At 47.1% G+C, this 144,179-nt stretch overlaps 1 protein-coding gene and 1 non-coding gene across 2 annotated transcripts; both read left to right on the top strand.

Moving 5' to 3' along the window:
• Positions 1 to 42,535: 42,535 nt before the first annotated feature.
• On the top strand, positions 42,536 to 93,059 carry KRR1 (KRR1 small subunit processome component homolog). Its single transcript, XM_063927433.1, has 10 exons — positions 42,536 to 42,740; positions 45,332 to 45,510; positions 50,087 to 50,221; positions 59,914 to 60,039; positions 60,122 to 60,205; positions 60,655 to 60,711; positions 73,766 to 73,936; positions 84,311 to 84,388; positions 84,480 to 84,573; positions 91,320 to 93,059. Exons 1-10 carry the CDS (start codon positions 42,671 to 42,673, stop codon positions 91,451 to 91,453), a joined length of 1,128 nt encoding a protein of 375 aa, XP_063783503.1. The 5' UTR covers positions 42,536 to 42,670; the 3' UTR covers positions 91,454 to 93,059.
• LOC134938172 (U2 spliceosomal RNA) lies at positions 76,133 to 76,318 on the top strand. Its single transcript, XR_010180794.1, has one exon. It is a non-coding gene; the product is annotated as a U2 spliceosomal RNA (small nuclear RNA).
• Positions 93,060 to 144,179: the final 51,120 nt, after the last annotated feature.

Raw genomic sequence — 144,179 nt, 5'->3', positions numbered from 1 at the left:
CTGGCGCCATTTTCCCTCACAGCTCCGTTGGAGGGAAGCTCCCTGGCTCTTCCCTGCAGTCACTACACTACAGAAAGGGTTAAAAAAAGAGAGGGGGGCACTAATTAGGCGCAGTATTAAAACATACAGCAGCTATAAGGGGAAAAACACTTATATAAGGTTATCCCTGTATATATATAGCGCTCTGGTGTGTGCTGGCATACTCTCCCTCTGTCCCCCCAAAGGGCTAGTGGGGTCCTGTCCTCTATCAGAGCATTCCCTGTGTGTGTGCTGTGTGTCGGTACGTTTGTGTCGACATGTATGAGGAGAAAAATGATGTGGAGACGGAGCAGAGTGTCTGTAACAGTGATGTCACCCCCTAGGGGGTCGACACCTGAGTGGATGTACTGTTGAAAATTACGTGACAGTGTCAGCTCTGTATAAAAAAAACAGTGGTTGACATGAGACAGCCGGCTACTCAGCTTGTGCCTGTCCAGACGTCTCATAGGCCGTCAGGGGCTCTAAAGCGCCCGTTACCTCAGATGGCAGATACAGACGCCGACACGGATACTGACTCCAGTGTCGATGGTGAAGAGACAACCGTGATTTCCAGTAGGGCCACACGTTACATGATTGAGACAATGGAAAATGTTTTATACATTTCTGATAATACGAGTACCACCAAAAAGGGGTATTATGTTCGGTGAGGGAAAAACTACCTGTAGTTTTCCTGAATCTGAGAAATAAAATGAGGTGTGTGATGATGCGTGGGTTTCCCCCCGATAACAATTGATAATTTCTTAAAAAGTATTGGCTGTATACCCTTTCCCGCCAGAGGTTAGGGTGCGTTGGGAAACACCCCCTAGGGGGGATAAGGCGCTCACACGCTTGTAAGAACAAGGGCTCTACCCTCTCATGAGATGGCCGCCCTTAAGGATCCTGCTGATAGAAAGCAGGAGGGTATCCAAATATGTATTTACACACATACTGGTGTTATACTGCGACCAGCAATCGCCTCAGCCTGTAGGTGCAGTGCTGGGTTGGCATGGTCGGATTCCCTGACTGGAAATATTGATATCCTAGATAAGGATAGTATATTATTGCCTAAAGAGCATTTAAAAGATGCATTTCTACATATGCATGATGCACAGCGGAATATTTGCCGACTGGCATCAAGTATAAGTGCATTGTCCAATTCTACCAGTAAAATGGTCAGGTGATGCGGATTCCAAACGGCATTTGGAAGTATTGCCTTTGAAAGGGACATTTGGGGTCGGTCTTTTAGACCTGGTGGCCACGGCAACAACTGGGAAATCCACGTTTGTACCCCAGGTCGCCTCTCAAAATAAGACGCCGTATTATCAGGCGCAGTCCTTTGTTGGCAAGCGGACAAAAGGTTTCTCTTTTCTGCTCGTGACAGAGGGAGAGGAATAAGGCTGCAGAGATTAGCCAGTTCCCAGGAACAGAAACCCTTTCCCGCCTCTGCCAAGCCCTCAGTATGACGCTAGGGCTTTACAAGCTCAGGCACGGTGGGGGCCCGTTCTCAATGAATTTCAGTGCGCAGTGGGCTCACTCGCAAGTAGACCCCTGGATCCTTCAGGTAATACCTCAGGGGTACATATTGGAATTCGAGACGTCTCCCCCTCGCCGTTTCCAAAAGTCGGCTTTACCGCCGTCTCCCTATGACAGGGAGGCAGTTTTGGAAGCCATTCACAAGCTGTATTCCCAGCAAGTGATAATCAAGGTACCCCTCCTGCAACAGGGAACGGGGTATTATTCCACACTATTGTGGTACCGAAGCCAGACGGCTCTGTGAGACCGATTCTAAATCTAAAATCTAAAATCTTTGAACACTTACATACAGAGGTTCAAATTCAAGATTGAGTCACTCAGAGCAGTGATTGCGAACCTGGAAGAAGGGGACTACATGATGTCTCGGGACATCAAGGATGCTTACCTTCATGTCAAAATTTACCCTTCTCACCAAGGGTACCTCAGGTTATGGTACAGAACTGTCACTATCAGTTCAGACGCTGCCGTAGGGATGGTCCACGGCACCCCGGGTCTTTACCAAGGTAATGGCCGAAATGATATCCCTTCGAAGGAAGGGAATTTTAGTTATCCCTTACTTGGACAATTCCCTGATAAGGGTAAGATCCAGGGAACAGTTGGAAGTCGGTGTAGCACTATCTCAGGTAGTGTTGCGGCAGCACGATTGGATTCTCAATATTCCAAAATCGCAGCTGGTTCCGACAACTTGTCTTCTGTTTCCTAGGGATGATCCTGGACACAGTCCAGAAAAAAGGTGTTTCTCCCGGAAGAGAAAGCCAGGGAGTTATCCGAGCTAGTCAGGAACCTCCTAAAACCGAACCAAGTCTCAGTGCATCAATGCACAAGGGTTCTGGGTAAAAATGGTGGCTTCCTACGAAGCAATCCCATTCGTTAGATTCCATGCAAGAACTTTCCAGTGGAACCTACTGGACAAAAGGTCCGGGTCGCATTTTCAGATGCATCAGCGGATAACCCTGTCACCAAGGACAAGGGTATCCATCCTGTGGTGGTTGCAGAGTGCTCATCTTCTAGAGGGCCGCAGATTCGGCATTCAGGACTGGGTCCTGGTGACCACGGATGCCAGCCTGCGAGGCTGGGGAGCAGTCACACAGGGAAGGAATATCCACAAGCCTGGATACATCACTTCACAGAAATATCCTGAAGCTAAGGGCCATTTACAATGCTCTAAGCTTAGCAAGACCTCTGCTTCAAGGTCAGCCGGTGTTGATCCAGTCGGACAACATCATGGCAGTCACCCACGTAAACAGACAGGGTGGCACAAGAAGCAGGAATGGCAGAAGCTGCAAGGATTCTTCGCTGGGCGGAAAATCATGTGATAGCACTGTCAACAGTATTCATTCCGGGAGTGGACAACTGGGAAGCAGACTTCCTCAGCACGACCTCCACCCGGGTGAGTGGGGACTTCACCCAGAAGTCGTCCACATGATTAAAAAACTCGACAGGTATTGCGCCAGGTCAAGAGACCCTCAGGCAATAGTTGTAGACGCTCTGGTAACACCGTGGGTGTACCAGTTAGTGTATGTGTTCCCTCCTCTGCCTCTCATACCCAAGGTACTGAGATTGATAAGATGGAGAGGAGAAAGCACTATATTCGTGGCTCCGGATTGGCCAAGAAGGACTTGGTAACCGGAACTTCAAGAGATGCTCACGGATACGTGGCCTCTACCTATAAGAAGGGACCTGCTCCAGCAAGGACCCTGTCTGTTCCAAGACTTACCGCGGCTGCGTTTGACGGCATGGCGGTTGAACACCGGATCCTGAAGGAAAAAAGGCATTCCGGATGAAGTCATCCCTATCCTGATCTAAAGCCAGGAAGGATGTAACCGCAAAAACATTATCACCGCAATTGGCGAAAATATGTGCGTAGTGCGTGGCCAGTAAGGCCCGACGGAGGAAATTCAACTGGGTCGATTCCTACATTTTCTGCAAACAGGAGTGTCTATGGGCCTGAAATTGGGGTCCATTAAGGTTCAGATTTCGGCCCTGTCAATTTTCTTCCAAAAAAGAACTAGCTTCAGTCCCTGAAGTTTAGACGTTTGTAAAAGGGGTACTGCATATACAGCCTCCTTTTGTGCCTCCAGTGGCAATTTGGGATCTCAATGTAGTTTGGGTTCCAAAAGTCACATTGGTTTGAACCACTTAAATCTGTGGAGTTAAAATATCTCACATGGGAAGTGGTCATGCTGTTGGCCCTGGCCTGGGCCAGGCGCGTGTCAGAATTGGCGGCTTTATCCTGTAAAAGCCCTTATCTGATTTTCCATTCGGACAGGGCGGAATTGAGGACTCGTCCTCAGTTCCTCCCTAAGGTGGTTCCAGCGTTTTCACCTGAACCAACCTATTGTGGTGCCTGCGGCTACTAGGGACTTGGAGGAATCCAAGTTGCTGGATGTTGTCAGGGCCCTGAAAATATGTTTCCAGGACGGCTGGAGTCAGGAAATCTGACTCGCTGTTTATCCTGTATGCACCCAACAAGCTGGGTGCTCCTGCTTCTAAGCAGACTATTGCTCGTTGGATTTGTAGTACAATTCAGCTTGCACATTCTGTGGCAGGCCTGCCACAGCTAAAATCTGTAAAAGCCCGTTCCACAAGGAAAGTGGGCTCATCTTGGGCGGCTGCCCGAGGGGTCTCGGCTTTACAACTTTGCCGAGCAGCTACTTGGTCAGGGGCAAACACGTTTGCTAAATTCTACAAATTTGATACCCTGGCTGAGGAGGACCTGGAGTTCTCTCATTCGGTGCTGCAGAGTCATCCGCACTCTCCCGCCCGTTTGGGAGCTTTGGTATAATCCCCATGGTCCTTACGGAGTCCCCAGCATCCACTTAGGACGTTAGAGAAAATAAGAATTTACTTACCGATAATTCTATTTCTCATAGTCCGTAGTGGATGCTGGGCGCCCATCCCAAGTGCGGATTGTCTGCAATACTTGTACATAGTTATTGTTACAAAAATCGGGTTATTATTGTTGTGAGCCATTTTTTCAGAGGCTCCTCTGTTATCATACTGTTAACTGGGTTCAGATCACAAGTTATACGGTGTGATTGGTGTGGCTGGTATGAGTCTTACCCGGGATTCAAAATCCTTCCTTATTGTGTACGCTCGTCCGGGCACAGTATCCTAACTGAGGCTTGGAGGAGGGTCATAGGGGGAGGAGCCAGTGCACACCAGTTAGTCCTAAAGCTTTCTTTAGATGTGCCCAGTCTCCTGCGGAGCCGCTATTCCCCATGGTCCTTACGGAGTCCCCAGCATCCACTACGGACTATGAGAAATAGAATTATCGGTAAGTAAATTCTTATTTTTCACCCTACAAACAATTCCAGTTGAAAGATACCGAAAAGGAAATTTTCACTGCCTCTCTCAGGAAAATATTCCAAACAGAACTTCCACCGAAAGAAATTACGGTGTAAGGTCTGATAGGAGCCCTAAGTTGGGTACATTGCGATCCGCTACCAACAGTGTATCGTTGTACTGGCCAGCATGGGCGAGAGCGGGTGGAAGGCGCTCGGGTATACTTCCACCGTCTACTTATATTGAGTATTTTGGTGTTTGTGGGAATTTTTTAAAATTATTAGAAGAGACCCACAAATATGGGAGCCAGTTGCTCAAGTAAGAGACGTTTAGACAGGGTTCAGGTAGCCAAAAGGCTCAGCAAGGTTTATCATGTGTGAAAAATATGGTTCACACACAGAAGTTTTATGCAATGAGTGGGTATGTATGACTAACAATGATAGGGAACCATTCCCTAGGATGGGCAGCTTTGAACCAGAGGTACTGCAGAATGTAAGCAGTAGAATATGTCTTCTTAAATCCAGAAAACAAAGGATTAGACATAATGATTGTTTAAAATTATGGCAACAGGAGGGGGATATGCAAAGAGAACAAATTCGCAAAACAGGTTCAAAACCTAGCGGGAATGAGAACACAAACACACCAGTGTCGACACAGGTCGAATGGGAAGAGATGGCTACAGTCAATGGTATATCCGTAAATGATAGTAGTATGCAAAAACAATGTATTAACCCTAATTTTTGCAAGATGTATCCTGTTTTGAAGTCTTTTCAAGGTTATAGGTCACAGGAAGATGAAGGATCCAGCCAAATTCCAGCTCTCCTCCAAGCAGTCACTTTGCAGGACACTCATATGGGGCCTGTCCAACCAGGTAGAGCAGTAACAATATTCCCCAATGAAAGAATTAGTTTGGTCACAGCTACCGGTAAGTGTGAGACAGTTCATTGCACAGAGACAACAACACCTCACAGTAAACAGATTAGGAACGGAATGATAGAACTACACCCTGTCTTGGAAATAGTAACTCCCAATGGGGGAACCGATAGTCAGGGAGTAATCCTCACCAGGAATAATGCAATGTATTGCCCATGGCCCAGAGATGAGCTGCGATCAATCATTTCAGAATTCCCCGACCCTCGGAAGCATTTAGCCAGATGTCAGAAATTTATCAGAGATCTGGGTAATGCGTATGAACCGACAAACACACACTGGCGGATAGAATCAGAATCAGCTTTATTGGCCAGGTGTACTCACGTACACTAGGAATTCTTTGTGGTACAATGCATCGCCAAGCAGCAACATGGAGGAAAAAAACGTAGCATACATTACAAACATTACACATATGAGTTCATACTGCACATATGCAACTGTACAGTAGACATATTATACATTTAAGACTAAAAACTAAGGCTGCTTGGCAGAGCAGCACCGAGGCGCCAACTAGAACTCACACAATGCACATAATACAGAAGATTTAAGTATTACATCAAAAGATAAACCACACAGACAAAGACACAGAAAGTTTTGAAAGCGTGCCTACCCCCTAATATTGACACCCAAAAATGTATCACTGATTGTAGATTAGAGTCGGATAGTCTTATGACTGACAGAAACAATCAGGAAAATATAGAACTAATTAATAGGCAACTAGAGCTGTGTTTCCCCATTGAGTGGAGAAGAATTTTCTCCATAAAACAGAGGGAAAATGAAATGACATCTGAATATTTCCATCGGGCCCTGCAAAGAATGGATAGATACATTGGGGTATCAGATACAGGGAACGATGCGAATTATAGGGAAGTGGCTGTTTCTGTGCTAATGGACGGACTCAATAAGACAGTAAGGGACAGGGTACAAACATTTTTGCCTGATTGGAGAGGGGCCACAGTAGCTTGCCTTAGAGAGTGCGCGATTGAACACCATAAGAATATTGCTAGGCGTAGAGAACTGCAGGAGGAGAGGCTGAGGATTGAAAGAATACAGGCTCTTACACCAAAGTCTCATCAACGTAAACCCCAAAACACGGATAGTAAGAAAGGACCTAGAATATGTTACACTTGTAGGAAGGAAGGGCATTTTGCTAGAGATTGTAGGCATAGTAGAGCACATAGCCAATATAGACCCCTAGACAGAAAAAACAAGCCACGTTATTAAACACATAGACGGGATCAAGGGACATATAGTAAGGAATCACGAGCCATATAGAGAACACAGATTCGGTTAATGGGAAGAACAGAATAAATGCAACTTTACCCTTTTGACAGAACTTGCTGGGGTTAGGAGGAGGTCTCTAAACTTTTGCTTCTCTCTCTAGCAGAAGTGACCTCTAAGTAACTTAACAGGAGTTTTGTTAGAGATGGTATACATATAGAGTGCTCCCACCCAGGAAGCACAATATATGTTGGATACCCACGAAGACCAATGTTGCATTTCACTGTTCTAGATGCATGTCCATCACAGGTAGAGGAAATTATCTCAAAGATACTGGGTTCCCTATGAACTTAGAATGGACAGGACACTGGATTGATGGCTGGGATAGTCCCAGTAGAGATATAACACACATAGAATTTATTTTAGGGGAGCAGACGGAGTAGAGAATCATTCCCCCGTAGTGCCCAATCCAGATGTCAAATTTTGTAAAATATTCTTTGCCTCTACAAACTTATCTGTTACTAAACTCTATGTGATTTGTCTTCAAAGTTTCCTCTTCATCTCTTACGTTCACTGACAGGATTATAGTTCAAACACCACATGCCTACTCAATCTTTCAGAGCTCTGCCCAAATCTAGTATATCTCACCAGCATAGGGACACCAGTATTTACGCAGTGTGCCTGGTCATGCACAAAGGGTGGAGAATGAGAATACTGGTGAAGGGAGACTGTGCATAGACACCGATATGCATGATGGTGTGACAGCCTGATGGTGAAAGCAAATCTGACAAATTTTCTTTTTATTATTTCCCCTCTCTTTTCACTTTCCACAGACGGTTTACTTTACACAACTGATAATACACAACAGTTAAACACATCGAAATGCAAGATTTGTGTTCATTACAGGAAAGGGCAGTCAGGAGGTCAAAGGGATATGGCCAGGAATCCTCTGGACTGTGGACAAGTGGACAAGGTAAGCCAGTAGCCCCCAGAGCATATCTTCCAAGCTTAGATGAGGCGGCACACGGTCTGACTCATCTGGGTAAAGAGGGTATGTGTAAGCTGGTGAGAGCCTACTGGTGTGCGCCAGGATTCTCTTCTCATGCAGGTAAGAGAGCAATGACATGTTTTACTTGCTTAAGGAAGAATATTGGAAAGTTAATACCAACAGAGCCATCCCATATCCCTCCGACAGACGGTCCTTTTCAGGTAATACAAATCGATTTCATACAGTTACCACCCTGTAGGAATTTAAAATATGTGTTAGTTTGTATTGAGATATTTTCAAATGGGGTAGAAGCGTTCCCTGCTGCCACAAATACTGCTACGTTCACTGCAAAAAAAATTGTGCAGGAATTTGTGTGTAGATATGGTATCCCTAGAATAATTGAAAGTGATAGGGGTACCCATTTTACAGGTGAAGTCTTTCAGGTCATGTGCAAACTGATGGGAATTATTAGCAAGCTGCATACTCCGTACCGTCCACAGGTGAGTGCAAAGGGGGAGAGAGTGAATAGCACTATTAAGAACAAGCTGAGCAAATTAATGGTTGAAACTGGATTGTCGTGGCCAGAAGCTTTGCCACTAGTGTTGTACAGCATCAGAACCACTCCCAGGTCTCCCCTTAACCTATCACCCTTTGCAATCCTTTTTGGTCGACAACCTCATGTAATGATAGACCCCCAGGATGATTTGAAATGTAATAATGAAGTGACTGTGAAATATTTGGTTGGGATGAGCCAGCAGCTGAGAAATCAACAGAGAAATTTAAAGCTGGTGATTCCTGTCCTACCGAACAGTAATTGTCGTGACATTGAACCTGGGGATTATGTGATGTTTCGAAATTTCTTACGCTCAGGTTGCCTCATAGACAGGTGGTAAGGACCATATCAAGTCTTGTTAACCAGCACAACAGCATTGAAGGTCGCTGAAAGAGAGACGTGGATCCACTCGTCCCACTGCAAGCAGGTCACTGACCCGGAGAGAACTCGTGCAGTTTCATCAAGTTTTTGTGGTTTGGTAACTGTGTGTTCAAAGAGCAAAGTGAACTGTGTGTCCAAAGAGCAAAGCAAAGAGACACTAGAGTGTTTGTTCCGGGAAAGTTGAGAGGCAGGACTGTTGAAGGGCATCTGAGCACAGAGAGTAACAAGAGCTAGAACGGTTGTCGTACCACTTTCTTTTTTCACCTCCCCCTACATTTTTCCTTTCTTTTCTCCTTCTTATTTTCCTCCTTTCCCCTAACGAAATGGATCGATCACAAGAGACTGCGTTTCGGGTTCTGTTAGTAATTCTGGTTTTGATAAGGACAGTTTGTTTTGGTGAGGATCCCAGAGAGGTCGAGCAGGGATCTGGAATGGGTTCTGATGGCAAGTACGAATTTGTAGGATCTCAAGATCAGCACATCATTTTGGTAAAGGCTGGCATCAGTAAGCGCTCTGGTAGTCAGGGAGCTCGGAGGCACTGTGAGGGGTTATTGTCTGATGAATATTGCAATTGTAGGAATTGTGAGAATATAGTTGAGGATGGGTGCATCCAGAGATGTCAGTCCAACCTTAATATCGACATGGGCCGTCATCCATTGAGTGATTACCACTCACTAGTGGGTAAGGTCTTAAACCAGACAGAATGTTGGGTGTGCTCACAGGTACCTCAAGGTCAGAGCAAGTCAGGATTAGTACCATACCCTTTAGCAATAGATGAGGTACTCGAATTACGGGGTGGGAGACCGGTGGACAAGAAATTCAATATTTCTAGGCCCCCTAGTTTGAAGCTCCACCAGTATCATGTAGACAGATCCTTATTATGTTTCAATATTTCCAATTACCGAAAACCGGGAAATTGGGAAGTGACGTGGAATAACCAGACAAAGACCTTTTCACACAGAGCTGATAGGATACCCATAGACTCTGAACTTGTACGCCAAATAGCCAACAGTGGGAGGTATTTCCGGTATAGGTATACTCGTGGAAGCAAGACCATGTGGGTTGGAAAAGTATCGCCAGGGTACTGTGCTCATATCATCCAGCCCGATACTTGTACTGAGCAGATGGGAGAAATAGGGATTGGTTTCTTCACTTGGAAAGTTTGTAATATGGTGATGTTATATTTTGTCCCCTATGTTCTCCCAGATGATGCCTATTTCACGTGGGAGGAAGGCGTACAAGTGGCTTGCCCCGAGCTCAGAGGGATTGTGTTACATTGGGAGAGTACTGCCAGAGGTCATGACCATAACCCATGATAAGATGAAAGACGTTCACCGCAGTGCTCAGGCTCCTTATACTCATACTCATTATGAACACATTATCAAGAGACACCTCATAGATAGGACAAAGTCGAAAAATATTGCAGTACACACATCACGTACAAACTACACACAGATGGCCTCCCTGCGTGCACTTTATCTGTCGTGCGTGCGCATATCCGCAATTTGCGTATGGTCGCTCCCGCGATCCTGCGCATTAGCGCGTGGTATGAGTATTTACGGTAGAGTTTGTGAACGCACGGAAGGCTATCAAAACACATTACATATTTAATCCAAATAGTGCACAATGTACACATAGTATCCCTGCACCACATCAGAAAGTAACAACAGTTTAAATGGTAACAGAACAAAGGGATTCTGTCACAACTGAGGGCTGGTGCTGACCAGGGGGAAGCCTCAGTTGTAGGGGCTGAGGTATATGTGTACCTGGGAGGCAGTACAGGGTTCTTGGACATGCAGGGAACCTTTAGAACAAATGCCCGAAGGCGTGACCACGACAACAAGGGAAAGTTCAAAGGTTTTATTAAACACAGTTCAGAGGAATACTGATGACTTGGTACTGGTAATAGGAAACACAGTTCAGAGAAATACTTGGGATCGATGACGGAACACCGATGGTTACTTTGGGATCGTTGGTAAGCTTTGAGTGAAGCTGGGGTTCGCAGATAGAAATGCACTATTGTACTTAGAAGCACAGGTGAAGCATGAAGTGATGCTGGGGATCGCTGGAGAAGAAGCTGGGAATGGCTGCTGGGAAGCCGGAGTTCAGACACAGGTGAATCAGGGTAGACTGTAGAGGGTTAATCACTGGAGTGTCGGGTTACACTGCAGAGTATAATCACCAGGGAGTCAGGCTGTACTGCAGGGAAAGTCCATGGGAGAACTGCCCACTGGAATCACTGAAGACAATTGAAGCACTGACATCTTTCCACCCCAGGAACAGGATATTTATACCTGCTGGGAAGCAGGGATTGGCTGGCTGATAACCAGAGACCAGAGTGCAGCTGTTGTGTAATCAGGCTGGGAGCAGAGTGCAGCTGATAGGCTGAAAGGTAACATGTGATTAGGAAAACATGGCTGCGCCCATGGTAGCTTTTGGAGGGAAAGATTGTTTGTAACTTGAATGTGAGCTTTAACCATGAAGCTGCCAGAATCACAGTAAAGAGATTTGAGACAATGAGATGCAGCGTGCTGCACACAGACAGTGCAGATGGAATCCAGGCTTGGAACACTGGGACAGTCTCAGGAGGCATTTGGAAGGTAAATACTGATAAGGAATTACCTAGATCGTGACAGCACCCCCTCCTTTAGGAGTGGCCCCAGGACACTTCTTATAAGTTCTTTACCTGAATAAATGGAAGGATCTAGATTGAATCCTGATGAACTTGAACTGGTTGGGACCAGAGGAGACTGTACCGGACCTATGGACGAGACCAAATTAAGTCCAGACAAACTTGAACCGGTTGAGACCGGCGGAGACTTTAGACCGACGGATAGGACCGGATTAGATCCGAAGGTATTGGAATCGTCTGGAACCGAAGGAGGCTGATCTGGACAGATGGATGGGACCGGATTGGGTCCAGAAAAGCTTGAACCGGCTGGGACCGGAGGAGTCTTCGGATTGACGGTTGAATCAGCTGGAACTGAAGGAGTCTTTGGACCTACGGATGGAACCGGATTGGGTCCAGAGATATTGGAATCGTCTGGAACCGAAGGAGTCTTTAGACAGACGGATGGAACCGGATTGAGTCTAAAGACAATTGAATCAGCTGAAACTGAAGGAGTCAGAATCCGGTTAGAACCGGAATGAGTGGTATCCGAGTGTTCAGTTAGACCATCCTGGACCTGGTCCATGCTGGATGCCAACAGGGTGGTGCTCTCTGAAGACGGCAAACAGGAGTTCATAACTGCATCTGTAGCACAAAAATTTCCATCTGGGAACTTGGCTCTGGATACTTCCCTTGGGACTGAAACTTTGGTGACCCCTCCTGGGGTTGATGAATCAGACTCCTCTCTCAGGGTTGTTTTCTCCAGCACCCCTCCTGGGGTTGACAGATCAGAAACTCCTTTTTGAGAAGACTCATATGCCCCTACTAGAGCTTGAACATTGGATACCCCTCCTTGGGCTGTAGACACAGACGCCCCTCCTTAGGCTGTAGACACAGATGCCCCTCCTTGGGCTGTAGACACAGACGCCCCTCCTTGGGCTGAGAAAAGAGCATCATCATTCCAGGAAAGTTCGGACGCTAGCATCTGGTACTGTACCAGATATTTACCGACTGTTCGTGTCCCCTGACGTAGCCGGAGGATATCAGAGGAGGCAGAGGTCACACGACCTGGTTCATCAAAGATGCGCCTGAAGGTTGCCACGAAATCTGCATATGAAGAGAGCAGGGCATCAGACTTCTCCCATAGAGGTGATACCCAATCGAGGGCGGAGCCACTGAGGAGGGAGATGATGTAAGCAACCTTGGTGCGGTCAGTTGGGAAACTGCCAAGCTGTAACTCAAAATATATCTCACACTGATTTAGGAAACCCCAACAGGCTTTTGGGGAACCATCAAACTTGGCAGGTGTCGGTAAATGGAGACAAGAAGCAGAAACGGGAATGGTGGGTGGGGATACCACCAAAGGTACTGCAGTCGGCACACTGGATGCCCCTGAACCACGGAGGGTTACTTGTATTCCATCCAGCCGAGAGGAGAGGTCCTGGAGACAGCGGATCACATGGCTCTGTGCAGTCTCCTGACGTTCAAGGCAGGCTGCAAGTTCTTGCATCGGCCTGGTCACTTGGACCTGGTCTCCGGCCGAATCCATTAGGTCAGTGCTTTCTGTCACAACTGAGGGCTGGTGCTGACCAGGGGGAAGCCTCAGTTGTAGGGGCTGAGGTATATGTGTACCTGGGAGGCAGTACAGGGTTCTTGGACATGCAGGGAACCTTTAGAACAAATGCCCGAAGGCGTGACCACGACAACAAGGGAAAGTTCAAAGGTTTTATTAAACACAGTTCAGAGGAATACTGATGACTTGGTACTGGTAATAGGAAACACAGTTCAGAGAAATACTTGGGATCGATGACGGAACACCGATGGTTCGCAGATAGAAATGCACTATTGTGTTAGGCGCCGGGGTCCGCTCGTCGGTGCGGCCCGGCGCCTAGCAACCAGGGACGCCGTGCGCGTACAGCCGCCGGCTCCCTGGCAACGCTAGACGCCGGGCGCACGGAGCCGCACGGACCCTAGCAACGGGGACGCCACTGGCGGACCGCGTTCCCCGTTGCTGGGTCCATTTAAATTAATAGAGCACCTGTTTCCTGGCCGTGCAGCAAGGCAGCTGCACGGCATTTAATCCAATCAGCCTCTGAACAGCTGATTGGAGGACTCCCTGTTAAGTACACTTCAAGGGCTTCTCACAGACGCCAGTAATAGCTTCCTGCATGCTGTATCTGTTTGCGGAGAGTGTTTCCAGTCCTGCTGTACCCGGTCGTTCCTGTCCTCAGTTGTCCTGTACTCGGAAGTCGTCATCTGTTCCTGGAGTCCTGACTGAGCACCTTTAAACATCCAGTGGTGTTCGTGAGTCACGGCGTAGCCGTGTGTTGCGGCTTGGCCGCTTTATTACTTATTATTTATCATTTGTGTTTCGGAGCTTTTGCGGAGGATTCCGCTCCCACAGATCCACTCTGGTATCCAGCGGTGCTGGGTAGGAGTAACGGACTAGTGGATTTTGGTTGTCCTTTTATCTGGCGGTTTTTCCGTGCATACGTCTGGTTTGGTTAGGTAGCTTGTTGCCCCTGGCCTGTTGTCAGTCAGAGGTCCTCTTGTCATCATCCTGCCTCGGATTTCCCTTTGTCTCTCACTAAGACCGGGGGGCACCGGAGTTGGGCAGACATAATCCGCCTTTCAAACGTGGCTGCCAGGGGCTCAAGAAACCATAGTCTCGCAAGGGATTTTCGATAGCACGGGTGAGACAATAGAGTTAGGGCGCCAGGGGCAACTAGTCTTTCTAGCTCCCGTAACCAGCCTTCCCCTTCCAGTACTCTGGCCATTGTCATTAGATCTCCTCCGGTCAGGAGTACTGGAATCATAACATTATTACCGGCCATACCAAAACTTAAAATTAAACAGGGTTTGATTTTTTCCTTATTCAGTTTTGTAAGAGTTATCGGCCTCATGAATCCCACAGGTTTAGGGCCAAATCCTGGCCAGCTCCTAGTCAGCCAGATTCAAGAACTTACTCAGATGGTTCAGGATCTTTCCCTTCGGGTGAAGTCGCAGGAAGATCTTTTACGAACTTCCCCGAGGGTAGTCCCTGAACCAAAAATGCACTTGCCTGACCGTTTTTCTGGTGATAGGAAGGAGTTTTTTAATTTTAAAGAATCCTGTAAACTTTATTTTCGTTTAAGACCGATCTCCTCAGGTACTGAATCTCAGCGGGTCGGAATTATTATTTCTTTGCTCCAGGGGGATCCTCAGACCTGGGCTTTTGGTTTAAAAGCAGAGGATCCGGCATTGTTGTCAGTAGACGCCTTTTTGGGGTCTTTAGGGCTTTTGTATGATGACCCTGATAGAGAGGCATCCGCTGAGAGTCAGTTACGCGCTCTCAGACAGGGTAGAAATCCTGCAGAGGTTTATTGTACAGAATTTCGCCGTTGGTCGAACGACTGTGGCTGGAATGACCCAGCCCTACGCAGTCAGTTTCGCCTCGGCTTATCTGAGTCTATAAAAGACAGTCTCCTTCAGTATCCCGCTCCTGAGACTCTCGATAAACTCATGGAGCTTTCTATTAAGATTGATCGTCGTCTCAGAGAGCGGAGGGCTGAAAAAGGAGCACCTGTCAGGTCTACTCCATGTGTATTTTCCATTCCTGAGGACATAGAGGAGCCCATGCAGATGGGTTTCTCCCGGCTGTCTCCAGAAGAAAGAGCCAGAAGGCAAAACTCTGGTCTTTGTTTGTACTGTGGGGGTAAGGGACATTTTGCCCGTAATTGTCCGAACAAGTCGGGAAACGCCTCGACCAAGTGAATTGTGAGGGGGTTCACTTTGGTCTGCAGCTTATCTCCTCGAATAACTCCCTTTTAGTCCCAGCTAAAGTTTCCTTTGGCAGCCTCAGTTCTTCGGTGTCGGCTTTTGTTGACAGTGGAGCTGCAGGGAACTTTATGGACTTAACGTGGGCCAAAGCCTTAGGTATTCCTCAGTTAGCCTTGGGTAGGTGTATCACCATGCATGGTTTAGATGGGAGTCCCTTGTCCAATGGGGTTATTTCCCTCCGTACACCCCCTATACTACTTACGGTAGGAGCTCTTCATTCCGAAAAGATCGAGTTTTTCCTTACCCATTGCCCAGCAGTTCCAGTGGTTCTGGGTCACCCTTGGCTGGCCTTTCATAATCCCATCATTGATTGGCAGTCGGGGGAGATTTCACAATGGGGTACCATCTGTAATAAGGAATGTATTACGTTTCCCGTCAGAATAGCTGCTGCCATTCCCGAACTCATTCCCGTGGAATACCAGGACTTTGTTGATGTGTTTTCCAAGGGCAATGCGGACATTCTGCCTCCCCATCGGCCTTATGATTGTGCTATTGAGCTAATTCCTGGTGCCACATTGCCAAAGGGAAGGTTATATGCATTATCCGGGCAAGAAACTGCGGCCATGAATGAGTATGTTAAGGAGAGCCTAGGGAAAGGATTTATCAGGCCATCTAAATCCCCTTTAAGTGCAGGCTTCTTCTTTGTGGAGAAAAAAGATGGATCACTCAGACCTTGCATTGACTTTAGAGCCCTGAATAAGATCTCAGTTAAAAATACTTACCCTCTGCCGCTGATTTCTGTCCTCTTTGATCAGCTGCGTTCGGCTGTGATTTTTTCTAAAATTGACCTGAGGGGAGCGTATAACCTCATCCGAATCAAGTCGGGAGATGAGTGGAAGACGGCTTTCAGTACTCAGTCGGGTCACTACGAGTATCTGGTGATGCCGTTTGGCTTGTCTAACGCTCCGGCAGTTTTCCAGGATCTCATTAACGATGTGCTCCGTGATTTTCTAGGAAGATTCGTGGTCGTTTACTTAGACGACATCCTGATCTATTCTGACTCAATTGAACAACATGTTACCCAGGTGCGTCAGGTTCTTCAAAAATTACGTGAAAATCACCTATATGCCAAGCTGGAGAAGTGTGAGTTTCATGTCACGGACGTATCCTTTTTAGGGTACATTATTTCCCCTCGGGGATTCTGTATGGAACCTAAGAAGCTCCAAGCCATCCTTAGTTGGGCGCAACCCACCAACTTAAAAGCAATTCAGCGCTTTTTAGGGTTTGCGAATTATTATAGAAGATTTATTCGATCTTTTTCCGACCTGGTTGCTCCCATTGTGGCACTGACTAAGAAGGGAGCGGATCCTACCAACTGGTCACGTGAAGCTGAGTTATCCTTTCAGGCCTTGAAACAAGCTTTTGTCTCAGCTCCAGTCCTCAGACATCCCAACCCAGAATTGCCCTTCATTGTTGAGGTTGATGCCTCGGAGGTTGGAGTGGGGGCTATCCTATCTCAGAAGGATCCGGACTCTCTGGAACTACATCCTTGTGCCTTTATGTCCAGGAAATTCTCATCTGCTGAATCCAACTACGATGTTGGTAACCGGGAGTTACTGGCTATTAAATGGGCTTTCGAGGAGTGGAGGCATTGGCTTGAGGGAGCAACACATACCATTTCAGTATTGACTGACCACAAAAATCTTCAGTACATCGAATCAGCTAAGCGGCTGAATGCCCGGCAGGCTCGTTGGGCTTTATTTTTTACTCGTTTCAAGTTTATTATCACTTTTAGGCCAGGTTCCAAGAATACCAAGGCGGATGCCCTGTCACGCAGTTTTCTTCCAGTTCATAATAACAGTCCTGTTACTCCCATACTTCCGTCTTCAGTCATTTGGGCAGGCCTCACACAAGATTTGTTTACCCAGTTAAAGCAGCTTCAACATCAAGCTCCTGGAAATACTCCTGCTGGTCGTCTTTACGTCCCTGAGTTTTTGAGAGCTACTGTTTTGACTGAGTTTCATGATAGCAAAGTTGCCGGGCATCCGGGGATCTCTAAGACTTTGGAATTAGTCTCCCGCTCAGTATGGTGGCCTGGTCTTTCTAAAGACATTAAGGAGTTTGTTTTGTCTTGTCAGGTCTGTGCACACCATAAGGTTCCCCGTTCCTTGCCTATCGGGCAACTTATGCCCTTAAATGTTCCTCTCAGGCCATGGTCTCATATTTCCATGGATTTTGTGGTAGACCTCCCTCTGTCAGCCGGATTCCGAGTCATATGGGTGGTAGTGGACCGTTTTAGCAAGATGGCCCATTTCATTGCTCTTCCCCGACTGCCATCTGCCCAGGGATTGGTTGTTTTGTTTCTCCGCCATGTTTTCAGACTCCATGGGTTGCCCACTGATATTGTTTCTGATCGGGGTCCACAATTCATTGCACAATTCTGGAAGTCTTTTTGTGCCTCATTAAAGATGAAATTGTCTTTAACATCCGGCTATCATCCCCAATCCAACGGGCAGACCGAGCGAGTTAATCAATCATTAAAACAGTATTTGCGTTTGTACTCAGCCAAACTCCAGAATGATTGGTCCGAGTTTCTTCCTTTGGCGGAGTTTGCTTACAACTATTCTTGTCATATCTCCACTAATGTGTCTCCATTCTTTTCAGTTTTTGGTTTTCACCCCAGAGCTAATTCTTTTTTCCAACATTCCTCTGTTTCCTCGCTAACCTTAACCTCTCATCTCAGAGTCATTTGGAAAAAAGTGCACCTTGCTCTCAGAAAAGCGGCATTTCGAGAGAAAAAGTTTTCTGACAGGCTCCGGCGTCCTTGCACTTTTAAGGTGGGAGACAGGGTATGGTTGTCGACTCGTAACATTAGACTTCGACAAACCTCAGCTAGATTGGGCCCCAAATTTATTGGACCATTTCATATTATTAAAAAAATCAATCCAGTTGCTTTCCGGTTACGTTTACCAAGAGCTCTCCGAATCGGAAATACGTTCCATTGCTCCCTGTTGAAACCATACGTTTCTTCCAGTAGATTTCCTCGGAAGATCTCTCAGGGGAAATCACCAGTAGATGTACAGGGACATCAGGAGTTCTTGGTGGAGAAGGTTCTCGATTCCAAATTGTCCCGGGGTCGGCTTTATTTTCTGGTGCACTGGAAGGGCTATGGTCCAGAGGAAAGGTCTTGGGTCCTGGATAAGGATCTCCATGCCCCGAGGCTCAAGAGGGCATTTTTTCGGGAATTTCCTCGGAAACCTGGCTTTAGGGGTTCCTTGACCCCTCCTCAAGGGGGGGTTACTGTTAGGCGCTGGGGTCCGCTCGTCGGTGCGGCTCGGCGCCTAGCAACCAGGGACGCCGTGCGCGTACAGCCGCCGGCTCCCTGGCAACGCTAGACGCCGGGCGCACGGAGCCGCACGGACCCTAGCAACGGGGACGCCACTGGCGGACCGCGTTCCCCGTTGCTGGGTCCATTTAAATTAATAGAGCACCTGTTTCCTGGCCGTGCAGCAAGGCAGCTGCACGGCATTTAATCCAATCAGCCTCTGAACAGCTGATTGGAGGACTCCCTGTTAAGTACACTTCAAGGGCTTCTCACAGACGCCGGTAATAGCTTCCTGCATGCTGTATCTGTTTGCTGAGAGTGTTTCCAGTCCTGCTGTACCCGGTCGTTCCTGTCCTCAGTTGTCCTGTACTCGGAAGTCGTCATCTGTTCCTGGAGTCCTGACTGAGCACCTTTAAACATCCAGTGGTGTTCGTGAGTCACGGCGTAGCCGTGTGTTGCGGCTTGGCCGCTTTATTACTTATTATTTATCATTTGTGTTTTGGAGCTTTTGCGGAGGATTCCGCTCCCACAGATCCACTCTGGTATCCAGCGGTGCTGGGTAGGAGTAACGGACTAGTGGATTTTGGTTGTCCTTTTATCTGGCGGTTTTTCCGCGCATACGTCTGGTTTGGTTAGGTAGCTTGTTGCCCCTGGCCTGCTGTCAGTCAGAGGTCCTCTTGTCATCATCCTGCCTCGGATTTCCCTTTGTCTCTCACTAAGACCGGGGGGCACCGGAGTTGGGCAGACATAATCCGCCTTTCAAACGTGGCTGCCAGGGGCTCAAGAAACCATAGTCTCGCAAGGGATTTTCGATAGCACGGGTGAGACAATAGAGTTAGGGCGCCAGGGGCAACTAGTCTTTCTAGCTCCCGTAACCAGCCTTCCCCTTCCAGTACTCTGGCCATTGTCATTAGATCTCCTCCGGTCAGGAGTACTGGAATCATAACAATTGTACTTAGAAGCACAGGTGAAGCACGAAGTGATGCTGGGGATCGCTGGAGAAGAAGCTGGGAATGGCTGCTGGGAAGCCGGAGTTCAGACACAGGTGAATCAGGGTAGACTGTAGAGGGTTAATCACTGGAGTAATCGGGTTACACTGCAGAGTATAATCACCAGGGAGTCAGGCTGTACTGCAGAGAAAGTCCATGGGAGAACTGCACACTGGAATCACTGAAGACAATTGAAGCACTGACATCTTTCCACCCCAGGAACAGGATATTTATACCTGCTGGGAAGCAGGGATTGGCTGGCTGATAACCAGAGACCAGAGTGCAGCTGCGTAGCTGCAGCTGTGTAATCAGGCTGGGAGCAGAGTGCAGCTGATAGGCTGAAAGGTAACATGTGATTAGGAAAACATGGCTGCGCCCATGGTAGCTTTTGGAGGGAAAGATTGTTTGTAACTTGAATGTGAGCTTTAACCATGAAGCTGCTAGAATCACAGTAAAGAGATTTGAGACAATGAGATGCAGCGTGCTGCACACAGACAGTGCAGATGGAATCCAGGCTTGGAACACTGGGACAGTCTCAGGAGGCATTTGGAAGGTAAATACTGATAAGGAATTACCTAGATCGTGACAGATTCACCTTTACAGAATAGGAGGGGACAGAACAAGGTCATAAGGTGGTGTTTGGTATCTAGCTGAAGGGTATTTTAAGGGTAACATTCCAGTGTTGGTTTGAGAAAGATCGCATGTTCCTGCAGATAGTTATGTGCAGGAGCAGAATATAGATATAAACTGTATTTACTGTACATTATGTATGCGGCGGGAATCCAGAGGAGACCACCCACAAGAGCAGTTGGGAAAGACATCGCCTACCTATTCAAACCGACCTATGACCTCTCCTGTACTGTAAATGTGCATTCCTGTGTCCAATGGACAAAGAGATTACAGTATCTATTTTATTGCTTTTTGGAAGAATTGTATAAAGAGAGCTGCTGCCAGCCTGGTCTGACACAAGACTCACAAAGTTATCTATCAGATGACCGAGGACCGGGCCGGGAAGCGCAAGCGAATCTACTCACGTAGGTACCATTGAATGTAGCCATTTACTCTGTTATATTATATTGTATTGTTTGTATTGTAACCCCCCTTTTAGCAATAATCCACTGTGGTGTCGGAACCCAGCGGTAAAATCACAATTGGTGTCGTGTCTTCATTGCCCTGCTAAGGTTTAAAGCGTATTTTCATTGCATTGCATAACTGTTCAGGGTTTGTGGTGTATCTCTGGGTGTGTACGCGCTGTGAGTACTTTGTACCGTCAGTGCGGCGTTTGTACGCGAAGTCCGTACGCAGTATGGGACTTTGTACACTAATAGCGTACAAGGGCCCTCATTCCGAGTTGATCGGTCGCAAGGCGAATTTAGCAGAGTTACACACGCTAAGCCGCCGCCTACTGGGAGTGAATCTTAGCTTCTTAAAATTGCGAACGATGTATTCGCAATATTGCGATTACTAACTACTTAGCAGTTTCAGAGTAGCTCCAGACTTACTCTGCCTGTGCGATCAGTTCAGTGCTTGTCGTTCCTGGTTGACGTCACAAACACACCCAGCGTTCGCCCAGGCACTCCCACCGTTTCTCCGGCCACTCCTGCGTTTTTTCCGGAAACGGTAGCGTTTTCAGCCACACGCCCCTGAAACGCCGTGTTTCCGCCCACTAACACCCATTTCCTGTCAATCACATTACGATCGCCGGAGCGAAGAAAAAGCCGTGAGTAAAAATACTTTCTTCATAGTAAAGTTACTTGGCGCAGTCGCAGTGCGAACATTGCGCATGCGTACTAAGCGGATTTTCACTGCGATGCGATGAAAAATACAGAGCGAACAACTCGGAATGAGGGCCAAAGTGCGCAGAGTGTGTGTTAAGTACAGCGGCCGCAGCGGCTCCATGGTAAAGTGTATTTAAGGTGTGTTTAAGGTATAGCTTTCTTTCCTAAGGATATTTCAGCATTATCAGCCCATAAGTTATAGACATTATAGTGTTCATTTTATACCAACATAGAAAGGAATAAAAAATGCTGGTAAGGGGAATTTTGCAATCTGACAAATCCGTAAGTTGTAGGATATATAAAAGAGAATTCAACTGGTTCCTTCTATCTCCATCTAAGATCATATTCAATAATCAGTAGCAATTTTTTTCATTCTGGTAATTTGAAAGCAAACTTTCTCTGGACGCACAATCTCTCTGCTCAAGGGGGCTAATTCAGACCTGATCGCTCGCTAGGGTTTTTTTGCAGTCCTGCGTTTGCATAGTCGCCGCCCACAGGGGAGTGTATTTTAGCTGTGCAAGTGTGCGATCACATGTGTAGCAGAGCTGTACAAACAGATTTTGTGCAGTATCTGAGTAGCCCAGGACTCACTCAGCCGCTGCGATTACTTCAGCCTGTCCGAGACCAGAATTGACGTCAGACACCCACCAGTGCAAATGCTTGGGAATGCCTGCGTTTTTCCAACCACTCCTCATTAAACGGTCAGTTGCCACCCACAAACGCCTTATTCCTTTGAATCTCCTTGCGATCGCCCATGCGAATGGATTCTTTGCACAAACCCATCGCTGAGCGGTGATCCGCTTTGTACCTCTGCGATGTGCCTGCGCATTGTGGTGCATACGCATGTTCAGTTTAGACCTGATCGCCCACTGTACGAAAAATGCAGCCTAGCAATCAGGTCTGAATTAGGGATGAGCGGGTTCGGTTACCTGAGAATCAAACCCCCCCCCCCAGAACATCACGTCCCGAGCCCGGATCCGAGCCTGGCTCGGGACTTCCAGCCAGGCTCGGAAACCAGAAAGAGGCAAAACGTCATCATCCCGCAGTCGGATTCTCGCGGGTTTTGGATTCCATATAAGGAGCTACGCGCCGCCGCCATTTTCACTCCAGAAATTGGAGAGCGTAGCGAGAGGACGTGTCTTCTCAGTGCCTGTGAAAAATGGGAAAGTTGTGTGGTGCGTGGGGTGGCGCCCTTCTCTTATGTGTCATTCCAGTGCTGTCTCGTGCTGCATCAGTCCACTGTTGGTGTCCTGTGCTGCCATAAGTCCAGTGGTGCTGCTGTATAAGTCCAGTGCAGTGGTGCTGTGTTGTGCTGCATTAGTCCAGTGGTGGTGTCCTGTACTGCCATAAGTCCAGTGGTGCAGCTGTATAAGTCCAGGGGTACTGCAAAATAAGTCATGGGGTACTGCCGTATAAGTCCAGTCTAGTGGTGCAGCCATATAAGTTCAGGGGTACTGCTGTATAAGTCCAGTGGTGCAGCCATATAATTCCATGGGTACTGCCATATAAGTCCAGTCCAGTGGTGCAGCCGTATAAGTCCAGGGGTACTGCCGTATAAGTCCTGGGGTACTGCCATATATATGTCCAGTCAAGTGGTACTGCCGTATAAGTCCAGGGGTACTGCCATACAAGTCCAGGGGTACTGCCATACAAGTCCAGGAGTACTGCCATACAAGTCCTGGGGTACTGCCGTATAAGTCCAGTCCAGTGGTGCAGCCGTATAAGTCCAGGGGTACTGCCGTATAAGTCCAGGGGTACTGCCTTATAAGTCCAGGGGTACTGCCATTTAAGTCATTGATACTGCCGTAGAAGTCCAGGGGTACTGCCGTATAAGTCCAGTCTAGAGGTACAGCCATATAAGTCCAGGGGTACTACCGTATAAGTCCAAGGGTACTGCTGTATAAATCCAGTCCAGTGGTGCAGCCGTATAAGTTCAGGGGTACTGCCGTATAAGTCCAGTGGTGCAGCCGTATAATTCCAGGGGTACTGCCGTATAAGTCCAGTCCGGTGGTGCAGCCGTATAAGTCCAGGGGTACTGCCGTATAAGTCCAGTCCAGTGATGCAGCCGTATAAGTCCAGGGGTACTGCCGTATATATGTCCAGTCCAGTGGTGCAGCTGTATAAGTCCAGTGGTACTGCCGTATAAGTCATGGGGTACTGCCATTTAAGTCATGGGGTACTTCCGTATAAGTCCAGTCTAGTGGTGCACCCGTATAAGTCCAGGGGTACTGCCGTATAAGTCCAGTCCAGTGGTGCAGCCATATAAGTTCAGGGGTACTGCAGTATAAGTCCAGTAGTGCAGCCATATAATTCCAGGGGTACTGCCTTATAAGTCCAGGGGTACTGCCATATAAGTCCAGTGCAGTGGTGCAGCTGTATAAGTTCAGAGGTACTGCCGTATAAGTCCAGTGGTACTACTGTGTAAGTCCAGGGGTACTTCCATATAAGTCCAGTCCAGTGGTGCAGCCGTATAAGTCCAGTGGTGCAGCCGTATAAGTCCAGGGGTACTGCCGTATAAGTTCAGGGGTATTACCATATAAGTTCAGGGTTACTGCCATATAAGTCATGGGGTACTGTCGTAGAAGTCCAGGGGTACTGCCGTATAAGTCCAGTCCAGTGGTGCAGCCGTATAAGTTAAGGGGTACTGCCGTATAAGCCCAGTGGTGCAGCCGTATAGTTCCAGGGGTACTGCCGTATAAGTCCAGTCCAGTGGTGCAGCCGTATAAGTTCAGGGGTACTGCCGTATAAGTTCAGGGATACTGCCGTATAAGTCCAGTCCAGTGGTGCAGCAGTATAAGTCCAGGGGTACTGCTGTATAAGTCCAGGGGTACTGCTGTATAAGTCCATCAATATTGTGCATGCATTACATCTGGGCAAATTCCAGCACGTCTCATGTTTTGCACATACAATTCATTTTGTGGTGCAGAATTTTTTGAAAAATTACAGAGGTGGGCAGGTGATACTGTTGGTGGCCCGAAAAATTGCGGGCCACTTTCGACATTCAGCCACTACGTGCCACTCCTAGATGGGCCAGGTGTTTGTGCCACACACTTGTGTCGCTTAGCTTAGACATCCAGCTACCTCATTGCACCTCTTTTTCTTCTTTGCATGATGTGCTGTTTGGGGCCTAGTTTTTAAAAGTACCATCCTGTCTGACACTGCAGTGCCACTCCTAGATGGGTCAGGTGTTTGTGCCGCACACTTGTGTCGCTTAGCAAAGTCATCCAGCTACCTCGGTGCAACCTTTTGCCCTAAAAACAATATTGTGAGGTGTTCAGAATAGATGGAAATGAATGTTATTGAGGTTAATAATGTCGTAGGATCAAAATTACCCCCAAATTCTGTGATTTTAGCTGCTTTCGTGGTTTTTTTTTCCAAAAATCATCCAGATCCAAAACCAAAACCCAAAAGGGTGATTTTGGCAAAACCAATCGAGATCCAAAACACGAGCGAGGATCCAGATCCAAAACCAAAACACGAAAAGTGCCTGCCGTACATCTCTAGTCTGAATTAGCCCCCAGGTGAGTGAAGTACTACAGGTACACCATCGATTTTCCGGCACCTCTTTTAATCCGGACACATCAGGTGCTGGGGGAAGTTATGCTGTGGGTGGGAGTTAGGGTGCGGGAAGCACTTAGATAAGCTGCGGGAGGTCTTAGATTAGCAGCGGGAGATAGGCTGAGGGAGGTCGAAGATTTGCAGAGGGAGGCTTAGTTAGGCTGCGGGTGGGGGAGTCTGGCTGCGGGCGGGTAGTCGGGCTGCAGCGGGGAGACAGGCTGCAGGGGGGAAATCAGACTGCATGGCCGAAATTTGGCTTTAGGGGACACACTGGATAGAAATAGGCTGCAGAGTGGGTGGTCAGGATGCTGCCGACACCACCGTAAAAGATACAACTGTTTATCCGGCAAACTCTATAATCCGGCACAGTGCTGGAACCGAGGGTGCCGGATTATCGGTGGTGTACCTGTATATATCTCTCTGCAATCCTGATGATGAACCCTTCAAAATAATCAACACGCTAATACACAGAAGAGAAAACGGGTGTTGGTAATTTATAAGGGATAAACTATAAAAGGGTATGGATAGCAAAGCAAAATTTCAAGTAAATTAATTTGGTATTTCAAATTCACCAACACAAAGAATAATCTTCACCCTTTACATTCTTACAACCCACACAATTTACGTAAGACTAAATAATTTAAGCTTCAAATAAAATCAATTCCACATTAGCTATATACTTTATGGACAATATTTTGTTGGTGCACTTGTAGAAATTGCCGATCAGAATAAGTTGGACTCTCTTGTCCGACTAACACAGGGGTTACCAACCATGGTCCTCAAGACACACTAACAGTCCAACTTTTAAGGATAGCCATACTTCAGCACAGGTAGCTTAATTATTACTTCAGTTATTTTTATTTAACAATCCGTGCTCATGCATGAATATCACTAACACCTGGCCTGTTAGTGTGCCTTGTGGACCAAGCTTGGAAAACACACACTAGCAGCTGAAACAGGATTGCTATAGGCTATACAAAAAATTCAGTGGACATTCTAGCAGTTGAACTAATAAATATGAGCTGTGAACTGTTACTTTAGTAAAACATTCTTTGAATAATTTCAGTCACTCAGACTGGCAATGGCAGCTGGGTCCAGAGCCGGCCCTAGGCAAAGGTAAACTAGGTAAATGCCTAGGGCATTTGGTATGCCTAGGGGCAGAAGCATCTTCTGCTGATTAAAATGATATGCGGCATACCTATAATCTGTGTGTGACTGTGGCTGTATTTGCATATAAAATGCTATGTTACAGTGTATTCCTGGAAATCACTGTAACGTAGCATTTCATATGCAGATACAGTCACAGTCGCAAACAGAATATAGGCATGCCACATATCATTTCAATCAGCAGAAGCTGCTTGTGCATCCCAGCTACATAGTAATGCAAATAAGATGTATTTTCATCAAAAAAAGGCACCCAACATTAGCAGAGCTGTATAAGGATACATCTGTCTGTATCCATGGGCATTATGTGTGTCATGTGTATAAAATGCATTAATACTGTGCAGCGAATGTGTAAGGGGCACTATGTGTGTCATTATGTCTATAAGTGTACTAATATGTGGCATATGTGAAAGGGACATTATGGGGGAAATTTACTAAGCTCCCGATTTTGACCGAGATGCCGTTTTTTCATCAAAGTGTCATCTCGGTAATTTACTAAACACTAATCACGGCAGAGATGAGGGCATTCGTAATTTTTTGCAAGTCCAAGTAAAAAATTACGAATGAATACACCATCGGTCAAAACGCGGCTGTTTAAGTATGAATCTCGGTCATTTACTAAGAAGTGCAAAGCAAAAAACAAACAAACACTGCCGTGAAAAATTACAACTCGTAAAAAAGTGCTAAAAAAAAACAGACCTTTTTTTTTTATTCGTGATTGGATAGGCATGCAGGGATCCATGAGATCCGTGCATGTATATCAGTGGGAAGGGGTGGGAAAGTTGTTATTTTTTAAAAAAAAATTGCGTGGGGTCCCCCCTCCTAAGCATAACCAGCCTCGGGCTCTTTGAGCCGATCCTGGTTGCAGAAATATGTGGAAAAAAATGACAGGGGTTCCCCCATATTTAAGCAACCAGCATCGGGCTCTGCGCCTGGTCCTGGTCCCAAAAATACGGGGGACAAAAAGAGTAGGGGTCCCCCGTATTTTTAAAACCAGCACCGGGCTCCACTAGCTGGACAGATAATGCCACAGCCGGGGGTCACTTTTATATAGTGCCCTGCGGCCGTGGCATCAAAAATCCAACTAGTCACTCCTGGCCGGGGTACCCTGGGGGAGTGGGGACCCCTTCAATCAAGGGGTCCCCCCCCCCAGCCACCCAAGGGCCAGGGGTGAAGCCCGAGGCTGTCCCCCCCATCCAATGGGCTGCGGATGGGGAGGCTGATAGCCTTTGTTGTAAAAGAAAAGATATTGTTTTTAGTAGCAGTACTACAAGGCCCAGCAAGCCTCCCCCGCATGCTGGTACTTGGAGAACCACAAGTACCAGCATGCGACGGAAAAACGGGCCCGCTGGTACCTGTAGTACTACTACTAAAAAAATACCCAAAAAAAGACAAGACACACACACCGTGAAAGTATAATTTTATTACATACATACACACATACATACATACTTACCTTAAGTTCCCACGCAGGTCGGTCCTCTTCTCCAGTAGAATCCAAGGGGTACCTGTTGAAGAAATTATACTCACGAGATCCAGGGGTCCAGGCTCCTCGGGAAATCCAGGGGTAATCCACGTACTTGCATAAAATAAGAAAACGGAAAGCCGAGCCACGAACTGAAAGGGGCCCCATGTTTTCACATGGGACTCCTTTCCACGAATGCCAGAAACCCACTCTGACTGATGTCTAAGTGGGTTTCTTCAGCCAATCAGGGAGTGCCACGTTGTAGCACTCTCCTGATCGGCTGTGTGCTCCTGTCCTCACTGACAGGCAGCACACGGCAGTGTTACAATGTAGCGCCTATGCGCTACATTGTAACCAATGCTGGGAACTTTCTGCTCAGCGGTGACGTCACTTTAGGTCAACCGCAGGGCAGAAAGTTCCCATCATTGGTTACAATGTAGCGCATAGGCGCTACATTGTAACACTGCCGTGTGCTGCCTGTCAGTGAGGACAGGACCACACAGCTGATCAGGAGGGTGCTACAACGTGGCACTCCCTGATTGGCTGAAGAAACCCACTTAGACATCAGTCAGAGTGGGTTTCTGGCATTCGTGGAAAGGAGTCCCATGTGAAAACATGGGGCCCCTTTCAGTTCGTGGCTCGGCTTTCCGTTTTCTTATTTTATGCAAGTACGTGGATTACCCCTGGATTTCCCGAGGAGCCTGGACCCCTGGATCTCGTGAGTATAATTTCTTCAACAGGTACCCCTTGGATTCTACTGGAGAAGAGGACCGACCTGCGTGGGAACTTAAGGTAAGTATGTATGTATGTGTGTATGTATGTATGTAATAAAATTATACTTTCACGGTGTGTGTGTCTTGTCTTTTTTTGGGTATTTTTTTAGTAGTAGTACTACAGGTACCAGCGGGCCCGTTTTTCCGTCGCATGCTGGTACTTGTGGTTCTCCAAGTACCAGCATGCGGGGGAGGCTTGCTGGGCCTTGTAGTACTGCTACTAAAAACAATATCTTTTCTTTTACAACAAAGGCTATCAGCCTCCCCATCCGCAGCCCATTGGATGGGGGGGGGGGGCAGCCTCGGGCTTCACCCCTGGCCCTTGGGTGGCTGGGGGGGGGGGACCCCTTGATTGAAGGGGTCCCCACTCCCCCAGGGTACCCCGGCCAGGGGTGACTAGTTGGATTTTTGATGCCACGGCCGCAGGGCACTATATAAAAGTGACCCCCGGCTGTGGCATTATCTGTCCAGCTAGTGGAGCCCGGTGCTGGTTTTAAAAATACAGGGGACCCCTACTCTTTTTGTCCCCCGTATTTTTGGGACCAGGACCAGGCGCAGAGCCCGATGCTGGTTGCTTAAATATGGGGGAAACCCTGTCATTTTTTCCCCCATATTTTTGCAACCAGGATCGGCTCAAAGAGCCCGAGGCTGGTTATGCTTAGGAGGGGGGACCCCACGCATTTTTTTTAATTATTTTACAGTGTTTAATTTAAAAAAATAAAATAAAATAAACCCCAGCACGGATCACACAGATCCGGCCGAGATTGATTGTAAAAAAAGTCGGCAGTGTTTTGCTAATCACTGCCGTAAAAATAGAAAAAAAAGCACGAATGACATCGACATCGGAACAAAAGAAAAACCCGAATACGACAGCTTAGTAAATTAGTCGTAATCAATTCAAAAAGTTGCAGTTTTACACTTTCGATGTCATTCGTGATTGAACTTTGACCTTTTTTCGGAAATTACGAATGTTAGTAAATGTACCCCTATGTGTGTCATTACTTGTATAGGGGCATTAATAATGCCACATATGTGTAAGGGGCATTACTGTGTTATATTATGTGTATAAATGCATTACTAATGTGTGGCATTATGTGTATAAGATGCTCTACAGTGTGGCGTAATGTATAGAAAGGACACTACTCTGTGGTCTAATGTGAATAAAGAGCAATATGGTGTGGTGTAATGTGATTAAGGGGCACTACTGAGAGGATTAACATTTATAAGGTAAAGTGGTACTACTGTGTGATGTAACGTGACTAAGGGACACTATCGCATGATAAAATGTGAATAAAGTTGCACTACTGTGCGGCGTAATTTGAATTGGGAGTACTATTGTGTGGCCATGCCCCTTCCCAGCAAGAACATGCCCCTTTTTGGGCTGTGCGCCGAATGTGCGCATTGTTCCTATTTAAAATATAGGGGTAGGAACACCAAAATGAGGACTGCTATGGGTGAGGGGTGATAGTGCTGGGAAAGGGGTGCAGGGTCAGAAGCGGAACTAGCGGTGGTGCTAGGGGGCACCAGCCAAAATCTTGCCTAGGGTATCATACTGCTTAGGGCCGGCTCTGGCTGGGTCAATATGATTTCTTTCTTAACACATAGGGCCTGATTCAGAGATATACGCTAACCCCGCAGCAGCTGTGAATGTGTATCCAGCGACTGTGCGAAAATATGCAAATGTCACAGCTGCCTGGATTTGTATTGAGATGCCCCCAGAGGGGATCAATAACAACGCACTGGAGCGTGCATCGTTAACGATATGGTACGTACACATTAGATAATATGCATGAAAATATCGTTATCGAAATTGTGCATACCGTTTAAAATCTCATCTAATGTGTACCCACCTTTAGAAATGAGTCACCCACACCCTTCCTGGATTACCTATTAATATCCGCACCCTGCCCACTTCTCTATGAAGTGGACAGAATGTGGGAGGGGCACCCACTCTTCCGGGGGTGCAGGGGACTACACGAAAAACCGTGTGTCTCACCGCAGAAACCAGAAGAGTAGGCATGTATGTAGTATGGTAAGCCTACTTCTGAATTACACAGGTTCTATGGCTGACTGACTTCAAGCCTGCATTTCACTTGGTTTTAAGCAGCTACAGACCTGTGTGATTGATAAGTGTCCTGGTTTAAAGGGATAGTATGACATACCTCCGAACATGACCCTTTCCAGGAGGGAAAAATTGCTCTGCTTTAATTTATGATTGCCGGCACCTGTTTTAAGCAGGTTAAGGGATTAGATAGGTGTTTCAGCACAGGTAACGGCAATCATAAATTAAGAGGGCATTCCAGGAGCAGAGCATTCTGTCCCTCCTGGAGAGGGTCATGTTGGGAGGTATGGTATGATAACCTTTGCTCAAGTATGGAAATACTTAGAACTTGAACTGTAATGATGGAGTTTGGGAAATTCTAGAGACAAATAACTAACTCACACACCATGTGAGTCAATGTAATTTTTCTGTGCGACACTGCTTCTCTTGTCAGGAAAAATCAATTCTCCTGATATTATTTGTAGATTACTGGGAATTCCTAGCACTCTGTGGAATGGCTGGCGCTATTAAATCAGAGTGCCAGGATTTGGCCCACCTCTGGCCGGACCCTAGATGACCTATTAGGTGAGGTTGGATAAACCATTAATACCCCTTTCAAACTGAGCTGAGAACCTGGGTTATTGCCAGCACGAACCAGGTCCTGGCTTGGTGTAAAAGAGCCATGCATCTTCGACCAGGGTTATACTCATCCATCTTCAGCGCCGTCTTAACAGCAGTGTAGGCCCCTGGGCACAGCAATGCACTGGGCCCCCTATCCATCCTCCAGAGGTAGGGATTTGGGGTGCTATCAGCGGCGGTAGGGGGTGTTCTATCTTCCGCTCACATGTAGGACCTGGATCAGTCATTTCTGCTAATTACTCCTTTACTGCACAGATGGGGCTAAACTGTAGAAGGAGGCATTGGGCTGAATTAAGAAGGTTATAAAGGAAGGGGTCGAGGACTGCGCTGCTTGCTTCACTTGATAGGTTAAGCTGCTTTGGAAGAATGAGGGGATTCCACGTTCCTCTCAGCTACAGGAATAGAAAAAAGAGGGTACCTCCCAGCGCTAATTAAATCAAGTGTGATGTTGACACTCACCACTAGAGCACTAAAATATATTTAATGGTAATAGTCCACTACAGACTTATTATAAAAATAGTAATCTTTTTATTTAAAGACAAAAATAGAGGGTGTATTAAAATAATATGGAATATAAATGTATCTACATAATATCCTTATTTCAAATTCCTAGTACCGGTATACTTAAACATGGACATAACATACACACATATAACATATACTGGCTCGTGAAACGCCCATTGGCGATTTATTCACTAAAATAACACCTTTATTGTTCCGTAAGGTGTATACTAATCACTCTGAAATGATGGTAATTTCTAGAGAAAGCAAATCCTTATGTGCTTTTGTATACAAGTCTAGAGAACACCCTTAAAGTGTGTTAAGGCAGTCTTTACATCAGGGCTTCTAGTATTTAGTCCAGAAATTCTCTGTTCATACAGGCAAAGTGACTGGTAAACTTACTGAACTTTCAATGGCTGGAAGCATAAACATCAGGCGTCTGCCGGCAGACATTGTAGGTGTCTCTGCAATCAAGAAGCCCTGGTACATGACTTCCAGGGTGGTAGGGGGTGTTTAATACGTAGGGGAGGGTGTATAGTGGAGTGGGCTTAATATTCATCATTTTCCGGTGGGAGGGCAGCTTGCTTGACTGCAGATATCTCAAGTTCCTGAAAATAGTTTTCGTAGCTTTGGATAAAAAACTAGAGAGACCCACCTTTCTGGAGGTACTGGGAACTTGGGGATCAGAGCTCAGGAGCCAGAGCAATTAACCAACGAAAATATAAAACTGCATATTAGGCTTGTGGGGCTGAAGCAGGGGCCAGCTGCTTGAAGGCTGATATCTCTGGTTCTGGGCATAACAGAGACAAGCTGTTAGTGTCCACCAAAAGAGGAGAGTCTCAGCTTTTGGAGTATACCATCAGAAAAATTCTATGTCAGCCAGAACCTGAGATATCTGGCTGGGAAGAGCAATTAACAGGCTTGGATGGAGACCACTGCTTTCAAGTCGAATATCTCCGGTTCCCCAGGGCCGATTTTCAAAAATCTGGTACCCCTGGAAAGAGGGGACCCTCAGCTATCAGCATGGGGCCTTTATACTCCTGGGGCCCTTGGGCAAGAGCCAATTGAGCCCATACGAAAAGACGGCCCTGTCCGTCTTGTGTAAACAGCAATGACCCGTTCAGTAGTGTGAAAGGGGTAAGTATATCTGAAGCCCCAGCTTCAACCCAGGTCGGAGTCAGGGCTTCAGTGTGAAAGGGGTATAAAAGTGATTCAGACACCTGCTCTTTAGGAGAGAAGAAAAAAGTAGGTACGTGTGCACTTACTCAGTATAATCAGTATATATCAGTTTGCTCATTGAGCCACAACGCCAGTATTTCTAATACTTATATTATTTAATGTTTATTTAGATTTCGTTCTATACATTGGTATTTACCAAGTTTTGTTGCCTTTCAGCCATTATTTTATGAGGGACATAAATAAAAGTTATGTTTTAACATAATAACATCACATATTTTTTGCAATTTTTTGCAATTCATAATATAAGTGTGCCCCAGAAGAGACATATAGTCTTTCTTTTCTCTTTTGGTTTCGGTACTAAACGGGAACCATTCCCCTTATTTTCTTAAGTGTGCACTTACACCAGGGCGGATTTACCGCAAGGCAACCTAGGCGCCCGCTTAGGGCCTCTGTGTGTCCCAAGGACCTCACAAAATCCAGTCCGTCCATCCATCCTTTAGACAGGAAAATATTTTTCCTGTTACACTAGTCTGTAGTCTGCAAGCCAGCTGCCGTCCCACTGAAGCCCTTCCCACCACTCCTCCCCTCACTGACCTCCCGCCCGCAGTTCAAACAAGGTGGGGTATACTGCCAGACCGGGACACGTGCTGACACTGCTGCTCACTGACCGTAGCTCCACCAGGACCAACTTCAGCTAGCTGCTGTTTCCTATGCACCCCATCTCTCCCATCGTCTTCCTCCCGACTCCCCCCTTCATCAGCTCCCTTTTCTTCTGTCACTCCCCTCAAGGCTCCCATGGGGGGGCATTGTGTCAGCACTGAAATTTGCAGGTTCCCCCCGCATTACGGCACCCCTGCAAATCGCGGGTAATCCCAGCCCCCCAATTGCGGCACCCCTGAAAATTGCGGAAAACCCCAGCCCCCCCAATCACGGAAACTCCCAAAAATTGCTGAAATCCCCAGCCCCCACTCCCCATTGCAGGAACCCCCCACATCACTACACCCCCGATCGCGGGAAACCCTGACCACCCCATCTTGGGGAACCCCGACCCCTCCTGATTGTGGGAAACCCCCGACCCACCCCATCATGGAAAACTCAAACTCAACTCCCCATCGCGGGAACAGAGGTAACATCTTCATGTATTTGAATCATGTACTGTATGAAGGGGTCATTGATCTATTCAACACATGATACAATTATTCAGTGCAACTGTGTTACCCAGTGCTGGTAATCCATGTACTCTGTCTTCTGGTTAACAGTGCATCATGCAGACCGGCAATATCTGGTGATTAGGGTGGCCAATCCTGGGATCGGGATTGGCGGGATCCCAGGATTTGGGGCCAAAATTACCGGGATTTGAATCCCGGGATTGCACTGTTTCATTTCTACAGGCCACCTCTGAGAACTTGGGTCAGACGCTGCTCGGCTATGCGCTGTGTGACGTCAGAGGTCACGCAGCTCAGCCCCATACCCCTTAAACTGTGCCCATGCAGCAGTACTCTGTTAATCCCTCTGTGGCGGTGACAATAAAAGTGGGGTGCGAGAGACGGGATGGGACTCGGGAGGAGGGAGCCCTGTAGACCAGTGTAACAAAGGCCAGCCCATCCCCAGTGAGACAGCACCACTGCCTGTGCCCTACCTGACCCTGTTCTCTTAGAGGAGTGAAGATGACTGGGTGAGTATACACATATGATTATGGATATTTTATTTGATTATTTCTGTGTTGCGGGGGGGGCAACATAACGGGCCATTAATATTATTTATTTTATACCTGTGGTGTTTGGACCCCGACTGAGCCCCAACATAACACCACAGGAATAAAATAACATTCATGGCCCAGCATAGGCCAGCAGGTAAAAATAAGATTTTACTCACCGTTAAATCTATTTCTCGTAGTCCGTAGTGGATGCTGGGGACTCCGTAAGTACCATGGGGAATAGACAGGCTCCGCAGGAGACTGGGCACTCTAAGAAAGATTTAGTACTACTGGTGTGCACTGGCTCCTCCCTCTATGCCCCTCCTCCAGACCTCAGTTAAGGAAACTGTGCCCGGAAGAGCTGACATTACAAGGAAAGGATTTTGGAATCCAGGGTAAGACTCATACCAGTCACACCAATCACACCGTATAACTTGTGATAAACTTACCCAGTCAACAGTATGAACAACAACAGAGCATCAAACAATGGATGCCAACATAACATAACCCTTTATTAAGCAATAACTATATACAGGTATTGCAGAAAGTCCGCACTTGGGACGGGCGCCCAGCATCCACTACGGACTACGAGAAATAGATTTACCGGTGAGTAAAATCTTATTTTCTCTAACGTCCTAGTGGATGCTGGGGACTCCGTAAGGACCATGGGGATTATACCAAAGCTCCCAAACGGGCGGGAGAGTGCGGATGACTCTGCAGCACCGAATGGGCAAACACAAGGTCCTCCTCAGCCAGGGTGTCAAACTTGTAGAACTTAGCAAATGTGTTTGAACCCGACCAAGTAGCTGCTCGGCAAAGCTGTAATGCCGAGACCCCTCGGGCAGCCGCCCAAGAAGAGCCCACTTTCCTTGTGGAATGGGCTTTCACTGATTTTGGATGCAGCAATCCAGCCGCAGAATGAGCCTGCTGAATCGTATTACAGATCCAGTGAGCAATGGTTTGCTTTGAAGCAGGAGCACCCAGCTTGTTGGATGCATACAGGATAAACAGCGGGTCAGTTTTCCTGACTCCAGCCGTCCTGGCTACATAGATCTTCAAAGCCCTGACTACATCAAGCAACTTGGAATCCTCCAAGTCACGAGTAGCCGCAGGCACCACAATAGGTTGGTTCAAATGAAAAGATGACACCACCTTTGGCAGAAATTGCGGACGAGTCCGTAATTCTGCCCTGTCCATATGAAAAATCAGATAGGGGCTTTTACATGACAAAGCCGCCAATTCTGACACACGCCTAGCCGAAGCTAAGGCCAATAGCATGACCACCTTCCACGTGAGATGCTTTAGCTCCACGGTCTTAAGTGGCTCAAACCAGTGGGATTTCAGGAAACCCAACACCACGTTGAGATCCCAAGGTGCCACTGGTGGCACAAAAGGGGGCTGATTATGCAGCACTCCCTTAACAAACGTCTGAACTTCAGGAAGAGAAGCCAGTTCCTTTTGAAAGAAAATGGATAGGGCCGAAATCTGGACCTTTATGGACCCCAACTTCAAGCCCATAGTCACTCCAGACTGTAGGAAGTGCAGGAACCGGCCCAGCTGGAATTCCTCTGTAGGGGACTTCCTGGCCTCACACCAGGCAACATATTTTCGCCATATACGGTGATAGTGTTTTGCTGTCACGTCCTTCCTAGCCTTTATCAGCGTAGGAATAACTTCATCCGGAATGCCTTTTTCCGCAAGGATCCTGCGTTCAACCGCCATGCCGTCAAACGCAGCCGCGGTAAGTCTTGGAACAGACAGGGCCCCTGTTGCAACAGGTCCTGCCTGAGAGGCAGAGGCCATGGGTCCTCTGTGAGCATTTCTTGCAGTTCCGGGTACCAAGTCCTTCTAGGCCAATCCGGAACAATGAGTATTGTTCTCACTCCTCTTTTTCTTACGATTCTCAGCACCTTGGGTATGAGAGGAAGAGGAGGAAACACATAGACCGACTGGAACACCCACGGTGTTACTAGTGCGTCCACAGCTATCGCCTGAGGGTCTCTTGACCTGGCACAATACCTTTGTAGCTTTTTGTTGAGATGGGATGCCATCATGTCCACCTGTGGCAGTTCCCATTCTCTCGGGTGGAGGTCGTGCCTGCTGAGGAAGTCTGCTTCCCAGTTGTCCACTCCCGGAATGAACACTGCTGACAGTGCTTGCACGTGATTCTCCGCCCAACGAAGAATCCTGGTGGCTTCCGCCATCGCCACTCTGCTTCTTGTGCCGCCCTGGCGGTTTACATGAGCCACTGCGGTGATGTTGTCTGACTGAATCAGCACCGGTTGGTTGCGAAGCAGAGGCTCCGCTTGACTCAGGGCGTTGTATATGGCCCTTAGTTCCAGGATATTTATGTGCAGACAAGCCTCCTGACTTGACCACAACCCTTGGAAGTTTCTTCCATGAGTGACTGCCCCCCATCCTCGGAGGCTCGCATCCGTGGTCACCAGGACCCAGTCCTGTATGCCGAACCTGCGGCCCTCGAGAAGGTGAGCACTCTGCAGCCACCACAGAAGAGACACCCTGGCCCTCGGGGACAGGGTGATCAGCCGATGCATCTGAAGATGCGATCCGGATCACTTGTCCAACAGATCCCACTGAAAGATCCTCGCATGGAACCTGCCGAAGTGAATGGCTTCGTACGATGCCACCATCTTTCCCAGGACTCGCGTGCAGTGATGCACCGACACCTGTTTCGGTTTTAAGAGGTCTCTGACTAGAGTCACGAGCTCCTGAGCCTTCTCCGCCGGGAGAAACACCTTCTTCTGGTCTGTGTCCAGAATCATGCCCAGAAAGGGCAGACGCGTCGTAGGAATCAGCTGCGACTTTGGGATATTCAGAATCCAGCCATGCTGCTGCAACACTTCGGAGAGTGTGCTACGCTGATCAGCAACTGCTCTCTGGACCTCGCCTTTATGAGGAGATCGTCCAAGTATGGGATAACTGTGACTCCTTGCTTTCTCAGGATCACCATCATTTCTGCCATTACCTTGGTAAATATTCTCGGTGCCGTGGAGAGCCCAAACGGCAATGTCTGGAATTGGTAATGACAGTCCTGTACCACAAATCTGAGGTACTCCTGATGAGGTGGATAAATGGGGACATGCAAGTAAGCATCCTTGATGTCCAGAGACACCATAAAATCCCCCCTCTTCCAGGCTTGCAAATGACCGCTCTGAGCGATTCTATTTTGAACTTGAATCTTTTCAGATAAATGTTCAGGGACTTTAAGTTCAATATGGGTCTGACCGAACCGGCCGGTTTCGGTACCACAAACATTGTGGAATAGTATCCCCTTCCCTGTTGAAGGAGGGGAACCTTTACCACCACCTGCTGGAGATATAACTTGTGAATTGCCGCTAACACTACTTCCCTTTCCATGGGGGAAGCTGGCAGGGCCGATTTGAGGTAACGGTGAGGGGGCATCACTTCGAATTCCAGCTTGTATCCCTGAGACACAATCTGTATAGCCCAGGGATCCACCTGTGAGCAAACCCACTGGTGGCTGAAATTTCGGAGACGCGCCCCCACCGCTCCTGGCTCCACCTGTGGAGCCCCAGAGTCATGCGGTGGATTTAGTGGAAGCCGGGGAGGACTTCTGTTCCTGGGAACTAGCTGTATGGTGCAGCTTCTTTCCTCTACTCCTGTCTCTGGCAAGAAAGGATGCACCTCTGACTTTCTTGCTTCTTTGTGATCGAAAAGGACTGCATTTGGTAATACGGTGCTTTCTTAGGCTGTGAGGGAATATATGGCAAAAAATTTGACTTCCCATCCGTAGCTGTGGAAACTAGGTCCGAGAGACCGTCCCCAAACAATTCCTCACGCTTGTAAGGTAAAACCTCCATGTGCTTTTTGGAGTCGGCATCACCTGTCCATTGCCGAGTCCACAGGACCCTTCTGGCAGAAATTGACATTGCATTTATTCTAGAGCCCAGTAGGCAAATGTCCCTCTGGGCATCCCTCATATATAGGACAGCGTCTTTTATATGCCCCAGGGTCAGTAAAATGGTATCCTTGTCTAAGGTATCCAGTTCCTCAGACAGATTATCTGTCCATGCTGCTACAGCACTACACTTCCAGGCCGACGCAATCGCCGGCCTCAGTAGAGTACCTGAATGTGTATAAACAGACTTCAGGATACTTTCCTGCTTCCTATCGGCAGGATGCTTTAGGGAGGCCGTATCCTGTGACGGCAGGGCCACCTTCTTAGATAAGCGTGTCAGAGCTTTATCTACCCTAGGGGAGGATTCCCAGCGCATCCTGTCCGTTGGCGGGAAAGGGTACGCCATAAGTAACCTTTTGGAAATCAGCACTTTCCTATCGGGGGAATCCCACGCTTTTTCACATAACTCATTTAACTCATGTGAAGGGGGAAAAGTCACCTCTTGCTTTTTCTCCCCATACATATAAACCCTCTTGTGAGGGACAGGGTTTACCTCTGATATGTGCAATACATCCTTCATTGCTATAATCATGTAGCGGATGGCTTTAGCCATTTTAGGCTGCAATTTTGCATCATCGTCATCGACACTGGAGTCAGAATCCGTGTCGATATCTGTGTCAACAATTTTGGATAGTGGGCGCTTCTGAGACCCTGACGGCCTCTGCGCTGTAGGATCAGGCATGGGCTGAGACCCCAACTGTCCCAAGGCATCAGCTTTATCCAACCTTTTATGCAAGGAGTTTACATTATCATTTAACACCTTCTACATATCCATCCAATCAGGTGTCGGCGCCGTCGGCGGAGACACGTCATTCATCTGCACCTGCTCTGCCTCCACATAGCCCTCCTCGTCAAACATGTCGACACACGCGTACCGACACACCACACACACAGGGGATGCTCTATATGAGGACAGGACCCCCACAGGGCCTTTTGGAGAGACAGAGAGAGAGTATGCCAGCACACACCCCAGCGCTATATGACCCAGGAATCACACAGTGACTTAGTGTTTACCCAGTAGCTGCTGTATATATGATTAATGCGCTAAATTTATGTGCCCCCCCTCTCTTTTTACCCTCTTTCTACCGTGAGTCTGCAGGGGAGAGCCTGGGGAGCTTCCTCTCAGCGGAGCTGTGGAGAGAAAATGGCGCTGGTGAGTGCTGAGGAAGAAGGCCCCGCCCCCTCAGCGTCGGGCTTCTGTCCCGCGATTTTGTGTAAAATTAATGGCGGGGGCTCATGCATAATACAGTGCCCAGCTGTATATATGCTGCTTCTTTGCCAGGAGGTAATCAATTGCTGCCCAGGGCGCCCCCCCATGCGCCCTGCACCCTACAGTGACCGGAGTGTGTGGGTTAGTGTGGGCGCAATGGCGCACAGCTGCAGTGCTGTGCGCTACCTCATATGAAGACAGGAGTCTTCTGCCGCCGATTTTGACGTCTTCTTGCTTCAACCCGCCGGCTTCTGTCTTCTGGCTCTTCGAGGGGGACGGCGGCGCGGCTCCGGGAACGGACGACCAAGGTTAGGTTCCTGTGTTTGATCCCTCTGGAGCTAATGGTGTCCAGTAGCCTAAGAAGACCTAGCTGCAGTTAGTAGGTTTGCTTCTCTCCCCTCAGTCCCACGTAGCAGAGAGTCTGTTGCCAGCAGAAGCTCTCTGAAAATAAAAAACCTAACTTAAATACTTTCTTATTAGCAAGCTCAGGAGAGCTCACTAAAATGCACCCAGCTCTGTCCGGGCACAGATTCTAACTGAGGTCTGGAGGAGGGGCATAGAGGGAGGAGCCAGTGCACACCAGTAGTACTAAATCTTTCTTAGAGTGCCCAGTCTCCTGCAGAGCCCGTCTATTCCCCATGGTTCTTACGGAGTCCCCAGCATCCACTAGGACGTTAGAGAAATAATAGTTTTATTTTTTTACCTGTGGGCCTGTGCTGCTGGGCCGTGCATAAATTTTTTTTCATTGGCCAACTCAATCCCGGGAATCCCAGGATTGAGAGTTTTTCAATCCCTATACCCGCGATTGGCCTCCCTACTGGTGATTGTTGTATAAGGTAGAGCTCAATCATACTGTGCTGGGACCAGTATAGTATAATTCAGCTAAATACATGTTTAGTACTTGATGTACTTTCTAACATACTGTATGCAAATCAGTGTTCTCACTGCACAAAATGATGGCCATAAGTAACATTTTCTATAGTGGAAGCAACCAATCTCATACCTAGCAAGTAGAGTTGGGTACAGGATCCCAGCAGTCAGAATACCGAAGCCAGGATCCCGACCGCCAGAATGCTGGCAGGGGGGCGAGGGCAATGAAGCCCCTTGCGGGCTCAGTTGCTGGCTGCACTCGCCACAGGTTCTGTTCGCACTCCATGGGTGTCGTGGACACCCAGGAGTGGGAATAGCTGTGGCAGCGCTGTCGGCATTCTGGCGGTCGGGACCTGACTACATCCCAGCAAGTATTGTCCTCTGTCACATATTGGCATAAGAGAACTCCCAGTTAACGACATATTGCACAGAGAGAACCCCCATCCAAGGCAGGGCAAAGCTATCATAGCTGCTATGGGTTCCAGAGCTGAGAGGGGCCCACCTTCAATGTCAAAAGTCACATGTGTTATAAATTTTTTTTGTTTATTTTACCAATAAGTGGTACATAGGACCCCTTACCAACCTTCGCCTTGAAGCCTACAATAGCTCTGCTTTTGCCCCTGGGCCTGCCTATTGAAATATGTAAAATGTTCTGTTCTGCCCCCCCCCCCCCCCACACACACACACCATTGCAGGAACCCCTGACACCCCCCCCCCCCTGCAAGCTGAATCTGAAGCTGAGGGTGCCAGAAAGCACTGTGGGCTAAAGAAGAAGTGAAAGCACTGGTGGCTGTAGAAGAAGTGAGGTGTTCATACAATGGTAGGGACCTGAGCAGAGATGCAGGACGCACAATGCTTTCTTTGCCTTCTCTTTCGGTAGGTGATGGCTTTTGGGGGAACAAATTGTGTCAGCTGAGAGCTTTGCAAGTTGTTAAAGTGCCCAACTATGGCGCACTATGGAGGGAATGTAATAATGCATGAGAATCAGAAAGAGAGATGTTTTTGCCATGTAAAATATTTTTTTTTTTACAAATTGTGGTTCATTACTTCTTTATGGAGAGCTGTGGGAATGGAAGGTGCATACAGTATATACCAAGGACGAAGTTATTATCTGTTGGAGGGTTTGGGGCCCCAAACCGGTATCTTGCCTAGGGCACCATGATGTCTAAGGGGATAATTCAGATCTGATCGCTGGGCAGCGATTTTTGCAGCCCTGCGGTCAGATAGTCGCTGCCTACAGGGGGAGGGTATTTTCGCTGTACAAGTGTGCGAACGCATGTGTAGCAGAGCTGCAAAAACTGATTTTGTGCAGTCTCTGCGCAGCCCAGGACTTACTCAGTCGCTTTGATCACTGAAGCCTGTTCGGGACCAGATTTGACGTCAGACACCTGCCCTGAAAACGCTTGGACACGTCTGCATTTTTCCAAACACTCCATGAAAACGGTCAGTTGCCACCCACAAATGCCCTCTTCCTGTCAATCTACTTGCAAACGCTCGTGCGAATGGATCCTTCGTACAAACCCGTTGCTGACCGCCGATCCCCATTGCAGCCATGCGACGCACCGGCGCAGTGTGGTACATACGCATGTGCAGTTTGGATCCGATCGTCCGCTGTGCAAAAACGCACAGCAGCGATCAGATCTGAATAATCCTCTAAATCCACCTCTGCTTACACTCTCACGCAGACCTGCAAAAAACGGCACATACACCACCTGTCTTATTGTTGCTATATGTAAGTCTGGAGCTTATGCTTGCTGCCTATGCAGAACAGCTTTGCATATGGATGGAAATACTTTATGCACTTTTTTTTTTTTTACAGTAATTTCTAGCCAACTTGCATCAGCCCTACTGTGTTCACGAAGGCGAGCTCTCAGGCTAATGATTACAGTGATCTGCAGATGAAATACCGTTGCTTGTGTGAACAGACAAAAAAAAAAAAAAAAAACAGAATGGTAACCTTGTTGTAACGCTGGAGTCATGGATGTCGGGCAAATCAGTACACACTCTAAATCAAATAAATAAAAAAATAAATATTTTTTTTTTTTTTTAAAAGGAAAATCAACTACTTAAATGGCAATCAAAAAATCTGATAACTAATAAAAGTAGAGATCTGGGTAGAGCTTTGCAAATCTACACTTCAGGATCACACTATGTAGTGGTCACCGGAACGTCAGTGTCCTTCTGATGTTGCTGCTCGGGCGGAATTTGGCATTGCGCAGCTGTGCGTGTGTGTTTAGGTCACGTGGTGTAGCCGGCTGCCGGCAGCATGGCGGCGGAGGGAGCTCTGGATCCGGGAGCAGGCGCAGGCAAGAAGAGACAGCGGAAAGCCGAGCCCGGTGAGTAGTTCCAACACTGCGCCGGCGGCAGCATCAGCATATAACGGAGACACGGCGACTTTTCACGTATCATTTGCTATCCCAAAACGTGTGCGTTACAGAGCCTGGCTCCCTATAGCTATACCATGCCATGTGCAGCAGCAGCCGCCGCCGCGTCCTGTCCCGTGCTGTCTATGGGCAGTGTGATGTGCAGCCGGTGTGCGGGCTTGGTTATTGTGGGCAAATGTTTATGTCGGACAGTGTGATGCGTCGCATTGTTATTGGGTTGTAGGTTATGTGGCTGTAGCTCAGAGTTTCCCAAACACAGCCATTATAGTCCAGTATTTAAGTTTATCCATGCTTGAGCACAGGTGACTTATTTTGTTGTAGTTATGCTGCCTTGGACCCCTGCAGGCTCGCTTCGCTTGCCACAGGTTACTATTCCAAATAGTTTGTAACGTGGATCCAGTGACTTATGGGAAAGGTCGTCATGATGAAGGGAAACTAGACGCAACTCTAGCCCGAGAGAGTAATCAAAGTTTGGAGAGAGGTAAAGTACCAGCCAGTCAGCTCATAGCTGCAATGTTTCAGGCTGTGTTTGAGAAATGACAGGAGCTAATTGGTTGATACTTCAAGCTATAATAAATCTATTCTAGCCCTTAATTAGTAGCTCGCTCAATTTGATTTAATCATCTGGACTCGAGCATGGAAATCCTTAAAACCTGGACTGTAATGGCAGAGTTTGGGCTACTACTGTATCTAATCCCATTTTATGGCTGCCATTCATTTACATTAGGGCAGTGCGGAGCCTGCACTTGGAGTTCCAGCTCCTTTCTGTTTTGCTGTAATTTGTTATTGTTTGTAATGCTAGTTTATATACTGTAGCCTGCTCTTAAGTTATTACTGGTGGGTATTTTTCATTCATTAAATGTACAAGTTTAGGACATTACAGATAATAAGAATGATGTATGTCCCTTTTGAAGATTAGCAATCCAACCATTGCGGCTCCCAGGAAGGCTCAGGTTGCCTTTCTTGAAAATATAGGATGCCTGTCACATGCAGCACCTGGCATGTTTTTGGAAGATTTTTATTTTAAATCCTGTCAGTATCTAATAGTATGGTCATTAGGTGCCTAACACTGTATGGCGAGCGGACACAGTACACTCATGGGGCTTGTTTGTTGCAGAAAAGTGACAAAACACCCCAAAAAACAGTGTCGACCTTTTGACCCTTTCAGCCATTCCTACTGTCTACCTATTCTATGTTGACCTTTTGATCCTGTCGACCTTTTTTTATTCTGTCGACCTAATGCATGTCTACCATTAGTGGTAGACCTATTGACTGTAGACGTTTTTAGTGTAGAGCTAACAATCAACATCTGCTTATCCTAACTTGCATAATAAGATCTGTGGCAGCAGGTGAAGTTTGGTGGGTCATACTTTTTATCTTATTTTCTGTTGGAGCATCAAGTAACTTTGTGTCTGTAACAAACTAGTTGCCATCCAAGGGGAGCAGATACATTTAGATTTTTTTCTGTGCAGGGTAACTACTGGCTGCTTTTGCATGTAGCCCACAAATGTTAGACAGCTTTATTTTTACACTTGCAAGTTAGATTTCAGTTTGAACAAACCCCACCCTAATCTAACTCTACACATGCTAAGGGGGGTACACACATAGAGATGTGTGCTGAGCGATCTAGCACAGACCGCTCAGCACACATCTCTCCTCCTTGCTCAGCACACAGCGTGATTTGAGTGGAGGGCCGCTCACTTCACACAGCACTGAAGTGAGCGACCTGACTAGATTGTGACTGCACGCAGTCACAATCTAGAACCGGTGATGGCTATGGGCATACACACGGAGAGATCAGTGCTTCATTTCCAAGCGATCTAGGGGCAGATGTATTAACCTGGAGAAGGCATAAGGAAGTGATAAACCAGTGATATGTGCAAGGTGATAAAGGCACCACCCAATCAGCTCCAATATGTAAATTAACAGGAGCTGATTGGCTGGTTCCTTTATCACCTTGCACGTATCACTGATTTATCACTTCCTTATGCCTTCTCCAGGTTAATACATCTACCCCTAGTGAGATTGCTCAGAAATTAAGCACAGATCTCTCCGTGTGTACAACCCTTTACATCTGCCCCACCTGCCTGCAGTGCAACATGGTTTTTACCAGGTGCTTGCTTTTTTGCTTTACTTACAAACATGAATCTGCCCAATGTGACCTCCTCCAAAAGTTGCTTTAAGTTGTTAGATAAATTGGTCATAAATTGTAACACGTTTATTTTGAGATAATACAAAGCATTTGGTGAAGGTTCGAATGCCAATCATATTGCTTTTGAAGTGAATTAGTTTCTCATCCCTGTTCTACATTATAAACTCATAATTATTCTATTGGTCTTTTGTCATCTGTTCTTTCCATTCATTAATTGATTTAAATAGTATTTTAAGTATAATACAGAGATGGCATTGCAGTCATCCCAAAATTAATTAAATGAGGCTTTTGCACTCAATTTTCTTCCTCTATTCTACTATAACATAATATGTTTGTCCCAGTCCTTGGATTGTTGAACTAACGGTGGTTATTGGGATGTTCTCTCCCTCAGCTGTGGATGAATCTGAGCTTCTCACAGTACCAGATGGCTGGAAAGAAGAGCCATTCACTAGAGAAAATAATCCCAAGGGATTGCTGGAGGAGAGCAGTTTTGCCACTTTGTTCCCAAAGTATAGAGAAGCTTACCTGAAAGAATGCTGGCCTTTAGTCCAGAAGGCGCTAAGCGAGTGTGTAAGTATAATAATTTATATGTGGTTTCTGGTGTTGGGTTCACCTGGAGCTTTGTGTTCCACAAGGCATTAGATTCAATTTACAGTAATTCCACTTCACATGTAAATAATAAGGCATTATGCCAAATAGCACAATTCAGGAATACAGCATACCGGACACCCTACTTGTGTTGAAACAAAACACGGTGGGTTTTACTGTGTGTACGTCCTTCACTCTAGGAATCTTTTAGGATATTTTTATTTATTAACAGTTTCTTATATAGCGCAGTATATTCCGTTGCGCTTTACAATTAGAACAACAGTAATAGAACAAAACTGGGTAAAAACAGACAGACCTAGAGGTAGGAAGGCCCTGCTCGCAAGCTTACAATCTATAGGGAAATAGGCATTTATACACAAGGAAAGATGCTATCTATTGCAGTATGGTCCACCAGATTGCTAGTTTCTTAATGGATTGTATGATATGATCACCCAGCAATGTTGACCAGGTATCAGGAGGGTGTGAGAGTAAAGAAAGACATGATGTGATGTTATGTGTACTGTACAGAGAGTATGTAACTGGATAGGGAAGCACTGAAGGTTATTTGGGTGGGTCTGGAATTTGATAGGCTTGTCTGAAGAAGTGAGTTTTCAGGGAACGTTTAAAGGTTTGGAGACTAGAGGCGAGTCTTATTGTGCATGGGAGGGCATGCCACAGAGTGGGTGAAGCCCAGATAAAGTACTGTAATTTTGAGTGTGAACAAGTAATGCGTGTGGATGACAGACGCAGAGCGGAGAGGTCGGGTTGGGAGATATTTTGTGATAAGCGAAGTGATGTACGTTGGTGCAGTTTGGTTAATAGCCTTGTATGTCAGTAATACCCCTTTTACACCTACGAGCACGGGTCGCAGCCGGGAGCCTGACACGGGAGCTGCCCCCTGCTGCGACCCGTGCTCGGTCCCTTTCCCATCAGCAGTCACAACCCGGCACATGCCGGGTTGGTGACGCTTCTAGCTACACGGCAGGGGCGGCGCAGGGAGATCACATGATCTCCCAGCGCCGCCCATCCATACAGTGTAAACGGGAGCCGTGTCGCATCGACACGGCTCCCGTTTACACTACACCCTACCCGGATCATTCCCGTGTCCTACCCAGGTAAATAGCCGGGTAGGATTCACGGGTCACTTGATCCGGGTTTACCCTTTTCCACTTGCCAAAAACACGGGTAAATGCGCGCCCCCGTGCATTTACCCGTGTTTTTTGAGCTAGTGGAAAAGGGGTATTAAAGTATTTTATATTTAATACGGTAGAATACTGGTAACCAATGGAGGGACTGACAGAGCGGATTTGCAGACGATGAACGTCTACCGAGGAAGATTAGCCTCGCAGCTGCATTCAAAATGGATTGTAGTGGTGAGAGCCTATGTTTGGGAAGACCGGTCAGGAGACTGTTACAATAATCAATGCAGGAGATAATGAGAGCATGGATTAGAGTTTTTGCTGTGTTTTGTGTAGGATATGGTCGTATTTTGGATATGTTTCTTAAATGTATTGAACATGATCTTGAGACAGATTGAATGTGGGGAACAAAGGACAGCTCAGAGTCAAGAATGACACCTAGGCAGCGAGCTTGTGGGGTAGGGATGATTGCCGAGTTCTCAACAGTGATAGAGATATCAGGTTGGTAACTACTATTGGCTGGTGGAAATATAATTAATTCTGTTTTGGAAATATTTAGTTTGAGGTGGCAAGATGTCATCCAAGATAAAATGGCAGAAAGGAATTCAGTGACACGGGCCAATACAGATGGTGACAAATCTGGGGAGGATAGGTAGATTTGAGTATCATCCGCATACAGGTGGTACTGAAATCCGAAAGAGTTGATTAGTTTGCCAAAAGATGTGGTATAGATAGAGAAAAGCAGAGGACCTAAGACTGAGCCTTGCGGTATTCCAACTGAGAGAGGTAGCGAAGAGGAGGTGGAATCAGAGAAACGGACACTGAAGGAGTGATTAGATAGGTAGGGTGAGAACCAAGAAAGGGCCGTGTCCTGGATACCTAGGGATTGTAATGTCTGTATGAGAAGAGTGGTCAACAGTGTCAAAGGCAGCAGAGAGATCAAGGAGAATAAGTAGTGAGTAATGGCCTTTAGATTTAGCAGTGACCAATTCATTCACTACCTTAGTCAATGTTGTCTCTGTGGAGTGTTGGGCACGAAATCCTGACTGAAGTGGGGCTGCGTGAGTTAGTGTGTGAGGCGAGTGTAGGCAAGCCTTTCATGTAGCTTGGAGGGGCATGGGAGCTGAGATATGGGACGGTAGTTTGAGAGTGTTGGGGTCAGAGTTTTGTTTTTTCAGAATGAGAGTAATCACTGCATGCTTGTACAGAGAAGGAAAGATACCAGTAGACAGAGAGAGATTACAGATTTTAATTAAGGTTAGGTACGGTGCTGGTCACAGAGGAGGGGACATCTGCCATTTCCATCACTCGGATCTCTGTAAATTGTCACTCTATCACTAGCCCTCCATGCTATTAAATTTTTATTTTTAACTCCCCCTAATGTAGTTCCCCAAGGAGCAAGTTTAAATTTGGTGTTCACAGCATTCTGGGGCACTAATTAGTTGCTGGGTTGGGGGTGATGGAAAAGAGCTTTGAAACAAATATATATACTGAGATTCCCCAAGACCTGAGTTTCCCAAATGCGGTCCCCAAGGCACCCCAACAGAACAGGTTTTAGGTATATCCATGGCTCAGCACAGATGGTTAAATCAAATTAACTAAGGTTCTAATTAAGTCACCTGTGGCCAAGCATGGATACATTTAAAACCAGGACCGTTGGGGTGCCTTGAGGGCCGCGTTTGGGAACCTCTGCCCTAGACCCTCAGGATCTGCCAAAACCGGCATGTAACACTACAGTGTTGCCTCATCCCTCCTGTACCTCTGATTCTGCTCCATCTGCTGTGACACCTCCAGAGTCCGCAAGATAGCCTGTGGAGCTTCACCCCCATAGTCTCTCTCCGCCTGTGTACAGGCAGCTGCAGTGCCAGCTTGTGAGGGGTGGCGCTTTCAGACGCAGGTGACATTGAATGGTAATACCTCCCTCTTCTTAATTGTATGGCGCGGCCTGCCTTGTTGTGGCCGGGCACCCAGCGCTTAACTCCTCCTGACGCTGATTTTGTATGTGTCCAAATGGCTTGCTTGTTTGGGAGAAATGCATGTACGTATTGCAAACGGGGCAAGCCACATATAGACAGTTTAAAAATGGGCAGGGCCCTGCTAATACAGCCGAATGGGAATGCTACCTTAAGTGTAAATCGATTATTTATTGAAGTTAGATTATATATAAGTGTATTAAAAAGAATCAATCAATGGCTACTTTAATAAGCATGCCTGTAGGTTAATATAAATTGCAAAGTAGCCAATGTGCTTAAAAGCATGCAGACATTGTCAAGAAGTTCAGACCAGATACCAGAATAGGGAAGAAATGTTATTTTGATTGTATTACACAAAGGTCGAGAATGTTGTGCAAAACAAGAAAGCATCAATAACGAAATTCTGTGTGTAAAACCGTCATGTTAATAAGAGGTCAGAGTAGAATGGGCAGACTGAATCTGAAAGGTAGATAATGATAACGTAAGTAACCATGTGCTATGCAGAAGAACATCTGAGTGCACAACACATCAAACCATAAAATGGATTTGTCCCAGCAGCATAAGACCATATCGGGTTCCACTCCATACTGGAATGTTGTACAGTAGACTGGAGAAATGGTCAGCTGAGTGTTGATTTCTGCTGTGACATTCCTATGGTACGGTCAGATTTTTGCATAAACAATATGGATAATATCCTACCTTTACCGGTGGTGTAATGTTGGGAATGTTTTGTGGCACACAGGCCTCTTAAATCAATTGAGTATTTAACTGCAATAGCTTACCTGTGTATTATAGCTGACAGTGTGCCTTTATAGCTACAGTCTAGCCATTTGCTAATGGCTACTTCCAGCAGGATAACCTAGGATGCCACAACTTACATGTTGTGCTGTGACATGCTGGTTACATGAATATGAAATTGCATTCATAGGAGAGGAGAAGTGCAGCAAACAAACTACTAGCAGCAACTGCATATCATGTCAGCATGGACCAGAATCTCGAAGGAATTCTTCCAGCGTTGTGTTGAATCTAAAGCTGCCCATACACCTAAAGATTTACCATCCGATCTGACTGGTTGGAACGAAAATCTGGTAATAGATGGGAGCAAATGACAATTGACTATTTGCTCCCAAACACTGAAAAACAGACAGAAATGGTCAGGCAAGTTAGTTAAATCCATTTGAGTTAACCAATCTGTCAGTTTTCCAGCATTTCAGAGTCAATTGCCATTTGCTCTCATCCGTTACCAGAATTAGGTTCCAACCAGCCAGATTGGATGATAAGTCTTTAGATGTATGGGCAGCTTTGGAATTTATACTATTCTGGTGGCAAAGCGGGGTCTTACCCATAAGTAGATAAGCATACCTAATACAGAGGCCACTGAGTGTGTATCAGTTGTATGCATTTGTGAAATGATTTGCTTAAACCACCATTTTCTTTTTTTCCCAGTTTGTAAAAGCAGAATTAGATTTAATTGAAGGTAGTATGACCGTTGCCACTACAAAAAAGACTTTTGATCCCTACGTTATTGTCAGAGCACGAGACTTGATAAAGCTGCTAGCCAGAAGTGTGCCTTTCGAACAGGTGGGTACCTGTCTTAACATATACACATTTGCTTTTGTGCTTTGTGTGTTTCTCTTTCATCCATCTGGGGGACGCTGCGCACTTACTGATGGGTTAGAGTGTGTGTGGGAAGGGAGTTTGGCACAGAACCTATAGAAAGCAACTCCTCCCTCCTCTAACCCCTCCCATCTACATCCTGTTCAGGAATTACCTCTGTTTTAGTTTTGTGCCTGAGGAGTACAGGCACAGTTTCTTTGCCTATAGTTTTTAGTTAGGTTTTCTTTTCTTTTCATTTGAGTTTTGTTAGATATTTAGTCCCTGTTAACAGGTGACAAGTATAGGTAGAGTGGGGTTAGCTAGAGGAGGCTGTTTAAGCCAGATTTCCCACTCTATATAGCCTCTTGGAAGCCACCATACTGAGGTCACTGGGGCTTTCTGTTTTGTTCCGGGCAGAGATCCGAGGAGGCACTGGTCAGGTAGGACAGCCACAACCTGCCTGGACAGAGTTGGGCTGTTACTTACATTAATATTAGTTATATGCTGTACAAATGCTGTCTGTGTAGTTACCCCCCCCTCCCCTCCGCTGGCGACTGTATGTTAGGCATGGGAGATGCGGTCTGACAGAGACCGCTTACATAAGACACGCTGCCACAGTGATTTACCACTGCTGTACACAGAGGTGAGGCAGCGGGATCTTGTACAGACGGAGCGGTTCTGACAGGGATGTAAACTCTTTCCGCTCCCGCCTGTACATCAATAGGAGCCGCGCTCCCAATACAGAGGGAGGAGGAAGGTCCCTTTGTTGAAGGGGATTGGACGGCTAGCTGTAGCGGTGTTACAGAAGGGGAAGCCAGCGATTCCTGCCTTGTTTTTCCCGCTCGGTTAGTTAGTAACGGTCTGCCTCCATTTTCTGTGTAGGCGGGCTTGATTTACCGGCGCCATCTTCTCCACGCTTGCGGTAGAGTTACACAGCGGGAGATGCTGCGCAACATACAGCATAATACGGTAACACAGCACTGGAGATCCCAGCCGGGATTGGCTCACAGCAAGTATTATAATTTACCTGTGCTTGTTTTTAGTTACTTTCTTAATTATATAGCCTGTAGCGCAGTGACAGTCACTTAATTTATTTTTGGGGAATCACTGTTATTCATTTACTCACCCTGTTATTTCTACAGGGGGGTTCATATGTTTACAAGGCATTTATTAGAGGGGATTTCTACTTTAGACTTAATTCTATCTATTGCAATTTTCACCACTAATTGTGTTACTTTTAGCCACTTGTAAGAATTATTTACGGCAATAGGCCAGACAAAAAGCAGGCTCAGTTGTTTTCACAGTGCGGCTCCAAACTTGCAAGGGCTAACACGGATCCTGGTCCCCTCTGTACTACATGCTCTGAAACACCTGTGGCAGAGCAGCGGGGTAGTTCTGTAGACTAGTTGATACCTCTGTGGGCCAGGAACATGGCCGATGTTAGAGCTGATTTGCAGCAGTCCCAATCAGGGACTGCTTCAGGACAGTCTTCTCAGGAACCTCCGTGGGCAAGAAAGATGGGCAGGTGTCTCTCTGACTCGGCTCAAGAATCCTCTACAACAGGGGTTCTCAAACTCGGTCCTCAGGACCCCACACAGTGCATGTTTTGCAGGTAACCCAGCAGGTGCACAGGTGTATTAATTACTCACAGACACATTTTAAAAGGTCCACAGGTGGAGCTAATTATTTCACTTTTGATTCTGTGAGGAGACCTGCAAAACATGCACCGTGTGGGGTCCTGAGGACCGAGTTTGAGAACCTGTGCTCTACAAGCTCAGGAGTCAAGTTGTTGATAGGTTTCATACTTCGAACTCTTAATCTTCAAGATACGACTGTGTCAGAATCTTCGACTGCCTTTATTTTATTTATTTAATTATTTATTTTTAAATGTCAAAAAGACAAGTGACTGTTTTCCTTTCCCTATACGCATTTTGCAGAGATTTTAATAGAGGCCTGGCTGAAGCCAGACTCTCTCGTTATTCAAGTTCCTACAAAATTTGAGATTTCTGTATCCCTGTGCAGAAGAGGACACAAGATCCTGAAAAACCGCTCAGACGGTAGATGCCCCTATTACACATCTGGCGACGGCAATGGTTAATCCTTTGGTGCAGTCAGGAGACCTTGAGGGATCCTACAGATAGGGAGATGTGGGCAATTCTTAAATCCATATTCACCTTATCTGATATTTCTCTATGTCCAATTCTTGCCGGAGCTTGGGTCCTTACAGCCGTAGATGATTGGCTTGCACAAGGGTGTCTGGAATGCAATCTGACGACCCATCCGAAGCTATACAATTAGTTTAAAAATAAATAAATAATAAATACATTCTGAAGCACTCACTTTTATATAGGCGAAGCCTTGTTGGACTCTGCCTCACTCCAGTCACAGGTATCTGCATTAGCTGTAACAGCAGGAAGAACTCTCTGGCTTCAAGCTTGGAACGCTGACTCCAATTCAAAGCAGACTTTAACAGCCGTTCCCTTTTGAAGAAGGGTCCCTGTTTGGCTCGGAGCTTACAAAAATAAATACACTGGGGGACAAGAGCCCTTTTCTTTCGGTTGCTCCTCAGAAACCGAATCCAACAAAGTTTTGAACCTTTCGTACTAAAGCCTCCTGCATGATTGTTCGGGTCCTCCGGAGGGATCTTTGGTGGTTGGGGCTCGGTTACTTAAGTTCAGGAAGGTATGGCTTCTGTTGAAACCAGATCGGTGGGTGACAGGGGTCGGATTCCAAGGATATATTTTGGGACCTCAAGGAACCAGTCCCATTTCTCTCCCATGCGATCTCTCCTGACGCAACTTCCGCGCTTTTACACTACGGAGTAATTCTTCCGGTTCCCAAACAACAAGAGTCAGGGCTTTTACTTGAGTCTTTCTCGTAAACAAACCGGACGGTTCGTTTCGGGCCAATTTAAATCTAAAATGCCTAAATTTGTATCTCTCTGTACAGAGATTCAAAATGGAATCCATTCGTTCAATCATCACATCCATGGAACCGGCTGAATTTTTGGCTTCCATAGACATAAAGGACGCATACCTACATATTCCCATTTGAACAGGTCACCAGATCTTCTGAGATCTTCCGTTCGGTCTATCCACGGGCCCTTGGGTGTTTACGAAACTCATGGCCCACAATGTTGTGGTACTCAGGTGCCAGGGAGTCAACATTACTCCTTACTTGGACACTTCTTCACCAACAAATGCAGCTCACAACAAACACCCTACAGTTATTCGAGTGGATAGTGAATTTCCAAAAAATCTTCTCAGAAGATGGTATTTCTAGGTGTCTTGTTTGACACGAGGAGCCAAACAAGGACAATGTTCAGGATCTACAATCCACAATCAGATCCCTGTTACAATTGCCGATGGGCTCAAGTTCTCAGATGTATGCTGCTGTTGGGAAAGATGGTGGCAACCTTTGAGGCTGTGCCATATGCCTGATTCCATGTTTGACCACTTCAGGCTCAGATTCTCATCTGTTGGACTCAAATAGGACTACATCTAGACTTGTAATTGTTCCGTTGGTCGGTTCAGACTCGTCAGTCTCTACATTGGTGGCTTCACAGCCCCAATCTGACCAAGGGGGTGCCATTCACAATTTGGTCTTGGATGATGGTCACCATGGACGCCAGCCGCATGGGTTGGGGGGCAGTGTTTCAATTTCAGCACTTCCAGGGCCTCTGGAACAGCCAGGAATTGATGGGGCCAATCAACAATTTGGAATTGAGAGCACTCCGGTATGTTCTGCTTAAGATATGAATCAGTGTCCGGGGTTATCCAGTACGATTTCAATCAGACAACGTCAAGGCGATGGTTTAAGTCATCAGACAAGGCGGAAGTCGAAGCTGAAAAGCCATGACGGAAGTCTACCATATCCACCAGTGGGTGGAACATTGGGTTCCGACCATCTCAGCAGTTCGCATCCCAGGAGTGGAAAACTGGGAAGCAGATTTCTTAAGCAGTCAGACGATCCATACGGAGGAATGGGAGCTTCCTCAAGAGGTGTTTCTTAACCTGATGTTCTTGTGGGTTACTCCCGACATTGACCTCCAGACATCTCATCTCAACAGAAAACTATCTCAGTACGGCTCACAAAATCAGGATACTAAGTTGGCGCTGATCGATGCCTTGACATCTCCACGGTGGTTTCAGCTGGGATCTGTTCCCGCCAATTCCTCTACTCCCACGCCTACTTCAGCGCATCAGGAGAAAGGGTCTACAGGTCATTCTCGTGACTCTGGCCTGGCCTCGTCGCCAGTGGTACACTCTTCTGCGCAGCAGGGTGACAAAAAAACAAAGAAAAAAAAAAACGTTCCGTCTACCTCTACGACCAGATTTTATTCTACAAGCACCTTGTCGCCACCACGATTTAAATAGTCTGGTTTTGACGGCATGGTTCTTGAATCCAGCATTCTAAGAACTAAAGGTTTATCTCTACTGGTGGTGAGCACTATGCTCCAAGCTAGGCAGCCAGTCATCTCTCGAATTTCTCATGGGGTGTGGCATTTCTATATTGCTTGGAGTAAAGACCATGGGTTGTCGCCAAACTTCTTTCGCTTACCTCGTCTGTTGTCTTTTTCCTTCAGGATGGTCTGACTAAGGGACTTCATCTTTCTTCCCTTAAAGGGCAACATCTTTGGCTCTCTCATCTAGACGTTCCTTCACGAGGTGCTCAGGATTCAACCTCCGTTTGTTCTTCCGGTTCCCCCCTGGATTTAAAATTAGTTCTTAAGGCTTTTCAGAAGCCATTACTTCGGACAGAAATGTTTCAGAGTTAGCGTCGCTTTCTTATAGGCTACCTTTGTTAGCTTTTTCATGATGATCGAGTGGTCTTGCGTACGAAACCTTCCTTCTTGCCAAAGATTGTGTCTGTTTTCCACCTGAATCAGGACATTGTACTTCCGGCGTTTGTTCCGAATTCTTCCGCACAGGATAGTCATTTGCCATTACTGGAGGTTATTAAGGCCTTACACATTTATTGTTTCGTACGGAGTCTATTTGCCGTACAGATATTTTGTTGCTTTTGATTGATGCACCCAGACGTGGCTGACCGGCCTCTAAGAACGCGGTGGCTTGTTTGCTGACCTCTGCGATTCGACAGGCCTATGTACCCTATACTGTTCCCATTCCTGAATCTCTGGGAGCTCATTCAACTAGGGCTGTTGGAACCTCCTGGACTGTTCGCGGAGGTGTATCTGTTGAGCAGTTGTGCAGAGCGGCGACCTGGTCGTTCGTGCATACTTTCACAAGGTTTTACCGTTTTCATACTTTTGGATTGGAGACTGCCTCTATGGGCGTCAAATTTTACAGACAGCTATGCCGTCTGGTTCTCCCTCCTCTAATTAGCTTGCTATGGGAAATCCCATCAGTAAGTGCGCAGCGTCCCCCAGATGGATGAAAGAGAAATAGGGATTTTTGTTACTTACCGTAAAATCTCTTTCTCTGATTCCATCTGGGGGACGCTACCATCCCTCCCGTCTTTTTATCTACTTTATTGGTTATGGTCTGTTCTGTCTCTTTCGGCTTTGCTAAACGTTAACTGAGGTAATTCCTGAACAGGATGTAGATGGGAGGGGTTAGAGGGGGGAGGAGTTGCTTTCTATAGGTTTTGTGCCAAACTCCCTTCCCACACACACTCTAACCCATCAGTAAGTGCGCAGCGTCCCCCAGATGGAATCAGAGAGAGAGATTTTACGGTAAGTAACAAAAATCCCTATTTTATAGAAATACAATTTGTACTGTTGTTTTGCTGGAGCAAATCTTGTCTCATCACAAGTGTATTTATCTAGTTAAGTAACTCTCTTATCGGTTGTGAATGGACCTAATTTGTCGCGATATGGTTTGTGTTTTTGGTATAGTAAAAGTACAGTGCACAGCTATATACTAAGGTAAAATCATTCCTAAATCCTCATATATACTTTTAGCTATATTGATTTTATATAAGATGTGTGTATTTATATTGTCTTACATTTTATCTAGGATTTCATACATGGCAAAGGCAAATGACCCATAAAGATACTTTCAATAATCTAATAGAACTATTGGTGGATTCAAACACCGGGACCCTCTTTTTACTAATAGAGAGCTAATATTATGTTTAAGTACTTTTTTATTTTATACAATACAGCACATCTACCTTTATCTCTCTCTCTCTCTTTATATTTCAAAGTGGATTCAAATCATTTTCCAATAAGAATAAAGACCTGCATCTAAACATATTTTCAAATGCCACTGTATACAGATATTGTTTTCCCCTTTTTTCCCCTCTTATCTTTGGCCTATGACAATCGTAGTTAAGAGGAAACTCCGTCTCACACACTACAGCTCATTCATTTTAATACACACCCAGATTTGTTGATTTCTCTGTAACGAATGAACTAGTTATGTGTGTGTTGAACAGAAGTGGGGCCACATGCTGTGACTCGCAGGTGCAGCATTCCTTGGGAGGCCACGCCCCTAAATGCTCGGTCACACCCCCTAATTTCAGCTGCACCATGTGCAATGGTCTCTTTTCCTGAGGTAAAGAAGTTGGGAGGTATGGTAACAGCCGGATAATGTCTGATCCCTGAAAATAAACAAATTATGCCTGCAAGGTCACGAGGTGCTCATAGGAATCGGACACATGCCCAGTGCTGTTTTGAAACCAATTTGTTAACGCATACACATTGGAAGAATTCCAATGTTCGCCTTGTATTGTGATACTGTGAACACTTGTGAAAATGTGTAAAGTGGTCTCGGAATGGCTCCCAGGGAGGAGAGATCAACAAAAAATGATCTGCCATAGTCGCTTTGACAAATGCAGGGCATAGTTTGTGTGAAATTGCTTGCCTGGAGAAGGGTTCTTTTGGTGGCGTGCAGTGTACCCTGGAGAGAGATGTCGTAAACAAGTGTGTGTGATCCCCCACCACCTGGAAAATCTCAGGTGACCACAAAACAGGAGGACAAATTTATCAGAGTGTCGGATCCATGCTGCTCTGGTGGAAACGAGGAAAAAAAAAGTCAGTCGTGACTGTCAAACATCGCCTTGTAGCCGGAGGCTTGAAGTGATGTGTTGCAGCCTGAAAACCATTACTAAGGCCCATAAATATAAATAAGTTATTGTGGGCTAGAAATTCTCAGGAGCTGGCCCACTGGTCAGTGGAAGAAGGTTGTGAAGGGGCAGACTAGATGGGCCATGTGTTTCTTATCTGTTGTCAATTTCTATGTTTCTGTATTCTTTTCACAAACTAATAGATGTTTAATATATTTGGGTCCAAGAGACATAAATTCCTGTGTCGTGCGCTGCTTGCATTCAGCCTACAGTCAGGCATTGAGGAGGTTCCATTATGTTCTGGAGATGCTGGGGTTGGCTACTTCATAACGATTGAAGGAATCATGAATTCAAAACACTGCCGCAACATCCTGGTGCGTCATGCCATACCTTCCGGCACCTTATTGGTTGTGGTTTCACAATACAGCAAGATCATGACCCAAAGCATACCTCCAGTCTTTGCAAAAAAATATGTTCAGTCAAAACAACGAGAACATGTGCTGGAAAACATAAGAGGTCTTTCAGGTGTGGTCGGAGGTGCTGTCACTGCTGCTTCTTTGGAAGCAGCAGTGATAGCGCTGTATGATGATACAACAGGAGGTGTATATTACTAGCAGATGCCTCCTGCTGCAGTAGTGATCCCATCTGCATCCTAGGATGCAGTATCGGATCTCTTTCCCACCATCGGGCGGCTAACAGCACCTATGATGCCACACAAGCCATCCGTCGCAGAGGCCAGGAAATCTCCAACCTATTATGGAGATCCCTGACCTCTTCCCACCCTCTAAACTGGCGACATGCCTTTGTTTTCACTAACAGAGGCCGTTGCTGCTGCCGAATGACAGCAGACTGTCGATCACTGACAGTTTGCTGCCGTTCTGCTTCTGATGTCGCAGGACCTATTCGCACACTCACAAAACGGGTCCTGCACATGTACAAAGTACCGAACATTGGTACTTTGCGCATGATAGCGCAGGTCCAGCCGCCCCTGAATGACATACCCCCCCCATGGTCTGGCCACCCCAGAGTCCTGATTGCAATCCAGTGGAAATCATCTTGACAGATGAGCAAGTATGAACCAGAGTCACCTTGGGGAGTTGATACAAGAAAAGTGGGCTGCAATCAGAGCTGCAACTTTAGACAAGTTGAATGTCCCGCATTTGCACTGCTGTGATCACCGATGAGGATGGATACCCAGAGAGAATTTTTAAGGGAAAAAAAGTAAATCTACGATTGGGTGGTTGATTGAATTTAATGCGGTCGATTCAATTCGGCAACAGTTGAATAGCGCCAGGAGTTTGCTCCCGGCGCTATTCAATACAGCGACGACTGACCCTCAATTGTCGGGAATTCTTCTCTCATCCCCGGGGGATGAGAGAAGAAACCCGACAAAAGTTCTGCCGCGCGGCCGGCGTGAGGCTGATTCTGTCGGGAATCAGCATCGCCGCTGGTAGTTGGAGAATGCCCGTTCTCCCGACAAAACTACCTGTTAAGTCGGCGAGAACTGGCCATCGCCGACTTAACTGGAGCTGAATTGAATAGCGTCGGGAGCTAATTCCCGGCGCTTTTCAACTGTTGCCGAATTGAATCGACCCCAATGAGCTTTTTAATATATATTTAAACATGTATAATTATTTGTTACATTGTATACTATGGGGCAAGAGATTCTTCAATAAGTCAAACTGTTAGTGTTTCCACTTTGTATAATATTGTGACTAATACCCCTTTTCCACTAGCGTAGCACGGGTCGCAGCCGTGTCGCCTGACATGACTGCGACCCGTGCTACAGCCCCCTGCAGACAGCGCTCGCCAACCCGGCAATTGCCGGGTTGGTGACGCGCTAGTAACGAGGCAGGGGCGGCGCTGGGAGATCACATGGTCTCCCAGCGCCGCCCTCCCTATGCACTGTCAACGGGAGCCGTGTCGCATCGACACGGCTCCCGTTTACACTACAACCCTACCCGGATCATTCCCGTGTCCTACCCAGGTAGATAGCCGGGTAGGATTCACGGGTCACTTGATCCGGGTTGACCCTTTTCCACTTGTAAAAAACACAGGTAAATGCGCGCCCCCGTGCATTTACCCGTGTTTTTTGAGCTAGTGGAAAAGGGGTATTAATTTCAGATAACCCTTTCCTGGCCAGCACAATAACTCCCATTTAAGAATGGTTCATAATGGGTAAATGAGTACATGGACAGTGCTGGCATAATTGTTATGTTTGTGTGTCATCTCGTATTTAACTCTTAAGTTATTTGTCTCTAGTTTTGCTTTAGCAAACAAGCTGTATTATCAGAATGTGATTGGCATAGCCATATACAGTAAAATAATTATATGTATTGTTGCTTGTCAAAGATGATTTTAGTCCAGAAAGAGGGTGTTCACTCCTAGCTGCTTTAGGTCAGGGTAAGCATTGAATCTGGAGCGAGTTCCATGTTATAACTACATATGAGAGAGGGTTTTCTGTCTGTTCTCTATGTCAAGATGAATTTTCTAGCTGCAGCATGGTTTTGTCCTGTGCCTCTACATCACGGTCTCTTGTCCTCATATTCGGAGTGCAATCTGGAATTCAAAAAGTGCTGGCACTAGATGTATTATGTTTTTCTTAAAGGGGATGAATGTTTGAACTATTATTGTGTCCATTCCCTTAGGCTGTGAGAATCCTCCAAGATGACATGGCTTGTGATATCATTAAAATTGGCACGTTAGTTCGAAACAGGGAGAGGTTTATTAAGAGGAGACAGCGACTTCTGGGACCTAAGGGATCAACTTTAAAGGTATTTTACAATGTACATCTCTAAGAAATGTATTTTAATTTGTCATTTGATCCCTTTATTACTCCATATTGCTTTCATTTAGGCTCTGGAGCTTCTCACAACCTGTTACATAATGATCCAAGGGAATACGGTGTCTGCTCTGGGTCCCTTCAATGGGCTAAAAGAGGTAACGCTTTTATTTTCATTGCTGTTCTTGGGTCACTGTGTTTTTAAGGAGACTTGATTAATTCATTATATAACCATGTATAAGGATGTTGCAAATATATATTATGGGATCAATTAAATTTGCAGTGAGTGATCTGCAATTGCAACAGTGTGGAAATGCTGGCAGCTGCACTTCATCTTGCCCCTGTCTCACCCGGTACTTGGATAGTTGTACACAGCCCTATAAAGCTGCAAAAAAAAAACTGCAAGTCATGGGCTACAGTAACTTACTCTCACCTGAAGCAGACTTCCGACTAACTGAATTTACCCCTTGAGGCTTTGGTACAGATGTATCGTATGTGTGTACTAATGCTACTTTGTATCTGTAATTTTCTTCATGTTGTCTAGCTTGCTTCTTTTACTCTATTGATAATAGTACTAACTTTTCATTTTCACAAATTGTTACTACAGGTTAGGAAAGTAGTTCTTGATACAATGAAGAACATCCATCCAATATACAACATCAAGGTAAAGTGAAAATGTGTACACACAAACCTTTTAGCAGTCGCACACCACGGAATAAATTCAATTGTAAGTTTATCAAGATCCCACGATTAGCATCCACAAAAGGAACATTCTCTGTCCCAAGAATTTTCCAACATGTAACTGAATCCAAAGGGTATCCAGCAGTAGGTCTCTAGACCAATACACCTGGCGTGTATGGTGTGTAGATCAGACATGCTGACGGTCTGGCACATTCTGTGTAGCTAGCATTGGCAAGAAAGTGCTTTGCTGCTTTTTCTGGTCAACTATTCTGATACAGTTTATAGTACAGTCCTTCAAATTCCCCTTGGCAAACAGGGTTCAATTTATAACTCAATGTTTGTTTTGTCTGCTTTTGTTTTTAAGGGTGTGGTATAGCGCACAGATAGTTAAGATACACAGTCATTAGTTAGATACCATATGGTTGACAGTCAAGAGTCAGACAATGTCAGAAGTCAGACAGGGTCAAAAGTCAGACACAATTTTTTTTATTTTTTTTTGTGTTTTTAAACATTTTTAACCCAAATTTGGTGAAATTTGTCCTCTTGCGGGCTCGCTACACTCACCACGCTTCAGGCACGGTGTCTCGCTTCGCTCACCACAACTTTACTAAAACGTAGGTTTGTGACCTGGATAGTAAATGAGGCAAAAATTGTAAAAGAACACAGAAAAACAAACTTTTTTTTTTGTCTGACTTGACTCTGTTGGAATTTTGACCAGTCTATCTTTTGACTGTCGACCATATGGTGTCTTAATTACTGTCTATATTTTAGCTGTCTATAGCCTGGAACCCGTTTTTAAATGTTTTAGAACTATGCCCTCCATTGTGCCCTGTTATCAAAAGTATATTGGTTGTATCAAGTTTCAAGATAGTGTATTTCTCTTTCATCCACTAGGGGACACTGGAACATCCATTTACATTAGGGGTGTGAAGCTTGCAACCGGAGGTGTGGCACAATCTAAAATTAGCATTGTCTGCACAGCCGGCTCCTTCCCCTTCACATCCCTCCTCCCTCAGTTTGGAAAATTGTGCCAGGAGGTACAAGCACAAGAAGGGAGCTCTTGCTCCATGAAGATTTATTTATTTTATTTATTTCTTTCTTTATTTTTTTATTCCTTTATGACTGGCTCAATCCCTCCTAACTAAAGGGAGGGTGCAGGTTTTAAAAGATAAAATGGTAAATGCCCAATCCCACCTAGATGAAAGGGGGTGCAGGCTTTACCAGAACAGAAAGCTGCGTCCCCCTAACAAAAGGAGGACAAGGTTCAGGAGTGAGAGACAAGGATTCCTACTAAGGGGGTCTGCATTTCTCTACAGACATAACTGTGAGTACTGGTTGTTTCAAGACATAATCAGATCCCCACAGCGGCGCGCCGGACAGCGGTCAGTGTGGGGCGGGCCGGAATCCCCTGTCAGCAGGTGCCGCTACGGGACCCGGGAAGAGGAGGAGGAGGAGAACGGTCCCGGCGCGCACCGACCAAGACATAGTGCCGCGCGGCTGGGGAGATCCTTCAGCCGCGTGTGGGGGCGGCCAGCGGGGATCGGGAGCGCACAGTAGAGAGCGCGCTTTGTGTCCTCCCTGTAAGCAGAGAGGCGCCTCTACAGGACCTGGGAGAGCGGTCCCGACGCGCGCCGGCCAGCGGGAGATAGTATTACCGCGCTGCTGAGCACATACCCTCAGCCGCGGGAGGAGAAACGCGGCAGTGAAGATTCTGTAGCGCGCATACAGATGGCCAATAGAACGAGTTAGGCTCCCTTCGTCAGCAGACACGGCCATAGTGTGTAGACAGGGGGGCTCACAGTGGAAGATCCCCTTTCTAAATAAAATGTCCAAAATTTTTAATTGTCGGCCATTTTACCATACATACAGGCACCAGAAAAACTGAGGAGCATGGAGTGCACCTCCCCCTATTATAGTTTAATAGTAAGACAGCGCCCTCTGCTGGTGCAATGTTATAATGAGAATCTCCTGAAGAATATAATATGATTATGATGTATTTTCAAGGGAACGCTATAACAAAGAGCCTACAGAAAATACGAAGAAGTAAGTGAAGCCAACTCTAACACGTAGCTTACTTACAGTTGGGTGTGAGGCGGTTGCAAGTCGGCTGGTGTAAAGACAAAATAAATTAATTTTATTTTATTTTTTTTTATTTTTTTTATTCTCTACAATACAGAGATATTTCCAGCCAAGCAACTCGATACCTTTTGCTTCCGTCATCTATCACAGTCTTTCTCTTCCTAGTTTAAAGGGTGAATGCGCTGCAACACAGTCTGGTAAGGGGTTTAGTCAACATGTCTAAACCACCAACCAAGACCTCCAAGACCTTTTATATTTGCATGTAACGGGAAGAGCACGCGGATGGCAGCTCCGAGGTGTGCGATTCCTGCTTAGACAGGGATGTTCCACCTTGGAGCAGTGCTCCGTCTAGGTCATGGAAGAATAACCTTGCAGATAGAATCTCCAATGAGATTGCGGAATCCCGCACGCAACTATCAGGGCTGCGGGATTCTCAAAGACGATGGAACACGTTCTCATCAGGTTAACGCCGCCCGCACAAGCAGTAACGAATGTGTGCAGGGCAGTTAAAAGGCCTCATCCTCTTGTACCAGAAGCAGAGGAGGAAAAGGGTCTTCTCATTGATACAGACGCCGATTTTCCAGAATAGAACACTGCAATCACGGGTATTGATTCTTTAAGCAAAGCGGTGAAGGCGATCCTAAACTTTAAGGTAACAGAAGTAAAGGAGCCAGAAGAATTCGAATTGTTCGAATCCCACAAGCCGCGTTCAGCAGCGTTTCCTATTCCTAAATCCCTCCAATCTCAAATGGAGAAGGCTTGGAGACAGCCTGACAAACGTTTTAAATTTTTGAACAGTATTTCAAGTAACTTATCCCCTACCCAAGGGTGTAATGGATATGTGGGAGACTCCACCGATAGTGGACGTTTCCCTAGGAAGGTTGTCAAAGACGACAATCTTACCATTACCTAATGTAACGACTTTACGAGGTTGACACAGCTTTAAAGTAAATTTTTGTAGCAGAAACTGAGACCTACGGTCGTCTGCGCTTGGGTTAACAAGACCAGGGAAAATGGCTTGGAGTAAATTACCCAATTTGCGGAACACATTCGAGAATCCGCTTCATACTGGCGTCGAGCCTCCAAGGATATTCGCAGGCTAGCATTGCGCATCTCTGCCATATCGGCTAGACGTATATGTAATGGATAACCCGCGCTTTAGAAATGTGGAGCTGCTCCTTTAAAAAATGGTAACAATAAAACGGAGTGAAAGGAGCGCTTAAGATGTATGAAAAAAAAAATAAAAAATTAATAAGGGAAAAAGAAAATAATAATAAATTTAAATGAAAAAGAATTTTTCTGCAAACACCTGTGAAAAGAAAAAATGGTTAGTGAGAAATGTTTACAGCACTTTCGTGCTAATGTGAGTAGTCCTGTGTGGGAGTGCCGGCATTTATAAAAAGGACTCCCACACAGGACTACTTACATTAGCACGAAAGTGCTGTAAACATTTCTCACTAACCATTTTTTCTTTTCACAGGTGTTTGCAGAAAAATTATTTTTCATTTAAATTTATTATTATTTTCTTTTTCCCTTATTAATTTTTTTTTTTTTTTTTTCATACATCTTAAGCGCTCCTTTCACTCCGTTATATCGGCTAGACGGACAGAGAATGGTGAGGAGACTGACACCAAGAGGGCGGTAGAATCCATCCCCTTTGGGGGTGAGATACTTTTCGGTCCAGAGTTGGACAAGTGAATTTCGCAAGCTACAGCAGGGAAGTCCTCTTTTCTGCCTACTCCTTGTACAAGAGCCACTCCGCAAGTTGGGAGAGGTTATGCAGTACCAGCGTTTAATTCATTTAAATCGCCGTCCTTGCGATCCCGAAGAAGAGTTTTCGGTACACAAGTACGTGGGGGCAGAGGTGGAGGCCGCTCACAGGCAGCAGCCAGAAAGCGGGATGAACCTGCTGTGACAAGACCATGGCAGGATGGTCTGCCGGCTCACCTGGGATCCCCCTTGGTGGCGCACATCTGGAAGGTTTTCGGAACATCTGGGCCAACATGGGATTGCCTCTGTGCCCTCAGAAAGCAAAGGCATTACTGCCAGCAATTCAAAAATTGCTATGGTCAGAGGTCATTATTCCGTTTCCCGCCTCTCAGGGAGGAACGGGTCTCTATTCCAATCTTTTTGTCGTGCCAAAGCCAGATGGGACGGTCAGGCCGATACTCTATTTAAAAGTTTTAAACCGGTTTCTAAGGGTCTACAAATTCAAGATGGAATCAATCCAGTTGGTCATTGCAGGCTTAGAACAAGGCTAGTTCATGGTATCCATGGAGATAAAGGTTGCATATCTGCATATCCCAATCTGGGCCCCTCACCAGGCTTACATAAGGTTCGCACTGGTGACGGATCACTACCAATTCAGGGCCTTGCCGTTCGGTCTATCATCGGCCCCAAGAATCTTTACGAAGATCATGGCAATCATGGTTGCAGATTCGGGACTATTGAGGGTCACGATTAGTCCTTATCTAGACGATATACTAATCAAGGCATCCTCTCGGGAACAGTTGATCAAGGATGTTCAGACATCTCATCAATTTCTCATTCAACATGGGTGAATTTCCAGAAATCCATCCTCATGCCAACTCAACGGATTCAATTTCTCGGTGTCATCTTGGACACGGTACATTTAAGCGTATTCTTACCAGAGAACACGGTCCAGGACCTACAGAGATTAGTGGCTCAGGTACTGAGGTCACAAACTGTTTCTCTACACCTCTGGGTGCAACTTCTTGGGATGATAGTGACATCTGTCGAAGCTCTCCAGTACGGCAGACTTCATTCCCGACCATTACAGATGAACCTCATTGCTCAGGGAGCAGGGTCGCACTGGCTTCTACATCGAAGAATACGACTTCCACCGCGCATACGAACCTCCTTACTTAGGTGTTGCACATTAATCTCGCAGCAAGCAAGAGATTCGGGATTGGAGGATCCTGACAACAGACGCCAGTCTCAGAGGTTGGGGTGCCGTCTTAGAGAATGCTACTGGAGAGCAGCCTACCCATAAACATTCTCGAACTAAGAGCAGTTTACAATACGTTTTTCTTAGCCGAAGACCTAGTCATGGGTCAAAACATAAACATGCAGTCGGACAAGGTCAAGACGACGGCGTACGTAAACCGTTAAGGAGGAACAAGGTGCAGGGTGGCGTTAAAGGAACCCACACAGATCTGTTGTGGACATAGAGGCGAAACATCATCCTCGGCAGTGTTCATTCCAGGTGTGGAGAACTAGGAAGCAGATTATCTCAGTCACCAGGACATGCATCCAGGAGAGTGGTGCCTACATCCACGGATTTTTTATTTTTTTACATGGTGGTGAGGAGATAGGGTCTACCTCAAGTCAACCTAATGGCATCTCTGCAATACAATCAGCTGCCCAAATGTGTGTCCAGGACAAGAGATCCAGCAGCAGATGGAGTGGACGCATTAACACTTCCTTGGTGTTACAGGAAGGTTTACATTTTTCCAACTCCATACCCAGGGTTCTGAAACAGTTGAAACAAGAATGAGTGTGGGTGATTCTAATCACATCGGATTGGCCCCGCAGGAGTTGGTACTCAGACCTGCGAGGGTTACTAGCGGAAGATCCTTGGCGGTTACCTCAGAGAGAGGACCTGCTATCTTAGGGACCGTTCCAACACCCAGACCTGAACAGGCTGCGTTTAACAGCGTGGCTATTGAAACCCAGATCTTCAGAAACAGAGCAATACCAAGAATGGCCATTCCTACGATGATTGCCGCTAGGAAGCCGGTCACAGCCATGCACTACTACAGGATTTGGAAGAGATACCTGGACTGGTGTCAAGAACGTGGGTGGAGTTCGACTAACTTCCACTTATCCAGACTTCTTCTTTTCCTTCAGGCCGGTTTGGAGGCAGGACTGAGGCTGGGCTCTCTGAAGGTTCAAGTTTCGGCTCTCTCCATCCTATTTCAACAAGCGGTTAGCATCCTTGCCAGGGGTTCAAACCTTTTTACAGGGGGTTCTGCGGATCCAACCCCCTTTTCGTCCTCCCGCTGCGCTTTGGGACTTAAATTTGGTGTTGGAATTTTTTGTGATCATCAATTTTTGAGCCATTAGCAAGAACTGACCTGAATTATCTCTCTTGGACGGTCACATTATTGCTTGCCTTGGCTTCGGCCAGGCGGGTTTCTGTGTTGGGAGCCGTATCGTGTAGGGCAGAAATCCGTACAAGAGCAGATTTCCTTCCTAAGGTTGTTTCGGGGTTTCACGTAAACCAGCCAATTGGGGTCCCACCTTTCCAGGGTCTCGCAGATGGGGACGTGTCCTTGGATGTTGTCCGAGCTTTACGGGTATACGTACAAGTTACGTCGTCCTTCAGAAAGTCGGTCCTATTGTTTGTCTTTATGATGGGATAAAGAAGGGTTGGGCAGCATCTAAGCAGTCTTTGTCTAGATGGATTAGATTTGCCATTCGGCATGCTTATATTTCCTGTGGCAAACTGGTTCCGGTTCAGACGGGTGCTCATACCACCCGATCAGTGGGTGCCTCATGGGCGGCTGCCAGAGGTGCTTCCACTACTCAACTTTACAGAGCGGCGACGTGGTCCTCAGCCCACACGTTCGCAAAATTTTACAAGGTTGATACCTTTGCGTCCGGAGACTCTAAGTTCGGACGTTTAGTTTTGCAGGCCACCGACAGCACTCCCTCCCTGGGGGATAACTTTGGGACGTCCCCTAATGTAAATGGATGTTCCAGTGTCCACTAGTTGGATGTAAGAGAAAAGAGGATTTTGGTACTTACCGATAAATCCATTTCTCTGAATCCTCTAGGGGACACTGGACGCCCTCCTCGGTGCTGTCGACCTGCTGTGTTCAAAGTTCTTGTTCAAACAGTTCGTACAAACAGCGTTAGTTTTTCGGTAAGAGTTTCTTGGATGCTGTTTGATATGTTGTACTTTTCGGTTCCTCGCCATGTGCTATAGTATCATGTCCTATTCTCTAAGTCAAATTTTCCAAACTGAGGGAGGAGGGATGTGAAGGGGGAGGAGCCGGCTGTGCAGACAATGCTAATTTTAGATTGTGCCACACCTCCGGTTGCAAGCTTCACACCCCTAATGTAAATGGATGTTCCAGTGTCCCCTAGAGGATTCAGAGAAATGGATTTATCGGTAAGTACCAAAATCCTCTTTTCTCATACCTCCTAGAGGATGCTGGGGACGACATCAAGACTATGGGGTATAGACGGGATCCGCAGGAGACATTAGCACTCTAAAGACTTTTCATTGGGTGTGAACTGGCTCCTCCCTCTATGCCCCTCCTCAAGACCTCAGTTTTAGAAATGTGCCCAGGTCGACTGGATGCACTCTGAGGAGCTCTACTGAGTTTCTCTGAAAAGACTTATGTTAGGTTTTTTATTTTCAGGGAGAACTGCTGGCATCAGACTCCCTGCTTCGTGGGACTGAGGGGGCAGAAGCAGAACCAACTTCCTCAGAGTTTCATGGCTCAAAACTGGCTAAAAGGAGGCATAAGATGCCGCTGGCACAGCCCTACCCCCGCCAGTATAAATATTACAGTGTTTATATAAGTGTAAGGACGCGCCATTGCGGGGGCGGAGCTTCTTCCTCAGGCAGCCAGCACACTACTCAGCGCCATTTTCTCTCTCTCCTCAGGCTGCAGAGAACACACTGGTCCTCTCCTCCACTTCTGACAAGTACAGGGTGCTATTAAGGGGGGGCACAAAGCGATTGCTTAACCATAGATTAGATAAGTCTGAATCTAAGGCTGCATGCTGGAGAAAATCTGTGAAAGATGTGATTTTTCAGGATGCTGTTATTCCTTATGCGGGCAGCCCCTCTGGGTCACAGAAGAGACCATTTGCAAATGTTGTAAACACTGATACCGACACGGATTCTGATTCTTGTGTCGACGATAGTGAATCCAGAGAGAGAGAGATCATAAATTGGCAAAAAATATACAATATATGATTGTGGCTATAAGGGACGTGTTGGAGGTTACAGAAACCACTCCTGTACCTCAGGAGAAGGCGTATTTATGTAAGGAAAAGAAGTCCAAAGTCACGTTCCCGCCTTCACACGAACTAAATGCTCTCTTTGAAGGGATGTGGGTGAATCCTGATAAAAAATTTCGTATTCCCAAAAGGATTCACATAGCTTACCCTTTCCCGGCTGAGGACAGGAAAAAGTGGGAGTCACCCCCTGTGTTAGACAGTGCACTTTCCAGGTTGACAAAGAAGGTAATTCTCCCTGCTCCTGGCACGGCTTCTCTTAAAGAGCCGGCAGACCGCAAAATGGAAACGACATTGAAATCCATTTATGTTACCAATGGTACACTGATTAGGCCCACTATTGCTTGCGCATGGGTGAGTCGCGCTATTGAAAAATGGTCAGAAAGCGTGTCATCAGAAATTGACACAATTGATAAAGATGAGATACTCTTAGAGAATATCAAGGACGCTGCCGCCTACATGCTGGAAGCAATGAAGGATAGTGGACTCGAGTTCACAGGCCGCTACCATGGCAGTATCGGCGTTGTGGATTCGCCAGTGGAACGCGGATGCAGATTCCAAAAGAAACATGGAGGCTCTCCCATATAAAGGTGAGGCCTTATTTGGCGATGGCCTGGATGTGTTCGTCTCGGCGGCTACCACAGGTAAGTCGACATTTTTGCCCTCTGCATCGGCAAAAAAGACCTATCGCCCGCAAATGCAGTCCTTTCGGCCCAATAAATACAAAAAGACGAGAGGTTCCCCCTTCTTTGCAGGAAGGGGAAAGAAGCCCACAGCGGCTCCAGGTTCCCAAGAGCAGAAGTCTACCCCTACTTCTGCAAAATCCCCAGCATGACGCTGGAGCTCCCTTGCGGGAGTCCGCTCGGGTGGGGGCACGACTTCAGCCAGGATTGGATTCTGTCTGGCCTGGATCCCTGGGTGTTGCGAATAGTATCTCAGGGGTACAAGCTGGAGTTTCAAGACGTTCCCCCATGCCGATTTTTCAATCCGACCTTGCCAGTTTCTCAGAAAGTGAAGCAGTAACCGCGGCAATCCAAAAATTATGTCAAGACCAGGTCATAGTCCTGGTACCGTTGTCACAACAAGGGAGGGGTTTTTATTCAAGCCTCTTTGTGGTTCCGAAGCCGGACGGCTCGGTCAGACCGATCCTAAATCTAAAGGATCTGAATTGTTACCCAAAAAGGTTCAAGTTCAAGATGGAATCACTTCGGGCAGTGATTGCCAGTCTGGAGGAGGGGGACTACTTGGTGTCGGTGGACATAAAGGATGCTTACCTGCATGTTCCCATTTATCCTTCTCACCAGGCTTATCTGAGATTCGCGGTTCAGGATTGCTATTACCAATTTCAGACGTTACCTTTCGATCTCTCCACGGCGCCGAGGGTATTCACCAAGGTGATGGCGAAGATGATGGTTCTCCTGCGTCAGAAAGGAGTCAATATAATTCCTTATCTGGACAACCTCCTGATGAAGGCGAGATCCAGGGAGCAGTTGTTACAAAACATATCACTCTCTCTGTCAATACTCCAACAACACGAGTGGATCATAAATTACCAAAAGTCACAGTTGGAACCGACGACAAGGTTGTCTTTCCTCAGGATGATTCTGGACACAGAAGTTCAGAGAGTACTTCTTCAGCTGGAAAAGGCTCTGGAAATCCAGAAAATGGTAAAACATTTTGAAACCATCCAGTGTGTCGATCCATCAGTGCATTCGGTTGTTGGGGAAGATGGTGGCGGCCTACGAGGCCATACAGTTTTGCAGGTTCCATGCCAGAGTATTCCAGTGGGACCTGTTGGACAAGTGGTCGGGGTCACACCTACACATGCACAGAAAGATAATCCTGTCGTCAAAAACCAGGATTTCACTCCTGTGGTGGTTACACAGCTCTCACCTACTAGAGGGACGCAGGTTCGGGATTCAGGACTGGGTTCTGGTAACCATGGATGCAAGTCTCCGAGGCTGGGGATCAGTCTCTCTGTGAGAAAACTTCCAGGGACGTTGGTCACAACAGGAAGCCTGCCTTCACATAAACGTTCTGGAGCTAAGAGCCATTTGCAATGGCCTTCAACAAGCGGTACATCTTCTTCAAGACCGTCCCATGCAGATCCAGGTGGACAATGTAACAACAGTCGCATACATAAACAGGCAGGGCGGAACGAAAAGCAGAGCAGCAATGGCAGAGGCGACAAAAATCCTCCGCTGGGCAGGAAAAAATCTACAAGCTCTGTCGGCAATATTCATTCCGGGAGTAGACAACTGGGAAGCAGACTTCCTCAGCAGACACGATCTCCATCCAGGAGAGTGGGGCCTCCACCAAGAAGTCTTCGCAGAGGTGACAAGTCTTTGGGGAGTTCCTCAAATAGACATGATGGCGTCTCGTCTCAACAAGAAGCTTCGTAGATACTGTTCTAGGTCGAGAGACCCTCAAGCAGTAGCAGTGGATGCACTGGTGACCCAGGGGGTGTTTCCGTCAGTGTATGTCTTCCCTCCACTTCCGCTGATCCCAAAAGTACTCAGGATCATAAGAAAAACAAGGGTTCGAGCAATCTTTATTGCCCCAGATGGCCAAAGAGGGCTTGGTACTCAGATCTTCAGCAGTTACTCATAGGAGATCCTCGGCCTCTTCCTCCTCGAGAGGACCTGCTGCAGCAGGGGCCATGTGTGTGCGCCAAGACTTACCGCGACTACGTTTGACGGCATGGCTGTTGAGCGCCGTATCCTAGCCAGGAAGGGTATTCCCGACGAGGTCATCTCCACCCTTATTCAGGCCAGAAAGGGAGTAACGTCGAAACATTACCACCGTATTTGGAGAAAATATGTATCTTGGTGTGAATCCAAGAAAGCTCCTACGGAAGAGTTTCACTTAGGACGTTTTCTCCATTTTTTGCAGGATGGTGTGGAGGCGGGCCTCCGATTGGCATCAATCAAGGTCCAGATTTCGGCCTGGTCAGTGTTCTTCCAGAAACAATTGGCCTCTCTTCCAGAGGTTCAGACCTTTGTGAAAGGGGTTCTGCACATCCAGCCTCCATTCGTGCCTCCAGTGGCACCATGGGACCTTAACGTGGTATTGCGGTTCCTTCAATCGGATTGGTTTGAGCCTCTACAAAAGATAGAGCTGAAATTTCTCACTTGGAAAGTGGTGATGCTCTTGGCTTTGGCATCCGCAAGGCGGGTGTCTGAATTGGGGGCCTTGTCTCACGAGCCCTTACCTGATCTTCCGTGAAGATAGGGCAGAGTTGAGGACTCGTCAACATTTTCTTCCGAAGGTGGTTTCATCTTTCCACATAAACCAACCTATTGTAGTGCCAGTAGTTACTGAACACATTCACTGATTCAAAATCTGTAGATGTGGTTAGAGCTTTGAAAATCTGTGTCTAGAACGGCTCGTATACGGAAAACAGACTCTATTTGTCCTGTATGATCACAACAAGATTGGCTGTCCTGCTTCCAAGCAGACTATTGCACGTTGGATTAGAAATACGATTCAGCAAGCTCATACTACGGCTGGATTGCCGTTACCGACGTCTGTAAAGGCCCACTCCACTAGGAAGGTGGGCTCATCCTGGGCAGCTGCCCGGGGGATCTCGGCATTACAACTTTGCAGAGCAGCTACTTGGTCAGGGTCAAACACATTTGCTAAGTTCTACAAGTTTGACACCTTGGCCGATGAGGACCTCAAGTTTGGTCAATCGGTGCTACAGGGTCATCCGCACTCTCCTGCCCGTGCTGGAGCTTTGGTATAAACCCCATGGTCTTGATGTCGTCCCCAGCATCCTCTAGGACGTATGGAAAAAATAGGATTTTGATAACCTACCGGTAAATACTTTTCCCCTAGTCCGTAGAGGATGCTGGGCGCCCGTCCCAGTGCATACTTTACCTGCAGTTTAGTTATTAGAATTACACAAGTTGTGTTATCTTGGTTTCAGCATGTTGCTGCATTTGGTTCATGCCTGTTGGCGTGTGTTATGTTGAATGCCATGTGTGTGGCATGGTTGAGGGTGTAAGTTGGTAGATATCTCACCACTAGTTAAGTAATTCCTTTCCTCAAAATGTCAGTCTCCCTGGGCACAGTTCCTACAACTTAGGTCTGGAGGAGGGGCATAGAGGGAGGATCCAGTTCACACCCAATGAAAAGTCTTTAGAGTGCCCATGTCTCCTGCGGATCCCGTTTATACCCCTTGGTCTTGATGTCGTCCGCAGCATCCTCTACGGACTAGGAGAAAAAGATTTACCGGTAGGTTATCAAAATCCTATTTTGTCTATTTATTCTCAAAAGCTGACTGGACAAATTATCCATTTACTTGAACAGACTTCATACCCCTGAATTTCAAAACCAGATCTACTTCTAAAAGCTGGTTAATGGTTTCTAATTTCAGTAAACAAATTATTTAAAATTACCACCTGTTTAACATTTTCATGTAATCTGTCACTTGGTTTTGTAAGCATGTTTACTATAATGCTTCAGTGTCTTCTGTCTGTAAAAAAAGGTGACAGCTGTATATGATGTAACCATTATATTCTTGAAAACTAGACGTGACTCTTGGGGCAATTCAAGAGTCTGTCACTATATGGCGCCCAAAAGAGCAGTACAATTGTTGCTCCATTGGGCCGCAAAATAGCCTCCTGAGATGGCGAGGCGAAATGTGCGGAAAGGGTCCTATTTTGGTGCCCAAACGGCACTTGTCGCAGCCAGGACTTTAGTCCGGTTTTAGCTACTAAACCTGCTGCTTTTGGTTGTTTCAGAAGTAATGAGCGCCCGATCGGAGCAGCAATTGAATTGCTTCGGTGGGCGCCCATTACTTTCGGTGACAAAAAAAAAATAAAAAATGAAATAGACACTTTGAAGAATGGACATATATTTTTTTTATGTGTTGCCATCTTATATTATTAAATTCAGATAGGATAACAATTTATAATGTGTGGCCTGTTAAGCATGTTTTGAATATAAATGTATTTCGTTAGGCTTTAATGATCAAAAGAGAGTTGTCAAAAGACCCAGAACTAAGAACAAAAAGCTGGGACAGGTTTCTACCAAAGTTCAAGCACAAAAATGTGAGCAAGAGGAAAGAACCAAAAAAGAAAAATGTAAAGAAAGAATATACACCATTCCCACCGCCTCAGCCGGATAGCAAGGTATAGTACTCCCAATCTCTTCCTACTTCCACACCCAACATTTACATATTTCATATTTTAAAATTCCTGTATCTGTATTTATGCACAAGGTCTTTGTTCAACGATTCTCTGCGTATACAGGTTGAGTATCCCATATCCAAATATTCCGAAATACGGATTATTCCGAAATACAGAACTTTTTGAGTGAGACTGAGATAGTGAAACCTTTGTTTTCTGATGGCTCAGTGTACACAAACTTTGTTTAATACATAGTTATTAAAAATATTGTATTAAATGACCTTCAAGCGGTGTGTATAAAGTGTATATGAAACAAATGAATTGTGTGTATGTGCACAAACTTTATTTAATGCACAAAGTTATTAAAAATATTGACTAAAATTACCTTCAGGCTGTGTGTATAAGGAGTATATGAAATATAAATACATTCTGTGCTTAGACTTGGGTCCCATCACCATGATATCCCATTATGGTATGCAATTATTTCAAAATATGGAAAAATCCGATATCCAAAATACTGCTGGTCCCAAGCATTTTGGATAAGGGATACTCAACCTGTATTAATGTTGCATTCTACAGTATGTCTAATTTTAAATAAAGCAACATACATACAATATACAGTACATTGTTAAACATTGGAATGGTGCCTTAGGGGCATATTTAATAAACATAATTATCTAAACAAAAAAAAAAAAAATCAGCAAAATGTGATGTTTATGTTTTCTAGAGATGGATATAAGTTATAAAAAAAAAAAAAAAAAAGAGATAAATGTCTCTTCTCCAGTGGCAGTTGTTGCACAGTCCAAGATTCAAATAGGGGAGCCGCACCAACTACCAGCGAGTCCTGGCCAGCGATGTTTGGAAGCATTTGGGGTGGCAGTTAGTGTAGCTCCCCTATCTGAATATTGAACTGCGTTGCAACTAACAGTAGGTCGACAGGTTTAAAAGGTTGACATGACAATGGACAACACATATGGTCGACACAAGTTTTGTTTTTCTCCTCCAGACCATAGGGGACACTGGAGTCTTCTTACAATGGGGTTACAGGTGGTGCTAGCATCCTGCTATGGAAAGCCATTCACCCCCGCTGACATTGCTGGGAAGGGGGGAAAAGTGCTCAGTGTGTATGCACTGAGCGCTTTTCAGCCCAGCGATGTCAGCGATCATCGCTGTACATGCACGCTGGGCAAAAACGCCCAGTGTGTATGCACCTTTAGTCTTAGATATTTAGCTTAGTTTTATTTATTATCTATTTTTATTTTTTTGCTTTTTACATAGAGACAGGCACACAGCTTTACTACTGCCTGAGAGAACTACCCAGTGCTGGGCTGTGACCCTTCTCATACTAGCATATGACAGTCCCGCAGAGTGAGAGTCACCCATGCTGCGTGTCTGCTAGCTGTATGTCTCCTGTGCCCTGGCTGGGTCACTGTTAGGGCTGTATGAAGGACTGTATGTGGCTGAGGGGTGGCTGCACTGACTCCTGTGGCCAGCGGACACTGAGGGCAGTATTATAAAGTGCCTCAGGTCCCGGGAAGGAGACATTTTGTGCAGTCCCTCTCTCTGTATTTCTTCAGCCATGAGGCTGTGGCTGAGCACACTAGTGCAAGAGTCCAATATGTATAGAGACCTTAGTTCTAGGCCAACTCTGGACACAAACATTGTTGTTATCTTTATTGTAGGGAGTTGCTGGGTGTTTTGGCGCCCTCAAACCAGTCTAAACTGCCTCACCTGATTAGACCCTGCCCCCTGCAGCACTGCAGGAAGCTCCTGATCACATGTCAGCAGCTGAGCATGAGGGGGGTCATTCTTTGCACTGAGATAGTGGGATTATTGCTGTGATCAGTAACAAGCCCACAGGGTGGTAACTTTACAAGTGATCTGCCTATAGTATAATATACACAATAGCAAGTATTCTGGGACTATTGCAAGTTTCTGTACGTAGCCCAGCAACTATGCCAAATATACACATGTTATTTGCTTGTTAGAATAATCCTACCTGTGTTGTCATGCACAAACAATGCCCTCTCCTCACAAATTATGGGCATTACAGTAAATATAGTGGCTATTACTGTGTTCAGCATTTAGTCTACCAAATTGGTGGTATAGCTAGCTTTATTCAATAGCTGGTATAGTGGGACTTTTACTGCCTCTATTATGTAGCCCACCAACTGCAACCAATATGCAAGTGATATTTGCTTATTATCTCAGCCTTTTAGCAAAGTTCAGGTGTAATATCTGTTTTTATCAGTTTAATATCTGATACGCTCCCTATTTAGGGACCATATATTACATGAATTTTTAGTAAGATAGAAAAGGAACTTGCTCTGTCCACTTTATACATTAAACTGGATTTGCAGTGCGTCCAGGACGAGTACACACATACCGGTATTGTCAGAGTCTGCCTTTGCTTGCACTATGACAAGGGACTGGTACTCTGTTTACTACTTAGCCCACAACCCTTGTTAAAATGTTAATGGATGAGTTAATGTAAAATACTCTGTGGTCAATACTTTCACCTAAAGCAGTGATTGTTGGTAGTCTGTTTTCCTTTTGTTATTTCTATGTCAAGACACAAGGCAGACTTTTTCTTTTTTTCTTGTGCACTATGTACCTATAAATTGCCAAAATGGCTGCACAGACCTAAACGCTCCTTACACAGCTTATACTGTGCAGTGAGCCAGGTCCTTGACAGACACTGTAGCTCAGTTACTTCAAAGGACAATCATTTGTCCTAATGGTTATAATCTCTAGTTATGGTCACTTCTAAGGCAGGTCTTAGTTTTATGCTTCCTGGTGTCTGTCTGAGATGGCTACCTTAAGCAGGATGATTGCGTCCTCAGGCTGTACCACCAATTGGCGAATTACTGCGCCTCTCTTTCGTTCCTGGTTCTGATCCACATTTTGAAGCTTTAGCTCAGGAAATTAGTAAAATAAATCCTGTCAGGGAGGATGCTTCAGGATAGGAATAAGAAATAGACTACTGAGTTAATTGGTTTCCACCTCTTCCCTCACGTTGGGATGATGTAGCGGCTCATGTTTCCAGGGTAATGCGTCTTTCTCTAGTACACAATATTGTCGCTTCAGATCAGATGCCTCACATTTACAGACAGTGTTTCTTTATCCTTACACTGACCTGATGGAGGTTCTATTAATAATTAGTGGACGCATCCATCATATGGTGGCCTAAGATGACTGTCTTTCCTAAAGTACAGTATGTGACCTTAAATTACCGCGGATTGACAACAGTGAGGCGGTTATTAAATTGGTATTCATTCTGACAGGAATATTCCTATGCCCTGTCCTGGCTAATGTATGGATTTTAGAGCGGTTGCAGATTGCATAATGCAAGTTGTCCATTATTGTATAAGATGATCCTTTTCAAATTATACAGTGACAGATTGGGTCTCTGAAGCTCTATTCTCTGTCAATGTTGTTTTCTTGGATTCTATTTCTATTCAAGCCTGCATCTCTGCCCTGTCTATGACGCCCATATATTCATTTTGATTTGTAGAATTCTGCTTCCACATCAAAGCATGCCTTGCAGGCAGGAGCAAATAGCTCTAGCAGTAAGGTGTCTGCCTTCAGTATAACAGGTCCTGGGTTCTCATTCTGGGTATGACTTCTAAGAAATGTGTTATTTAAAATAAATATCAATGAAATATGTATTCTTTTAGAAGGCATTTGTCCACCTGGAACTCGGTCTTCCTATATGTCCTCTGCAGGGCTCATGGAGTAGGGTGGTCTGATTCTCAGTGGGGGAATACCAACTTTCTCAGATTTCACTGGTCTGTTGGATATACCAAATTATATCATGAGCATATATTCTGAATCTTGGGGAATACGTACCTAGCAGGATTCTTTGTTACCCCTCTTATTTGCGTTTCATCCAAGAGACAGGTTCTAATCCTTGCAGTCTGTTTGCTATCCAACGCCGGAGTATTCATTCCAATCCCTTTCCCATCAACAGGGTCTTGGGGTTTTTACTGTTACTTTCCCATCACTGCTGTATTTGGTCGATTGTAGCACAAATGCACCTTTTGTCATACACCTCTACCGTGGACCTTGGTTCCGGATTTCTTACTTCGCGGAGGGTGGTGTTAAGGGATCTTCTTTTCTACTCCAGGTATCTTGATCTTTTGGCTGAATGTAGGATTTTCAGACCAGAATACAGACTCTTCTGCAGTTTCCTCAGGGGTCAATGATCCATGGCATACACTTACTCTGCAAGATAGAGGCGACTTAACAGGTGGCTCCATTCTACCGGTCTCATGTCTGGATTCTTCAATCTCAAATTCTGTTATTAATCCCAGGCAGAATTGAGTTTACATAAACAACAGTTCAGTCTGTCACTTCAAATACAACAATATCTTCGTTGGTGTCTACACAATCTGAATCTGACCCTGACCCATAGGACTCCATTTTCTGTTTTGACATGGAAGGTAATAACCACAGTCACTAGTCTCAGACGTTACGGTTTTGGGTTTCAACTCTGGTTTTCAAAAACATTGAGGTCCATAGTGGAGATGTCACTTCCATCTCCGGGCAATCCATGACGCCTTGGCTCCAGCTCAAGGCTTTCTACAAGTGCTCGCTTTGGCAGCACATATACTAAAAAAAATAAAAAATAAAAATTGGAATGGTACAGAGAAGATTAGCTTGGTCTTGCAGCTCGCATCCAGTCAAACTTCAAAACCTCAGTGGCCTATATCAACATGTACAGTGGCACTTGCAGCTGGAGAGCCGTCGGAACGGTATCTCACATATGCAGAGGGCGGAACTTTGGGTTCCGGCAATATCTGCCATCTCCAGTTCCAGAATGGACACCTGGGAAGCGGACTTCCCAGGTTGTCATGCTTTTCTTCCCTGAAGAATGTGAAATAATCCAACAGGTTTTTCTGATTTTGATGTACCTGTGTGACAAGCCGACATCGACCTTCTCGTCTCTGCAAAAAAGAATTTGTTGGTACGGTGATCGCTACGGGGATCCTCTTGTGGCAATCATGGACGTCGTGTTAGCTCCTTGTCACTTTCATCTGGCATATTTGTTTCTGCCTCTGGCAAGATCCAGTGCTTCACCGCATTTGACCAGTGGCTCTTTCGGTCTAACTAAATCGCTCCGGATTTGCCTGTCGACACTGCTCTGCAATTCAGACCAGGGTGGCCAAGGCTCCTTATAGTGTACCTCTTTGGCAAGATCTTAATTTTCAAACTTTGTGTCATCACTGGGATTTGTCTCATCTGACGGTGACGGCGTGATTGTGGAGAACATTATCAGAGTAATAAGTTTACCTCAGTCAGTAGCCCTGATGATGTTTCAGGATCGCAAACCAATCACAGTGCCCAGTAAAACTTTTCATCTTTTGGTGTGAATATAAAGGCCTCTCTGCTAAAGTTCTTAGTCTTTTTCGCCTCTTGTCCTTTCTGCAGAACAGTCAGAAGGACTTTGTCTTATCTTCAGATACAGGGTTCAGCACTAGATTGTCTTTTCCAGAGATGGTTACCAACATTCTTATGGATATTTGGTGTTTCCTTCACAGCTTTTTGCATATACAGTTTCCCTGTGTAGCTCCTGTGTCTCCTTTCCATCCTCTGTTGGGTGGCGGTTCCTTCCTCTTACGGTGGTTTTGTTTTCTTTTGCCCATTGCCTCAGCTCGGCGTGTTTCTGAGTTGGTAGTCCTTTGCTGGTTTTCTGTTATGATAGAGTGGTTTTACATACAAAACTCATTTTTTCAACACATGAGCTGTGGCTCAGCACACTAATGCTAGAGTCCAGTGTATATTGAGACCTGGGTTCAAGACAAACCTTGAACCAAAACATTTGAAGTTTCGCCTTACAGACGTTGTTAGTTCTTAAGGGTGCGTCCCAGCGAGGTTGACCGGTCTCTAAGAACACTGATTGGGTCACATCAGCTACCCGTCAACCTTATGTGTCCTCTGCTGTTCCAGTTCCTGACCCTCTGTGGAATTGTGCGATTCAGGCCGTTGGGGCCTTCTGGGCTGTTCGCTGGAGGTGCCTCTATTGTGCAGCTGTGTAGAGCGGCAACCTTCACAGGATTCTATTGTTTCCATACTTTTGGTATGGGGAGATGCCTCTGTTGGGCGTCTGATCTTAGGGGTGGGTTTCCCGCCTGTTCTCCCCCCCCCCCCCCCCCCCCCCTCTTCTTTGGCTTGCTTTGGGATATCACCCAAGTGTAAGTGCGCAGCGTACCCCAGATGGATGATAGAGAAATTTGGATTTTTTTTACTTACCGTAAAATCTTTCTCTGAGTCCATCTGGGGGACGCTGCGATCCCTTCCCTTTCGTATGGTTATTGATTGTTGGTTTTGTTTTCTCTCTCGGCTTTGTTAAACTTTAACTGAGGAGTACTTCCTGTGAACAGGGGGTTGATGGGGAGGGGTTAGAGGGGAGGTTAGTTCTTTTCATAGCTTGTGCCAAACTCCATACTCACACACACTAACCCAAGTGTAAGTGCGCAGCGTCCCCCAGATGGACTCGGAGAGAGAGATTTTACGGGAAGTAAAAAATCCAAATTTCTTGCCCTCTGCAACTCCGACTCCTTGCACAACTTTTGCAGGACCGTCTTTTCTGTCCTTTTGGGATTCCTCAAAGTTCAGAGGTAAACCTAGTGGTGCTTTCGCTACCTCCAAGAGTCAGAGAGGACGTGGGGCATCGGCCTCCTCTTCCCGTACACAGGACCCCAAACCAACTGACAAACCTGTGGCATGTCTGGCTTTCCAGCCCACATGGGAGCTCCTACAGTGGGTGCCCGTTTTTTCGAATTAAAGGACATTTGGTTGAGAACATGCCTGTGATGCCTGGGTTCAAAATATCGTGTCCCGGGGTTACAGGATAGACTTTGCACTCCACCCTCCTGCTCGGTTCTTCACGACAGGACTCCCGCAGCTACCGGAAAAAAGATTGGCCTTGGAGGCGGCCATCCAAAAATTGCTGGACTTTAAGGTTATCCAGCAGTGCCTGTTTCGGAACACGACCAGTCTTTTTGTTGTCCCCAAGTCTTTTGGATCAGTTCGTCCCATCCTCAGCTTTAAAGTCCTTCAACCAGTAGCTCACGTACAACAAGTTCAAGATGGAGTCCATCATTGCTGGCATAGAACCACAGGAATTCACGGTGTCGCTGGACATAAAAGACGCGTACTTATATGTCCCAATCTGGCCAGTACAAGACGACCAATACCAATTCAGGGCCCCTTCTTTTCGATCTATCTTCAGCGCCCAGAGTCTTCACCAAGATCATGGCAGTCATTGTGGGGGACCTTCGGGTACAGGGGATTACGCTCATCCCCTATTTTGACGATCTTCTCCTGAAAGCACCTTTTTCTGGAGCAGCTTCTCCTCGATGTTTATCAGGCCTACAGGTTCTTACTGCATCACGGACGCATCATAAGCTTCAAGAAGTCGCAATTTGGCCCCATCGCAACGTCTTTTGTACCTGGGCCTGGTCCAAGAGTCGACACTACTCAATAGAAGGTGTTTCTACCTCAGGACAAGATCCAGTCCATTCAGCAACTAGTGAGGCAGGTGTTGAGCCCTCGCAGGGTGACGGTTTACCTGTGCATCCACCTCCTGGGGAAGATTGTAGCGACCTTCGAAGCCCTACAGTTTGGCCGGTTCCATTCCCGGACGTTCCAATTGGACCTCTTGTCCCAGTGGATAGGCTCTTAATAAACACATGCATTACACATGCACTACACATTACACACTACACATGCACTACACATTAACTACACATGCATCGTCTAGTACGTCTGTCGGCCGAGACGCGACTATCTCTCCAGTGGTGACTACAGTCCAGCCACATACAGCAGGGCCATCGATTCGGAATCATAAACTGGACGCTGCTGACAACTGATGCCAGCCTCAGGTGCTAGGGAGCAGTGGTCCTGGACAGTCAGTATCAAGGACATTGCACGGCTCTCAATCAGTATCCTGGAACTTCAAGCAGTTGCAAATGCATTAAGACATGTGGATTACCTGCTCAGAGGGCGGACAATCCGTGTTCAGTCGTACAACGCCACGGCGGTGGTGTACATAAATCAGCAGGGAGGAACAAGAGGCCGGAGAGCCATGTGCGTGGTCCGCCACATTCTACTTTGGGCAGAGAAATACACGATAGGTTTGTAGGCAGTCTTCATACCCGGCGTCGACAACTGGGAGGCAGATTACCTCAGTCGTCAAGACCTCCCATCCAGGGGAGTGGGCACTTCACCCATCTGTTTTCTTCTGCCAAGGGTTCTCATAGCGCTTCAAGAGGGAGGACGTCTCAGTGATTCTCATTGCTCCGGACTGACCTGCAGATGCTTTTGGCAGACGAACCGTAGCAACTTCCACTTTGGGAAGATCTCCTCCAGCAAGGACCATTCGTCTACCAAAACGTAAGACAGCTTTGTTTGACGGCGTTGCTGTTGAGACCACGTTGTTACGGAGACTGAAAACCAGTGACTTCTGCACATTACCATTGCATCTGGAAATCTTACGTCTCCTGGTGCGAGACTCGACAGCTACCGATTACGGTGTTCAGCTTGCCTTGTCTCTTACGCTTCCTCCAGGCAGGTTTGTCGGCGGGACTTTGTCTGGGCTCGCTCAAGGTCCGGGATTCGGCATTGTCTGTTTTTTTCCATCTCCGGCTGGCTCTGATCACGGACGTACATACGTTTCTACAAGGGGTCCTGCGGCTGCAGCCGATGTTTGTAGCACCGACGGAACCTTGGGGAACCTTGGGATTTATCACTTGTTCTTTCCTTCCTGCAATCTTAGGTAGTCGAGCCGTTGGAAGCCGCGGAACTCAGTTTTCTCATATGGAAGACTGTCTTATTGATGGCATCAGCAAGGCGGGTTTCGGACCTCAGCGCCGTCTTGCAGGTCGCCTTATTTGATATTCTACGAGGACAGAGCTGCGCTGCGCACACGTATGGACTTTTCCCCAAAGGTTGTTTCAGCGTTCCACATCATTCAGCCCATTGTAGTTCCAGCGTTGTCAGGTGATTCTCATTCCCTGGATGTGGTGGGCGCCTTGCGCGCCTATGTGGACCGGATGGCAGCCCTCCGCAGGACAGACACCCTCTTTGTGTTGTATGATGCCTCTAAACGGGGTTGGCCTGCTTCCATGCATTCCTTGGCTCATTGGATCAGGCTGACCATCCGTCAAGCATGTCTGTCCGATGTGAGACTGCCTCCTGAGTCAATTTCTGCTCATTCTACTTGCTGTGTTGGCCCTTCCTGGGCAACTGCCCGTGGGGTCACGTTTGCCCAATTGTGCCGGACGGCCACATGGTCGGCCTCTCATACTTTCATTCATTTCTACAGGTTTGACAATTTTGCAGCCTCTGCTTCTCGCTTTGGTCGCATAGTGTTACAGGGGTCTCGGCGCTCTCCCGTCTGTGGGGGTAGCTTTGGGACGCCCCCATCGTTAGAAGACTCCAGTGTCCCCTATGGTCTGGAGGAGAAAACAGGAATTTAGTACTTATAATTCCCTTTCCCCAAAGGCATAGGGGACACTGGACGCCCTCACCAAGCTGCCCTCCTGTTATGGTGTGTCGTGTGGGTGGCTTGGATCTTGGTTTCTCCTGTCTGTGTCCTGCTCTGTCGTCTTCTGCTTCCGCCCTTTTGGGAGATTGCCTGGTCTCCGACTCCTCTCAGGCACCTTTTTGAGATTGGTGTCTGGGGAAGGGGGGGAATAGAGGGGGAGGAGCCTGCCATACTTACGGATTTAAAGTCAGTCTCCAATCTAGTGCCATCTATAACCCCATCGTAAGAAGACTCCAGTGTCCCCTATGGCCTCGAAGAAAGGGAATTATCGGTAAGTACCAAATTCCTGTTTTCAAACTTTTCATACTTTACCATCCACATAGACTACGATTGGGAATAGTAACCTATGCCGAGCGCAGCGAGGCACCTTGCCCGAAGCATGATGAGCAAAGCGGTGAATTAATTGGGGTCACATGGCTAAACATACAAAATTACACCGAAAAATGCCCAAAAAAACTTTTGACCTTTTTTGTGTGACCATTTCCATGTTGACCTTTTCAGGTGTCTACCTTTTCACTGCTGACCTGTTGACCCTATCGACCTTTTGCATGTTGATCATTTAGAGTCAACCTGTAGATGTAATGAACCAAACCCGCAGAATGGACACATTGGTGCAAATATATTTCTGAAGCAGTGTAAAAAGGAATAAAAAAAAACTTTATAGAAATTTCCTTTTTTTTTTGTATTTTAATGAAACCAACGGCCTTAAATATCAGTAACTGAATAAGTTTGGACTTTACTCCATCCGTGAGCAAATCTTTTCCAGCTTTTGCTAGTGTTCCATTTTGAATTAGAATCCATTTAAAATGTTAAATTTTTGATGACAGATTGACAAAGAACTTGAAAGTGGCGAGTATTTCCTGAAGAAAAGTCAGAGAAGGAGGAAGAAATTGGACGAAGTAAAGGTGACTACCTTTTAGCGCAGTTTTTTATTTTTTTTATTTTTTTTTATTCCTTGTGAAAATAACGTGTTAATTTTTATTTCTTTTCATTCAGACCAAGCAAGCTGAAGCAGTGTCAAAAAGACAGGAAGAGCGAAACAAAGCATTTATTCCTCCAGAGGAAAAGACCGCTATAAAGCCACAAGAAGGTAATAAGAACTGTTTGATTTGAGAAAAAAAAAACATTAGCAGTGTGTCAAATGTACTGAAAGTGAATTTTGCTACTGTGATTAACCATGCCAACTGCATTTTATTATTTATTTGCACGCCAGTCAGTCACTAGATGGTTCCCATCCGAATAATTCAATTGTTTCCCCGTTTGGGCGCGTACAGCTGCCGGTGCTGACATTATGGTTATGTTTTTCCATTATTTTGAAGGCCTGGTAACTAGTATGGCTTAAATGTAGAATAACCAAGATAGTGGCTTAAACAAAACAAAAAAGGCAAATGTGGGGGGGGGGGGAGAGAGAGATCTGTCAACATACACTATTCATATCACCCCCGTTTCAGTCTTTAAAAAGTGAGGTGAAGTAATAAATGGTTGGACTAAACTTTGAGAACAATGTTTTTTTGACCCAAGGCTCTTCCTCATCCCAGTCCTGAGATATTTGCATAAGCACCTACAAACATAAAAATCTTTCTGCCATGATTTGCAGCTGGCTGCTATGTCTAAAAGGAAGCAAGTAAAAATAAGAATTTACTTACCGATAATTCTATTTCTCGTAGTCCGTAGTGGATGCTGGGGACTCCGTAAGGACCATGGGGAATAGCGGCTCCGCAGGAGACAGGGCACAAAAGTAAAAGCTTTAGGATCAGGTGGTGTGCACTGGCTCCTCCCCCTATGACCCTCCTCCAAGCCTCAGTTAGGATACTGTGCCCGGACGAGCGTACACAATAAGGAAGGATTTTGAATCCCGGGTAAGACTCATACCAGCCACACCAATCACACTGTACAACCTGTGATCTGAACCCAGTTAACAGCATGATAACAGCGGAGCCTCTGAAAAGATGGCTCACAACAATAATAACCCGTTTTAGTTAACAATAACTATGTACAAGTATTGCAGACAATCCGCACTTGGGATGGGCGCCCAGCATCCACTACGGACTACGAGAAATAGAATTATCGGTAAGTAAATTCTTATTTTCTCTGACGTCCTAAGTGGATGTTGGGGACTCCGTAAGGACCATGGGGATTATACCAAAGCTCCCAAACGGGCGGGAGAGTGCGGATGACTCTGCAGCACCGAATGAGAGAACTCCAGGTCCTCCTCAGCCAGGGTATCAAATTTGTAGAATTTTGCAAACGTGTTTGCCCCTGACCAAGTAGCAGCTCGGCAAAGTTGTAAAGCCGAGACCCCTCGGGCAGCCGCCCAAGATGAGCCCACCTTCCTTGTGGAATGGGCATTTACATATTTTGGCTGTGGCAGGCCTGCCACAGAATGTGCAAGCTGAATTGTACTACACATCCAACTAGCAATCGTCTGCTTAGAAGCAAGAGCACCCAGTTTGTTGGGTGCATACAGGATAACAGCAAGTCAGTTTTCCTGACTCCAGCTGTCCTGGAAACATATATTTTCAGGGCCCTGACAACATCTAGCAACTTGGAGTCCTCCAAGTCCCTAGTAGCCGCAGGTACCACAATAAGCTGGTTCAGGTGAAACGCTGACACCACCTTAGGGAGAAACTGGGGACGAGTCCGCAGCTCTGCCCTGTCCGAATGGACAATCGGATATGGGCTTTTGTGAGACAAAGCCGCCAATTCTGACACTCGCCTGGCCGAGGCCAGGGCCAACAGCATGGTCACTTTCCATGTGAGATATTTCAAATCCACAGATTTGAGCGGTTTAAACCAATGTGGTTTGAGGAATCCCAGAACTACGTTGAGATCCCACAGTGCCACTGGAGGCACAAAAGGGGGTTGTATATGCAGTACTCCCTTGACAAACTTCTGGACTTCAGGAACTGAAGCCAATTCTTTCTGGAAGAAAATCGACAGGGCCGAAATTTGAACCTTAATGGACCCCAATTTGAGGCCCATAGACAGTCCTGTTTGCAGGAAATGCAGGAATCGACCGAGTTGAAATTCCTCCGTGGGGCCTTCCTGGCCTCACACCATGCAACATATTTTCGCCAAATGTGGTGACAATGTTGTGCGGTCACCTCCTTCCTGGCTCTGACCAGGGTAGGGATGACCTCTTCCGGAATGCCTTTTTCCCTCAGGATCCGGCGTTCAACCGCCATGCCGTCAAACGCAGCCGCGGTAAGACTTGGAACAGACATGATCCTTGCTGAAGCAAGTCCCTTCTTAGTATCTCTTGAAGTTCCGGGTACCAAGTCCCTCTTGGCCAATCCGGAGCCACGAGTATAGTTCTTACTCCTCTCCGTCTTATAATTCTCAGTACCTTGGGTATGAGAGGCAGAGGAGGGAACACATACACCGACTGGTACACCCACGGTGTTACCAGAGCGTCCCTGCTATTGCCTGAGGGTCTCTTGACCTGGCGCAATACCTGTCCAGTTTTTTGTTCAGACGGGACGCCATCATGTCCACCTTTGGTCTTTCCCAACGGTTCACAATCATGTGGAAGACTTCCAGATGAAGTCCCCACTCTCCCGGGTGGAGGTCGTGCCTGCTGAGGAAGTCTGCTTCCCAGTTGTCCACTCCCGGAATGAACACCGCTGACAGTGTTATCACATGATTTTTCGCCCAGCGAAGAATCCTTGCTGCCATTGCCCTCCTGCTTCTTGTGCCGCCCTGTCTGTTTACGTGGGCGACTGCCGTGATGTTGTCCGACTGGATCAGCACCGGTTGACTTTGAAGCAGAGGTCTTCCTAGGCTCAGAGCATTGTAAATTGCCCTTAGCTCCAGTATATTTATGTGGAGAGAAGTCTCCAGACTTGACCACACTCCTTGGAAATTTCTTCCCTGTGTGACTGCTCCCCAGCCTCTCAGGCTGGCATCCGTGGTCACCAGGACCCAGTCCTGAATGCCGAATCTGCTGCCCTCTAGTAGATGAGCACTCTGCCGCCACCACAGAAGAGACACCCTTGTCCTTGGAGACAGGATTATCCGCTGATGCATCTGAAGATGCGATCCGGACCATTCGTCCAGCAGATCCCACTGAAAAATTCTTGCGTGAAATCTGCCGAATGGAATCGCTTCGTAAGAAGCCACCATTTTTCCCAGGACTCTTGTGCATTGATGCACTGACACTTGGCCTGGTTCTAGGAGGTTCCTAACTAGCTCGGATAACTCCCTGGCTTTCTCCTCCGGGAGAAACACCTTTTTCTGGACTGTGTCCAGAATCATCCCTAGGAACAGCAGACGTGTCGTCGGAATCAGCTGCGATTTTGGAATATTTAGAATCCACCCGTGCTGTCGTAGAACTACTTGAGATAGTGCTACTCCGACCTCCAACTGTTCTCTGGACCTTGCCCTTATCAGGAGATCGTCCAAGTAAGGGATAATTAAGACGCCTTTTCTTTGAAGAAGAATCATCATTTCGGCCATTACCTTGGTAAAGACCCGGGGTGCCGTGGACAATCCAAACGGCAGCGTCTGAAACTGATAGTGACAGTTCTGTACCACGAACCTGAGGTACCCTTGGTGAGAAGGGCAAATTGGGACATGGAGGTAAGCATCCTTGATGTCCAGGGACACCATATAGTCCCCTTCTTCCTGGTTCGCTATCACTGCTCTGAGTGACTCCATCTTGATTTGAACCTTTGTATGTAAGTGTTCAAAGATTTCAGATTTAGAATAGGTCTCACCGAGCCGTCTGGCTTCAGTACCACAAATAGTGTGGAGTAATACCCCTTTCCTTGTTGTAGGAGGGGTACTTTGATTATCACCTGCTGGGAATACAGCTTGTGAATTGTTTCCAATACTGCCTCCCTGTCGGAGGGAGACGTTGGTAAAGCAGACTTCAGGAACCTGCGAGGGGGAGACGTCTCGAACTTCCAATCTGTACCCCTGGGATACTACTTGTAGGATCCAGGGGTCCACTTGCGAGTGAGCCCACTGCGCGCTGAAACTCTTGAGACGACCCCCCACCGCACCTGAGTCCGCTTGTACGGCCCCAGCGTCATGCTGAGGACTTGGCAGAAGCGGTGGAGGGCTTCTGTTCCTGGGAAGGAGCTGCCTGCTGCAGTCTTCTTCCCTTTCCTCTACCCCTGGGCAGATATGACTGGCCTTTTGCCCGCTTGCCCTTATGGGGACGAAAGGACTGAGGCTGAAAAGACGGTGTCTTTTTCTGCTGAGATGTGACTTGGGGTAAAAAAGGTGGATTTTCCAGCTGTTGCCGTGGCCACCAGGTCCGATGGACCGACCCCAAATAACTCCTCCCCTTTATACGGCAATACTTCCATGTGCCGTTTGGAATCTGCATCACCTGACCACTGTCGTGTCCATAAACATCTTCTGGCAGACATGGACATCGCACTTACTCTTGATGCCAGAGTGCAAATATCCCTCTGTGCATCTCGCATATATAGAAATGCATCTTTTAAATGCTCTATAATCAATAAAATACTGTCCCTGTCAAGGGTATCAATATTTTCAGTCCGGGAATCCGACCAAGCCACCCCAGCGCTGCACATCCAGGCTGAGGCGATCGCTGGTCGCGGTATAACACCAGTATGTGTGTATATACTTTTTAGGATATTTTCCAGCCTCCTATCAGCTGGCTCCTTGAGGGCGGCCGTATCTGGAGACGGTAACTCCACTTGTTTTGATAAGCGTGTGAGCGCCTTATCCACCCTAGGGGGTGTTTCCCAACGCGCCCTAACTTCTGGCGGGAAAGGGTATAACGCCAATAATTTTCTATCGGGGGAAACCCACGCATCATCACACACTTCATTTAATTTATCTGATTCAGGAAAAACTACAGGTAGTTTTTTCACACCCCACATAATACCCTTTTTTGTGGTACTTGTAGTATCAGAAATATGTAACACCTCCTTCATTGCCCTTAACATGTAACGTGTGGCCCTAATGGAAAATACGTTTGTTTCTTCACCGTCTACACTGGAGTCAGTGTCCGTGTCTGTGTCTGTGTCGACCGACTGAGGTAATGGGCGTTTTAAAGCCCCTGACGGTGTTTGAGACGCCTGGACAGGTACTAATTGGTTTGCCGGCCGTCTCATGTCGTCAACCGACCTTGTAGCGTGTTGACATTATCACGTAATTCCCTAAATAAGCCATCCATTCCGGTGTCGACTCCCTAGAGAGTGACATCACCATTACAGGCAATTGCTCCGCCTCCTCACCAACATCGTCCTCATACATGTCGACACACACGTACCGACACACAGCACACACACAGGGAATGCTCTGATAGAGGACAGGACCCCACTAGCCCTTTGGGGAGACAGAGGGAGAGTTTGCCAGCACACACCAAAATGCTATAATTATACAGGGACAACCTTATATAAGTGTTTTCCCTTATAGCATCTTAATATTGCCACACAAAATGCCCCCCCTCTCTGTTTTAACCCTGTTTCTGTAGTGCAGTGCAGGGGAGAGCCTGGGAGCCTTCCTAGCAGCGGAGCTGTGTAGGAAAATGGCGCTGTGTGCTGAGGAGATAGGCCCCGCCCCCTTTTCGGCGGGCTTCTTCTCCCGTTTTTCTGACAACCTGGCAGGGGTTAAATACATCCATATAGCCCCAGAGGCTATATGTGATGTATTTTTAGCCAGCATAGGTACTTTCATTGCTGCCCAGGGCGCCCCCCCCAGCGCCCTGCACCCTCAGTGACCGTTGGTGTGAAGTGTGCTGAGAGCAATGGCGCACAGCTGCCGTGCTGTGCGCTACCTTAAGAAGACTGGGAAGTCTTCAGCCGCCGATTTCTGGACCTCTTCTCTCTTCAGCATCTGCAAGGGGGTCGGCGGCGCGGCTCCGGTGACCCATCCAGGCTGTACCTGTGATCGTCCCTCTGGAGCTAGTGTCCAGTAGCCTAAGAAGCCAATCCATCCTGCACGCAGGTGAGTTCACTTCTTCTCCCCTAAGTCCCTCGTTGCAGTGAGCCTGTTGCCAGCAGGACTCACTGAAAATAAAAAACCTAACAAAACTTTTACTCTAAGCAGCTCTTTAGGAGAGCCACCTAGATTGCACCCTTCTCGGCCTGGCACAAAAACCTAACTGAGGCTTGGAGGAGGGTCATAGGGGGAGGAGCCAGTGCACACCACCTGATCCTAAAGCTTTTACTTTTGTGCCCTGTCTCCTGCGGAGCCGCTATTCCCCATGGTCCTTACGGAGTCCCCAGCATCCACTTAGGACGTCAGAGAAATAGTATTTGTGGTTTTAAATTATTGACATACAGGAATAACTGTCCGCAAAATTACCTTTTTTAGAAATGGTCAAGCAACCAGAAAATTCTAACTTGGACCAATTGAAATGGATTGACCCCCATTTTCTCAGCAAACGTTTATGTCCCGGACCCTAACCTGAGCAAGTGATTCATGTAGATGTTACCATATTGAACCCTTTTTCTAGCTATTAAAGGAACTTTGAGCTTTGGTCCATGGATGAATGCAGTTGTAAGCATAGTAATGATTTTGCTTACACCAATAACTGAATTCCTTTTCCATATAACCCCTATTTCATTGTCGGGATGGTTGAATGATCTTCAGTTGTTAGTAGAGATACGGGTCTATAAGAAGCAATTGATTCCAGATCCTCTACCAAGTTGCAGCAATAATTTAATTACCAAAGTGTTATAATTTATTAACAGTTTCTTATATAGCGCTGCAAATTCCATTGCGCTTTACAATTGGAAAATAGGGGTAAGGTGCAATAAACACTTAATGTATTTTCCCAATTTTTATTTGTTTCTGAAATAAGTTTGAAAAAGAACTTAATTACTGAGAATGCAAATGTCTAATTCCATGTTTCAGTTTCCACTTCCACCAAGATTGATGTAAATGCCATTAAAGAAAAGGTAAAGAAAGCAAAAAGCAAGAAGCTTGGCGCCCTCCCTGAAGCAGAAGTCAAACAGAAATTGGTATCTGACAAGAAGAAGAATAAATGATAGTACTGGCTGGGACTAAGTAACTGAAATCCTGCAATGTGTTTCCTTATTCAATGGAAGATTTTATTTTCATTTTTTTTATATCTAAAATATTATTATATTCTTCAAAGAAGAGAGTCCTGTCTCTTGATGCTTTTATATTGTGTCTTTGCTAAACCTGTTGCACACTCTTCTGCATTAGATACCAAAACTGTCTTTTGAAAGGGGATTTCACTGTTGAGAGCGACATTTAATTGGTTATAAGGCATTTAATATAATAGGAGGGTATAGTCTTTTTTTAAAAGATACTTGCACCTAACTACTTTTTTTAAGCTAACAGTATGACCCCTTTCTCTCACCCCACATAGCAGGACTGTAGTGTCCCATGTCACTGACTGAAGCATCCTCTGATTTTCAGATGGACAGCATGAGTATTATACCCCGTTCACATTGCGTTTGCCGGGTCGAACCCGGGAGTTAAAAACGGGTCATTCCAGGGTGCGACCTGGTATTGGACCTGTGCAGTGTGAACAGGGTGCTATCCGGGGGCGGGGACAGAGGCGGCATCGGGGGCGGGTGCGGAGGCGACGCCGGAAATGAGATCATCTCTGCACCACCTCTCCCTATGCAGTGAACTGGTACCGGGTCGCATCGACCTGGGTAACCCGTTCACACCGCGCCTGACCCGGGAATAACACTTCTTTATTCCTGGGTTGAATTACCGGGTCAAGCAACCCTGGAATTTGGCAGCGACCCGGGAAAATACCGGGTCGATACCGGGTTTTTTGTGCAGTGTGAACAGGGTATCCGAAAGTGACTGCTGAGCTCTGTCCGATCAGCACCTGTTAGAAGCAGACAGTGTAGTATTACATACCCGTCCATCCTTCTCTCAATCTGCTCTTCATTGTCGGCATGAGAATCCGGTAATAGAGCAGTGGTGGAGGCGAGAACTTGCATACTATTAGCACTTGCACAGTTCTGTTAGATGGGCACTATGTTGGCTGAAAACTGTAAATAAATAAAAGAAATGGGTAGAATTATCCTGTTATCTAGTCATCAAATTTGAGATGTTTCTCAAGATATTTTATAGTTAAATTTGATTTTCTTAAAAAAATAAGTAAAACAAATCTGCTGCCATATCGTATAGTATCATTCAAGAGTCATATTAAAGAACGGATCAAGTATTGTATACTCTAGATGTACTTTATTTTTAAACACGTGTGTGTGTATATGTATATAGGGATGTCAATAGCTCTATCCAAGGGGTAAATTTACTAAGGGAGTTCTATTTAAGATGGGATGTTGCCCATAGCAACCAATCAAATTCTTCTTCTCATTTATCTAACACCTTCTAGAAGATAATACCTGGAATATAGTATCTATCAACACACAGTACTCTATTCCCTTTAAGAGCACAGCATTCCCACTGCTAATCTGTGGCATATCTTTAGATGTTTAAGGTTGCCCTCTGTTGTCTACTGCAAATGTAAGTTGTAGGTAGAAAGTCAGTGATCCAAACAGCTTCTCTACAGTGTTCATTTTTGTACAGCCCTGTTTGTGATTCTAGTGAAATCTATTAGAAGACTTGGATTTACAGTTTCTAATTTGAATAAATATGTCAAATTCAGTTTTATTTATTGCAGTTTATGGTTGGTGGCTATGTTTATATACATGTCAGCACAATGCATTTCACATGTACTGTTTACCACACTTTTAGTCCTTTTTTCATTTATTCTGCACTTTTTTACTGGTTTAATACAGCCTGTGGTGATAGTGGGAGCAGAAAAAAAAAAATTCTATAAAGGAAAGATAATTATGTAATTTGTACATACAACAGGTACTGCAAATTATTAAAGGGATTGTGTAACTGACTTCAAATGACCCTGACTAAATGGACACTTATTCAAAACCAGTACATATGGTGCATTATGTTTGTGTGGATTGCACGATTTCGTTGCAGGAGAAGGTCCCTGGAAGATGAGGGGCGCTGCGTGCTGCAGCTGACCTGTGTCCACTGTGGACTATGTAGCTGCCGTGCAGGCCACAATTGAGGCAGACACCAGGGTGACTGTGGCCCAGTTGGTGAAGGAGATAGGCATCTGATCTGGATCCATTTGCTTGATACCCCATAGAATGTTTAGCCTGAGCAAGGTTTCTGCATGCTGTTTGCTCCAGCTGACTCAAGGGCAGAAGGCGGCTTGAATGACTTGGTGCGTAACATGCTGGCCTTGTTTGATGGCAGATGCTCAAACTCTGGTCCAGATGTATTAACCTGGAGAAGGCAGAAGGAAGTGATAAACCAGTGATAAGTGCAAGGTGATATGCATCAGCCAATCGGCTCCTAACTGTTAATTTGCATATTGGAGCTGATTGGCTGGTGCATTTATCACCTTGAACTTATCACTGGTTTATCACTTCCTTATGCCTTCTCCAGGTTAATACATCTGCCCTTCTATCTGGGAGATCATCAGTAGTGGTGAATCCTGGATCTACAGTTTCACCCCCAGGACCAAACAGTGGAGCCCAGTTGGAGGTGTGCCTCCACAAAAGTTCCAATATGTCCAAGTAGATTGATGGCTGTTTTTTTCGGCCAAGACTGCTCATGTAGCTACCGTACCACTTGTGCAGCAGCGCACCATCACTAAGGATTGGTACGCCAACCAATGCCTGCCGGAAGCAAATTCCAGGCACCGTCCAAGAACCCTTGCTCGTGGTGCCCTTCTCCAGCATGACAATGCATCTGCCCACAAGTCCAGGAAAGTGGTGGATTTTCAGGCCTGTGAACGCATCCCGGAGCTTGGTCATCTGCCTCACAGTCCAGACTTCTTCGTGTTCCCACAAATCAATCGAACGATGCGTGGGATTTGTTTTGAGTCACCAGAAGCTGCAGTGCAGACCTTCATTCAGTAAGTAGAGGACTTAACAGATGTGTCGACATACATCTCGCCTCCCGGTACATTAAACAACCCTTGTCATGCCATGCTGTGGCATAACCTGATAGTGCAGAGTCATGTATTTTTTTTTTATTTTTTTTTTAGGCTACTTTTCCATTTTTTGCATTGCTGTGCGAATAGGAAGCAAAAACATCTTATGCTGATTAAAATAAGCAGCATGCCTATATTCTGTGTGTCACTGCGACTGTATTGTACCATGCTTCAATGTTTTCCTGGAAAACACTAATGTGGCATTTCAGGAAGCAGATACAGCTGCAATTATACACAGAATTTATGCATGCTGCATATCCTTTTAATCAGCAGAGGCTGCTTGTGCGTCCTATTACATAGTGTCTAAGATGGATTTTTGGTGAGAAAATCGCGAAATAAGATGCTCGGCGGTACAGAGTCCCGCCACCTCATGGCACGACTTCAGGGGCTGTTTAGTGTGACTGCAGCAAGGATGTCAGAGAACACATCTAGAATACTTTTTCTCTTCCGTTCTAGAGGATGCTGGGGTCCACATTAGTACCATGGGGTATAGACGGGTCCACTAGGAGCCACTGGCACTTTAAGAGTTTAATAGTGTGGGCCGGCTCCTCCCTCTATGCCCCTCCTACCTGACTCAGTTTAGAAAATGTGCCCGGAGGAGCCGATCACAGCTAGGGGAGCACCATGGGAGTTTCTCTAGTTTTATTATTTTTCTTAAAGTTCAGGCACAGGGAGGCTGCTGGCAACAGCCTCCCTGCTTCGTGGGACTAAAGGGGGGGTGGGGAGTAGTGTCCAACCCAGAGAGGTTAATGGCCACTATCTCTGCTGACAGGACACTGAGCTCCTGAGGGTGATGATCGTTAGCCGCCTGAGGCAACGCTCACTCCGGCAGCATGCCGCCGCCCCCTAACAGAGCCAGAAGATTCCGGTGGCGAGTGAGTCACCGGGGAGCCGGTGCAAATGGCGGCAACAGGGTAGGAGCGCAGTACTTACTGCGCTCCGAAGAGCTCAGCGGTACACAGTGTGGCGCTATGAGGGGCGCCCTGAGCCAGCGCAGATACCCTATACTGGTCACTCAAGACTATCAGGGACCTCGGTACCGCTGCTAGCAAAATCCTCAGGCCAGTATAATCATTTGAAAGTACGGGAAGAGGCGCCATGTCCAGGGGGTGGAGCTTCTCTTCAGAGCGAACACACCAGCGTTCAGCGCCATTTTCCCCCTGCAGATGCAGCTCCAGTGACACTGAGAGGGAGTGCTGTCCCACCACACGACTCCAGCTATCGTGTGCGGTACCAGGGGGTTCTAGAGGGGGAGGCTGTGTATTACTGTGTAGTCTATTAAGGGTACACAGGCAGCGCCAGGTTGGTTATACTACCTAATTGAGCGCAGTGTGTATGCTGACTCCAAGCTCTGTGTTTCTCTGAAGGTACTTGGGAGGGAAACTGTCTGACATTTTCCTGTGTGGGTGTTTGTTTTCTCACATAGCCATGTCCAGGGACTGTCTTATGCTGCAGAAGATGTTTCTTTTCCAGAGGAATCCATTCCATGTACCCAGGAATGTAATGTCTCAGATCCCTATTACTGAGCCAGAATGGCTGACTTCTATTAAGGGAATTACCTCTCAGATCTCTACTAGGGTAGCTCATACTGAGACTGAAACTTGGGTTTTAAAAAATTCTATGGCAGTTTGGTCAGGTTCTGTTCCTATTCCTTCTAAATCCCCTAGCATATACCCAAAGAAACTTGCACTTGCCCAGAGTATGCAAGGTGACACGGATACCGACTCTGACACGGCAGACAGGGATGGGGATGTGCTGAGGGGGACGGCATCCCTGGCAAAGGGGGTGCAACTCATGATTGAGGACATTAGAGATGTGTTAAACATTACTGACACAGCACCTGAGCAGGTTATGGAGGCTTACTTCACAGACAATAAGAAAGCCTCGCTAACCTTCCCTGCATCTAAAGAATTAAACACACTATTTGAACAATCCTGGGAAAACCCGTAGAAAAAAATTCCAGATCCCCAAGAGGGTTCTGTTGCTTTTACCTTCCCTGAGGAGGATAGAAAAAGATGGGAAAACCCACACATAGTTGACACATCTGTCTCCAGACTGTCAAAAAGGTGGTTTTACCTGTCCCCGGCTCTACCACATTAAAAGAGCCAGCTGATCATAAGATTGACACTATGCTCAAATCCATATAGACTGCTTCAGGGGTGGCGTTAAGGCCTACTATTACCTGTGCATGGATTTTTAAAGCTATAGTAAAGTGGTCAGGCACGTTACTAGAAGACTTAGATACAATGGATAGAAGCGACATTGACCTGTTTTTACGTAACATACAGGATTCTGCGGGGTATATGGTGGAGTCCATGAAGGACCTGGGTACGCTGAATGCAAGGATATCTTCCATGTCTGTTTTAGCTCGCAGGGGACTCTGGCTACGCCAATGGCCTGCAGACGCGGAATCCAGGAGAAGTGTGGAGAACCTACCCTACACAGGTCAGGCTCTATTTGGGGAAGCGTTGGATGCGTGGATTTCCATGGCAACCGCGGGTAAGTCACCTTTTCTTCCCCCAGCTCCACCTTTTTTTCATCTGCATCGCAGTCCTTTCGAACCGCTAAGACAAAAAAGTCCAAGCCTCCTACCACCTTCTTTAGAGGTGGTCGTGCAAAATCCAAAAAGCCTGCACCTGCAGGCTCCCAGGATCAGAAGCCTGCTTCTGGTTCCTCAAAATTCTCAGCATGACGGTGGACCGCACAGCCTGGGGGACGGGCTGGTGGGTGCGAGACTCCAATGTTTTATCCACGTCTGGGTGTTGTCCGGCCTGGATCCCTGGGTACAAGATATTGTATCCCAGGGGTACAGACTGGAGTTTCAAGAACTCCCACCTCACTGATTCTTCAAATCTGGCTTGCCAGCTTTACTGACAGACAGGGCTATCCTACAGGAAGCCATCCAAAAATTGGAAAAGTCAGGTCATTGTTCCAGTTCCACCTCATATGCAACACAGGGGTTACTATTCGAACCTTTTCGTGGTACCGAAACTGGATGGTTCGGTCAGACCGATTTTTAACTTGAAATAGTTAAATCCTTATCTGAGGGAGTTCAAGTTCAAATGGAGTCTCTGAGAGTGGTGATCTCAAGTCTGGAGGAGGGAGAGTTTCTAGTATCCCTGGATATCAAGGATGCGTACCTCCACATTCCGATTTGACCGCCGCTCCAGGCTTATCTCAGATTTGCACTGTTAGACAGTCACTATCAGTTCCAGGCACTGCCATTCGGTCTCTCCACGGCGCTGATGGTGTTCACCAAGGTGATGGCAGAGATGATGGTTCTCCGCAGCAGGCAGGGAGTGAATATAATTCCATATCTGGATGATCTGCTGATAAAGGCATCGATCAGGGAGAAGTTTTTGAAGTCCATTGCTCTCACGACTCATCTGCTCAGGGACCGTGGTTGGATCCTGAACCTTCCAAAGTCACATTTGGAACCGACAAGGAGATTGTCTGTCTTTCCCGGGGATGATTCTTGACACGGAAGTGCAGAGGGTTTTTCTACCAGAGGAGAAGGCGTTGGTGATACAAACAATGGTCTGGGATGTCCTGAAGCCAGCCCGGGTATCGGTTCATCAGTGCATTCGCCTTCTAGGGAAGATGGTTGCCTCCTCCGAGGCTCTACGGTACGGAAGATTTCATGATCCTTCCAACTGGATCTTCTGGACAAGTGGTCGGGTTCTCATCTACATATGCACCTGAGGTTACGCCTGTCATCGAAAGCAAGGATTTCACTCTGGTGGCTGCAAATGCCTCGCCTTCTGGAGGGCCGCAGGTTCGGGTTTCATGACTGGATCCTTCTAACCACGGACGTAAGTCTTCGGGGATGGGGCGCAGTCACTCAAGGAGAAACCTTCCAAGGAAGGTGGTCAAGTCTGGAATCCAGTCTTCTGATAAACATTCTGGAACTAAGAGCCGTATACCACAGTCTTCCCCCAAGCGGGCCATCTTCTGCGCGATCGAACTATTCAAGTACAGTCGGACAATGTAAGGACGGTGGCCTACATAAACTGACTGGGCGGAGCGAAGAGCAGAGCTGCGATGTCAGAGGTAACAAGAATCACTCTGGGCAGAAAAATACGCGTTGGGCGCTGTCAGCAATTTTCATTCCGGGAGTGGACAACTGGGAAGCGGACTTCCTCAGCAGACACGTTCTCCATCCAGGGGAGTGGGGTCTCCATCCAGAGGTATTCACAGAGGTGACAAATCTTTGGAGGGTTCCTCAAATAGACATGATGGCCTCCTGTCTCAACAAGAAGCTTCGGAGGTATTGTTCCAGGTCAAGAGACCCGCAAGCAGTGGCGGTGGACGCCCTGGTGACTCCGTGGGTGTTCCAGTCGGTGTACGTGTTTCCTCCACCTCCACTCATTCCAAGGATTCTAAAGCTCATAAGGAGAATAAGAGTTCAGGCAATCCTCATTGCTCCAGACTGGTCAAGAAGTGCTTGGTACGCGAATCTTCTGGGTCTTCTGTTGGAAGATCCGATGCCTCTTCCTCTTCGGGAGGACCTGCTACAACAGGGGCCATTCGCTTTTCAAGACTTATGCAGCTACGTTTGATGGCATGGAGGTTGAATGCCAGAGATTAGCTCGGAAGGGCATTCCGAACAAGGTTATTCCTACCCTGATACAGGCTAGGAAAGGAGTAACGTCTAAACATTACCATCGCATTTGGAAAAAGTTGGTATCTTGGTGTGAATCCAAGAAGTTTCCGATGGTGGAGTTTCAACTGCGACGATTTCTCCTCCTCCTGCAAGCAGGTGTGGATATGGGTCTGAGGTTGGGATCCGTAAAGGTCCAGATTTCGGCCTTATCCATTTTCTTCCAGAAACAGCTGGCTTCCCTCCCTGAGGTTCAGACTTTTTTGAGAGGGGTTCTGCACATCCAGCCTCCCTTTGTGCCACCTACGGCACCCTGGGATCTTAACGTGGTTTTACAGTTCCTCCAATCGGATTGGTTCGAGCCTCTAGAGGAGGTTGAGGTCAAGTTTCTCACGTGGAAGGCTGTCACTTGGTTGGCCTTAGCTTCTGCTAGACTTGTGTCGGAGTTGGGGGCTTTGTCTTGTAAAAGCCCCTACTTGATCTTCCATGAAGATTGAACTGAGCTCCGGACACGTCAGCAGTTCCTTCCAAAGGTTGTGTCAGCTTATGATATCAACCAACCTATTGTGTTCGGTTGCTACTGACTCTTCAGTTCCATCAATGTCCTTGGTTGTAAGGGCGCTTAAAATCTATGTGAAGAGGACTTCTCGTCACAGAAAAGCGGACTCTGTCCTGTATGATCCCAAGAAACTTGGGTGTCCTGCTTCTAAGCAGACGATCTCTTGCTGGATTAGGTTCACTATCCAGCATGTGTATTCTACGGCAGGATTGGCGTGTCCTACGTCTGTTGAGGCCCACTCTACTCGTAAGGTGAGTTCTTCCTGGGCGGCTGCCCGGGGCTGTCTCGGCTTTAGAGCTTTGCCAAGCGGCTACTTGGTCTGGGTCGAACACGTTTGCTAAATTCTACAAGTTTGATACTTTGCCCAAACTTTAGGTCCTCAGAGGCCAATCAGTTCTGCAGGAGCTTCTGCGCTCTCCCTCCCGCTCGGGGAGCTTTGGTACATCCCCATGGTACTAATGTGGACCCCAGCATCCTCTAGGACGTAAGAGAAAATAGGATTTTAATTACCTACCTGTAAATTCTTTTCTCGTAGTCCGTAGAGGATGCTGGGCGCCCGCCCAGTGCTTCATTATCCTGCAGTGGTTACTTGGTTCAGTACTGCTTTGTTCTTAGTTAAGTACTGCGTTATTACTTGGTTCAGTAATGTTATTCAGCTGTTGCTGAGTTTTTTTTTTTTTCAAGCTCGTTAGCTTGGTTTGCCTGGTTAGTGGCGAGATTCACACCAGCTCACACAATGGGGTATATTTACTAAAAATCGTATTTCTCTGACGTCCTAGTGGATGCTGGGAACTCCGTAAGGACCATGGGGAATAGCGGGCTCCGAAGGAGGCTGGGCACTCTAGAAAGATTTATGACTACCTGTTGTGCACTGGCTCCTCCAAGCCTCAGTTAGATTTTGTGTCCGGCCGAGGTTGGATGCACACTAGGGGCTCTCCTGAGCCCTTAGAAAGAAAGTATAGATTTAGTTTTTTTATTTTCAGTGAGACCTGCTGGCAACAGGCTCACTGCAGCAAGGGACTAAGGGGAGAAGAAGCAAACTCGCCTGCTTGCAGCCGGATTGGGCTTCTTAGGCTACTGGACACCATTAGCTCCAGAGGGATCGACCGCAGGCCCAGTCCTTGGTGTTCGGTCCCGGAGCCGCGCCGCCGTCCCCCTTACAGAGCCAGAAGCAAGAAGAGGTCCGGAAAATCGGCGGCAGAAGACATCAGTCTTCACCAAGGTAGCGCACAGCACTGCAGCTGTGCGCCATTGCTCCTCACACACACTTCACACTCCGGTCACTGAGGGTGCAGGGCGCTGGGGGGGGGGGGGCGCCCTGAGAAGCAATTATAACACCTTGGCTGGCAAAAATACCACAATATATAGCCCCAGAGGCTATATATGTGGAAAATACCCCTGCCAGAATCCAGAAAAAAGCGGGAGAATAGTCCGCGGAAAAGGGGCGGAGCTATCTCCTGCAGCACACTGGCGCCATTTCTCCTTCACAGATCCGCTGGAAGGAAGCTCCCTGGCTCTCCCCTGCAGTCTACACTACAGAAAAGGGTAAAAAAAAGTGAGGGGGGGCACTAAATTTAGGCGCTGTATAAATTATATAGAAAAAGCAGCTATAGGGGACATAACTCAGTTAGTCCCTGCATTATATAGCGCTCTGGTGTGTGCTGGCATACTCTCACTCTGTCCCCCCAAAGGGCTTTTGTGGGTCCTGTCCTCTGTTGGAGCATTCCTTGTGTGTGTGCGGTGTGTCGGTACGGCTGTGTCGACATGTTTGATGAGGATAATGATGTGGAGACGGAGCAGATGCCTTTAGAAAGGGATGTCACCCCCTGCGGGGCAGACACCTGAGTGGTTGAGCTTATGGAAAGAAATGAGTGCACGTATAGACTCCTTACATAAGAAATTTGACGACATGCCAAATGTGGGACAGCCGACTTCTCAGCTCGTGCCTGTCCAGGCGTCGCACAGGTCATCAGGGGCTCTAAAACGCCCGCTACCTCAGACCGCAGACCCAGATGTCGACACTGATACTGACACCAGTGTCGACGACGATGAGTCTAACCTGATGCCCACTAAGGCCATTCACTGCATGATTGAGGCAATGAAAGAGGTGTTACACATTTCTGATATAAATACAGGTACCACTAAAAAGGGTATTATGTTTGGGGAGAAAAAACTACCCGTAGTTTTTCCCCCCATCAGATGAATTAAATGAAGTGTGTGAAGAAGCGTGGGCTTTCCCTGATAAAAAATTGGTAATTCCTAAGAAGGTACTAATGGCGTTCCCTTTCCCGCCAGAGGATAGGTCACGTTGGGAAACACCTCCTAGGGTGGATAAAGCGCTCACACGTTTGTCTAAAAAGGTGGCACTACCGTCTCCGGATACGGCCGCCCTCAAGGAACCTGCTGATAGAAAGCAGGAGGCGATCCTGAAGTCTGTATATACACACTCAGGCATTATACTTAGGCCAGCTATTGCGTCAGCTTGGATGTGCAGTGCTGCCGCTGCGTGGTCAGATAAACTGTCAGAAAATATTGACACATTAGACAGAGACACGATCCTGTTAACCATAGACCATATAAAAGACTCAGTCTTATATATGAGAGATGCACAGAGGGAAATCTGCCGACTGGCATCTAAAGTTAGTGCATTGTCCATTTCTGCTAGGAGAGGCTTATGGACTCGCCAGTGGACAGGAGATGCAGATTCTAAAAGGCACATGGAAGTGTTGCCATATAAGGGTGAGGAATTATTTGGGGATGGTCTCTCGGACCTAGTTTCCACAGCAACGTCTGGGAAGTCAGCATTTTTACCCCATGTCCCCTCACAGCCTAAGAAGGCGCCATTTTATCAGGTTCAGTCCTTTCGGACCCAGAAAAACAGGCGTGGAAAAGGCGGGTCTTTTCTATCCAGAGGCAGAGGTAGGGGAAAAAGGCTGCAACAAACAGCAGGTTCCCAGGAGCAAAAGTCCTCCCCCGCTTCTTCTGCCAAGTCCGCCGCATGACGGTGGGGCTCCACAGGCGGAGCCTGGTACGGTGAAGGGCCGCCTCAAGAATTTCAGCGATCAGTGGGCTCGCTCACAGGTGGATCCCTGGATCCTTCAAATAGTATCTCAGGGGTACAAACTGGAATTCGAGGCGTCTCCACCCCACCGGTTCCTAAAATCTGCCTTGCCGATTGCTCCCTCAGACAGGGAGGCGGTGCTAGCGGCAATTCACAAGCTGTATTCCCAGCAGGTGATAATCAAGGTACCCCTACTTCAACAAGGCCGGGGTTACTATTCCACACTATTTGTGGTACCGAAACCGGACGGTTCGGTGAGACCCATTTTAAATTTGAAATCCTTGAACACATACATAAAAAAATTCAAGTTCAAGATGGAATCGCTCAGGGCGGTTATTGCGAGCCTGGAAGAGGGGGATTACATGGTATCCCTGGACATCAAGGATGCTTACTTGCATGTCCCCATTTACCATCCTCACCAGGAGTACCTCAGATTTGTGGTACAGGATTGCCATTACCAATTCCAGACGCTGCCGTTTGGACTGTCCACGGCACCGAGGGTATTTACCAAGGTTATGGCGGAAATGATGATACTCCTTCGAAAAAAGGGAGTTTTAATTATCCCGTACTTGGACGATCTCCTAATAAAAGCGAGGTCCAAGGAACAGTTGTTGGTGGGAGTAGCACTATCTCAGGAGGTGCTGCACCAGCACGGCTGGATTCTGAATATCCCAAAGTCACAGCTGGTTCCGACGACACGGCTACTGTTCCTGGGTATGATTCTGGATACAGTCCAGAAAAAAGTGTTTCTCCCGGAGGAGAAAGCCAGGGAGTTGTCATCTCTAGTCATAGACCTCCTGAAGCCAAAACAGGTATCAGTGCATCGCTGCACGCGGGTCCTGGGAAAGATGGTGGCTTCTTACGAAGCAATTCCCTTCGGCAGGTTCCATGCCAGAATCTTTCAGTGGGACCTGTTGGACCAGTGGTCCGGATCGCATCTTCAGATGCATCGCTTAATAACCCTGTCTCCAAGAACCAGGGTGTCTCTACTGTGGTGGCTGCAGAGTGCCCATCTTCTAGAGGGCCGCAGGTTCGGCATACAGGACTGGGTCCTGGTGACCACGGATGCCAGCCTTCGAGGCTGGCGGGCAGTCACACAGGGAAGAAACTTCCAAGAACTATGGTCGAGTCAGGAGACTTCCCTTCACATAAATATTCTGGAACTAAGGGCCATCTACAATGCCCTAAGTCAAGCAAAATCCCTGCTCCTACACCAGCCGGTGCTGATCCAGTCAGACAACATCACGGCAGTCGCCCATGTAAATCGACAGGGCGGCACAAGAAGCAGGATGGCGATGGCAGAAGCCACAAGAATCCTCCGATGGGCGGAGAATCATGTACTAGCACTGTCAGCAGTGTTCATTCCGGGAGTGGACAACTGGGAAGCAGACTTCCCAGACACGACCTCCACCCGGGAGAGTGGGGACTTCATCCAGAAGTCTTCCAGATGCTGGTAAACCATTGGGAAAAACCACAGGTGGACATGATGGCGTCCCGCCTCAACAAAAAGTTAAAAAGATATTGCGCCAGGTCAAGGGACCCTCAGGCGGTAGCTGTGGACGCTCTCGTGACAACGTGGGTGTACCAGTCGGTTTATGTGTTCCCTCCTCTGCCTCTCATACCAAAGGTATTGAGAATAATAAGAAAGCGAGGAGTAAACACAATTCTCGTGGTTCCGGATTGGCCAAGACGAGCGTGGTACCCGGAACTTCAAGAGATGCTCTCAGAGGACCCGTGGCCTCTACTGCTCAGACAGGACCTGCTACAGCAGGGGCCCTGTCTGTTCCAAGACTTACCGCGGCTGCGTTTGACGGCATGGCGGTTGAACACCGGATCCTAAAGGAAAAGGGTATTCCGGAAGAAGTCATTCCTACGCTTATTAAGGCCAGGAAAGATGTTACAGCAAAGCATTATCACCGCATATGGCGGAAATATGTTGCATGGTGCGAGGCCAAAAAGGCCCCAACAGAGGAATTTCAACTAGGTCGATTTCTGCATTTCCTGCAAGCAGGAGTGAATATGGGCCTAAAACTAGGCTCCATTAAAGTACAGATCTCGGCTCTGTCGATTTTCTTTCAAAAAGAACTTGCTTCAGTACCTGAAGTTCAGACATTTGTGAAAGGAGTGCTGCATATTCAGCCCCCGTTTGTGCCTCCTGTGGCACCTTGGGATCTCAACGTGGTGTTGAGTTTCTTAAAATCACATTGGTTTGAGACACTAAAAACCGTGGATCTGAAATATCTCACGTGGAAAGTGGTCATGTTATTGGCCTTGGCTTCAGCCAGGCGAGTGTCAGAATTGGCGGCTTTATCATGTAAAAGCCCTTATCTGATTTTCCATATGGATAGGGCAGAATTGAGGACTCGTCCCCAATTTCTCCCTAAGGTGGTGTCAGCGTTTCACCTGAACCAGCCTATTGTGGTGCCTGCGGCTACTAGGGATTTGGAGGACTCCAAGTTGCTAGACGTTGTCAGGGCCCTGAAAATATATGTTTCCAGGACGGCTGGAGTCAGAAAATCTGACTAGCTGTTTATCCTGTATGCACCCAACAAGCTGGGTGCTCCTGCTTCTAAGCAGTCTATTGCTCGCTGGATTTGTAGTACAAATCAGCTTGCACATTCTGTGGCAGGCCTGCCACAGCCAAAATCTGTAAATGCCCATTCCACAAGGAAGGTGGGCTCATCTTGGGCGGCTGCCTGAGGGGTCTCGGCTTTACAACTTTGCCGAGCAGCTACTTGGTCAGGGGCAAACACGTTTGCAAAATTCTACAAATTTGATACCCTGGCTGAGGAGGACCTGGAGTTCTCTCATTCGGTGCTGCAGAGTCATCCGCACTCTCCCGCCCGTTTGGGAGCTTTGGTATAATCCCCATGGTCCTTACGGAGTTCCCAGCATCCACTAGGACGTCAGAGAAAATAAGAATTTACTCACCGGTAATTCTATTTCTCGTAGTCCGTAGTGGATGCTGGGCGCCCATCCCAAGTGCGGATTGTCTGCAATACTTGTAAATAGTTATTGTTAACTAAAGGGTTATTGTTGAGCCATCTGTTGAGAGGCTCAGTTGTTTTCATACTGTCAAACTGGATATAGTATCACGAGTTGTACGGTGTGATTGGTGTGGCTGGTAAGAGTCTTACCCGGGATTCTAAATCCTTCCTTATTATGTCAGCTCGTCCGGGCACAGTGTCCTATCTGAGGCTTGGAGGAGGGTCATAGTGGGAGGAGCCAGTGCACAACAGGTAGTCATAAATCTTTCTAGAGTGCCCAGCCACCTTCGGAGCCCGCTATTCCCCATGGTCCTTACGGAGTTCCCAGCATCCACTACGGACTACGAGAAATAGAATTACCGGTGAGTAAATTCTTATTTTTCCCGTTTGAGGTCAAAGTTCAATCACGAATGACATCGAAAGTGTAAATATGCAACTTTTTGAATTTAGTACGACTAATTTACTAAGCTGCCGTATTCTGCATTTTCGGTTTTACCGATGTCGATGTCATTCGTTTTTTTAGGCAGTGTTTTACGTGAGTGACTTGTAAAACACTGCCGACTTTAATACAATGAATCTCAGCCGAATCTGAGAGATCCGTGCTGGGCTTCATTGTGCACCTTGTTAAAAAAAAAAAAAAACAGTGTTAAAATAAAAAAAAAATTGCGTGGGGTCCCCCCTCCTAAGCCAAACCAGCCTCGGGCTCTTTGAGCCGATCCTGGTTGCAAAAATATGGGATAAAAAAATGATAGAGGTTCCCCCATATTTAAACAACCAGCACCGGGCTCTGCGCCTGGTCCTGGTTCCAAAAATACGGGGGACAAAAAGCGTAGGGGTCCCCCGTATTTCTGAAACCAGCACCGGGCTCCACTAGCCAGATACATAATGCCACAGCCGGGGGACACTTTTATATAGGTCCCGGCGGCCCTGGCATTACATAACCAACTAGTCACCCCTGGCCGGTGTGCCCTGGAGGAGTGGGGACCCCTTCAATCAACCCCCCTCAACCCCCCTCCAGCAACCCAAGGACCAGGGGTGAAGCCCGAGGCTGTCCCCCCCCCCCCCCCCCCCCCCCCATCCAAGGGCTACGGATGGGAGGCTGATAGCCGTTTTGTAAAAAAATTAATATTGTTTTTAGTAGCAGTACTACAAGTCCCAGCAAGCCTCCCCCGCAAGCTGGTACTTGGAGAACCACAAGTACCAGCATGCGGAGGAAAACCGGGCCCGCTGGCACCTATAGTACTACTACTAAAAAAATACCCCAATAAAAACATAAGACACACACCTTGAAAGTATAACTTTATTGCATACATCCACACCTCCATATACACATACTTACCTATGTTCACACGAGGGTTGGTCCTCTTCTCCATGTAGAATCCATGGTGTACCTGTGGAAAAAATTATACTCACAAAATCCAGTGTAGATGGCTCCTCTGGTAATCCATTTGTAATCCAGGTACTTTGCAAAATAACAAAACGGATACCCGACCTCGCACTGAAAGGGGCCCCCATGTTTTCACATGGGACCCCTTTCCCCGAATGCCAGAAACCCCCCCTGACTTAAGTCTAAGAGGGTTCCATCAGCCAATCAGGGAGTGCCACATTGTGGCACCCTCCTGATTGGCTGTGTGCTCCTGTAGTGTATGACAGGCAGCACACGGCAGTGTTACAATGTAGCGCCTATGCGCTCCATTATAACCAATGGTGGGAACTTTGTGGTCAGCGGTTGACCGAAAGTAACCTCACCGGCAGTGAGGTTAGGCCAGCTCACACTATTAAACGCTTAAAGTGCTAGTGGCTCCTAGTGGACCCGTCTATACCCCATGGTACTGATGTGGACCCCAGCATCTTCTACGGACTACGAGAAAAGGATTTACGGGTAGGTTATTAAAATCCCTATATTTTGTGCATCTGGAAACTTATTGCACAGCCCTTGTACATTCAATGTGGGAACTGCAGTCTTATGAGTGAGATCTGGGGTAAATTTTATGTACTTGATTTAAAAAGGTATGTTTGGTGCAAAGACACCACAGCTTCTAACCCAACAGAGCACCATCCAGAAACTACTACTTAGGTTGTAGCAGCATCTTGCAATGTGGCAGCTCTTTAGATGCAATGGGGCTGTTTTACAAAATTTGGGAACCATTTTGTTCGGACTTAGTACCATCAAGTTCTACTATTGGTTGTCTCCACCTATGCCATAGGTCAGAGGTTCTCAAACTCGGTCCTCGGGGGCCCACACAGTGCATGTTTTGCAGGTCACCTCACAGAATCGCAAGTGAAATAATTAGCTCCACCTGTGGACCTTTTAAAATGTGTCTGTGAGTAATTAATACACCTGTGCACCTGCTGGGTTAACTGCAAAACATGCACTGTGTGGGCTCCCGAGGACCGAGTTTGAGAACCTCTGCCATAGGTTCTCAAACTCGTTGATCAGGCCACCACACAGTTCACTTTTTCCATGTCACCTAGCTGGACACAGATGTAGCACCAGCTTATTTGTTCCACCCATGATCAAATTGAAGGACATAGATCATGTTCACCCAAAACAGGTAATAAACACTGGACAAAGCTACATGATTGACAGTCTCACCAACCAATGGGTGGACTGATTGGGAAGAGCAACAGACCAGGAGAGATGAGGAAGTATGTAACAGGAAGCATGACACAAGATGTGTAATCCTTGACAAAGTCACCGAGTGCTGAAACGCGTTTGAGGACACTACATCACAAAGATATTCACCCACCAACATACAGCGGACTTAAGCTCTCCCTCTCTGGCCAGAGAGGGACCACGTCACATAGACACCGCTGACACGGAGCTATGGGTCACATGACTGGGACACGGAAGCCGTAAATAAACATCTAAGCTGAACGGAGCAAGCAAGCAGCCTCTCTACACCATCGCCTGCCTTGAAGCCGGCCAACGTGTCCTGAGAGAAGGGAGCCCACCAGTCACAGAAGAAGCTGAGCTGGGACAGGTGCCCTGGGTGTGCCACCGGTGTTAAGTAACATAGAAGCCTGCAACCCTGTCACTGCATATCACATCAAGTCACATCTTTTCTTTGGGGGGGACTGATGCAGCGGGACGTCGCTGTAAGTCACAAACAGACTCCATATTATTTACAAGGATACATACAATGGGGACATAGGTTCTGGGATCAGATCCTATGGTAAAGGTGTGCCCTAAAAGTACACCTGACATAACCCGACATAAATGGGGGACCTTTAAACAATGGTATACGAATAAGGATAGTATACAGCAAAAGGGTAGTCTGCATGACAAACCTGATGTTTTTTCAAACTTTTTCCCATATTCCTACATTAAACTTTTGAATGATAATTGTGAACTTAATTCTTCTGACCAATTGATTTTTCCTATTTTGACTTCTTTTGAGCATTGTGACTCAATAAGTGCCCACAAAATTTTAACCAATGATTCCTCATAATCTGTGTAACACATAGACATACAAGACACTACACTAGATATCAAGACACTTACCAACACATACGCAAACTCACTCATCCCTTTCCTAGGCTGACCATGGGAGGTTAGGTGGGGTTCATTGGCCTTGCGGGGTGCAGAACCGCTTCCCCGCTGCCAGATCACCGTCCTGAGAGGTTGTTGATCAGCGGGGCAGTGCGCCTTGGCTGTCGCAATTGCAGCACGCTGCACACCCCTAACATATGCCTGAAGGTGACTTCTGTGGTGAGTACAAACCCGGGTCCCCTGGTTCAAAGTGCGGCTGGACGTGGGTGCGGCATACGGCACCCTCCTGGGGGGACCTGCTAGAGACCCCCGTGTAAACTGGCTCAAGATGTCTTAAACTAGCACTTGGAGATGTTTTTAAGCATGATAGGAGACTTTGCCAGCATAAAAATCACTGTAGCTCCGACACCATGGTGGTGATCTACCTCAGAGCGGGACCAGAGGAGTTTTGGCACCTTCCTCTGCTTAATGCAGCAGCAAACGGCACACAGCGTTTCCTGACTCCCAAGACACGCTGGGAAACTGGTACAGGGTGTAGCAAAGGGGGAGAGCTGCTATTGTACACAATCTGTCCTCTACAGGACCGTATTTACTAGTGTTTCACTGTAATATTATTAGCTGACAGCCTCACTGGGACTGTGCAGCTAGGGGTGTGCTGGTGTCTTTCTCGGTCTCCTCCCATACAGTAAGTGCAGGCTTGATAAATATACTGTCTATGTGTACGTGTATGTTATTGTGATTACTATAAACATGGGTAAACACAAACTCTGTAGTGTGTGCCACACTAGATTCTCTCCCTTTTATACTGATTCTGTTTCATGTGAGCAATGCAGCCAATCTTCACAAATCAGTGAAGGGGCTGGGGGGAGAGGGTCCCTCCTGGCTAGGAGCTTTTAAAACTATGATATCTGATGTGTCATTACAACTGTCTGCTAACGTTCAGAAAACTCAGCTACTACAACAGACTGCTGCAGGCTTCGCTGATAGGGCAGATATTACACAGCCCTCCATCTCTCATGCAGGTCCACACAAGCTTGGTTTACCTGGCCTACTCTCTGATTCAGATGAGGATATACAGGAGAATGGGGAGGACTTAGATTGCATTAGTGGGGTTCTGATTCTGTTCAGGGTATTGTACCCCTCATTCTGGCTATACGGGACGTGTTAAAGCTCCCTCTAGAGGTCACTGCGTCACAGCAGTCTATTTCTTTACACAAAACAAGCCTAATGTCACTTTCCCTGATTCTGCAGAGTTAGATGACCTTTTCAAGTTGGCCTGGAAATATCCAGACAAAAAATTCCAATTGTCAAAAGTTTATGCACACTTTCCCATTTCCTCCTGAAAGTAGGAAATTCTGGGAAGAACCCCAGGGGGTTGGCGTATCAGTCTATCGACTGTCCAAATAGGATCCTGGGGACAGAAAGATAGACTACTCTCAAATCTATGTACATGGCAGTAGGTGTATCACAGAGGCCGGTCATAGCAGGTTGCTGGATGACCCATGCCATTCATACGTGGGCTACTCAAATTCAGGGGGCCTCTCCGGGGATATGTCTATGGTCACTATGGTGACTCTCCTCAAGCACATTCAGGACACTACACGCGTCCTGTGTGTTCGCTTAAGGAGACGGGGAATATTAATGCTAGGACTTCTGCCATGGCAGTGTCGGCGCGCAGGGCTTTGTGGTTGCGTCAGTGGATACCGGACGCAGAATCAAAGTGCAGTGTGGAATCCCTCCCCTATTCTGGGAAATGGCTCTTTGGGGTTGAGTTGGATACGTGGATTTCCAAAGTCACTACTGAAAAATCCACGTTTCTCCCCTCTGAGGCCCTGTCGGCTAGGCGTTCCTACCCGGGACCGTATGTTCACTCTTTTCGGTCTAACCGATTTCGATCTAGAGCCAGAGGTGTCTCCAATGCGACTAGAGGCACCAGAGGTAAGTCAAAAATCCCTGCCACCACCAGTTCTCGGGAACAGAACACCAATTCTGCTTCCACTAAGCCTTCAGCATGACTGTGCCCACCCACCCCGTGGAGATCTCGAGGTGGGAGCTCGACAGCCTCACTTCAGCCGCATCTGGGATACCTGGGTAAGGGAACTCATTTCTCAGGGCTACAAGCTAAAGTTTGACGGTGCTCCTCCCCAACGATTTTTCAAATCAAGCTTGCCAGCTTTGGGGGGATATGCAAGTTACGTTGCAGCAAGCCATCTGAAAGTTGGTCCAGTCCCACGTCATTGTTCCAGTGCCGATACCACAATGAGGCAGGGGTTATTACTACAACCTGTTTGTGGTACCAAAGCCGGACGGTTCGGTACGGCCCATTTTGAATCTAAAGTCCTTGAACCCTTACCTAAAGGTTTTCAAGTTCCAAATGGAATCCCTGAGGGCAGTGATTGCGGGCCTGGAAGAACAGGAATTCCTGGTTTCCTTCGATATCAAGGATGCCTACTTTCATATTTCAATTTGGCCACCTCATCAGGCTTATCTGAGGTTTGCCCTATTGGACGATCACTACCAGTTCCAGGCACTAGCCTTTGGCCTGTCTGCGACTCCGAGGGTGTTCACGAAGGTGATGGCGGAGATGATGCTCCGGGTCCATGGGGTCAATGTTGTCCCTTACATTGACGATCTTCTAATAAAAGCAAGATCCAGGGAGCTTTTATTGCTTCATATTGACCACACTATCCAGCTTCTGTCACGCCATGCGTGGATTCTCAATCTACAGAAGTCCCATCTGGAACCGACTCAACGGTTCCTGTTCCTGGGGATTTTGCTGGATACAGTGGAGGACAAAGCGAGACAACTTCAGGAGATGGTCCAGATGGTGCTCTGATCTACTTGAGTATCCATCCATCTTTGCATCAGATTGTTGGTGTAGATGGTCGCCTCATACAAAGTGGGAGGTTCTATGCCAGAACATTTCAATTGCCTCTCCTGAGCAAGTGGTCCGGATCACATCTACAGATGCACAGGATGATTCGGCTGTCACCTCAGACCAGGATTTCCCTTCTGTGGTTGCTGCAGTCCTCCAACCTACTGGAAGGCCGGAATTTCAGGATTCAGGATTGGACCCTCCTCACGACGGATGCGGTGCTGTCACCAAGGTGCACAGTTCCAGGGCAGGTGGTCGGCCCACGAAGCCCTCCTTCCAATCAACATACTGGAACTTCGGGCGATCTACAATGCTCTGCTTCAGGCTTCTCCTCTGCTCATGGATCACGCGATTCAGGTTCAGTCGGACAACGCCACAGCAGTGGTGTACATCAATCGGCTACTCCTCTGGGCGGAAAGAAATGCAAGAGCAATGTTGCCAATCTTCATTCTGGGTGTGGACAACTGGGAAGGAGACTTCCTGAGTCGTCACGATCTCCACCCGGGGGAGTGGGGTCTCCACAATCAGGTGTTCCAACAAATCATACACCGGTGGGGCTACCCGCAGATAGACATGATGGCTTCTCATCTCAACAAGAAGCTTCACTGGTATTGCTCACAAACCAGGGACCCTCAGGCGACGGCAGTAGATGCACTCTACCGGCTGGTCTACCTGTTTCCTCCGATTCTGTTGCTCCCAAGGGTGCTCAAGCAAATCAGAAATCAAGGAGTCCAGGCAATTCTGATTGCCCTGGATTGGCCTCGGAGGGCGTGGTACGCGGATCTTCTGGACATGTCCGTCGAAGACCCTTGGCCTGTACCACTCAGAAGAGATCTTCTTCAACAAGGACCATTCGTCTACCCGGACTTACGCCGACTTCGTTTGACGGCATGGAAGTTGAGCGAACATCCTAACTCACAAGGGCCTTTCCAAAAAGGTTATTGCTATCATGGTTCAGGCCAGGAAACCTGTGATGTCAAAACACTATCATATCTGGAGAAGATATGTCTCTTGGTGCGAGGAACGCACGTATCCACCTGCAGAGTTCCACTTGGGACGTTCCTTATGTTTCCTGCAGGCTGGTGTGGATAAGGGTTTGCATCTGGGTTCCATTAAGGTCCAGATTTCAGCTCTCTCCATTTTCTTCCAGAGGAAATTGGCACTGTTACCAGAAGTTCAGACCACCTTGCAAGGGGTACTCCACATAAAACCTCCTTTTGTGCTGCCTACGACACCCTGGGATTTGAATGTGGTGTTGGAATTTCTACAGTCCTCTTGGTTTGAGCCTCTGATGACGGTAGAAGACAAGTACCTCAAGTGGAAGACAGTGATGTTACTGGCACTGGCTTCTGCTAGACGTGTAGAACAAAAACACAAAGGTTTCTGCACAGGTCCAGTTTGACAAAAAAACCCTACTTCAAGATATTGACCCAAAAGATCTGGGCGCATACGAGGGTGTGCTACCTGCTAACTTTTAGACAACTGTACTGCAAACAAAAAAAGGGGTAGCAAGGTGGTGCACTAAGTCGATATAGCTAAAGAATAAATGTTAAAAATGAACTTTTCTTAGATTTATATAAATGAAATAGGTCCCCCACCTAATCAGGTTAAAAAGCAAAAATATTAAAATGAAAGATAATAAAATATCGCGCCGGGATGCCGTAAGCTGCTCCTGCTATAGCTTAATTACTGTTTCTGCTAGTCTCAGAATTGGGGGCCTTATTGTGTAAGAGCCCATACTTGGTCTTTTACGAGGACAGAGCAGAGCTCAGGACTAGGCAGCAGTTCCTGCCGAAGGTTGTCTCTGCGTTTCACCTGAATCAGCCTATTGTGGTCCCATCCAGTTCTGACTCTTTTGCTCCTCCGGAGGCATTGGATGCTGTGTGAGCCTTGTAGATCTATGTCAAGTAAACGGCTCGGATCAGAAAGACGAATTCCTTGTCCGTGCTTTATGATGCGCAAAATAAGGCTTGTCATGCATCAAAGCAGTCCATTGCTCGTTGGCTTAGGCTTACTATCCAACAGGCCTATGTGTTGGCAGCCTTGCCTGTTCCTAATCTCTGAAGGCCCATTCTACAAGATCGGTGGGCTCTTCCTGGGTGGCTGCCCGTGGAGTCTCGGCCTTGCAACTATGCCGAGCTGCTACCTGGTCAGGGAAGAAATCTTTTGTGAAGTTCTACAAGTTTGATACCCTGGCCAAAGAGGATACCCAGTTTGGGCAGGCGGTGCTGCAGACGTTTTTGCACGTTCCCGCCCGTTCTGGAAACTTTTGAGACATCCCTATCGTACTAAGTCTCCCCAATATCCCTTATAGATGCTAGAGAAAATAGGATTTTAATTACCTACTGGTAAATCCTTTTCTCATAGTCCATAAGGGATATTGGGCACCCGCCTCAGTGCGTTGACTTCCAGCAGGTTCTCTTTTATGTGGTTACCTGTTCAGCTGTTACTGTTACTGGTTGTTGTATGTTAGTAGTGTGCTGGTATAAAAACCTCACCACTCGTTGCTATTATGTTCCTTCTCTCATATATGTACTTTCTCCTTCAGGCACTGTTTTACCTATAACTGCCTGTGGGAGGGGGCATAGAGGGGAGGAGGAAGCACACCCAGTGAAGAAATTTAAAGTGCACCGGGTCCTTTGGACCCCAACTATACCCCATCGTACCAAGGGGGTAATTCTGAGTTGATCGCAGCAGGAACTTTGTTAGCAGTTGGGCAAAACCATGTGCACTACAGGGGAAGCAGATATAACATGTGCAGAGAGAGATAGATTTAGGTGTGGTGAGTTCAATCTGCAATCTAAATTGCAGTGTAAAAATAAAGCAGCCAGTATTTACCCTGCACAGAAACAAAATAACCCACCCAAATCTAACTCTCTCTGCAAATGTTATATCTGCCTCCCCTGCAGTGCACATGGTTTTGCCCAACTGCTAAAAAATGTCCTGCTGTGATCAACTTGGAATTACCCCCTAAGTTTCCCCAATATCCCTTATGGACTACAAGAAAAGGATTTACCGGTAGGTAATTAAAATCTTATTTCTGCTGCAGGGTACACTGGGCTCCACAAGTCTGGACAATGAGGTGTAGAGTAGGATCTTGATCCGAGGCACCAACAGACTCTAAGCTTTGACTGTTCCCAGAATGCACAGCACCGCCTCCTATATCACCCCGCCTCCCTGCACAGGAGCTCAGTTTGTCAGTTGGTGCTGCAGTAAGCAGGCACTTAACAGAGGGGCTGCTCCAAGCAGCCCTGAGAAAAGCTTTTTATGAGGTAAAAAGTGAAGACTTCAAGGGCAGCAGCGGTGGTAAATGTTTTGTGACATTCATTGCTGCAGCTCCAGCTCTCCCCAGCGGCACTGTACACTCCCGAGCCCTGGTTGCCGGGTACCTACAGCGGAGGCTCCGGTTTTCTTCATGTTAGACACACACGGCTGGGGCTCTCCAGGATCGCGTGGCCGCACTTCGGGAGGTGGTAAGTGGGTCCTGCTCGCGGGACCCGGTCTTTATCTCCGACGCGGTCAGTGGGAGGCGGGCCGCGCGCGCTGGCGGTGGACACTGTGGCAGTACAGGCGATCCCACTAGATCACCAGGGCATGGGCGCAGGTCGGGTTTTCTCTCTAAACCACTTCTTATATCGCCCACAGTACCCGGTGGTTTTGCCAGCAAGGGGGATAAGGCTAAGACCTGAAGCCCCTCCCCCAGCCCCAGGGCGCCATTTCCCGCAAATGTTCCCGCCCTGGAGCTGCATATCTGTCTTTTCCTCACTCCCAGTCAGTGTCTGCGGCGCCATTATCCCTCAGCTCACTGTTCCTGGGACTGCTTGGGCAAATCCTCCTATGTAAAGCCGCCTGGTTGTCAGCTCTGTGCCTTTACATGACACTTAAGTATTCTACCTGCCTTTTTAGACAGTGATAGTTAAGAAAGAGTGCATTTAGTCAGGGTTTTATAGTACAATTACCCTGTGATATACATCCAGTTTCTTACTGTGTACTGTTATATAGCTGTGTAAGCTAGTCCAGTGCAGTATTATTGTCTGTAATAACCTCTGCATTGTACAAACTGTGACTATCTGTGTGTGCATTAGCTAGCTGAGTGGTGTCCATTTCGTGTCTTTCACTCAACTTGCTATCCCTTTATTCTATAACCTGAGGGGGCTTGGTGCGTCAGGTTTTATATTGATATAGGATTTTCACAAAGATATACATTAATACGTATTTTTCTCTGTGATTTAGTCACCATATCTCTCCTTTATCTCTACTAGTGCTGACTACACTGCGCAGGGGTTTGGGTTTGGGATATTGTGCTGCTGATAATTGTACTGTGTTACCTCATACTGCAAGTTATATCATGTCTGCTTCTGAGGGTATCGGTTCTGGGGTGTAACACACTGCTGGTGTTGCTGAAGCCACAGGCACATATGAGGAGAATATAGCAGCTGTGGACTCTGGTTCTGAGGGCTCCTTGCCCCCCAGTGGGACTGTGGCAACGGAGGCACATACTGACCTACTGTGGGACGCTTTTTCCACGCTTCTGCATACGCTAGTTCATAAACTAACACCCCCTATGGGACCCCCAATGCCGGTACAACCGTATGTGGGCCCTGCAGCTAACCCGCCGTGGGCGGACGATTTATCTGCTCAATTAAAGAAGTTGAACCAGTCCTTGACTACTAAAAAGTCTGACCAACGCTCGCCTAAGTCCAAGAGGTCCTGTAAGCGAGTTCTCGTCTCCTCACAATCCACTGCTGTCACTGACACCTCGTCTGATGAGGACGGCACTTACACTGACCCCACAGGTTCTGACTCAGATACGGCTGATGGGGAGGGTAGTTCACATGTGGATGTTCCTGACCTTTTGGAGGCTATTAAGTTAATTCTGTAGATTACGGATGATCCCGAGCCATCCGTGCCTCCTAAGAAACCAGATAGGTTCAAGCGTCAGAAGGTGGTTAAACAGGTACCTCACTCTGATCACCTAGTGGATATACGTCCGGAACCCTGGGAAAACCTGGGTACGAAGTTTGTGCCTCAGAAGAAGATGCTGGCTCGGTATCTCCTTGCGCCAGAGCTGTCTAAGAATTGGGAAACACCTCCAGTGGACTCACATGTGGCTAGGATGGTGGTTTCCTCTGCTCTACCTGTCACTATCATCACGTCTCTGACAAAGCCTTCGGATAAACGTGTGGAGGGTTGTCTAAAAGCGATTTACACCCTCACGGGTGCTGCACAAAGGCCTACTATTGCAGCTTTTATGGGCTGCTGAGGCTATTGAAGCATGGGCCTTGGAGTTAGAAGCTGAAATCTCCTCTTACCATGCTAGACAATGCTTGTCATATATTGTCTAGAGATGAGCGGGTTCGGTTTCTCTGAATCCGAACCCGCCAGAACTTCATGTTTTTTTTCACGAGTCCGAGCGACTCGGATCTTCCCGCCTTGCTCGGTTAACCCGAGCGCGCCCGAACGTCATCATGACGCTGTCGGATTCTCGCGAGGCTCGGATTCTATCGCGAGACTCGGATTCTATATAAGGAGCCGCGCGTCGCCGCCATTTTCACACGTGCATTGAGATTGATAGGGAGAGGACGTGGCTGGCGTCCTCTCCGTTTAGACACTTGATTTACTAATTTTGGGGAGCATTAGGAGTACTCAGTAGTGTACAGTGCAGAGTTTTGCTGATAGTGACCAGTGACCACCACTTTTATTTATAATCCGTTCTCTGCCTGAAAAAAGCGATACACAGCACACAGTGACTCAGTCACATACATACCATATCTGTGTGCACTGCTCAGGCTCAGGCCAGTGTGCTGCATCATCTATATATATTATATATCTGTCTGACTGCTCAGCTCACACAGCTTATAATTGTGGGGGAGACTGGGGAGCACTACTGCAGTGCCAGTTATAGGTTATAGCAGGAGCCAGGAGTACATAATATTATATTAAAATTAAACAGTGCACACTTTTGCTGCAGGAGTGCCACTGCCAGTGTGACTAGTGACCAGTGACCTGACCACCAGTATATAATATTAGTAGTATACTATCTCTTTATCAACCAGTCTATATTAGCAGCAGACACAGTACAGTGCGGTAGTTCACGGCTGTGGCTACCTCTGTGTCGGCACTCGGCAGCCCGTCCATAATTGTATATACCAGTGACCTAACCGTGTTTTTTTTTTCTTTCTTTATACATACATACTAGTTACGAGTATACTATCTCTTTATCAACCAGTCTATATATTAGCAGCAGACACAGTACAGTGCGGTAGTTCACGGCTGTGGCTACCTATGTGTCGGCACTCGGCAGCCCGTCCATAATTGTATATACCAGTGACCTAACCGTGGTTTTTTTTTCTTTCTTTATACATACATACTAGTTACGAGTATACTATCTCTTTATCAACCAGTCTATATATTAGCAGCAGACACAGTACAGTGCGGTAGTTCACGGCTGTGGCTACCTCTGTGTCGGCACTCGGCAGCCCGTCCATAATTGTATATACCAGTGACCTAACCGTGGTTTTTTTTTCTTTCTTTATACATACATACTAGTTACGAGTATACTATCTCTTTATCAACCAGTCTATATATTAGCAGCAGACACAGTACAGTGCGGTAGTTCACGGCTGTGGCTACCTCTGTGTCGGCACTCGGCAGCCCGTCCATAATTGTATATACCAGTGACCTAACCGTGGTTTTTTTTTCTTTCTTTATACATACATACTAGTTACGAGTATACTATCTCTTTATCAACCAGTCTATATATTAGCAGCAGACACAGTACAGTGCGGTAGTTCACGGCTGTGGCTACCTCTGTGTCGGCACTCCGCAGCCCGTCCATAATTGTATATACCAGTGACCTAACCGTGGTTTTTTTTTCTTTCTTTATACATACATACTAGTTACGAGTATACTATCTCTTTATCAACCAGTCTATATATTAGCAGCAGACACAGTACAGTGCGGTAGTTCACGGCTGTGGCTACCTCTGTGTCGGCACTCGGCAGCCCGTCCATAATTGTATATACCAGTGACCTAACCGTGGTTTTTTTTTCTTTCTTTATACATACATACTAGTTACGAGTATACTATCTCTTTATCAACCAGTCTATATATTAGCAGCAGACACAGTACAGTGCGGTAGTTCACGGCTGTGGCTACCTCTGTGTCGGCACTCGGCAGCCCGTCCATAATTGTATATACCAGTGACCTAACCGTGGTTTTTTTTTCTTTCTTTATACATACATACTAGTTACGAGTATACTATCTCTTTATCAACCAGTCTATATATTAGCAGCAGACACAGTACAGTGCGGTAGTTCACGGCTGTGGCTACCTCTGTGTCGGCACTCGGCAGCCCGTCCATAATTGTATATACCAGTGACCTAACCGTGGTTTTTTTTTCTTTCTTTATACATACATACTAGTTACGAGTATACTATCTCTTTATCAACCAGTCTATATATTAGCAGCAGACACAGTACAGTGCGGTAGTTCACGGCTGTGGCTACCTCTGTGTCGGCACTCGACAGCCCGTCCATAATTGTATATACCAGTGACCTAACCGTGGTTTTTTTTTCTTTCTTTATACATACATACTAGTTACGAGTATACTATCTCTTTATCAACCAGTCTATATATTAGCAGCAGACACAGTACAGTGCGGTAGTTCACGGCTGTGGCTACCTCTGTGTCGGCACTCGGCAGCCCGTCCATAATTGTATACTAGTATCCAATCCATCCATCTCCATTGTTTACCTGAGGTGCCTTTTAGTTGTGCCTATTAAAATATGGAGAACAAAAATGTTGAGGTTCCAAAATTAGGGAAATATCAAGATCCACTTCCACCTCGTGCTGAAGCTGCTGCCACTAGTCATGGCCGAGACGATGAAATGCCAGCAACGTCGTCTGCCAAGGCCGATGCCCAATGGCATAGTACAGAGCATGTCAAAACCAAAACACCAAATATCAGTAAAAAAAGGACTCCAAAACCTAAAATAAAATTGTCGGAGGAGAAGCGTAAACTTGCCAATATGCCATTTACCACACGGAGTGGCAAGGAACGGCTGAGGCCCTGGCCTATGTTCATGGCTAGTGGTTCAGCTTCACATGAGGATGGAAGCACTCAGCCTCTCGCTAGAAAACTGAAAAGACTCAAGCTGGCAAAAGCACCGCAAAGAACTGTGCGTTCTTTGAAATCCCAAATCCACAAGGAGAGTCCAATTGTGTCGGTTGCGATGCCTGACCTTCCCAACACTGGACGTGAAGAGCATGCGCCTTCCACCATTTGCACGCCCCCTGCAAGTGCTGGAAGGAGCACCCGCAGTCCAGTTCCTGATAGTCAGATTGAAGATGTCAGTGTTGAAGTACACCAGGATGAGGAGGATATGGGTGTTGCTGGCGCTGGGGAGGAAATTGACCAGGAGGATTCTGATGGTGAGGTGGTTTGTTTAAGTCAGGCACCCGGGGAGACACCTGTTGTCCGTGGGAGGAATATGGCCGTTGACATGCCAGGTGAAAATACCAAAAAAATCAGCTCTTCGGTGTGGAGGTATTTCACCAGAAATGCGGACAACAGGTGTCAAGCCGTGTGTTCCCTTTGTCAAGCTGTAATAAGTAGGGGTAAGGACGTTAACCACCTCGGAACATCCTCCCTTATACGTCACCTGCAGCGCATTCATAATAAGTCAGTGACAAGTTCAAAAACTTTGGGTGACAGCGGAAGCAGTCCACTGACCTGTAAATCCCTTCCTCTTGTAACCAAGCTCACGCAAACCACCCCACCAACTCCCTCAGTGTCAATTTCCTCCTTCCCCAGGAATGCCAATAGTCCTGCAGGCCATGTCACTGGCAAGTCTGACGAGTCCTCTCCTGCCTGGGATTCCTCCGATGCATCCTTGCGTGTAACGCCTACTGCTGCTGGCGCTGCTGTTGTTGCCGCTGGGAGTCGATGGTCATCCCAGAGGGGAAGTCGTAAGCCCACTTGTACTACTTCCAGTAAGCAATTGACTGTTCAACAGTCCTTTGCGAGGAAGATGAAATATCACAGCAGTCATCCTACTGCAAAGCGGATAACTGAGTCCTTGACAACTATGTTGGTGTTAGACGTGCGTCCGGTATCCGCCGTTAGTTCACAGGGAACTAGACAATTTATTGAGGCAGTGTGCCCCCGTTACCAAATACCATCTAGGTTCCACTTCTCTAGGCAGGCGATACCGAGAATGTACACGGACGTCAGAAAAAGACTCACCAGTCTCCTAAAAAATGCAGTTGTACCCAATGTCCACTTAACCACGGACATGTGGACAAGTGGAGCAGGGCAGGGTCAGGACTATATGACTGTGACAGCCCACTGGGTAGATGTATGGACTCCCGCCGCAAGAACAGCAGCGGCGGCACCAGTAGCAGCATCTCGCAAACGCCAACTCTTTCCTAGGCAGGCTACGCTTTGTATCACCGCTTTCCAGAATACGCACACAGCTGAAAACCTCTTACGGCAACTGAGGAAGATCATCGCGGAATGGCTTACCCCAATTGGACTCTCCTGTGGATTTGTGGCATCGGACAACGCCAGCAATATTGTGTGTGCATTAAATATGGGCAAATTCCAGCACGTCCCATGTTTTGCACATACCTTGAATTTGGTGGTGCAGAATTTTTTAAAAAACGACAGGGGCGTGCAAGAGATGCTGTCGGTGGCCAGAAAAATTGCGGGACACTTTCGGCGTACAGGCACCACGTACAGAAGACTGGAGCACCACCAAAAACTACTGAACCTGCCCTGCCATCATCTGAAGCAAGAAGTGGTAACGAGGTGGAATTCAACCCTCTATATGCTTCAGAGGTTGGAGGAGCAGCAAAAGGCCATTCAAGCCTATACAATTGAGCACGATATAGGAGATGGAATGCACCTGTCTCAAGTGCAGTGGAGAATGATTTCAACGTTGTGCAAGGTTCTGATGCCCTTTGAACTTGCCACACGTGAAGTCAGTTCAGACACTGCCAGCCTGAGTCAGGTCATTCCCCTCATCAGGCTTTTGCAGAAGAAGCTGGAGGCATTGAAGAAGGAGCTAAAAGGGAGCGATTCCGCTAGGCATGTGGGGCTTGTGGATGCAGCCCTTAATTCGCTTAACAAGGATTCACGGGTGGTCAATCTGTTGAAATCAGAGCACTACATTTTGGCCACCGTGCTCGATCCTAGATTTAAAGCCTACCTTGGATCTCTCTTTCCGGCAGACACAGGTCTGCTGGGGTTGAAAGACCTGCTGGTGACAAAATTGTCAAGTCAAGCGGAACGCGACCTGTCAACATCTCCTCCTTCACATTCTCCCGCAACTGGGGGTGCGAGGAAAAGGCTCAGAATTCCGAGCCCACCCGCTGGCGGTGATGCAGGGCAGTCTGGAGCGACTGCTGATGCTGACATCTGGTCCGGACTGAAGGACCTGACAACGATTACGGACATGTCGTCTACTGTCACTGCATATGATTCTCTCAACATTGATAGAATGGTGGAGGATTATATGAGTGACCGCATCCAAGTAGGCACGTCACACAGTCCGTACTTATACTGGCAGGAAAAAGATGCAATTTGGAGGCCCTTGCACAAACTGGCTTTATTCTACCTAAGTTGCCCTCCCACAAGTGTGTACTCCGAAAGAGTGTTTAGTGCCGCCGCTCACCTTGTCAGCAATCGGCGTACGAGGTTACATCCAGAAAATGTGGAGAAGATGATGTTCATTAAAATGAATTATAATCAATTCCTCCGCGGAGACATTGACCAGCAGCAATTGCCTCCACAAAGTACACAGGGAGCTGAGATGGTGGATTCCAGTGGGGACGAATTGATAATCTGTGAGGAGGGGGATGTACACGGTGATATATCGGAGGGTGAAGATGAGGTGGACATCTTGCCTCTGTAGAGCCAGTTTGTGCAAGGAGAGATTAATTGCTTCTTTTTTGGGGGGGGTCCAAACCAACCCGTCATATCAGTCACAGTCGTGTGGCAGACCCTGTCACTGAAATGATGGGTTGGTTAAAGTGTGCATGTCCTGTTTTGTTTATACAACATAAGGGTGGGTGGGAGGGCCCAAGGATAATTCCATCTTGCACCTCTTTTTTCTTTTCTTTTTCTTTGCATCATGTGCTGATTGGGGAGGGTTTTTTGGAAGGGACATCCTGCGTGACACTGCAGTGCCACTCCTAGATGGGCCCGGTGTTTGTGTCGGCCACTAGGGTCGCTAATCTTACTCACACAGCTACCTCATTGCGCCTCTTTTTTTCTTTGCGTCATGTGCTGTTTGGGGAGGGTTTTTTGGAAGGGACATCCTGCGTGACACTGCAGTGCCACTCCTAGATGTGCCCGGTGTTTGTGTCGGCCACTAGGGTCGCTAATCTTACTCACACAGCTACCTCATTGCGCCTCTTTTTTTCTTTGCGTCATGTGCTGTTTGGGGAGGGTTTTTTGGAAGGGACATCCTGCGTGCCACTCCTAGATGGGCCCGGTGTTTGTGTCGGCCACTAGGGTCGCTAATCTTACTCACACAGTCAGCTACCTCATTGCGCCTCTTTTTTTCTTTGCGTCATGTGCTGTTTGGGGAGGGTTTTTTGGAAGGGCCATCCTGCGTGACACTGCAGTGCCACTCCTAGATGGGCCCGGTGTTTGTGTCGGCCACTAGGGTCGCTAATCTTACTCACACAGCTACCTCATTGCGCCTCTTTTTTTCTTTGCGTCATGTGCTGTTTGGGGAGGGTTTTTTGGAAGGGCCATCCTGCGTGACACTGCAGTGCCACTCCTAGATGGGCCCGGTGTTTGTGTCGGCCACTAGGGTCGCTAATCTTACTCACACAGCTACCTCATTGCGCCTCTTTTTTTCTTTGCGTCATGTGCTGTTTGGGGAGGGTTTTTTGGAAGGGACATCCTGCGTGACACTGCAGTGCCACTCCTAGATGGGCCCGGTGTTTGTGTCGGCCACTAGGGTCGCTTATCTTACTCACACAGCGACCTCGGTGCAAATTTTAGGACTAAAAATAATATTGTGAGGTGTGAGGTATTCAGAATAGACTGAAAATGAGTGTAAATTATGGTTTTTGAGGTTAATAATACTTTGGGATCAAAATGACCCCCAAATTCTATGATTTAAGCTGTTTTTTAGTGTTTTTTTGAAAAAAACACCCGAATCCAAAACACACCCGAATCCGACAAAAATAATTCGGTGAGGTTTTGCCAAAACGCGTTCGAACCCAAAACACGGCCGCGGAACCGAACCCAAAACCAAAACACAAAACCCGAAAAATTTCAGGCGCTCATCTCTAATATTGTCACAGCTTCTCGATATATTAAAGAGGCGGCTTCTGATGCCGGTATCCTGGCAGCCAAGGCCTCTACTACGTCAGTCCTTGCTCGCCGGATATTGTGGCTGAGATCCTGGTCTGTGGATCTGGACTCTAGAAAAACCCTGGAGGTACTCCCTTTCAAGGGAGATATTCTGTTTGGGGAGGACTTAAGTAAGATAGTGGCTGACTTGGCTACTGCCAAAACTGCCTGTCTACCTAATACCGCTCCTTCTGTGTCGAAGACTAAAGGTACGTCCTTTTGCCCCTTTCGTCCTTCAGGTAAAGCAAAAGGTCAGGCGTACCATAAGCAGGCCCGCACTTCCAAACCTGGTAAGCCGAAGCCCAAAAGAGCCTTGGCTGCCCGTCAACCAGCTGCCAAGACCGATAAGCCTGCCGCATGACGGAGCGGGCCTCTCTCTGGGGGATCCCAGGGTGGGGGGCCGGCTTCTAGGGTATACCCAGGAATGGTTGTAGACCACTTCAGATGCCTGGGTACGGGAAGTAGTCACTCAAGGTTACGCCATTGCCTTCAAAAACCGACCCCCTCATCGATTTTGCCAGACAGACATCCCTTTGGACCGGACAAAGGCAAAAACTCTACACTCGGTGGTACAGACCCTCCTGGATACAGGAGTCGTAGTACAGGTGCCTCTTGCTCAGAGGGGCCGGGGGTACTATTTTCCGCTGTTTCTAGTCCCGAAACCGAATGGGTCCTCCCAGCCCATTCTCAACCTCAAGGCATTGAACAGGTTTGTGAAGATTTCCAAGTTCCGTATGGATACCCTTCGCTCTATAGTTCTGGCCTTGGAACCTGGGGACTACATGGTCTCCTTGGACATACAGGATGCTTACCTGCATATTCCTATAGCAGTGTCACATCAACAATACCTGAGGTTTGCTATTGGCAACATCCATTACCAGTTTCGGGCGTTACCTTTTGGTTTAACAACGGCTCCGTGAGTCTTCACCAAAGTTATGGCGGTGATGACGGTGGTACTCCGCCGTCAAGGGGTCAGGATACTGCCGTATCTGGACGACTTGTTAATCCTGGCAAATTCCCCAGATCTTCTCCTGTGTCATCTGGATATGACGGTCCGGTTTGTACAAGCCCACGGGTGGCTCATCAACTGGAAGAAATCCTCCCTGGTCCCTGCTCAGAGCATGGTGCTCCTGGGAGCGCTGTTGGACACTCACAACCAGAGGTTGTTCTTGTCTCAGGAGAAAGTCCTGAAGCTTCAGGACAGGATTCGTTGCTTCCTTTCTCGTCCGCAAGTGTCGATACATTCGGCGATGCAGGTGCTGGGCCTCATGGTGTCAGCATTCGACATGGTGGAGTATGCTCAATTCCATTCTCGCCCCCTCCAGAAGCTGATTCTTGCCAAGTGGGACAGCGTGCCTCACCGGATCAGGTCTCAAATGATCTCATTGACTCCGGAGGTCCGTCTGTCGCTGCTTTGGTGGCTCCAGGACCAACAATTGTGCAGGGGCCGTCCCTTCTGGAAATCCAACTGGGTCCTGTTGACGACAGATGTCAGTCTAAGAGGTTGGGGCACGGTGCTGGAGCAGCACTCCTTACAGGGTCGGTGGACCAAGGAGGAATCTCTCCTCTTGATCAACATTCTGGAGTTGCGGGCGGTCTTCACTGCATTAAACCTGGCCCAGCATTTAATTCAGAACCGTCCTGTTCAAGTACAGTCGGACAACGCCACCACACTGGCTTACATAAATCATCAAGGCGGCACTCGAAGCCGTTTGGCAATGAAGGAAGCCTCACGTATTCTACAGTGGGCAGAACGCCATCTACCGGCAATATCGGCAATATTCATTCCGGGAGTCCTGAATTGGGAAGCGGACTTTCTCAGTCGTCAGGACGTGCATGCCGGCGAGTGGGGCCTCCATCCAGAAGTGTTTCAACTCCTCGTGGAAAGGTGGGGTCTTCCAGATGTGGATCTGATGGCGTCTCGACACAATCACAAGGTTCCGGTCTTCGGAGCAAGGACAAGGGATCCTCAAGCAGCATTCGTTGATGCGCTGGCGGTTCCGTGGAGGTTTCGGCTGCCGTACGTGTTCCCTCCGGTGTCACTCCTGCCCAGGGTAATTCGGAAGATCAAGCAAGAAAAAGGAAATCTGCTTCTTATAGCTCTGGCGTGGCCCAGACGGCACTGGTTCTCAGACCTGCAAGGCCTATCGTCAGAGCGTCCACTTCTACTTCCACAATGCCCAGACCTCCTCGTTCAGGGCCCCTGTGTCTACCAGGACCTAGCCCGGCTATCTTTGACAGCGTGGCTCTTGAAGCTTCCGTCTTGAGGGCTAAGGGTTTTTCTGACGAGGTCATTAAAACTATGTTGCGGGCCCGGAAACCGGCTTCTGCTCGGATTTACCGTAGGGTCTGGCATTCATACTTTGTTTGGTGCGCATCTAACAATTATGACGCTTCCAAGTTTAATACAGCCAAACATTTGGCTTTTCTGCAGCAGGGCCTAGATTTAGGCCTGCGTCTGGCCTCCCTCAAGGTTCATATTTCTGCCTTGTCGGTGTGGTTTCAGAGAAAAATTGCGACTTTACCTGATGTTCATACTTTCACTCAGGGTGTGTTGCGTATCCAACCTCCCTATGTCCCGCCTGTGGCTCCTTGGGACTTGTCGGTGGTTTGGGAGGCATTGCAGGAGCCTCCATTTGAACCTCTTGGTTCAGCTGACCTTAAGTGGCTTTCCCTTGAGGTGGTGTTTTTGCTGGCTATTGCCTCTGCTAGAAGAGTGTCGGATCTGGGTGCCTTGTCTTGTAGTTCCCCATATCTGATATTTCACCGTGACCGGGCGGTTCTTAGGACTCGTCCCGGATATTTACCTAAGGTTGTTTCTTCGTTCCACCTTAATCAGGAGATTGTGGTTCCAGCCTTTGTCTCTCCTGATGTGTCTCCCAAAGAGCGGTCTTTGGATGTGGTACGGGCTATCCGTATCTATGTGAAGAGAACTGCTTCTATTCGAAAATCTGATTCTCTCTTTGTTTTGTTTGGATTTCACAAACGTGGCTGGCCTGCTAACAAGCAGACCCTGGCCAGATGGATTAGAATGGTGATTGCACATGCTTATGTGAAGGCTGGTCTGTCAGCTCTTGCTCACATTACGGCCCATTCTACTCGGTCTGTTGGACCTTCTTGGTCGGCCCACCGTGGTGCGACCCTTGATCAATTGTGCAAGGCGGCTACGTGGTCCTCCGGGAACACGTTCATAAGGTTCTATGCCTTCGATACTGCCGCTTCCCAGGATGCTTCCTTTGGACGCCGGGTTCTTGTGCCCGCTACAGTGCGTCCCCTCCCATAAGGAACTGCTTTAGGACATCCCCATTGTCCAGACTTGTGGAGCCCAGTGTACCCCGCAGCAGAAAATTAGTTTTATGGTAAGAACTTACCTTTGTTAAATCTCTTTCTGCGAGGTACACTGGGCTCCACAAGGCGCCCACCCTGACGCACTTAGCTTCTTTGGGTTGATATGGCATTAACCGCTGACAATTCTCTTGTCGTGAGAGTGTGGTGTATGTGGCTACTAACCGTTGTCGTCTCTTTTCCTGCTACTGCATTGGGCTGGTTAACTAAAACTGAGCTCCTGTGCAGGGAGGCGGGGTGATATAGGAGGCGGTGCTGTGAATTCTGGGAACAGTCAAAGCTTTGAGTCTGTTGGTGCCTCGGATCAAGATCCTACTCTACACCCCATTGTCCAGACTTGTGGAGCCCAGTGTACCAGTGTACCTCGCAGAAAGAGTTTTAACAAAGGTAAGTTCTTACCATAAAACTCGTTTTTCAAAGTGTCTATAATGTTAAACAGATGTGCTTTTGTATTCAAGGGGAGATGTGCACAGACCCTAAAATGATTACCAGTTATTTATATAGTGCACACATAATCTGCATCGCTTTACAGAGAATATTGGTAATTCACATCATTCCCTGCCCCAGTGGAGCTTACAGTCTATATTCCCTATGACATGTACACACACACACATTCACACTAGGGTTATGTTTTGGTGGGAGCCAATTAACGCACCAGTACAGTTTTGGAATGTGGGAGGAAACCTTTTTTTTACATTTAATGTAGAAAATGGATTTGGACATAAATCCTATATATACCACATTCATGCGCTCAATCCGAGAGCTTGCCGCCATTCAGCCACTATACCCCTCGTTTAATAACACATTTCAATATATTGCCACACCCATGACTCAAATCCACAACCTGCTGCATCCCAGCAGATTCAATTCCTTGCAGCCACACACTACATAGATCTGCCCTGCTGCAACGCTGATCACCCCTTTTAAAAAGTACAAGGTAAGCTTCAATTAGTTAAAACTCTCCAGCTTGGAATTCTCTAGCTTTCTATGTAAGGGCAGAGAGCTCAATGAATAGTGTCCGACTGCAATGTCATAGGCAACAGGTTTGAATCCCAAGCACATCAGCATCCTGAAATGTAACAAAGGACAGTGCGACTGAACAACAAAAAGTTATCAAGTCAAGTCCATGAATGCTGTATAGGTATTAGCGACAAAAGGGGTGGGGGTAGGCGACGGGCGGTCAGGAGATGTTGGGCTTCAAAAAGGGGGAAAGTTGCAAATGAAAGTTACATAATTCATAATTGACAAGTGCTGCCAACAGCGACCCCTACCCTGCAGGCATTGAAACCTCATTATACATTTGTAAGTAGGCTTGCTATTTTCTCTTACTAATAAATGCAAATGCATTTACATTTCAGTAGCTTGGTACACCAATACTTAATACACCAATCAGATTCTGAATCAACCTTTCTCCTTGCATTTGTACAGTGCATAAATTGTATCATCCACAACACGTGTCATTTGGGTGTGGTTCAATGGATCTACAGTAAGTAGACAGTCAATAGGTTGACTCCATATGGTCGACACAGAAAAGGTTGACAGTATTTTTCTACAGTTTTGGGGTGTCAGTTTGTATGTTTCTTCATATGTGAGCCCAATTAGTGTACTTTGTACACTTGCCATGCTTCGGGAAAGGTGACTTGATGTGCTAGCCATAGGTTACTATGCCCAATCATAGTCCACGTGGATGGTAAATGAAGCAAGACTTGAGGGGGGAAAAAAAGGGATCGAAAACTTGTGTCAACCACTTGTGTGTTAACAGTTGTTATGACGACCTTTTGTACCTGCTGACCATGTCGACCGCATGGGGTCAACCTATTGGCTAAATAGAAACTGAATCCAGTGTCTGGAACGCTGTGTCATTATGCACAGTCTATTTGATATCAGTTGAACGCAACCAACTAACACCACAGCATGGTGTGACTAGAAGGGCTGTTTAATGTCCATGGAGGCTAGATGTAGGTGGAAACATCTGTAAGTGGAGCTATACCATGAACCCAGACATTATTACATTATTCGTTTAAATCTAATATACACCATTGGTTTAAATTTAATATACTCAATCCATATCTCCCAACATGACCCATTCCAGGAGGGACAACATGCTCTCTACCTGGCCTTCCCTCTAAATTTCTGATTACAATCACTTGTATTGACATACCTTTCTTATCAATGAAATCGTTCAAAACACAGGTGATGCCAAGCATATATTAAGAGGAAAGTTTAGGCAGAGATCATTTTGTCTCTTCTGGAATGGGGCACGTTGGTAGGTGCATGCACTCTAATATACATCTCCCTCTTTCCCTGGGCCCCCTTGTCTTAAGTGCCTTGTGCCCCCCAAGACTTATGGGCCGATTCAGATCTGGTCGCTGCTGTGCGTTTTCACACAGGCTGCGATCAGGTTTGAACTGTGCATGCACTGCAATGCGCAGGTGCGACAGACCGCAGCAACGGGGAGTGCCGGTCAGCGATGGGATGATGCGAAAAATCCAAACACCGGTGATCGCAAGGAGATTGACAGGAAGAGGCCATTTGTGGGTGGCAACTGACCGTTTTTAAGGAATGTCCAGAAAAACGCAGGAGGGACCAGGCGTTTGGAGGGAGGGTTTCTGACGTCGGCTCCGGCCCCGATCATCGCAGCAGCAGAGTAAGTCCTGGGCTGAGTAGGAACTGCCCAAACTTATGTTCGTGCAGTTCTGCTACAAATGCGACCCACACCTGCACACATCCAATACCCTCCCCCTGTAGGCCGTGACTACCTGATCGCAGGGAAGCAAAAAACGCACCCTAGCGATCAGGTCTGGATTACCCCCTTACTCCGGCCCTGCATGGTCTATAGTATAATAGCTACTCTTTGGTCCAGCACACTGATTGAACACTCAGATCCACACACACAGCAAACTTGGTAAAAGAAGCTGCTACCACTGGGCATGTGCAGTTGCTCTGCTCTATCTCTTAAACTATATGATGTGGCGGCTCTGGTAATTGTACTATATGCTACTGTTGTTATAATTTGAGCTGCTGGCCAATAGGAGGGGGCAACTAGAAACACCCCCCGGCATTTACCTATAGTGTCTATCACAGCCCCCTCTGCACCCAGGGTGCAGCATTCGACTTCACTGTTCTTCAAAGTCCGCCCTCAGACTCCTGTGAAATCTAGCCAATGGCAGTCTGGGGGAGGGATTAGAAGGAAAGTAATGCCTAATGCTGAGTCCCGGGTGTGCACATGACGACATTCACAGTGTCATCAGTAGGTTAATATTGATGATGTCGACATGGTTAAAATGATGACATCATTAATGTTGACACCTGAAAAATGTCGATATTTCCATTAGGGTTATTGTTGATGTTAGGGTCACTGTTAGGATTACATTAGACTTTGGGTTAGGGACAGAAAAAGGAAACCTGCATGGTGACATTCTGATGTCGACATTATGACTGTCTAATATACCATGCCCATGGCCAATAATAGAGTTTGACAGCAGATAAGAACCACTTGGCCCATCTAGTCTGCCCCTATTTTTTTTTCATATTTTTTATCTCAAACCTTATTTTTTCCTTATTTGTTTGTAAGGATATCCTTATGTCCAGGGGTGGCTCCAGACCTACTAGTGCCCTGAACGAGAAATTTTGAAGCGCCCCCTACCCCTCTAATGCACGCGCCAAAGGCGCGCGCTCGCCTGGGAAAATAGGCGTAACCTCACCACTTTATATTATCAAACTCTAAATATTTATTTATTTTTACACCCCCTCCACACACACAATTAGCAGCCTTACACATAACGCCCACAGTACACATACACATAACGCCTTACATTTAATGTCCCCAGTATAGTATCAGATAGACAAAACGTTCCAGTAGAGGCCCTATTGTATGCCAGCCAAGAAGGCTGCCTCACCTTTTGCATGCTCCTGATCTTCACTATAAAACAGCTTAAATTCACTACAACTGACCTATGAATAATCATAAATCTCCAAGGACTTACCTTTAACTTGTACTACTCTACGCGGACATCTCATCAAAACCAATGGATTGCATTTTTGCTCTGAGATACACACTAGAATGAAACCCCTGCATCTCTCCACTGAGACGTCCTTCAGATTGGCATCTACTGTACTCTGCATTGGACAGCCAAGACAAGTTATTGTGGACTACAACCTATCTTTGGCTATATCCAGCCCCTCACTTAGACATCATTCACCTCTGTTCTCTGAGAAATAAATAACACTGACTTCTTTATTTAATCAACTAATATACAGTATATTGAGGCTCTGCATTGCTGAAGGGTCACTGTTCATTTCAAATTGCAGGAGCCATCCCCCAGGACACATCTTATCCTTACCCCAACAAGAAATCTACTTCAAAGGCCTCTCACACTGAGATCTTTCACACCTACAGTACACAATAGGAATTGGATTCTAACACCTCTGCACAAGCCTGCTTTGTCCTGGAATAATTGACTAAATCAGCAACAGGAAAAGCAAAGTTATTTTATTTATCACTTGTTTCAAATATACCGTTTATAACATTTATAGCTATTATAATCCAAGATGGCACCACAGTTGGCTGCCTCGGAGCTATGCAGTTCAGCAAAAAAAACTGTTTCACCCTGGTTTTCCCCTGCCCTTGTCTACCCCACCGGTGACCAAATATAGGAGGGAAGCCCCATGTTCGGGCCCATCAGCGGGCAGATCAGCGGCCCTTGCAGCCCTCGCTGCCCATTGTGGCAGGGATGCAGACGTCGTGGATGCTGAAGTGGATGACCGAGCGGCCACGCCCCCCCTGCAGCCCAGGCGGTGACTGACGGGTGGATCGTCGGCCCCAGAAAGAGAATGACGGAGGCCCTCATGTCGGCCGTAGTAGAAGGACCTGGGCTCAGAGAAGAGGCTGTGACACAGACACCTTAGTGAGGTGGCGGCGGCAAGGGCACCAGTCTGCACTTCCTGCGATCCTGCTCTCGAACATGCGCTCACTGGCAAACAAGTTTTACAAACTGTCCCTCCTTCTGGGCAGCGCAGGGTCAGGCTTTACAGGGTCGTCTGTCCTCTGCTTTACGGAGATGTGGCTGGACGACCATATTGCGGACAACCCAATTTCTCTGCCGGGCTTCGGTCTCTTCAGGGCCGATCGCTCCAATGTTCTCAGCAAAAAAGAAGGGTGGTAGCATCTGCTTCTACATCAATGACAGATGGTGCACCAATGTCACAATCCTAGGCAAATCATGTAGCCCTCACCTGGAGATGCTAAGTATCAACTGCAACCCCTTCTATTCCCCTCGGGAATTTGCCTCAATTGTCCTTGTGGGGGTGTATGCCCCCCCCCCCCTTGCCTGTGCAAATGAAGCCCTGCACCACCTGGCCGTATGCATATCCGACATAGAACAAAAACACCCAGACTCTCTGCTTATAGTGCTGGGCGACTTCAACAGAAGTAACCTGAGCAAAGAGCTACCTAAGTACAAACAAGTCACATGTCCCACTAGGGAAGGGTGCACCCTTGACCACTGCTACACTACCCTCAAGTCTGCCTTCCGGTCTATCCCGCATGCTGCGCTCAGCCTATCTGACCACTGCCTCGTCCACCTACTCCCTACCTATACACAGAAGCTGAGAGCGGTTAAGCCTGTCGTCAAGACTGTTAAGAAATGGACCATCGAGGCTAAGATGAAGCTCCAGGCCTGCTTTGACTGCACGGAATGGGGGGGTCTTTGAAGCCTCGGCAACCAACCTGAATAACCTGACAGACACTGTCACATCCTACATCAGCTACTGTGAGGACATGTGTGTACCTACCAAGACTTACCACATTAAACAACAACAACAAGCCCTGGTTCAACGTCCAGCTCAGGCAACGTTGTCGGGCCAAAGAGGAGGCATATGGTAGTGGTGACAGAGCACTATACAATCAAACTAGGAACTCTCTGACTAAAGAAATCAGGCTTGCAAAAAAGCGGTTCTCGGACAAGCTGACAAAAGATCTCTCCACCAATGACCTCGTACCTGTATGGAAAGGAATGCAATCCATAACCAACTACAAGAAAATATCGAAGTCCACCACCATGCACCAAGACCTAGCAGACGAGCTGAACCACTTTTATTGCAGGTTCGCAACAGAAGTACCCTGCGCACAAACAATCACCTCTATGATGCCCCAAACACCAACGGCCTACTCCAGATACTGCAAGTCGCCCAAGAAGAGGTGGAGGCACTGTTCAAAAGGGCCAAACCCAGGAATGCACCGAGTCCTGACAGAGTGTCACCATCTGCCCTGAGTGTATGTGCGGGTCAGCTCGCCCCCATATTCACCAAGATCTTCAACAAATCGCTGGAGCAACAGAAAGTCCCTTCCTGCCTCAAAAGGTCCACTATCATCCCGGTCCCCAAGAAACCCTCTATCACGAACCTGAACAACTACAGGCTGATAGCACTGACGTCTGTAGTCATGAAAATGTTTGAGCATCTGGTTTTGAATCACCTGAAAACTGTGACTGGCCCCCAACTGGACTCCCTATAGTTCGCCTATCGATCAAATTGGTATGTCAAGGAAGCAGTCAACCTGGGCCTGCACTACATTCTACAGCACCTAGACATTCCCGGTACCTATGCGAGGGTCCTGTTTGTCGATTTCAGCTAGGCCCTTAATACAATCCTCCCCAGCATCCCCCACCCCAAATTACTTCGCCTAGGGGTCCCAGAAGCTTCCTGTTCCTGGATAGTAGACTTCCTGACAGATAGGACACAGGTGGTGAAAGCGGGGGAATTCACCTCTCAAGCGTGGTCCATTACTACAGAGGCCCCTCAGGGCTGTGTCCTCTCACCCCTGCTCTTCTCCCTGTACACAAATGATTGCACCTCAGAAGGGCAATCAGTAAAGATCATCAAATTTGCCGACGACACCACTGTCATCAGCCTCATCAAGGACAGGGATGAATCTGCCTATAGACGGGAAGTAGACTGGTTGGCCCAGTGGTGCAGCCACAACAACATTGAGCTCAACCCACTCAAAACTGTCGAGATGATAGTGGACTTCAGGAAGAAGTCAGCAAGTGCACCTCCACTAACTATTTCTGACAGTGTGGTATTGCCAGTGGACTCCTTCAAGTTCCTAGGGATCACAATCTCCGGGGACCTTAGATGGGGGTCCAACGCTGACACCACTGTCGAGATAGCGCAGCAGAGGATGTTCTTCCTCAGACAACTAAGGAAGTTCAACATCCCACAGAAGCTTCTGCTCTTCTTCTACTCCGCGATTGTGGAGTCGGTACTGTGCTCCTCGATACTGGTATGGTACGGCTCCGCAAACACGAGGGACAGATGCAGGCTCCAAAAGGTGGTCAGAACCGCAAAGAAGATCATCGAGGCCAACCTTCCCTCAGTCCAGGACCTGTACCTGTCCATAGCTAAAAAGCGGGCAACAAAGATAGTAAAGGACCAACTATACCTGGGCCACAGCATGTTTAACTTGCTTCCTTCAGGCAGTCGTTACAGGGCCATCCCCGCCAGGTCCACTAGAAGCCTCAAAAGTTTATTTCCCCAAGCGGTCCGCCTGCTGAACTCCTGAACATTGACTGACTAGACGTACATGTAACTCACTTGTGTCCCTACAGTATTCCTGTCTGTATGACTTTACTCCCCCCCCCCCCCCCCCCCACACACACACACACCTGCTTATTTGTTACCTACTTGGCTGTTGTATAGCAAACCGAAGACAAATTCCTAGTATATGCAAGTATTCCTGCCCAATAAATCTGATTCTGATACATATACGCCCCCAATAGTGCAGTGCCAGATGCAAATATGCCCCCAATAGTGCAGTGCTAGATGCACATACGCCCACACGAGTGCAGTGCCAGATGCACATATGCCCCCAGTAGTGCCAGATATGCATACTCCCCCAACAGTGCAGTGTCAGAAACATATATCTGGTACTGCACTATTGGGGGCGTATGTGCATCTGGCATGGCACTGCTGGGGGCATATGTGTATCTGGGGGCCAGCAGTGCCATGCCAGATACACATTATATGCCCTCAGCAGTGCCATGCCAGATACACATATGCCCCCAATAGTGCAGTGCCAGATACACATATGCCCGCAACAGTGCCATGCCAGATACACATTATATGCCCCCAGCAGTGCCATGCCAGATACACATTAAGTGCCCCAGCAGTGCCATGCCAGATACATGCTATATGCCCCCAGCAGTGCTGCCAGATACACATTATATGCCCCCAGCAGTGCTGCCAGATACACAAATGCCCCAAGTGCCAGATTCATATATGCCCCCACAGTGCTGCCAGATACACAAATGCCCCCAGTGCCAGATACACATTATATGCCCCCACAGTGCTGCCAGATACACATTATATGCCTCCAGCAGTGCTGCCAGATACACATTATATGCCCTCAGCAGTGCATTACTGTGTGGAATTATGTGTATTATGGGCATTACTAATGTGGGGCATATGTGTAAGATGTATTACTGTGTGGAATTATGTGTATTATGGGCATTACTGTGTGGCATTATTCAGGGTTGAACTGGCCCACAGGGTAACCCCCCGGTGGTCCCCACTGCCTGAGTGTTGCTGGGTCAGATGCAGAACTAACGGCAATGCTAGGTGGCACCAGACAAAATTTTTGCCTAGGGCATCAAATTGGCTAGGGCCAGATACACATTATAAGTCTCCAGCGGTGCTGCCAGATACACAAATGCCCCCCAGTACCAGATACACATATGCCTCCACAGTGCTACCAGATACACAAATTCCCCAGTGCCAGATACACATTATATGCCCCCAGCAGTGCTGCCAGATACACATTATATGCCCCCAGCAGTGCTGTCAGATACACATTATATGCCCCCAGCAGTGCAGCCAGATACACAAATGCCCCCACAGTGCTGCCAGATACACATTATATGCCCCAGCAGTGCTGCCAGATACACATTATATGCCCCCACAGTACTGCCAGATACACATTATATGCCCCCACAGTGCTGCCAGATACACAAATGCCCCACAGTGCTGCCAGATACACATTATATGACCATGAAACTGCTGCCGCCAGGTCTGTGCCCCACACAGGGGGCCCGGGCTAACCAGATCCCAGTGCGGCGGGGATGGGGGGTGCACAGTGTGCTGAATGCTGAGGTCTTGGAGCTTCACTCCCGGCACCTCAGTGCTACATGCAGGCAGAGAGCTACAGAAGCAGAGACAAGCATCCCGAGCTGCTGTCTTAAACATGGAGCAGTCAGCAGAGCTGTCGCTGGGGGCTGGAATAGTCAGCTCCCAGTGTAGCGGTTGAGGTTGTTAGGGAACCCTCACGACCCCGGGCTCACTCACCGCGATGTCTGGTCCACAGCTCTCCCCCGTCTCCGGCGCCAGTCATCTCAAATATGGCACCGGTCCATAAGCCAATCAAAGCTTGCGGCACCGTAGCCAATCAGGTTACGTCGCTGCCGGTCTGCGAGCTCTGATTGGCTGACGTCCGGCACCATATTACAAATGGGCGGCCGCCCTTAAATAGCTAGCGCCCTGGCCGGCCGCTACAGTCAAACGTGCCTGGAGCCGGCCCTGCTTATGTCTATCCCATGTATGTTTAAATTGCTCTACTGTCTTAGCCTCTGCCACCTCTGATGGGAGGCTATTCCACTTGTCCACCACCCTTAATGTGAAGTAATTTTTCCTCAAATTTCCCCTGAACCTTCCCCCCTCCAGTCTCAGTGCATGTCCTCGTGTCCTATTGCTTCTCTTCATTTGGAGAATGTTTCCCTCCTGGACTTTGTTAAAACCGTTGATATATTTGAAAGTTTCTATCATGTCCCCCCTTTCCCTTCTCTGCTCCAAACTATACATGTTGAGATTTCCGAGTACCCCCCTTAACAGTCAGGATGGAATTGAATGAATGAGTAAAGGGGGGTAGTGGTACTCACGGAGTGATCGCTGCTTAAAATCTAATCAATCTGACTAGATCGCTTAGATTTTAAGCAGTGATCTGTCCGTGTGTACCCTCACAGCGATAGTGATGCGTGGCCCAGTGCATCGCTATCGCTGGTGCTAGATTGGCCATGCAGGCTCAATCTAGCAGGTCGCTCATTTCATCACGCTGTGCTGAGCGGGGGGAGAGATGTGTACTGAGCGGTTCGCTCAGTACACATCTCTCCCCAAATTAGGCCATGAATACAGTCCTTTAGTCTTTCTGGGTATGTTGTGTGAAGTATGTAGGCCATGCACCATTTTATTATTGTTTGCTGCAGCAGAGAAAAACATTTTGTGAGGCTTCTTCCACAACTGAAGCACAGAAGTGAGTAGTGTAACACTAATTGCTCCTAACTGATGTCAGTAGAAAAGTGTGGTACTGCATGAATTACGTATGGCTGAGAGACAGATGATAGCAAAAGAGAAGGAAGAGGGGAAAAAGAACAATATGGTATAAGCGTATGAGATCTATCAATAGCATAACATACCTCCCAACATAGGGAGATGGTAAGGAGGGAATATCTGAATCAAGCTATGCTAGGGCCAAATTCTATTACTATAGATCATGTTTAATTAGACACTACTACTAATACTTGACATCCTCATATTTAGTGAAGTCTTAATAAGTACTGCTCAAGGCACAATATTCATTTACTAGTTTGCCACTAGATGGCGCCATGTGCACATGTTCTTGTGCCTGAAGCTCAGCCAATTATAACAAACCAGTTTACAATTTCCTGCGCATGTTTTCAATTTTAGTATACATGTGTGAGTATTTGAAAAATGTTCTGCCGTCTATAATGGTGCTTTTCTTCAAAAACTTCTTAACCCTCTCCTCAAGAAGTTCCAAACTAAAGCTGAAAGTTAAGGAAATACTGCAGGTAGAGCTTTTGTTCTCCAGATGGTAAATTCTCATAAGCCGGGCAATCTCTACCCTCTGTCTCTTGTCAGCCTTGTCTGTTTTTGTCCTTATTTATGGGGGAGATTCAAATATTTGAAAAGTCAGTTGGGAATCTGTTTTTTCCCATCTATTAGACAGGAAAAAACAGACACCTAACTGACTTTTCAAACAATTGAATTCCACAATTCCACCCTATGTGTAATTTGTTTTCTGTATGATTTGTTACACTGACTGTCCGATGCAGCAGAGTTTGGAGTCATTTTTAATAATCATGATGATGACAATATTAAAGAGCATTTTGTAATTCTAGTCTTCATTTCCACCATTAATCACCTGCCTGGCATGATCATATCCTTTGAACCATTTTGGTAGTGTGGCAAGGCACATTATCCTGCTGAAAGAGTCCACTGCCATCAGGAAATAGCCTGAAGGGGTGTACATGGTCTGCAACAATGTTTAGGTAGGTGGAGTTTGTCTAGGTAACAACCACATGTATGCCAGAACCCAAGAACAATGCCCAGAGCATCACACTGCCACTGCCGGCTTGCCTTTTTCCCATAGTGCATCCTGGTGGCAGCTCTTCCCCAGGTAAATGACGCACTTGGTCCCTATCATCCACATGATTTAGAAGAATACATGTCAGACTAATCAGACTAGGCCACCTTCTTCCATTGCTCCATGGTACAGTACTGGTGCTCACATGTCCATTGTAGACGCTTTTTGCGGTGGATAGGGGTCAGCATGGACACTCTGACTGGTCTGCAGCTACGCAGTCCCATACACAGCAAACTTATATGCTTTTACTTACAGTGCTTTAGCACAATACTGAACTTGTGCAATAGCTCAGGATGTTATAAGTCCACTGTGTACTCTTTCGGGATGCACATTTCCTTAAGAACTTATTCTGTATGCATAAATCAGTAACCCAAATAAACTAACGCATTTCGTCATGTCACTGACTTCTTCAGGGGTAGAGGTTAATATGAGGTGCCTGCACAATGTTCAAATAACTACCTGTTGTTTAGGAAGCAGTTTTGAATGTGAAACGAGTAATTTCTTTGAACATTGTGCAGGGGCTCAGGGACTAACAGGCTATTGAATCACAACCCAGGATTAGTAGTCAGATTCCTGTTGTGGAAGAAGCAGTTTTAAATGTGAAAGGAGTTATCTGTTTGAACATTGTGTAGGCACCTAATATTCAATGTGTGTGAAAATGTTTAGTAAATAGGCTCTTCTCTATAGGAGACATATATAGGGGATCACACATGTTCCATTACAGTTAATTGGCCATTGCAGTAGAGAAGCCCTTTTACATTTAATTGGTAAAGATTTTAACCAAACAGGTATGTGCAGTCAGGGCCTACTATTCGGGAAACATTTATTAAAGTAATGTGCACTTTCATCTGGAATCCTTTAATAATAATAAAAAGCTTTGGTAAAGTACACAATGGTTTTGTGATAACTTGCAAGTATCACTAAAGTCATATCACTGAAGTTAGCTCAGAGGAAGCTGCATTTGTGCAGGACTACAAATTAGGTATGGCCACCTGTGGGTTATCCATCGATGGTACCATCGAAGGATAACCTCTATTGTGTTAAACCATCTGTAAGAGAACTATCAATGGTTTTACCAATCGATGGTCACCCCTACATTACTGTACAAAGAAATGTACTGTAGTGTGCATTACTGTACAAAGAAATGCGGGCCAATCAGATCCAGGGAGCACTGCCTTGCGGGTGTCAGGGGGCAAGGCTAAGCTCCGTGCCCTGACACTTTGAGGGGAAATTTTTTTTTGGGTGGTGGTGGGGGGGGGGGGGGGGGGGCAGCACTGAACTATCGATGGCGGGAAACCATCTGGTTCTTCCCCATTGATTGTAAAAGTATTCGACATCGGTCATAGGGGGTCATTCCGAGTTGATCGCTCGCTAGCTACTTTTTGCAGCTGTGCAAATGCATAGTCACCGCCCACTGGGGAGTGTATATTTGCTGTGCAAGGGTGCGATCGCATGTGCAGCCGAGCGGTACAAAAATAGTTTGTGCAGTTTCTGAGTAGCTCAGAACTTACTCAGCCCTTGCGATCACTTCAGCCTGTCCGGTACTGGAATTGACGTCAGACACCCGCCCTGCAAACGCTTGGATACGCCTGCGTTTTTCCAACCACTCCCAGAAAACGGTCAGTTGACACACATGTATGCCTTCTTCCTGTCAATCTCCTTGCAATCAGCTGTGCGAATGGATTCTTCGTTAAATCCATCGCCCAGCAACAATCCGCTTTGTACCCGTACGATGCGCCTGTGCATAGCGATGCACACGCATGCACAGTAGTGACCTGATCACTGCGCTGCGGAAAAACGGCAGCGTGCGATAAGGTCAGAATGACCCCCATAGACCATTGATGATTGTGAATCAGAGATATTACGTGAGGAGTGTGCTTCTTGGTAATGAGTTAGCTCTTTAAAGACACAGTTGGGGGAATTCAAATGTTTGAAAAGTCGGTTGTGTGTCTGTTTTTCCTGTCTATTAGACAGGAAAAAACAGACACCCAATTGACTTTTCAAACAATTGAATATCCCCCATTGACTGTGAAACACTGCGATTAACCACTAGCTAGAGAGATAGTCAGCATGCTACATGGCTACAGTACAACCAGGAGAGTATTGTGGAGCCTGTGGTGTCACATTGAGTGAGATGTGCCTGTCTTCCGGATGGGATGAACTATCATCATTTTGTTTATATTCCATCACCTATCCTTTGTACTAGAGACATTGCAGCCATTAAGTGCTACTAGCATAACAGCGCTGCAACATAAACTTTTAAGTGCCCCAATTGTGCACGCAAAGACCCCAAATGCAAACTGCGTCTGCCAACATTTAAGTCATTAATCACTTAGCTGATGACTTTTCCCTACAAAACTGATCAGGAATTGTCATTTTTGTTTATTACCTATTAAGGTTTAACTAGTATTTTTAATAATATATTAAAATATACCCCCCCCCAAACACACACACACACCCCCTTAGTTAAAAAGAATTAAGCTTTATATTCCTCATCCCCTACCCCCACTAGTTAAAGATCCCCCCTGTGGGTTGAACCCTTGATAAATAGAGCCCTTAGTATCGTGCACAGCAATGTCGTGCACCAAGTACTTAAAAAATGACACAGTATTACATTTTCAAATTGCTAAGTAAAACTTAGCTTACCATGATAAACTATTTAATTTTTATTGTTAGGTAACATAGACTGCATAATTCATACCTCCCAACTTTCAAAAGTTGGGAGGGACACAGACGTGCGCCCGAAATTAGGGGCCATTTTCGCCGCTGTGTGGGCATGCCTCTGTCCCTCTCTCCCGATGAACAGATGCTGTGCGCATGCGCCCCTGTAATGGTACCCACCTGTAATGGTAGGTGGAACTAGTTCCACCTTCTCCACAGCCCTGCACAGTAACTCAAACAGGAAAGTCTGCTCCACCACCCTTGTCAATAGATGATGCAGGCGGCACTAGTGTCACTGATGAGCTACAGCTACCTCCCGCTTCCTCAGGTCCTGGCAGCTCCATGTCCTCTGCCTGCAGCCCGCCCCTCCTGGTACTCACATAAGCTGTGTCTGTAGGATGGCGTTCATCCCCTCCTCAGGTCCCAGTGGCTTCCTTTTCTGTCACAGCATATGTGATGTCATGCCATCACTGCTGCTGAAGTGAAGAAGAGCCACGAAGAGAAGCAGGCTCTGTGCAGGCCGAACACAAGGTGAGAGGTGGCTGGAGGGACACAGAGGCAGGGAATCTGCTGGACGGACACAGGGCATTGAGTTGCTGGAGGGACACAGGCAGTGAACTTCTGGAGAGACAGAGATTTGTATAAGGGGCACTGCTGTGGGCATTATGTGTATAAGCACCCTACTGTGGGCATTATGTGTAAGGGGCACTACTACTGTGGGCATTGTGTATAAGGGACACTACTGAGTGACATAACATGAATAAGGGGCACTAATGTTTGATGTAATGTGAATAAGGGGCACTACTATGTTGCGTAATATAAATCAGGGGCACTACGTGCGGTGTAATGTAAATAAGATTGTTCTACTGTGAGGCATAATTTGAATTGGGGTACTATGTGTAACCACACCCATCCTTGAGAGATCAAACTACTTTTTTTTGCAACCAGGGGGGTGCCTAATCTCTAGTACTGGTCCTGGCTTCACCTAATGAGAGGGGGGAAGGTGGTTGGGAAAATGAGTTCCATCACCACTCCAGGACCACTATAAGCACTGAACACAAGTCAGGCACATCATTTTCAAAATCAGTGCCCGGATGTCATGTTATATATCCTAGAGTACAACAAGTTCCTCCAGAGCAGTAGCCTGTGACATAAAGTACCTGCGTCTCATCTCTGCACTAAATCCCTCACTCTACAATGTATGAATCTGGTATCTGACACTGTGACACATGCAATGCAAGGAGTTCCCATGACCGTCCATACCAAGACAAGAGCCAAAGTGCGCTGAAATTGCTCACTTGGTCCAGGAGTGGGAAAAAGCAGACAAAACTGGCCGTGGGTGGCACTGTCGGACGCCCCCCCCCCCCCTCCCCTCGGCAGCCGCCCTTGGCTCCTGGCTGCCCAATACATTCCTATAGACGGGCCCAGCCAGGCCTTAAGCAACCACTTTGGTCTCATACTGGTAAATCCGCTACCACCATTAGCTATCGTTATTACCATCTGAAAATACAATATGATATATCTCACAGTGTATGGCCAGAATATCTGATGGTTTCATCTTGTCTGATAAAGGGGATCCATTCAGGATCCTAGCTGTCGGGATACCGGCTGTCAGAATACCGACACCAGTATCCCGACACTATTCAGAATGCTGACACTGGTGTCCCGAATAGGTTCACCATCCCAGTGCCGGAATCCCGTCAGCCAGGATGTCGAACTACAAGCCAGCAGGACATGGGACAGGTAAGCCACTGGGGGGAGTTAGGTTTAGATTGTGGAGGGAGGGTTAGGATTATGCTGTGGCCGTGGTGGGTTGGGTTTAGGCTGCAGTGGGGTGGGGTTAGGCACACCCTGGAAGGGTTAGGCTTAGCAGGGCCGTCTTAACAGCAAGTAGGCCCCTGGGCAAAGAAATGCTCTGGGTCCCCTACCCATCCTCCAGTGGTAGGGGTGATGGGGGGGCTATCACTGGCAGTTTTGATGTCCCGTGGGCGGTAGGGGGTCTTCTATCTTCCGCTCAGCACGTAGGACCTGGAGCAGTAATTTCTGCTAATTACACCTTTACTGCACAGTTGGTGGGAGGGAGAACACTAAACTCTAGAAGGGGGCATTGGGCTTAATGAAAGGGCCCTGGTACATGACATATTAAACACCTCCTACCATCAGGGTGGTAGGGGGTCTTTAATATGCAGGTGAGGGGAGGATAGTAGAGTGGGCTTAATATTCATCATTTTCTGGTGGAGGGCAGCCTGCTTGACTGTAGATATCTCCAGTTCCCTGAAATAGGTTTATTCGCTTTTAATGGAATAAAAATCTAGAGTCCCATCTTTCAGGAGGTACTGGGGACATGGGGGGGTCACAGTTCAGGAGCCAGAGCAATCCAG

This window comes from Pseudophryne corroboree, chromosome 6 (assembly GCF_028390025.1).
Source record: "Pseudophryne corroboree isolate aPseCor3 chromosome 6, aPseCor3.hap2, whole genome shotgun sequence".
NCBI classification, from domain to species: Eukaryota; Metazoa; Chordata; class Amphibia; order Anura; family Myobatrachidae; genus Pseudophryne; species Pseudophryne corroboree.
This window is presented reverse-complemented; position numbering and strand designations above follow the sequence as displayed.

Coding starts and splice junctions, on each gene's coding strand:
- KRR1 (XM_063927433.1), top strand. CDS start 42,671: ATGGCGGCGGAGGGAGCTCTGGATCCGGGAGCAGGCGCAGGCAAGAAG. Junction 42,741..45,331: donor ACAGCGGAAAGCCGAGCCCG/GTGAGTAGTTCC, acceptor TCTCTCCCTCAG/CTGTGGATGAATCTGAGCTT. Junction 50,222..59,913: donor GAAGTGTGCCTTTCGAACAG/GTGGGTACCTGT, acceptor CCATTCCCTTAG/GCTGTGAGAATCCTCCAAGA.